Consider the following 144,179-nt stretch of genomic DNA (forward strand, 5'->3'; position numbering starts at 1 on the left):
TGTCTAACGATGGAATCCCCCATGACCAGAACCTCAACCCTACTCACCTCATTTGATCCCCTCCACTCCTGGTCAGCCCTATCTTTCCTGATAGCTGCAGAAGCTACTTCCTTATCCCTTTTCTCCTTCCCATGCCCCTATTCCACCTGTATTTTCCTATCCTCTACTCTACATTTCCCTTTCCTACCTTTTCCCTTCCTCTTACTTCCACACATCTCACCAACAATTCCCTGTCCCTCATCTTCCCTCTGTTGTTCTACCTGGAGTGACTCGTACCGATTTCGCACAGACACCTGTCCTGAATTCTGATCCTGAATAGAGCCCTTAGCCTGCAATCTCCTTCCCCTTAGAACATTAGACCACCTGTATTCTACAACTCCCCCCTTTGCTTCCCCTCCCTCTTGTACACCTACTGTAACCTGTACATTGTTTGAGGGAGTCCTATCTTCCTTCCTGTCTTCTGTGAGAATCCTAATTATCTCCCTCAAACTTTCCAACTCCACCCTCATACCCGTCAATGCTGCGCCACACCCACAGTTCGTACACTCGCGCTCCTTAGCCATTCTTTACGGAAAAAATGAAATTAAAAATAACTTATTTGCAAAAAAATAAATGAACGGAGGGATATTTTGTCTGGGATAGTACTCAAAGATCGCACAATAAAGTAATTAATATACGACTACACTACAATACTACTTAGTCGTGCTCTATTTTGTATCCTACAACCCCTAACAGGATGAAAACTGCTGTTAATTACTGAATATAGAAAGTAATACACAAGAACTACATAATTCCAAACTGCAATTAAGCCTATCGTAATTACAACAACAGTATTTTAGTACGAGTTTCTACGGATACATCTACTACACCAGTACTACACAAATATTTTACAATAATAAAATAAGCACACTAAATTCTAATAGGATATTACTCGTATACTACTGTACAGTACACTATAGTAATTTCAAACTACTTTCAGACGTACCCTAATTACAACACCGGTACCGTATGTCACTACTAAGCACAAACAGAAATGAAACTTGCAAGAACTACTGTACTCAAAGATTACCAACGAAGCTAAATGCTTAGACAAATTATTATTAGTATTATGGTCTAATACACACGAAAGATAACACACGAATATAGCAGGTCAGATACGGCACTATCTAAATGTACTGTATCTATACTACAATGTATCTACACTACCGGTACACTACACTGAGTTTATTTAAATGCTTAAGTAGCGAAAGGATTGCCGTACACGAAGAAAAACACGAATATAACTGCCTAGATACTATCTAATATATTATACCTTATCTTCACTACAATTCTACTGAAATTACTCGTATGCAGATATCTAGGACAGTCAAGTACATCAGTGGGTTGAATACGGTACGCAGTCTGAGATTCACGCTTTTTGCAAATGGAACAGCAATACAACGGCGTGCGTCATTACACGCCAAACAAGTTTTGATCTAGTAAACAATATCTTCGTGACATCGTGCTATCTGCCGCAACTCGGGCTCAGTGTGTGTGTGTGCTGATACGTTGGAAGGTAATATTCAGCACTGTTTCCGTGTTCGGCCAGCAATGGGAAGGAAAATGAAACAACCGTGGAAGAAAGGAAGAGATTTTAGTGTGACTATTTAAAAAAAGTCAAATCTTTTAAGGACATAATAAGTGAAATAATTGGCAGAACTGTTACAACTGTTAAAAATATTGTGTACAGGTACAAAAGAACAAAGACAACAAAACAGATCAAGAAGTGGCCGCCCCTCAAAGTTATCAGTACAAGACAAACGTCAAATTGTGCGTGAAGTGGCTCAAAATCCTCAGCTAAGTGCGCCGAGATAGCATCTGCGTTAAACCAAAATGTGGCAGTTCAAGTGTTAATCTGTGTATATTTCTTAGAATTTCAACATAATTTTCTATCAGGCAATAAATATTCTCTCTTCATGAAATATTTTAATTACTACTACTGTACTTATTAACAATACTAACTCGTACTTATTCCAGACTAGCAAATGTACCCGTGCTTCGCTACGGTATTCTACATTGTATTCCAATATCGAAGTAAATACTGTGCATACAGTAAATAAGATTGTTTTAAAATGGCATGTCTCTCACCGTTATCCGAGAAACAGCACAGGGAGGTTCCCAATACGTTGTTTCCAATGTAAAGTGCTTGTTACGGATTTGTGATGATAACGACAGGCTCACTTGCCTACTGCCATTCACAATCGAGTGTGGAAGTTTTCATTATAATTGCAGTCCCCATCGCCTACTGCGCTGTCACAATCGATTTGGGAGTTTTCGTTACAATGGCAGGCCCTCTTTCCTACTTCCAGACAGATTACAGTTTTCATTAGAATGTTTGGCAACTTCCCTACTACCAGTCGAAATTGAGTTGTGCAGTTATAATTATAATGACAGGCCCCTTTTCCTACAGCCAGCCAGCTTACTACCAGTCACACCAAGTTGGTGAGTTTCCATCAAAATAGCAGGCCACTATGCCTAATACCAGTCACATTTTAGATGAATAAATTTGTTTATAAGGGCGGGTACCCTTGCCTACAGCATAAAACAATCGAGTAGGGGACTTTTAAACAATAATGCATGCTCCCTTGCCTTCTGCAAGTCAAATCGAGAATGAATTATTCATTACAATGGTAGGCCTTCCTTACTAATGCCAGTTACACAGATGTTGGGGAAGGACCCCATTCCTACTGCCAGTCAAAGTCGGTGTGGGGAGTACTGATTCAATAGCAGACACACCCTTTCTCGATCGCTAGAACACGACATCAGTGAATATATATAGGTCGACATACGAAAGTATATGCATGCTTAAAATATTGCAGACCTTCATTTACAGATTGACTGCTGCAAAACGGTACGTCATATCGACAAAGGATTGTACCGTAAGACGTCAGATTTAGCGGCCTAAAAGGCTGGTCGTATGATATCTGATCTATTCATGGGTCAGATTGAGTTAGAAACGTTCAATAGGGTACAATGTTTGTAAGATTATCTCACATTGCATTACTTTTCAGATAATTATGTGACAGCTATATACATAGCATATGGCTCACATATGGCTACTGGGGTGGGCCAATTTTCTTGTAGGGTTTGAAGATTCTATCTTTCTTATAAGTGATTGAAATTTTGAATTATGCATGTGAAAAGTCCAAATTAACTTAACATCGAGAAATAGACAAAAATCAAACGTAAAAGGGATACAGATACAACAAAAAGTCATAAGACCAAGGTTGTAGTTCACTCCAAATTGAACGGAGATTGTGCCTTCCCTTATGTGATAGGACTTCACGAAGATCTGTACCATCATTAAAATTGCCTCCATATTTCGATATTCTTTGGGGAAAAAGTTAAAAATGTAAAGCTCTTGGAAATGTTCTGTCCGTTACAGGCTAAAACCTATAATTTTGCCAAATTTCTGTTTTCTTGTTCGTCTGGCAGATTATGCCGCAATGAGAATTTTGGGCGAGGAGGGTTAAAATTAGGACTTTCAGGAAACTAAACCAAAAATGTATGCAGATGGTTGTTATTATTACAATTGAAACGGATAACTGTACAGAAATGTCGCCAAAATTGTCAATGTACAGACACACTCTAGAAGTGCAGACCTTTATTTCGAGGGTTACTGCTTTGAAACTCTGCGACATATCTGCAAACGGACCTCACCATCAGACGCCTCTTTCAGTGTTTTACATAGTTGGTCCAATGACATCTTCTCGTATCTCTTATATTTATGGATTAGATTGAGTTAGAATCATTGTGTGTGAAATTTTGTACAGTTTTTGAATACTACTTTATATTTGTGATACTCATGTGACAGATAGAAACATAAAATTTGGCTATCACATTGCCACTGGTCATGCCAATGTGCGTGCCGAATGTCATGATTCTATCTTTCCTATAAGTGGGCCAAATTAATGTTAACATATACGTGTGAAAGTACAAAATTAATTTGAAATCGAGAAATACAGCTCTATGTAACTTATAAGGAATAGAAATACGATAAAAAGTCATAGGACCAAAGTTGTAAATCTCTCCAAAATGAAAGGCGATTGTGCTTTCTGATTTGTGATAAGACTTACAGATTAGCCACCAATTATCCCGAAACGAAGGTGTGCACCGTCGTTAAAATTGCATCCATATTACGATATTTTCCGGGGCCGAAAGTTATACATTTGCATAGCTTAGAATATTTCCTCAAAGGAAACAGTGTCAAGCTTTCGGGATTAGCACTCGCATACATACGGTAATTAAGGAAGAAAATAATTCAGTAAAGTAAGTTGAAATTAATAAAAAATGGATTAAAACTGAGGACAGCCGGATGACGACAAATATATAAATACCAAGTGAATGTATTGGAAAGTCAAATGCCCCTCAATAAAATATGCCGGTGTGAGTTATGGATATAAGAAAGAGGTAACAGAGGAGAAATTTAGGCTTACAGATTAGCCACCAATTATTCCGTCGTTAAAATTGCATCCATATTTCGATATAGACCTTACCTTGGTTAATATAAGATTTCAGAACAGATTCCTCTCTGTTAGAATACATCACACGCGAGTTGTTGGTACAAGTAGAACAGTGTTAAATGACTGATAAAATCCAGTGGCATCAACAAGAATGTAGACACACATTTAGTGAAGGACGATGAAATCAAAATCAAAGTTACAAAGATCTTATCAGTTATTTCCAGTAAAAAGCCAAATTTCCCCCGAATTTGAAAAAGTCCGACGGAAGAAGTGAAATATACCAAAAATTGCTGCACAAGGACACCTCGCACCCGACTCCATTAATAAGACAAAGGAACAGGTGACTGTGGAAATTCTGAAAACAATGGAAAATAGGCGGGAGGTTAAGAATATTAAAATACTAGTTACAAAACCAAAGATACGAAAATATACAGGAAAATTAAGTTGAAAAAAGGCACGCTTAAATCGAAATGTGAAGATAGAATACTGGTGTAAACGTGACGAAAGTAGCTAACAACTTCTATACTGTAAACGTTACACAAAGGCAAAATATTAATTTACGGTGTTTTAATCTTAAGCCTGCTCAAATAAAGGTCCAGTGTAAATTAACTGTTGACACTACACTGCCTTTGTAATTCCACTCATCCACTGACCACCAGAATGTAGTGTAGTAGAGTATATCATTTTAATCTGGGTATATTTCCTAGAATTTCAACATAATCAGGCAATAAATATTCTCACTTCATGAAATATTTTAATTACTACTACTGTACCTATTAACAATACTAACTCATACTTATTCCATATGGAAAACTACACAAACACTGCTTGCTACCGAAATAGACCAGAAATTATTTCAGTTTACTCTTCTTAGCTCTAATGTACTCTATTTGTTTTTCAAATTCATAAAGGATATTCAAATTATGTTCACGCCCCTGGACAGAAGGCAGATGCCTACGTAAAGTGTTCACTGCAGCACTTGCGTCAGTACTGGTAGGCATATCTTCACTGTGCCCTCACACTTCTTTCCTCTGCAGTTATCACAGAATCATCCACACGAAAGAAAGTCCTCATCAGTACAGTTTGACCGCAGCATTCTCCATACCTCAGCAAGCAGGCCTACTTCTTCTTCTTGCAATGGGAGGCAAGAGTTGAAACTGTCGTCTGCTTCATAACTTTGCAATAAAGTGAAACGCATCCAAGGCTGAAACTTAAAATAAGGAATAAAAAATGCTGCACCAGGTTCTTCCTATACAATGACTTAAAGAGGTGTCTAATGTCTATATCCATAGGCCGCAGCTTATGTGTGCAGTTGACAGGCAGAAATTCTAACTGCATGTTCCTTAAATGAACATCCACAGGATGTGAAGGACCACTGTCGATGAAAAGAAGGGCCTTCCTATTTTGCGCACCCATTTTTGAATCGAAAGCCACTAACTGCTGTCGAAAAAGGTCCGATGTCATCCAAACTGTGACTGGCATCGTAGGTAGTTCTTAATGATCGCACACTCATGAAGCGACGAGGCTTTTTCGATTTCCCTATCAAAAAGTGGTGGAGTCTCTCATATCACTGTGAGACTTCCCTTTGAATGCCAAGGTCTTGCCGGGCAGCACTTTGAAAAACAGCCCAATTCCGTTTAAATTACAATTGTTCCCCTGTTCGTAATTGGGGGTCAGCTCCTGCAATCTTCTCTTCCGTAGTCCCGTCACTAACTGCGTTTCATTCCCCAGCCATTCGATGCACTTAAGTGTTCAAAGCCAAGAATATTCGCCGCTTTACGCTCATTTTCCGAAACATGCCTTTCTGTCCACCATAATAGCGTCGACCTTCCATCCATATGTCGTGCACTGGTTGCCTGGTTATGGTGTCTGTTTTTCGTCCACACTAATTTCACATAGACCGCCAGCTCAAAAAAAAATTCATGTTAATAAAATAATTAAGTAATAATTTGTTGGGTAGGCAACCCCCTCGTCTGAGTTGTCATGAGGTTTGCGAAGCTTCCCCTAGTTTTGCCAGAGCGTTGTCGTAACATTTGTGCTGTCTAGTTTTGTCATCATGCCGTGGTTAGTAGAAGCGTTACAGGTTGGTTGCGACACCATTTTACTCCATTTACCCGTCGCGAACAGACTGACGCGGTGTAAATAGCGGGATGCATAAAATGTCGCAAACGTAAATTTAAATATTTTAGTTCATTGCGGGCATTGGGACACAGAGAGGACCAACGAAAATATGTTGTAAATGACGGGGAATTTTAAATTGAGGGAGAGTAAAAGCGCGGCAATACTGTAAAAGTTAAGGAGGTCCCTGGAATATACTGACATAATCCCAGCCCAGCAGGAGCTGGATAAGGGGGAGGGAGAAAGATGACGATACTTCAATGTCAGAACGGAGGTTAGAGGATCGACAAGTCACACAGACAATCTTCTTGCTCAATATAAGCCATGGCGCGGTATATGATAGCAATTCTGAATCTGGCGCTGGTATACTCAAGGGAAAGGTTATAAGAGCAATAAACCTTCGCAAGGGAGGAAAAGGCACCGGGACAAGATGGAGTCCTCGCGGGAATTTTGAAGCAGCTGAATAAGAGCATCATCATACAAGTGTGTAATGTTATTTACAACAATCTGGAACAATAAGCCTAATGAGCAATGCTCGATTATTTTGAGAAATCATAAATCAATATGTGTTGCAGAATTCCACCATCAGGCTATTACTTGATACAAGATACATTGATACAGGGAATATTTTATGTACCTCAAACTTAGGCCCAGGATTGGGTTCAATTCCTCCGATGAGCAGTAACGTGCAAATTACTTCGCAGAGGCGCCTAGGTGACTCCTTGCCAGGGAGTAAGTTCACAGCAGAGTGACTCATTCTTCAACACATACAGGAGAACAGTAGTAAACCGACTCCAAAAATACCGTGACAAAATTTTAGCATGTGGATTTTGTGCAACGAATATCCAAAATGCCAAAGTTGTACACATTAAAAATAATAATAATAATAATCCACTTTCGACACGGTGAGGAGGAGAGAAGATATTTATCGCTCCGGTTCATATTGGAGGCCATGTCGAAGAAACAAATTAAACACTTTTACATCGATATTTATATCATTTATATCACAGGCATTACATAAAATGCACTTTATTTAAAGAAAGTAACGTTTTAATATTTTGCTTCCCATGTATAAGAACTCCTACTTTCAACTAGAAATATATCACATGCAATGTGCTTCGGTATGTTAGCAAACACTTGTACTGAATTGTAGGTTTGTGAAAATTAGGCCTACCTTTTACAGAGTTGTTGTGATTACTCCGCTAAGTCTTAAACTTATTACCATACTAGCAAATGTACTCGTGTTTCGCTACGGTATTGTGCACTGTATACGAATATTGAAGTAAATACTGTACATGCAGTAAATAATATTGTTTTAAAATAGCTTGTCTCTTAGCGTTTTCAGAGAAACAGCATGGAGAGGTCCCCATACGTTGTTTCGAATGTAAAGTGTTTGTTACGGATTTGTGATGATAACGGCAGGCTTACTTGCCTACTGCCATTCGCATTCGAGTTGGTAAGTTTACATTATAATTGCAGGCCCCATTGTTTACTGCGCGGTTATAATCGATTTGGGGAGTTTTCGCTACAATGGCAGACCCCCTTTCCTACTTCCAGACAGATAACATTTGAAAAGTTTCTATTATAATGGCAGGCAACTACCGTACTATCAGTCGAAATTGGAAATGGGATTGAGGCAGGTATTTTAGAAACATGGGTATCTATACCGTACCACAAAAAACTCCAAAGGAAAGTACATATAGCGAAATATATCGGCCTAAATATATACACTAAATAGTTAATAATGAAAACAGAATTTAACTCACCAAATGGCATTTATACAGCGGTTGAGCACGCCTGTTCTTCTAACTGGCAAACATTTCAATGACTCTGTTCGTGAAGTTGGGCATTTCACCAGTTTCCTCCGTATGAACTGAACAAACAGTGAATGAATTCAGTCTGTTTTGACTCATATTATACATTATTGACTCTTCTTAATGTGCGGAGACTCTATATCGGGCCCCACTGGCGGAATTGATCACGAGCCGCCACTGTATGCATTCAGGTCTGATAATATTGTAATTGGTCTTAGTTCACGCTCGGGGACTGGGTGTTTGTGTTTGTCCCAGAATTTTCCTCTTCATATTTAGGCAACACTACCAACACGCAATAGTGATTACATCCCATCACGTAGGCTTGGCGCCGGGAAGAGCATCATATCGCAAAACAGAGTCAAAAGCACATGTGCGACACATCTCGCACCCACTGGTGTGGGAAAAGCGGTAGAACATAATAGATCCATGCCATGGTTTCTGCACCGTAGATACACCCCCTTCACCCCCCCCCCCCCCGTGCATTTAAAACTAGCGCCTTGTAGAAGGCCATCTAGGTCATGAAATCTGAAACTCATTTTGGAAATAGCGTGGAACATTTCTCGACAGATGTCACTGCTATCAACTTATGTTGCGCCCTCTGAGGTGAAGATGAACTATTAAAATTTAAATTAATGTTGTGTGTTAAGGTTTCCTAAACTGGAATATTTATTGTTTGTTTTTGATGTACAAAAGTTATCAACACTTCTATCTCTTCCCACCAACTGAAGACGTTGGCAGTGAAAATTCTTGTACATTTATTTATCGACCAATCAAAAATTTCTTATATTTTATAAATTAACTAATAAGAATTGGGAGTGGGACAGAGCCTTGGTCCAGAGTTTCCTGGAACTTTCCTCTCCGCTATAAAAGCCGAGGCCTGGTGACCGCTCCAGTATAGAGTGTGTACGTAACGGAGGCAGGGGGAAAGGCTCCCTCGTCCATCTTCTGGATGTCCACCAGCTCAAGGTAATGGCAGTCTCGGCGTAATTACGTGATAGTCTTTGAGAGCTAGCTCGGGGGGTACGTTTCAAATATTTAGTACTGTAACTTTTATTTTCTCAAATGTTAATTTCAAACTTTAAATGTAAATTTCAAACATGTCATAAGAACTTAACCGAAATCAGGGAATGGAGGGTGATTAAAACTCTCTTGTATTCCCTCTCAACTTGATATTGAGGTGACTATGATTTTATAAGCGTTAAAATGCACCTGGCATGTCTGATGTAGTCACCTCCGTAGCCTCTGTAACGTCGGGCCGTAATCCCAAGGAGTGCAAGTGTTCGCCTCCTTACCAAAGGTCAGGTATGATGGGTACTTGTTACAGTTAACATCATTCATTTCATTTTTAGGCAATTATACTGTTGAGCAGTTAGGACAGTGACAGGACAGGTTGTGCCTGAACAGGCATGGAACTTGTAAATTTCGAAAATAGTCTACTAAAATGCGAATTTGTAGAACAAAAAGCTCTTCCACTGATGTGGAAATTAGGAGATCCGTTCCCTTGACTGGTGATTGAAAGGATCTGTAGCGGTCATGTAAAAATTGTAATTAAGGAGCTTCATGCTCATATTGTTAATTTACTATTATCTGATTTTTCCAACATTGTACCAAAGATAACGAGCTAGTGCTGTACGTGAATCGTTATTTGTTTAGCAAAGTGTAAAATTTAAAATTTGGAAAGGAAAAATAGAAGAGAAGGAATTATAGCTCCAATTTTAAAGCAGCTGCCATCGTGTTGTGAGGTGATTGCGTAATATTTCTGTACTTATCTACGACGAAACACTTCGAGGTACTGTCATGCGCCCCGTGTTCCGAGCTATTAACGAGGTGGATAGCTGCCAACACTCCTGCGTGACGGTACAAGCTACAGGGATGTATGAACATCTGCCATCGACTCTGAATGTTCATAAGCGAAAAACTTGCATTTATATTTCAGAGGAGACGTCCCTAGATCACCTTACATTCATACCGTAGGCCCAGTAGGCTTCGAAACACTGTGCCGGCGCAATCAACACATCAAGGCTCCACTGTTTCGAAGCACTGAGATCACTTCGTGTGCCATGTCGCGTGAACAGGAACCATCGATGGTTCGGAACAGCACAGCTTTGAAACAATGACGGTGCTTTGACCATCTCCTCGCCTCACTCCGCGTGACATTGCCCTGAAGATAAACCGAGACACTTTATATTCCGAATCGCGAGTAAAATGATTAAAATAACAATGCACTCCACAATGTAAGATCTTTCACACGGAAAAATGACATTATTGCTCTGAAAGGAGGGTCACATTATAACAGAAAGAAGTGCAAAGTTTCTAAATTCATGTTCTAAAACTTAAAATTGAAGTAAAATTTTGAACTGGAATAGACCAAGTCTGTTACCACATACATAATACCGATCTTGGGCACTTCTGAGATTTTATTACTCATTTTATAGTTATTCAAGTTGAAATAATAATAAAAATGTTATTTGCTTTACGTCCAACTAACTACATTCACGGTCTACGGAGACGCCGAGGTGCCGGAATTTAGTCCCGCAGGAGTTCTTTTACGTGCCAGTAAATCTACCGACACGAGGCTGTCGTATTTGCACACCTTCAAATACCATCGGACTGAGCCAGGATCGAACCTGCCAAGGTGGGGTTAGAAGGCCAGCGCCTTAACCGTCTGAGCCACTCAGGTACCGCAGGCTTTAGGTATACATAAAAAAAGCTTTTCTAAACTATTTTTAAGTTTCGTTAATCATTTTATAATTATTCACATTAGTTGCTGTTTAATGTGCATTTAACGGCTTTTAGTACCATTGTAAGCGCGTAATGAAGAAGGAAACGCTGTATATTACCGGTATACTGCTACTACAATACTGTGCATCATATATTTATCATACTGTACGTTGTACATCTGCTCATTAAATATTTCATGAACCTCATATTTTATCTGTATCAGAACGTCGAACATTTTAGTCAGTGAATTAGAGTTAGCTATGAAACGTGGTTCATGTTCCACCACGCCATCGCGAAGCACTGTTTCCCTTGCATTCCGAGACGGAAGTGCGCCGTGTGTCGAAATGCGCTGCCGTATGAAACATTCAGCAGTGACATGTCTATTATTAAAACAGTATTTAAGCCACACGAGGCGGAATAATTCAGGCTTATTCCATTCTACGTTGTACAGATATACTGACAATATAAAACTAGCAATGTCTCATCTTCTTCTCTTCTACAATATCCTCATCGTATGTCGGCTGTCATCGGGGCGATCTGACCCTTGTCCTAAGCAAGTTGGGGTACCGAGTCCATACCATTCTCGCACAGTCCGTAGCCAAGATTTTCTCCTTCTTCCCCTACACCTCTTTCCCTAAAGTGTATCTTTGGGATAAACTGAAGGAGGTCGTTTATTTATTTGTGTCAGTCTCATAATACAGTACAAATTACAAGAGAGATGATACATATTACAGTGGTGCTGCCTAGTGCCAGATACGAGCATTAGTATCAGGTGGATATTATTCTTTACTTTGTCCCACTTTGTCTGTTTAAAGACTTCCACATCGTCCAGGACTCTTCGTAGTTACGGGGCAAATTCTATTCAAGTTTCACAAATTCCAGGCGATCTGGATAAGCAGCCCTACCTGATCATGTCAAAGCATCGTGAGAGAGGAGTTTTCCCTCGGTGTTGGCGCAGTGATACTTGCAATGTGTGGCCACAGGTACATAGGTGTATCACTGTGTTCCAGTAGCTCTCCCATCCACTTGACCTGTAAGTTTCAAGATGCTTCTTTATTCCTCACGTAAAAAGCATGGATCTGGTTTTTTGATGAATTTGGTTTTAACGTATTATTCTCCAAACGTATAAACTACTGCACTACCTCATAATTTCGAAAGATACTGATTCTGATATTGTACGTGACCTCCAGCTCGGAGTACAATAGCCCCACATCTCAAAGGATGGTGTTCAGGCCTCAACAACATTAAGTAAGACACGAAATACACAACACCGAACTAAACATGGACGGAGAAAATGATGTCCCTGTTACAGAGGCTTTAAATAATTCTCTTGAAGGCAGTCCTTGGGACCCAGTTTCAACAGGACAGCTCAAGCTGTGATCAAGTACGCAGGTGAGAGACCTAATGTACTGGACTTGCTTTAGTGATGTGCCAGCTACACTCAACTTTATAGGTTGACTGACATGTTTTCTTACGATCATGAAGTTAGTGTTTTCGTGTTTAAACGCACAACTCTGTTTGACCACACAGTTCGCTAATATCTGTGGACCTTCAGCACTTATTTCAAACCGAAAGGTATCATCCGCATATGGCCGATTATTTATTGCGATTCCTTAAACAATACTGATATCAGAAAAGCACCCTTTCATAGAAGTTATTGAAGAGGAGTGGAGTTATAACAGAGCCTTGCCTCATCCCTTGCTTTATTTCAATAGCACAGGCGTTGGTGTTATCAACCTTAACAGATGCGGACTGATTTTAATATACAGTAGATTGGCAATGGTTCGTATATCTTTTCCATCCAGACCAATACCATATTGTAGAGTCAATTTACCATGTAACCAAATAAGTCTCTGGACAACTGGGAATAAAGCAACACCAAGATGAATTATAGTCTCTTCTGCAAGGAAACTTCCTGCCTTTCATGAACATATATACCTTGATCATGACCAAAGATTTCTAGTGTAATGCGGAATCCGAACCAGAGGATGCCTTCATTTCATAACTCTCAAAATCCGTGGCCAGAACTCGAACCGCAGCCAGCTCAGCGACAATGATTCTAGGCTACCATGCCCCCTGATTTATATCGTCAGATTAAGTCAGCAATACCCTTATGATAGGAACATCGGTCCTGGTCGAAACGGGCCTTTACTTTGTGTCAAAGTTGGATGTCTTCACTTAAGGCACCGTTTGGATGGTCCACTGATAGAACACTAGCAAGGGGGATGTGGAGCTACAGGAAGAGACCAAAAGAATTTAGAGTTTTGTGTAAATGTGTTGGAAGGAAGATATTTTAAGATGTCCTTGGTGGTGCGGGTAGTCACGTCACCACCGTCCGGTCCTTAAGCTCGAGAGCTTCCTGAACTCTTTGAGATTGTCGGTTTTGTCTTTCACGGCCGCTGTCTTGGCTGTATGCCGTTGTCGAATTGCGTTAGTAGTTGCCAATGTCCCACCGGAAACTGAGCGAGGCATTCCCAGGAATCCGCTCCGTATGAAGTTCAGTAGTGTACTGAAGGTGTGGCATCCAGTAAATAGAAGAGCAACCCGAAGCGGCAAGAAATTTCTCTGAAAGTAAACATAAAACACTATGTCGGTGTAGCTCTGAAGATGTAGCAAAATGAAACTGCCGTGAAAGTGGGAATCTGGCAACGCTTGTGGCCGTCGAGTGGAATGACGTGTTCCTATAAGCTGTGGCTCAGCTTACCTCGTCTTTCCGTTATGTATAATAGAGGGAGGACTGTTTACTACTCGGCCATGTGTACATATTTGAAACTGAACTCAACATACAACAGCCACACCCTCACACCCAGAAATCTCCTGAGCTATATAGTGATTACATTCCTCATGACGGAACTGCAACGTGTGTAACAATTAGCCAAGTCTACGCCATCTCTTCGTGATTTGATTATGATGATGATTGTTATTTAAAGAGGCTCCTCGGCCCCTAATGATATGAAATGTAAGAACAATTTAAAGGTCCAAATATTCAACCTCTGACCAGAATTCATATCTTGATTGTGAATAATGAATGGACGAACACGAAAGCAGGATAATCAGCGGATCCAACTCACGATATTGAATATTAAATCGAATTCCAATAATCAAACCTCCGAATACAATTATAAACATGACGATGAACAATTATTATGAACTTAAAACAATCAGCGGATCCGTACCGCAATGGCCCACCTTCCCAGAAGCTAACTTATAACAATGGTATAAACTGACCAAGGAGCTTATTCTAAAGCACATCCCTGAATCGATGATGCTTTTTGTATAAAGAGGTCGAAAATCTAGGTGAACGGTCCCACATAAAGGTACCTACCGCTAGTAAAGAAGAACCATGGTGTTTCCCAAAAGTAACGTAAACTTTCGGTGCTCAACACATAAACGCAACCCATAGGCAACTCTAACCCATGGTGTTCCCCACCTAGTGGGTACTATTCACTGGGACCCCTTCTACCTCGCGGTATTCCTGACATAGTGGATAGTAATCCCAGCGACCCGTACTATACCGTGGTGTTCCCCACATAGTTGGTACTAATCACCGGGACCCGTATTATCCGCAGTGTTCCTCACACTGTCGTACTAATGCGCGGTAAAACCGACACACGTGGTGTTCCGCTCATAATGGGCATTAATGAGAAGTAAAACCCAGACCCGTAGTGTTCCTCGGAGGCAAACCCAAGTTGTTCCTCACATAGTTGTACAAATCTCAGGGAACAGTATTGTCCGTGGTGTTGTTCACATAGTTGTACGAATGACAGGTAAAGCCCAGACTCGTGGTGTTCCTCGGAAAGCAAACCCATTGTGATCATCACATAGTGGTACTAATCACAGGTACCCGTACTATCCCGTTGTGTTCCTCACATAGTGGGTAATAATGACAGGTAAATCCCAGACCCATGATGTCCTGGGAACGCAAACCCATAGTGTTCGTCACATTGTGGTATTAATGACAGGTAAAAAGACCCGTTCCTCAAAACGCAAACCATGGAATTCATCACATAGTGGTAATAACCACAGGGACCCGTACTATCGCGTGGTGTTCCTCACAGAGTGGGAACTAATCACAGGTACCCGTACGATACTGTGGTGTTCCTGACAGTGTGTACTTATCACAGGTACAACCCAGACTCATGCTGTCCTGCGTGACGCAAACCCGTGTTGTACGTCATATAGTTGTACAAGTGTCAGGGACCCGTACTATCCCGTGGTGTTCCTGAGAACGTGAATCCATAGTGTTCATGACATAGTTGTACAAGTGTCATCGACCCGTACTACCCCGTGGTGTTCCCCACATAGTGGGTACTAGCGACAGGTAAATCTCAGACCTGTGGTGTTCCTGAGAACGTGAAGCCATGGTGTTCATCACATAGTTGTACAAGAGTAACGGTCCCGTGCTATCCCTTGGCGTCCTCACATTGCCGTACAAATAACAGGGACCTGTACTATCCCCTGGCGTTCCTCATATAGTGGGCACTAACGGCAGGTAAACCTCAGACCCGTGGTGATCCTGAGAACGCGAACCCATAGTGTTCGTCACATAGTTGTACAAATGTCAGGGACCCGTACTATCCGTGGTGTTCGTCACATAGTGGGTACTAATGACAGGTAAATCCCAGACCCATGGTGTTCCTCGGAACGCAGTCTCATGGTGTTCCACACATAGTGAGTACTAATGACAGGTAAAACCCAGACCCGAGGTATCCCTAGGAATGCAAACCCATGGTGTTCCTTACAAATTTGTGCATATCTCTGAGACCCGTACTATCACGTGGTGTTCCTCACATAGTGGGTACTAATGACAGGTAAATCCCAGACCCGTGATGTTCCTCAAAACGCAAACCCATGGAATTCATCACATAGTTGTACTAATCACAGGGACCCGTACTATCCCGTGGTGTCCCTCACATAGTGGGTGCTAATGACAGGTAAAACCTAGACGTGCCGCGCTGAGTGGCTCAGACGTTTGAGGCGCTGACTTTCTGACCTCAACTTGGCAGGTTCGATCTCGGATCAGGTCGGTGGTATTTGAAGGTGCTCAGATACGTCAGCCTCGTGTCGGTAGATTTACTGGCACGTAAAAGAACTCCTGCGGGACTAAATTCAGGCACCTCGGTGTCTCCAAAAACCGTAAAAAGTAGTTAGCGGGACGTAAAGCAAATAACATTATAAAACCGAGACTTGTGGTGTTCCTCGAAACATAATCACATGGTGTTCGTCACATAGTTGTACAAGTCTCAGGGACCCGTTCTATCCCGTGGTATTCCCCTCATAGTGGGTACTAATGACAGGCAAATCCCAGACCCGTGATGTTCCTCAAAACGCAAACCCATGGAATTCATCACATAGTTGTACTAATCACAGGGACCCGTACTACCCCGTGGTGTCCCTCAGAATGCAAACCAATGGTGTTCCCCACATAGTTGTACAAATCTCATTGACACGAACTAAACCGTGGTGCCCCTCACATAGTGGGTACTAACCACAGGTATATCCTAGACCAGTGGTGTTCCATGCAACAGAATCACATTGTGTTCGTCAAATAGTTGTGCAAGCCTCATGGGACCGTACTATCTCGTGGTTTTTCTCACATAGTGGGTACTAATGACAGGTAAAACAGACCCGTGGTGTTTCTCAGAACGCAATTCCCTGGTGTTCCTCATATAGTTGTAGTAATGGCAGGTAAAACCTAGCCTTGTGGTGTTTCTCGGAACTCAAACCGTGGTGTTCCTCATATGGTGGTACTAATCACAGGGACCCGTACTATCGTGTGGTGTTCCTGACATAGTTTTACAAATCTCTGGAACCCGTACTATCCCGTGGTGTTCCTCACATAGTTGTACAAATCTCTGGGACTCGTACTATCCCGTGGTGTTCCTCAGAACGCACACCCATGGTTTCCACAACCAGATGCTGAAGCAACCGAGCGAGGTTAGCTTCTTCTATCTCCCTGGGATCCTCTGAGTCTAGGCAAAGGATTAGCCTCCGTCATAGTGGTGGGTACTATACATTATTACTATAAATCCACAGCGATCCTCCAACAGACCCATGGTATTCCTCAGTTTGTGGTGGTTAATCACAAGGATAATGTAACTAAACATATTTAATTTGGTTCAAAATTAGCACCCGTTGGTCTCGTCCTCAACCCACAGAGATCTGTGTGTTTGGTCCGCGAGAGCTCTATTATTTCGCTCATGTCGACCTCAATGCCAGGTAAGACCCCCCTACACGCCACCTGGGACGCAGCACGTGGGAGTAACACCTCTCCCCATGCTACGACAGCGTAGTAGGTTCGTGGATAATCTGCCGTTACCTGATGTCGTGTATCCCCCCTGCCTTACCACTCTTACAACTGCCAATGGCTGCCATACAGAAAAGCCGCATAAGATGACTAGACTCTAATTCTTCTGACCGTAAAATTTTGAATCTGTTGTTGACGTTTACCATTTTCCACAAGCTGATGGGCAATCTGTTTAGCTGTTACATTCGCATGACCCTCTCTAGCTGCTGGGTTACAACTCAGACGTTTAACAAACCCCCAGCCTTTCTGGCTACCCTTCCTTAGATCAGTCTCCCCCATAGCTCCTGTTATTAGATATCGCTTTTAAGAAATCTTCCCCAGCTTGGACGGTAGCGGATCTCAAAAAATCGTTGTCAAAGAGATCACGAGAGTTTCTCAATATTTGAATAGTTTTTGTATATAGTGTTCACCGTCAGCGAATTGAGATACGAGAGAAAACTTCACGATATTTACATAATCATCACATGATTAAAGAAAAGGCTCTATATTCTGAACGTTCTCCTGATGTGAAACACAATCAGCCTTCTTAAAATGACATCATCTTCGAAAAGGAACTCAGATTCTAACCATTTAAAGGTAAGATGTATTGAACTAAGGCGAGGCCACAGAACAAGTTGCAGAACTAGTGGCGTTTAGTAAATTCACATACGGTCGCAGACTGAACGCTGAAAGGCATAAAAGACTGTAATGAAGATGTATGTATGAAAAGGAACTGTCTGCGGTCAGATTGCAGCATATATCTGGCATATAACAGGATGATGAGGGATTGTTTGCCCCACTGATTTCGCTGAAAACCGAGATATGTGTTTGCTTACGCAGATACTGTAATTTAATATCTGGATAATATCCATCCTCCCACTGTTGAATGATACTGAAAGTTTGTTATCATGCTGTAGAAATAGATTGCACGAATCTGTCCATTCTACGCCAGCTTCTCCTCTTTCGTCGGTACCTGGGTAGCCCCATGTTGTATTATGACTCTTGATGTCACTAACTACAAATTTCACATGTTGATGCTGGAAGGCTCCACAAGTCTAAATACAGTACCTGGTGGCTTATTGATTGAGCTCTACTGTGAGTGTCTCAATGTCATCACGGGAGATGATCTGGATGTTGGATAGCACTGAGGGTGTTCAACCACTAAACGCATGACCTTGATTTTTGGACGGCGAAGATTCTAGTCTCGGCGAATTTCCTGAATGCATATTATTAGTGTCCAGTAAATTGCAAGGCTATATATGTTGTGTTGTCTTTCAGATTCTTAAAATTAAGTGAATAATAGAAATAAAATAATCAAAGTGCAAAATATTAATATGAAAACTTGCATAAAATAAACCAGTAAACCCGTACATACAGAGGACGACGTTGAGCAGAAAATGGGAGCTGACAATAGTTAAATATAGTCTGTGTATTCCTGTAAATTCTACCGTCCGACTCGTTGGCTGAATGGTCAGCGTACTGGCCTTCGGTTCAGAGGGTCGTCCCAGGATCGATTCCCGGCCGGGTCGGGAATTTTAACCTTCATTGGTTAATTCCAATGACCCGGGGGTTGGGTGTTTGTGCTGTCCTCAATATCCCTGCATCTCAAACACCACACATAACACTATTCTCCACCACAATAAAACGCAGTTCCCTAGACGTGGAAGATGCCGCCCACCCTCATCGGAAGGTCTGCCTTACAAGGGCTGCATTCGGCTAGAAATAGCCACACGAAATTATTGTTATAGTAACTTCTACAACGTAGTCCGGTGTATTTTGCTATGTGTAGGTCTGATTTGACCTTCTAATATTTTAGTGGAAGTTTATCACAGTTTCAGCTATTAATTCTTGTGCTGAAAAGACACAAGTAGAAATTCACGATGCTTGCGTATGGTTGAAGTGTCACTGTGTTATAACAGACATTTAGTCATATTTTTCTTAAGGATGGGACGTTAGATTGAGTGCCTTCCTCATAAAATTTGTTCAGACGTAATGAGGAACACGTTTGCAGTATAGCAGTGAAATTTAGAGGAATTTTAAGTATGTTAATTTGTGAGATTTTATGTCCACAGACGCAGAATCAGTTGTGGATGCAAATTGGAAAGTTCTGGTCAACTTCTAATTTGTAAATGTCAGTAATTACAATATTTATTTATTTATTTATTTATTTATTTATTTGGCGTGTGGCTACATCACTAAAACAAATAATATTTACAAATGTTATCTCATACTAATAACAATAATTGATTTCATAACGCTAATAAGTTGAAGACAGGGGAGAGTTCGATTTTAATCAATCTTAGCAGTATAACTAAAATATTTAGCATCTGAGGTTGCCTCAAGACATTTTCTGTGAAGCCCGTTAATCATAAAATTCATATCCAATCTTCGACCTTCACAAAAGGTCTCATTATTTTATCCAACAATAGGGAGGAACGAATTAAGTCCCTGGAAAACTTCGTGCAATTGCATCTAAAACGAATCTAAGACTCATATAAGAAAACCCAATACATGGAAGGATGTACTCGATAATTACACAAACAAAATCCGGTAACTCATTTTCGCAAAATTACTCAGGTAAATAATTTCAAATACTTGGGGAAATCATCCAACAATCTGCATTAAATCATGAGGCAAGCAGAGAGAGATTTCTACATTACAAGTAGGCCATAGAATCACATGGAAAAGGTACGACAAAATATCAGTATCAAGCAACGCTAAATTAAAGCATTATAACACCGTAATTAAGCCTCAAACATTACACACGTCAGAAACCTTGATCAGTCGAGAATGATCATTACCTAAATGATCGAAAAACAAGAAAGGGAAGTCCTCAGGGAAACCATGGCCCAGTATGCATAGAAGTGTGGATGAATAGGAGGTCTGCGAAATTATATCAACATATTGAGGAAATATCAGATACAATCTTTGTAAAAGGGGATTGAAGTTTGATTGCCATATTCAAAGAATAGATGATGAAAGACTCACTAAAAAGATATTTAATAATGCCTCCTCGCTAAAAGTCATAATAACTGGATAATCGAAATTGAAAGGACCTTCAAGAAATCAACATTCCAGATGAAATTATACGGGACACGCCTAGCTTTAGAACGTTGGTGAACAAATATCATTTTGCTGAAAACCCAAGATGAGAACACAGTTACACAGAAGGAAGAACAGATGATAAACACAAAGAGGGAAGAAACTCTGGCAGGAGAAGAAAGCACAACCATCTGCAAAATAAGTACAATCGCGCTCCTTAGTGGGGCAAAACATTTTGAAATAATAATAAGTAATGAGTAATAGGTACTATCCACGTGGTATGCTTTTTGTGAAGGGTCAGTCTTTGATACATTTGTCAGGACGTGATAGTTCGGGGTTCGGTCTATTGAGGTTTAGGGTCTATGTTGGGTGTCATATGCGTCTGGAGTATTGTATTTCCAAGTGAAGTGAGAAACTTCGTAACTGTCCATAACTGTCGGTGGTAGATAACTTCTATTTGTCCATGTAGTTATGAAACCATGCGACTAAGTTTGTGAAACATGCTCCTAGTAGATACTCCAGAGGTAATGGTGTAGATAATGCTGAGGTTTCTTTGTAAAAATGCTCGAGGGAAAAAATCAGGACAGAGTGTTTTAAAATATGGTAAGGTCCACGGTTTGAACACTGAACAGGATCCTATATCCACAGGGATTCTTTGTTCATCCAATAACTCCATTAGTACCAGTGAATTGCATATCAAATTCCACAGATCCCATTAGACTTGAAATAATTCGTGATGGCAATAATGTTGACCGATAAATTGTGATAATACAAGGATTTGGACGAAGATTTGTGCTGCAGTAAAAGGCCGTCCGTGGCGAGATTTGTTTGCTCACATGTAAGACAGTGGAGAGCGGCAGGTATAAACCTGTTTGACGAGATAACAGGTGTTCACATTTATATGAGGTGGAACCTCTTTGTTACAACATTATTGATGTTAAAATAAATGGGGAGTAATTTGAATTTCAATTCGACTGCATAGGCAAATGACAGAGTGGATTCTCAGTAACATTCCCGAACACTAGACTAAGTATGCTACTTTCGATGTTTCCTAAACACAGTCATAGTTCGTATTGCCACTGAGCATTTAAATAATTACTTTGGTGTCAGAAGGTTGCCCTTAGATATTAAGATTTCCATTTCTTGATATATTCGTAGTGCAGCTAGGTGTTAAGGACTGCCGATGGCGTGTCCTTCAGTGGAAAGCAGGATGGTGGTTGAAGTGCATGGAAGGGATACTTGGGATTGCTCGCCCATGCTAGGATCGTGAAATTATGTAGCTAGCCAACTGCACCTAGATGAGAGGTAAGTATTCTTGTTTTACACAGAGTCGGTACCACATGCTATTCCGTAGGATGTAGTAGCACCCTGCCATTAGTCCATGGGATACCCATGATTTTTGGCCATGTTGTTCATAAAGGAGTTTTAATATTGTGTGTGTGTATATTTTAGCAGGACTATATAAGTGGATGCAGTTGAACTCCGTGACCTACAATATGTAAGGGTTACACATGAGTCGAGTTTATTCTGGGGTTTGACTGAAAGTTATAACTAAATGGTAACCGGATTTCTTTTCACAGGTTTTCATGAATTTATTCCAATCACTGACTTCAACCTGTTGTTTCGGTTCATGAAACACCATTCAGTCAATACAAATAACACTATTTTATGTTGTGTAATTTTGCGCTATTATTCACCGGCACTTGAAGTCCACTTGTTTTGGAGGGTCACTGGGGTCATCACGCACGTTCAATTAACTTCAACGAGGTCACTTTGGTGCTCAACCTTAAACATTAATATAATGGGTGACCACAATAGCTCAGTGATGTGAATTCGATGTTACTCAGATTCCATTGAGGGTCCAGGTATCTCGTCCTATACTGATGGACATTTAGTGGATGGCCTAAATTAAAAAGGTATCGAAAACACTTCCTGATATTTAGTTGATCGAGAAATCGGATGCATAATGCACAGTTGTTTATGGAGCTGAGCAGATTGAATCTCATGTTGTTTTCTAGTTAACCATAAACTGGTTTTCTGTGAATGGCCCGTCAGATATTTTTGGGGTGGATATTAATTTCAACTCGAAATCGTCCAGCCGCAGCGTTATATTAATGTCAATGACCACAGACCACTGTATATAGCCATATTTGTATACACACCCGCGATCATATTTCATTGTCTTTTATTGAATAAAAATAGTTGTATGTAGGCTTTTAATTTATGTAGGCCTTCCTTGATACCCAAATAGTCATGTCTGGAAGTGACGAAGAGCCATTAACACCCCCTGAGACATAAGAGTTAAAAATTCATGCTGAAGACCTGGAATAGGCAAACATCATTTTGACAAGACGAAAGGGTTCATTACTCACTATCTCTTCAATACTTGCAACGTTGAGATATATGAGATTTTTAGTGACTTCCTTGTGGCTCCATTAGAGAAAAGAGAGAGGCCAATTCACTGCCACCAGGTAAACAAAAATGGAGAAAGTACATTGCAGCTGTTGACATACGACTCCCTACTTAAAGACGCCCCTCGAGAATTACGTGATATTCATGAATAACTACGGGCACTGAAGTAGAACTTTCAATTTGCATTCAGAATCGGCTAAGAGATACAATATTATCGTACAAGTGCCGGGGGAGAATGTACAGTTTTGAGCTACTGGTCTACTCATAATTAAAAGAAAACACGACATGTAGGAACGGGAGCACAAGTGTGCTCAGGTTTCAGCAACAATTTCTTCAATTGCGTCATATTAGGTCTTGATTCGGCACTTACTTATTCCCTTGAATTGTTTATTCATAAGTTTGAATACTTCTTTCCTGCGCTTCCAGTCTTTTACAAGTTTTCTTTGCCATATGATATTTCTGTTTTCATCCGAATTACTTCTTATCCTCGCCTTTGGACGGCTCCCAAACGATTGTTAATGAGCACACTTCTACTTTGCTCCGAAAACATAAAAAGGGTCGTCCATGGTTGAGAACGAGCGGTTGTGTATATCTGTGGTTGATGAGGAGATAATTCATGAAATGTCCTTTGCTCTTTTCGCACACGGACCTAGCATTATGTTACCTGAAGATTTTCTCTGAGAGAAAATGGCACAAAGGGATGGACCGCTCTCCGGTGTATATTATGAAGTGTGCAGAAAAGGTGCCGTTGTAGGTGGAGAACTTATTACTTCCCTGCTGTGTGCGATCGCACGTGCCTCGCTACATCTCCGGAATTGGATAAGGTCTTGTGGAACTCCGGACACTTGTGTAGTAGTTAGTGGGACGTTAAGCAAAATAACATTGTTAAATCACGTGCGGCTCAATCACGTGACGTAACGATCGTAAGCCATCTCGCCCGTGTGAACCGACAGCGTGGTGCTGCGTTCGAACGATTTGCCAAGAAACACGGAGGAGTGCGGCACCTCTCCAGTTTGGTTTACATGTGCATGGTTAACTTACATGATTCTCTGAACATTTTATCGCACTACTGAGAACTCGTGAGTGTTCTGATCTGAACTGTTAGTCACATTCTTTGCTGAATATTTGTCACAGACATTACACCAGTATAGCTTCTCTCATGTGTGAGTCCACATGTGAACTGGTAGGTCACTTTTCTGGATGAGGGATTTGCAACAGATATTGCGGCAGTGCGCCTTAGACCCGTGTGAGTCCGCATACGACGTGCCAGGTGGGTTCTCCTGCTGAATACCCTGCATCAGACATTGTATGAGATTGGCTTCTTGCCTGTGCCAGTCGGCATGTGAACTACTAGGCTGACTTTGTGGCTAAAGAATATGCCACAGATATTGCATCAGAATGGCTTCTCGCCTAAGAGTGTCGGCATGTGATCTCCTAAGTCGCGTTTCTGCTGCAGTGTAGCTTATCGCCTGTGAGGATACGCATGTGATTTGTTGGATGGACCTTCTGGCTGAAAGATTTTCCCACAGACGTTGCAGCTTTATGGCTTCTCGTCTTTGTTTGCGCATATGAACTGCTAAGACGCGTTTCTGGATGAATGATGTGTTGCTCATCGCATGTATGAGTACGATTATGGTGTGTTAAAGTAACTCCGTGGCTAAAAGATCTCCCACAGAAGTTAAGAGCAGTACGGCTTGGACGGATTAACTGCTGAATAACTAGCAACAGACATTAGAACAGTTTGGCTATTCGCCCGTGAGAGAACGCATGTGAATAGCATGATTGTCTGTCCTGCTGAAGGTTTCACCAGAATTACAACTGTATGGCTTGAACAATTAGTTTGGCTTTCGTGATGAATGATGTGCCTGTGTGAATTAACGTGTGATAAGATAAATCTATTTTCTAGACAAATGATTTGCAACATACAGTGCACCTCTATGGCTTCACGCCTGTATGTTTCTGCATATGAACAGTTAGAGAACCTTTCTCGATGAATGATTTGCCACAGACATTGCAACTGTATGGCTTCTCGCCTGCATGTGTCCGCAAATGAACAGTTAGAGTACTTTTCTCGATGAATGACTTGCCACAGACATTGCAACTGTATGGCTTCTCGCCTGTATGTGTCCGCAAATGAACAGTTAGAGTACCTTTCATGGTGAATGATTTACCACAGACATTGCAACTGTATGGCTTCTCGCCTGAGTGAGACGTCGTGTGATAAGATAAATCACTTCTGCGGACAAATGATTTGCAACATACAGTGCAGCTATATGGCTTATCGCCTGTATGTTTCCGCAAATGAACAGTTAGAGTTCCTTTCTCGATGAATGACTTGCCACAGACATTGCACCTGTATGGCTTCTCGCCTGTATGTTTATGCAAATGAACAGTTAGAGTACCTTTTTTGATGAATGACTTGCCACAGACATTGCACTGGTTTTGTCTATTGCCCTGGTGAGAATGCATGTGAATACTACGGTAGACTTTCCGGCTGAAGGACTTACCACAGACATTGCAGTTGTATGGCTTCTCGCCTGTATGTGTCCGCAAATGAACAATTAGAGTACCTTTCTTGGTAAATGATTTGCCACAGACATTGCAACTGTATGGCTTCTCGCCTGTATGTTTTCGCAGATGAACAGTTGGAGAACCTTTCTCGATGAATGACATCTCACAGACATTGCACCTGTATGGCTTATCGCCTGCATGTGTCCGCAAATGAACAGTTAGAGTACCTTTCTCGATGAATGACTTGCCACAGACATTGCAACTGTATGGCTTCTCGCATGTATGTGTCCGCAGATGAATAGTTAGAGTACCTTTCATGGTGAATGATTTGCCACAGACATTACAACTGTATGGCTTCTCGCCTGAGTGAGACATCGTGTGATAAGATAAATCACTTCTGCGGACAAATGATTTGTAACATACAGTGCAACTGTATGGCTTATCGCCTGTATGTTTCCGCAAATGAACAGTTAGAGTTCCTTTCTCGGTGAATGACTTGCCACAGACATTGCACCTGTATGGCTTCTCGCCTGTATGTTTATGCAAATGAACAGTTAGAGTACCTTTTTTGATGAATGACTTGCCACAGACATTGCACTGGTATTGCCTATTGCCCGTGTGAGACTGCATGTGAATAGTTCGGTAGGCTTTCCGGCTGAAGGACTTACCACAGACATTGCAATTGAATGGCTTCTCGCCTGTATGGGTCCGCATATGGTCGTTTAGACTGCCTTTCTGTACGAATGATTTGCCCCAGACATTGCAGCTGTATGGCTCCTCGCCCGTGTGGGACCAAATCAGTTCTGGACTTTTCCTGAAATTTTTATGACATACTGAGCAATCATTTTTAATCCCACCTGTATGCAATCGCGTGTCTCCTGTCAGCATTTTCCTCTTTGTAAAGGATTTATCTGAAAATCCACACACTTGGAGCGGGTGGATCCTGAGGTGTTCTGACAAGTTGTTTTGGCTACCGAACACCATTCCGCAGTGATCGCACTTGAAGGGTCGACCATCCTTATGTCTCTTCAGATGTGATCTGCCATCCGGAGGTTGATGATCTCTATAGCTCACCTCGGGTCTCGATCTACAATGACAAATTAAAACCATGTGACCAATAGTTCAACAGCCAACTCCACTACAACTCTCACACAGGGGATTTGCTACTAGACATTCCATTCACTGATATCCAGTGCAGAGAGCTCGTTACTCATAAACATAACATTCCTGAGAGTAAACATCATCTGAGGTCAAATTCAGAGTATACTGTTAAATTTCAAAAGCTCTCACTTGTAACGAGAATGTGTTGCGTCTTTTCTTAATCACGATATCACGCGCAAGAAGCTTGTCACAGTTTAGAAATGTACGAGTTAATAGAAAACCTCATTTAAAGAATGCATGAGAAGTGATCCAGCCTAAAAGGAGAAATAGAAGCTCTTTAATGCAGCACATATTATTCTATGAAATCCGTAGTCTGTTCTCCTACATAAAGGACGACATATGCTTTGGAATTTTGATCTTGTTGAACCACTCTGCGCTTCGTCGCAGGCAAGTAATAATTTTTGTAAAGGACCTTGTTCTTGAGGTTGTTTGAGAGAATGTCAGTGTTGTAGATATTAATAAAGTTGAGATCATCGTTTGCCGACAGTCAGCAAGATCTGCTGAACCATGGCTAATCTTTTATGAATGTTATATTGTCACACAAATATACATATTGAATTTGTACATTGTTATCATATCACTATAGCATTTTATAATGTCACTGTGTCGCTTTTCCGAAATATGTAGCTTTGATGTGCAATCAAACAGACCCAACCAACATATAGGACGGTAGGTTTACACAAGGACGTTCATACTTACTACCATGTACTACATCAGTCTACGTCTTAATTGCTGTATTTAACACAAGCCGCATGCAACACGAAAAACCACTAATCCTGATGAAATCCTTTAAAAGCTGAAATATAACAAGTATACGACAGCTCTCTCCCCAGCATTGATATTGTCTTTTCTCCCCCAGATACTGCTGTTATAGACATTAGGAAGGCCACACAGAATATGGCTTTGGTGGTAGCGTTTTATTACAATGTTCTAATATCCAGATTTTGAAACCAAACGCAACCTATTATGCCCTTGAATATTCTTGCAAGTATTACTTTAACAATAGGGATAGAAGTAGCATGAAAATCAAGGTTTGAGACAAAATTCGAGAAGAAAAGACGTTGAATTGCATCGTAGTGGATATTACTGCTATGTAAAGGAATGATATTCTATTTATTTCAAAAGATCACGGGCAACGTGATTATTTTTAGTGGATTGATAAGATAGTCAGGTAGCGTCCTATTCTGCGCCTGTCTCCCCACCGCACAGTAGTTCTACATATTCTACGAAAGAAGGGCGGTAAATGCAAATTTCTTGGTTAAAGGTGAGATCCGCTTGCAACTGGCACATGGGAAAATCGATCACGCAGGCTAAAATATATCGTAACATGATCTATTACTTTCCAATTCGTGCTGTATGAACTCAATTCACATGGCGCAGTCGAATGTATGACTGGCTCACGAGCAAAGTAATGGGAAGCTCGACCACGTATTGTTACTGCTCTCTTTGGAGAAAATAAGTGGACAAATAAACGGGGGACATTGATTCCAGATATGACAGACTAAACCTCTTGATCATCTCACAAGATATTGATCAGAAGATGGAGACGTTCAGTACGGAGCAGATGGCGGGAGAGGTACACTAAATTTCTGGAAGTTAATGCAGAAAAGAGCGTAGCGCTTCTTCTCTGGAGGAGTGGCTGCAAAAGGCATCTGTTCCCCATGTCCGGAGCAGCGTTACTACCTTCTGTCATGAGCTCTAAAATGCTTCAAGACAAGTCGGCCGTAAAATAATACCATCACACCATTACAGAAATATCTCTCATGGTATCGGAACCAAGGTTAGTGCAGCCTCTGGAAGGGACGCGCATTGGCAGGACCCAGTCAGCCTGAAATGTGGAGGATTAACAATGCCTTTATTATCTCTGTGTGTGAATTCTTTGTATCTTCTTTGACGTCACTATGTTTTTCTCTTGGTACGAAGTGAAGTACAATAAAGAAAACTTGTTTACATATACGACATAATTTGGTGCCGATACCCGGGATCGAACCAGGGACCTTTAGATCAACTCATTTCCCTCGATAATGGCATTCACGATCTTCTATCAGACGCCGAATATGACGCAGACGTCATAGAGTGTGAGAAATACATCGAGGTCGCGAAGCGCGCGATATTTAATTCGACACGCGTCTTTCGTGACAAATTATCTGAGTCGCTCGGATATATGAATCTTGACCCTTCCAGACCTTTATCCGTAGTACCAGAGCCATCACACTTTTCCATCACCCACTCTGTTAAATTACCCACTATCAAACTAGAACCATTCGCAGGAGATGTAGAAAAATGTTCCCGGTTTTGGGAGAAATTCCAGTCAGCAGTAGACAACAACCCGACCATCAACACTATCGACAAACACGTCTTCCTTCGTGGATACCTGGAGGGAGAACCTAAGAAGCTAATCGATGGCATAGCGGTGACTGCAGACGCAAACGAGGAAATAAAGGTGAATCTTATTGGACGCATCATCCAGGCGCATCTGGATTACCTGGAGACCATGAGACCAGTTCGTGATGCTACGCCCGACGCCCTCAATCATACATATATAGAATATAATAGACGTATTCAGGCTTTAGGGGCATTAGGGGAAAATGTCGACCACTACGGTAGAATGTTAGCCCCCAAACTGTTACGTGCATTTCCGGATGATATGTCTAGAAGGTGTATCATCTACGCAAAGAGAGAGAAGATTTCCGAAGCGCACATAACAAGGCTTATGGAATTCCTCAATGAAGAAGTGGAGGGCGCAATGACGGCGCAGAAAATCAAAGGAGACAACGCCATCTCAAACTCATATTACCCAACTGCTGCTGCCTTGCAAGTCACTACTAGGACGGGCCAGACGTCCAGGAAGAAGAAGACGTCACCTTTTTGTGCTTTTTGCGAAGGGAAAGACCATTGGGCTCAACTGTACCAAGATGACAGATGTCAAGCAACGCATAGACCAACTGAAGTCTACTCAACGATGCTTTTTATCCCTAAACAGAAGTCACACCTTGAAAAACTGCACCAAGAAGAACAAAGTATCCTGCACTAAATGTAAGGGACCACATCACATCTCTATCTGTGAAGGACAAGTGGGAGTAACTGTAGGAAAAATAGATGTTAGCATGCCGAACTTGATATACCTCCAAACAGCTCGAATTTGGGTAATCGGACCAACCGGACTTTGGAAAAGAACACGTTAAATTCTGAACGCCGGAAGTCAGTCAATATTCATCAGCTCGGAACTGGTAGACGATTTGAAGCTGAAAGTCATTGACAGGAGAGATCTGTCAGGTACAGCATTTGAAGCACCATTAAGTACATCGGTGACTCGCAGATTGGCCAACTTCAGTATAAGTGGAATGTGGACGAAAGATTCCGTGCGAATCTCGGCATTCGAGAGCAGGAACACGTACTCACCGCACCCAACCGTCCCACGTGACATACAGAGTCTATCACGCCTTCACAAATTGCAACTAGCAGATCCTCAAGATGATGCAGACGATCTGATGATTGAGGTCCTGATAGGAGGAGACCAGTACTGGCAGGTGAGGTGGTGAAGGACGAACAGCCAATACGCATCTCGAGTTCCATGGTACTTCTTCCCTCTAGGTTTGGTTGGATTCTTAGTGGGAATAAGTCTGGTACTACAGTGAATCATGTGTCCATAAACCACGTCAGTATCAATGCAGAATTACTATCTTCCGAGAACAATCTACGCAAGTTTTGGGATCTAGAGACACTAGGGATAAAGGAAGATCAGCAACGAGCACTCACTGCGAGAGAGTTTGCAATCTTGAAAGGCTCTCATGAATCATTCAAAATGGAAGACGGGAGGAGGGTTGTCTCCCTACCAAGGAAGGAAGGAGTAATACTGCACTCGAATCGCAAGAACGCTGAGAAACGTTTTGATTCCCTGAAGAACAAACTTAATGGAAACAAACAGTTCCGAGAGGCATACCACGCTTTAATGACCGACTACTTTGCGAAGGGACAAGTAGAGATAGCGCCCGAGGCTGAATCGGTTACCGACACCTTCTATTTGCCTCACCATGCTATAAACAAGCAAAGAGACGGCACGACGAAGTGGAAAATAGTTTTTGATGCTTCATCTCACGAAAAGGGTACCCTATCACCCAATGATGCCCTGGAGGTAGGGCCTAATCTCCTACCAGAAATTCTGGCAACACTACTCCGCTTCCGACTCTACCGACTAGCTTTAATTGGGCACGGAACCCAAGCCTTTTTGCAGTTGTGTCTGGATAAAAATGACAGAGACTTAACGAGATTTCAAGGTTTGAAGTGGAGAGAGGGGAAAAAGGAGATTGGAAGACAACTGACAACACTGCAGTATACAGATTCGCCCGTTTGCCGTTTGGACATACATGCAGCCCATTCCTTTAATCAGCTACATTACGTGAATTGGCTTCCAGATTTTCTGACAAGTATCCCTTGGCTACAAAACTGCTAGATCAATGGACCTGCATGGATAATTTCACAGCCAGTACAGAAGACGAAAATGAAATCATTGCTGTGTACTACGAGATAACAGGGCTTCTCCGAGAGATACAAATGCCGATGTCAAAGTGGGCGACCATTTCAGTACTGTTAAAGGATATATGGAGAGCCGAAGGGCGCGAGGAAACGAGAGATACACGAGTTTTGGGTGTTAACTGGAACACGCACACAGACTGTCTTTTTTTCGACCCTAACGACATCGTTGGAACGCTACCAGAAGAGCCGGCAACGAAGAGACAGGTACTACAAGCTACAGCAAGATTTTACGATCCGTTTGGTCTCCTGTCGCCAATATCGATTACAGGTAAAATCATGTTCCAATATACTTGGTGTAGAGGGATAGAATGGGACGATCTCCTACCCATAGACCTAGCAAGAAGGTGGCAACTCTGGGCTTCCAGCCTCATTCACTTGTCAGCAATTCAAATCCCTCGATGGATAGGATCTTCTTCTACAACGCCAGAGAGCTATCAAGTGCGTGTATTCTGTGACGCTTCGGAGAGGGGTTTATGGTGCCGTACTTTATCTCAGAGTAGTGGAGAGTGATACAGTCTCGGTACACTTGGTTTGCAGCAAGAACAAACTGTCACCTATCAAGCGAGTGACCCTCCTAGACTTGAACAAATTTCAGCTCTAGTGCGTATAAGACTTCTCAAGTATTTCTGTCAGTCTACATGATATGATATCACGAAGGCAACGCTATGGAGTGATTCTATGGTGACAGAATACATTGCATTACATCGTCGAGAAGTTGGAACCATGCATGTTGACGCTGAAGATATAGCACGAGTAGGGATATTTAAGAATATTGGCTCCACAATCTATGATGATGGCCGATTTACTGATGAAGTCAACTTAAGGATATACAACGCCTGACTGAAGTGGAGAATGACAACAGGCGCCCTTCCGAACTTAGGACAAAGGGCCATCTCTAAACTAAGTTCTACCGAACTGATACTTGTCCTATTGTTATCCATCCTGTCGTTTTCTACGGCAACGAATGCTGCCCAGCTCTAGAGGTAGAACGCCAACTAAGCATCATGGATACGAAGTTGCTTAGGTGGAAGCCTGGCGTAACTAGACTAGATCACATTTCAAATGATGTTATTAGAAAACGTTTTGGCATTGCACCGACCCAGAAGAAAATTGGGGAAAGGCGTGTGCGCTGGTTTGGGCATGTGTTGCGTGTAGCGGACGATATATTGGGAAAATCAGAGTATACACAGAAAGTCGGTGAAAAAAGGCGCGAGGTACGAACCAGACAGCATAGACTGGTAAAGTGCACAACGACCTGAAAGTTGGAAGACTACATGCAGACATGGCCCGAGACCGAACTAACTGGAGTCAATGAATCACAACACCGGACCCTGCCACCAGAAGAAGACTGATGAATATTCTGATACAAAAATGGAATGCAATGGATATTTTACACATCCTAACATTCAAATAAGTTTATTGCATGTTCAAATTTTCTCCCCTAAAGCCTATGTCCGATATCTATAATAACTTATTTTCACAAAAGAGTGTTTGAATGGCTGAACGCTTCTGGATTTTGTGTTTAAGTGACTCCTATAAATGCATTGTGAAGAAAAACTTATAACTCAAAAAATAAAAAAATGGGTATATCTGTGTTAAATGGGAAGGACAGTTTCAATATCTGGTGAAATTCTATGAGTACCTACAAGAGGGGAGTCCATCAGTGTATTCTAGCCTGAATAGAATTTTGCAATTCATATTTCTGCTTACATACGTCATAGACAACAGACGATCATATTAATCAGTTTGTTATTTTCACTCCGCTCACGCCTATAAATATGAAGACCCTGGAGGAGTGGCACAAAGTGGTCAGCTCAGGGCCATGTGACACTCAACGCTCTAAAGCTGGAAGGAAACCACATAACTAAGTGGTTAGTTCAGGACCATGTGTCTCTACACAAACGGAAGTAAGCCTCATCACTAATTGGTAATCTCAGAAATACGTGTATTTCCACAAGTCAGCAATTAGGAAATTTTATGAATCTTAAAATCAATACCAAACTGGCATGGCAAATATTTTAGACATTTTAAAGGAAGTCATTTAAGTTGCGGCATGATATTTGAAGACTGCTGAAATGAGAGTGAGGAAACAATAGCGCCTGAGGTGAGATATAAAACAAAGTGGGAAGTAGCAGATAAGATCCGGTCGACTGAATCCTTCAGAAGCAACTAGAATCTATGGTGTAAAATGGACTAAGCTACGTAGACAATGGACAGTCCTCTGACATATATGCCAAGAAAAAAGAAGACACATAAAATGCATGTCGCTTTGCTGGTCCGAGAGTGCCTCTGCACAAAATATGTTTAGAAAGTAGAAAGCTAATTTAGACTCCATCAAAAATAGAAATATGATTCTGTGTATGAAAAGGATTCATAAGCAACATTTTTACTGGTGGTCATAATACAAAATTGTTCTCTAATGTAGCCTATTGTGTCTTGTTATACATGAATTACAAAGAAACTGCAGGATTTAAACCTCGAAGAATAGACTATTTGGGCGATCTTCGGTTGTGTGCATGGTTCTACTCTGACTAATCAGAGAGTGTGAGCTGGTACTGGGTAGTTCTGAGGACCGACATGAATATTTCTTGCCACTAGTGTGATAGTACAGTAGGAACAAGTCAGTGCATCACATAAGAGTCGAGAAGGCTATAACCACTCACAAAATCAAATAAACCATACAGAATTCGTAGTTTCCATCACAAATCTTGTTTGAAGTCAAACCTTAGGCTATGACTAGCCATCGCATGACCTGCATTAAATGTTTTAAAACAGGACTTTGTGAGGTCAGTGACAATAATTACAATTTTTAAAGAATATTATATCACAACGTGATTTACCTATTATTATTATTATTATTATTATTACTATTATTATTATTATTATTATTATTATTATTATTATTATTATTATTATTATTATTATTATTATTATCATTATTATTATTATTATTATTATTATTATTATCATTATTATTATTATTATTATTATTATTATTATTAGCATAGTGCAACAAGTTAGATACATATACACAAATATATAGTATTTACAAATATACACAGACAAGAAACATGTTTTATAGCAGGATGTCCACTTGGGTGATCTACTGTATGGTTTCCTCTGTTGGTTCCAAAACATCACACGGGCTACCTGTGTAGGAACGTCGTGTACATTCACTTACAATATGGGGATCATCTGCCGAGATGCACAGCCGCACTCTGGTGATGAGATATATTTCCACTTATAAAGGGCATCCCTGCATCGTCCATGATTTGTTCTCACCCGATTCAGAGTGGTCCAAATCTTATGCGGAAGATGATGTTCACCAGAAAAGATGCTGTGTAAGGAACTGTCTGTGGCAATTTTCCAGCGACTTCTCCATTCTTCTAAAGGGTGAAAATTCCCATCAGCCAATGCGACAGCATCATGCAAAGATGGATGTCGTGACTTGAACCTTGTTACCTTGAGAATAGGAATATCATCCAAAACATACAGTTGAGGGTTCATTTCTATCTTCTTGAACTCTCGAATGGGAGCATTTGATCTTCTTACATCATGCGGCATTATACCTGACAGAATTGGGAGCCAATAAAGGGGTGTGGACTGGACAGTACCAGATATTAACCGCATGCTAGCATTCAGTTGAGTATTAATTAGTCTTGTATATGGGCTATCCAGCCAAACTGGTGCACAGTACTCAGCACACGAGAAAACCAGTCCCAAAGCAGATCATAAAGTCTTTGCTGATGAACCCCAACTTAAGCCATACAATTTCTGAAAGATAATATTACATGTTTTGAGCTTCTTGGACAGATTCATAAGATGTTGTTTGTAAGAGAGTGTGCGATCAAGTGTAATCCCCAAATATTTGGGATAGCTGCTGTGCCAAAGTTCTTGGTGACAAAAACGTATGTGAAGTTTAATGCCAGCTTGGCGATTATTCAGGTGAAAACATGACACTTCTGTTTTGTTAGAGTTAGGACACAGTTGCCATTTCTTGAAGTACGTTTAAAGTGAAATCAGGTTTCTTTGTAGCACTTCTTCTGTCACACTAAAGTCTCGATATTGAGTGGCTAGTGTTATGATATTCAGCATAACAAAATGTTTGTGATGATGTTTCTGGGAGATCGGAGATATACAAATTGAACAGTAGGGGAGACAGTACCGATCCTTGAGCTTCTTTCTCTACTTATACTATTTCCCATACACACTTGAAATCTTCTGTCATTGAGCATATTGCTTATAACCTGCATGATGGTCCTACAGGGTACAATTCGGAGAAGCTTGTAAATTAATCCTTCCCTCCAGACTCGTCAAATGATGCTGTAAGATCAATGAATACAGCTGAGGTCTTGAGTTGTTTCAGGAAACCTCCTTCCATGTGGAATGTCAGTGAAAGAACTTGATCGCAGCAGCTGCGATTGGGCCTGAATCCGGCTTGATCAACTTCAATATGCTGGAAAACTGTTGCGCTGATTCCGTTGTAGATTAGCCTCCCTAAAAGAAGCGCAATTGGTCTATAACTGCTTCGGTCATTGGCAAGCTTACCTGGTTTCAAGATGGAAATCACTTCCGTTCGTTTGAATACTGCCGAGAATTGTCTGTTCTGTAGAAGGTCGGTACAAGACCTTGCCAGCCAACTTCTAGCATTCTTTCCTAAATGAATGCGAAATTCTGGATGAATGCCATCAAAATCTGGAGCTGTACTTGGTTTAACGTCTTTGAGAGCAGCATTGATGTCTTGCACCGTAAGCGGTAGTGAATACCTTGGTGTGCGTGATGTTCTTTATTTCAGAGTTTGGAGCTGGCGCCGTATGTGTTTGGTATGTTTCTTATCTGATGGAGTTTGGGAAGTTGTGACGATGTGAGATGCTACTTCATCCAGAATAACTCCAGGCTCTTGCTTCACCAAAGGTGTCTTTCCTCCAAGTTTTCTGAGGAGAGCCTAAGTTCTTCTACTGGAATGAGTTAAGTCGATATTCTCCACTGTTTCAATTCACCGTTCTCCCCAGGTAGTATCCATGCTGGAAAGAAGTTCATCAGCTATGTCTTCATCACCAGTCTGCAGATATTCGTTACAGAGCGCACCAGTCACAACATTCCAGCCAGGGATGTATTATTTTTTATGGCCTCCAGGCATATTCCTCTTAGCCGCCATCATAACTGCACCTACGAAACGCTAGTAATTGTTGTGCTTGGGAGCAATCCACCGAACGCATATATCCAGTTCAGTGGTGAATGTTGACCAATTTGCTTTTCTGAAGTTCCACCGAGCATGTGGTATTGACCGTACAACAGGAATGTTGATGCCAATATCCACTATAATGGGGCCATGTTGACTGTGGGGAAAATGTCTTAACACTTTACGACTGGTATGTAAGGGCTGTCCTCCCTCATTGCAGCTAACAAAACACAGGTCAAGATTAGAATCCCTATTCCATGCAGCTGATTGGAAAGTAGCAAGATCTTTTGGGTCAATCATCAGATGGAGATTGTTCATCTCTGTCCATTCTACGAGTTTCGTTCCACATTCACTGTTATTCGAGTACTTCCATAGTTCGTGATGGCTGTTGAAGTCACCTATATAAACTGCAGGGTGTTGAGCATTAGGTAGTACTGTACTTGGCCACTGTGCGCTTGGGGGTTTATAAATGTTAAAAATAGTAACATCTGCCACTCACACAGCAACACAATGGATGTCTTCGTCTTCGTTTTGAAAGAGCAGTGATGCATCTTGGATATTATTACGAACATAAGTGGCTATACCATGTGCACTGTGATGTGTTGCACCAAGAGCTGTGTAAACATTAATGCGGCCCCTTTTCCGAAACTCTTCTTCATTGGCTGTATGGGTTTGCTGTATAGACACAACATCTATATTATTATCCAGGATAATCTTGGATAGGTAGTCACATTTTGCTCTGCTGTTGCTCTCTACGTTAAGCTGGAAGACATGGATGAAAGGTCCAATGTTTCTTGTCTGGTAGCTATGAGAAGAGCCATTTCCATGAAATAACTTTGTCATTGTTCAGAGATCTTTAAAAAGACAGGTCCAGCAGCCAAAGTTATTGCTTTCTTAGTAGCAGCAGGGGGTCACGTCTAGGGCACTTTGAGGTTAAACCTAAGGACATGAAGCAATAATGTACGCCCTATTTATCTAATTTTATGAGATAATAAATTCACTTACTTAAAGAAGTCTGAATTTTTTAGGCAAGCTAAACAAATTTAAAACTCCACTTGTACCAGTACCTGTCCATGTTATTACTTTATACTAATTGTGTACGTATGTTTGCAATCAACACACTACAAGCCCCTGACTGAAAATGAACACTAAAATGAATCAGCAAGTGTGACCACAACACTGGAATGAACATAAATTCAAGACCACATAATTTTATGCTTACAAGAATGCACAAGTTTTATTTGAAAACTATGATATCGAAGATGTAGCACTACTGACCTGAACGTTTCATTTCTACAACACATTATCAGCTCTGGCGTCCACAATTGGAGGAATCTGACTTAACACACAAGAGACCAGAAATGATCATAAAGAAAGGAATCTAACGAAATAGTTTAAAATGACATTCTTTGAGTTATAACATTATTGAACTCAAGCCATAATTATATTGATTAATGAGACTGATAATGATAGTTCAAAATATTACAATGTACATAAAACTTAACAATTTTGAATTTGAAGATTTAATTTATAATCTACAAACATCGCTTTTTCTGTGTGTCACTGTTGGTGTGAACGTACAAAAACTTACTCAGAATATCTCGAGGCAATAATTTCAGATAGCATTTCAGATGATAAGAATGTGATGAACAAATGATGCAGAGACAGTGAAAGAAAGAACACTTTCTTCATAGTTGCTTAAAGGTATTGTAAACAAATACACTTCAAAATATCTAGCTTCACCAGAGATTCTTTTTGTAGATATATACCGGTATTCAATAAAACTACATGATGGCACATTAAATATGATCTCAAAGTTCTTGAATATTTAAGATGATTTTAAACAATAGAATTTTAAGATATTTGCATTTAAATGAAACCTTGTAAAGAAAGGATTCAACTGATGAAAATGGCCAGTTTTTGGAGATAAATCAACCAACACTGAACACAACTGTGAATACGTACAACATATTCTATATTATATAGGATTTGTAATGTACTTACTTTGTTTCTTCTTTGATGTATGGCAACAGCTGATCATCGGTATGTTCTTCTATGAATATTTCCTCCTTAGTATCTTCGGAAGGCTATAAGTAAGAAATAAGAAAAGTAGAGTAAAGAAGTAAAGGAATATATATAGGCCTAAACAAGAAACAGCTGAGAAAATAAATTTCACAGTGGCACAATAAAGATTAAAATTAATATATCTCTCATTTTAAAAATATAAGAATGGAAAGGAACAATCAATTCAAAATCAATCTAAATACAAGAGAGGAGTCGACCTTGGTGGCAAACGGTACACAAAAATACATTAATATCAAGCACTAATTTTTAAAAGAACAGAGAAAAAGACAATTTCATAAAATACAGTATTTTAAAATTTACACTTTCTTTTCTATTAAGCATGTATATAATTTATAAAATTTTACTCATAATACCTTCTGTATTACAAACATAATCAACACATGTACAACTTGTTCAACTACTTCAAATAATGCTATACAACTTCTATTAGATTAAAATTGACATTGCATTTATTTATTTTATTTTTTATCCTTTTTGGAACCTAACCCGCATAATGACCTTTTGCATTTTAACCCGGTCCCTTTGCCACTGCTTTCCAGACAAATGATAAGAGAGATAAGAACATGAAAAGGAACACAGTGTAGGATATCAGTAGACAAGGTAGCATAGAAAAGGAGGATCATTTGCAAATATGTAAATATAAAATTACCTACATATTTGTGAATATTCACCAGAGTATGTGTACACATACATGTGTGGGTGGAGGCACTTCCGTGTATGTGTATATGTACAATTTAAGGAAAATAAATAATAATAATAATAAACACTATCTCCAAATCATTACCCAATAACATTGCGTGCTTGTGTTTCTATTTCTGTTGATCCCTATTTCCACACTGAATAGCTATTTTCTTCATCCTTTCATGTTCACATTCCCCTATTCCCATCTTTCTATACCAACTTGACTTGTAACTTCTTTGTTCATTTCCATGTTCCTATATACTTTCTTTCCGAAAACACTTCACTGTAATATCAAATAATCCTACAGTACTCCCACCACTTTCCCAACAAGTGGACAATGTTTAAATCATAAGCATAGAAATATCCATCATCCCTCTCTGTACATCACATTAAGACCAAAAAAATCAGTCAATGTCCCAATCAATCAACGAATCAATCAAACAGCAGCGTTTCGGGTGTTGGTTGTTTATATAGAAAAAGATTGTGGAAATATATGAAACAACGTCCTCGGTAAATTATTTCAATCACTAAATCATCTTCCTATAAGTGAACATTTACCAAAATTTGTCCCCATGAATTCAAACTTATCTTCATGTTGTGACCTTTCCTAAACTTAAAGAACATGACTTAAATGTATTCATCAACTAATGTCATTCCAAGCCATCTCTCCAATGATATCTCAGAATATACCGTACTCTTTAATCAAACAACTTGTCTCCTTTCTCCAAGTCTTCCCAGCTGAAACTTTGCAACATCTCTGTAAACACACTCTTTTGTTAGAAATCACCCGGAGGAACTGGAGATATTTCTGTGGATTATTTCCTGTTCTTTATTCAAGTAATACTGGTGATGGTCTCATACTCTCATTGTGGCTTTGCTGGAGATTTATATGCCCTCTCCATTACAACCGCTAAATAACCTCATAATCATATTAAGAGATCTCTAAGTATCCTTTTCAATATGTTTATATGATTACCACAATGAAGATCTATTCTTATTATGAATACCCAGGTACTTACAGAGATCCCCTTAAAGAACGTTCACCCCATCAACACAATAATTAAATGAATGAGGACCCTTTCTATTTGTGAAACAGAGAACCTGACTTTTCACACTGTTTACCAATATAACATTGCCAAATGTCCATCTTATCTTACAATATTGTTAAGGTATTTTTGCAGTTACACACAATACTGAAACTTACTTATTACAAAGAGCCTCATAACTTATTTCAGTTCATTATTCATATTGTTTATATATACCAGATAATAAAGGTCTCATAATACTGCCCTGTGGGAGCCAATCCAATAATAGTTACAGGATCAAATAAAGCTTCACCTATTCTAATGCTCTGAGTTCTATATTTTAATACACCAGACGTGGCCAAATTCTAATGGTCAAATGTATATTTCTATCTTTATGTAAATAATCAACCTTTATAGCCTAATCCTTGAACTTGTTTGGTGGAGTTACCACTTGGGATATCCCTGTCTACACTACTGGATTTTTTCATATAGTGGGTACAGTGGGAACCACAATGTAATTTCATTATTCATATGGTTTTGTGTCAATTTTGTTAGTGAACATGTTCTGTTGGTTATTGTCCATATCTGCATATTGTTGCTGTATGGAAGTAAACAATGTGACCTATTGTTAAGACTGTGCATTCTGTAAGTTACACGCATTATTGATACTGTTCATGAGTTCATTTCACATTTCTTCAGAGTGGTTCTAGAGAATTGTAAAATTTTGAGGTTTGGGGAGACAAAAGGACCTTTCGCCAAGAAAGGCACTGTCAGAGAGCTACTTTGGAGAAACGTTATTCACAGCAAGAGATAGATTCTAGATTGCAAATATCACAGCAATCTGTAGGTATAATTTTAAAATGTGAAGATAAGGGGAGAAAAAATGTCAACAACATGTTGGATACTGCGGGCGAAAGAAGAAACTAACCCCAAGGAGGAAGAAAAACTGATTAATTTGTCAGTAAACAACCGCAATGTTACTAGTTCAGATTTACGTAAGAAATTAGAAGAGTATGGTTCATTGGTACCAGCCAGAACTGTGAGGTGAGAGTTGTTTAATGCTGGAATGAAAGCAAGACGACCTCAAGGAAAAGCGAAGACTACTCCTGCTATGGCTGCAAAGAGGTTCCAGTGGGCCAAGACTCTCGAGAAGTGGTCATCTGATGAATGAAAACAGGCAAGTCCATGACAATTACTGTAATTCCTAAATTATCACTCACTATTCCATTTTTTACCCAATCTAAGTGATGTAACCGTATAGTATAGTATATGTATGAAATTTTGCTAGGTTTATGTGTTTTATTATTTCAGGTTTGTTTTAGTGACGAATCGGTATTTCCTGTCGAAGAGGAGACAAGTCAATATGTCAGAAGTAAAGGGGAAGCATTCCATCCAGGATGAGTGAAGCAGAGAGTGAAGCATCCAACTTCAGTGATGGTCTGGAGTGTGTTCTCTTGGTACGGCTGTGGATGATTATATGTTGTAGAAGGAACTATGAGACGTGAACAGTATAGTATTAAGAACCAGTTTGGTAGCTCAGGTGCAAGAGTGGTTTGGTCAAAGTGAATTTATTTTTATGCAGGATGGGCCTCCTTGCCACAAAGCTTAGAAACAGTTCAGGCATGAACCCCATAGAACATCCTTGGACGGTAGCAAAGGAAAATCAGAAAAACAAATATAACGACAAAAAAGCTTGATTGGGAAGATCGTTCAAATCTGGTGTCATGATGACGATTTAAAGAGTCAGCGTAAAATACTGACTGAGGGTATGCCCAGCCAAATCAAGTCACTCATGAAAGCTAAGGGGATGCATATCAAGTACTAAAGTCATCAACTTAAAAATTGGTAACATCTTATGTGTTCAATTGCCAATTTTTTAATGTTTAATACACTGATGAAAATGGAAATTGCACCACCCAGAAGGAGCGGTGCTACGTTGCTGCAATTGAACATGCAGGACGAGTGTTCAGTTGTGATTCGATGATTACACTTTCAGGTCCCTCTGACCGCAAGTTTGGACAACAATCAATACAGGATGTGCCCACCACAAGCTGCAATACATTGATGAATTCGTCGTGGCATGGAGTCAATAAGGCCCTGGATCGCGTCCTGAGGAATTGTGGCCCATGCTTGCTGCACTGCACGGGGCAGTTTTTCCAGAGTTGTGGGTGGATGAGGACGGTTGGCCAGTTGTCGACCCATCACGTCCCACACATGCTCAATAGGACTGAGGTCTGGGGATCTGGCGGGCCATTCTAAGGTTGTGATGTCATGGAGAGCTTCTCTGGGGATGCTTGCAGTGTGAACCCGGGCACTGTCCGGCTGAAACATCCCATTAACAATGTTCGCCATCATAGGGACAACCACTGGATTGAGTACCCTATCAACAAGCACTAATTGTGATTTCACATTAAAGCCAATAGCTCCCCAGACCATAATGCTTGGTGTTGGCCCTGTGTGCCTCTCGACAATAAGATCCGGGTGGCCCCTCTCCCCGGTACGTCGGCGCACACGATTCTGGCGATCACTGCAGGCAAGACAGAAGCGCGATTCATCACTAAAGACGACCCTATGCCATTCGCCGACCCACGTCGATCTTTCTCGACACCAGGCCGGCCTTACACGTCGCTGTTGTGGGGTCAATGGAACACCTTCTGCAGGGACACGGGCTCGTAAGCCAGCTGCAGGCAGGCGATTACCAACTGTTTGTTGTCTAACGTAGGGTGCTACAGCTACTCGAATTTGCGCTGCTGTTGCATGGGGTTCCATCCAGGCCATCCGAATGATGCGGCGATCCTCTCTCACAGTTGTCTGTCTCGCTGGGATTGTGCCAAGTCTACGAGTGTGGGTACCTTCATTCGACCACTGCTGCCATACACGTTGTACCGTAGATACCTGTCAGCCAACACGTGCAGCTACAGTACTTATCGATAATCCAGCCTCACACAGCCCAATTATCCGAGCCCTCTCAAACGGCGACAGTTGTTGACAGCGTGCTCTTCTCTGTTGTCGAGGCATGTTTGACGGGGAACACATCACTGCAGAGACTACAAGTCAACTACGCTACACCAGAGTCTGTATACTGGAGTTGATTCCTCCGCGACCAATCACGTGGGGAGACCTGTAGCAACAATCCAATGGGTCTGAAACTTTGATCGCTTGCATACCTACATGGCATCGTTCCATATCTTGAAAATCAGCACAAACGACAAATGCCTTCATGGTGAAGCAATTTCCATTTTCTTAAGTGTAATTTGGCCACGTCTTTATAGTCACCAATTCAGCCAGTATTTTACCTATCCTAACCGCACTAATTTTTGTCAGTAGTTTCCCGATATCTGCCCTATCAACATCCTTAGATATGTAAGTCGTGATACATTTGACCACCTGAATCCAATATATCTGCCATATCCTGCTGTAATCTACAAGATGAGCTTCAGTGGAATCATGTTTCCGAAGCTTGAACTATCTTCTATCGAACCAGTTGGTAATTTCGTAAATGTGTATAATATAATCAGAAAGAATGCATTCCAAGAGCGTGCACACAACACCAGTCAAAATGATTAGTGCGTAATTATTGGCTTTATGATTAGCACATTTTCTTTATACACCGGGCACTTCTACACTAATTATTCACTCATCTGGTATAGCTGCTTCATACATACACTATCAATATCTCATAGAATTTACTTTCGTACATGCCCAGAAATTTTACCAATCCCAGCAGCATTTCTAGTTTAAAATTTTTGCATATTATTTTCAACGTCTTTTTTATAGTAGGGCCATATGGACATTGCAAAGTAGTATCAAAGGATTGGATAGAATTGCCAACTGCATCAGGTACTGGAAAAGGACACGACCATACCATTGGTGACATATCCTATGCCACAAGTGACGGGTGCGATGCCAGTTTGCTGGTGAACGATGTATTTTTTTACATAATGCAGGACTGTGATGCCCATCGACTAATAGTGTATACACATTCACACGTTGTGTAATTGCTACTCCTTACCTTACTCAGCCTGTCGACATTCAAAACCGTACACAGCAACAAGACATAATAACATGCAGTATATTCTGGACTTCAGACGTAGTGTTATCCTTCAGTCACAGAGTGTGCCAGTGACTTCCCTTCATCTCATCCATGCTGCCTTTTTCATAATTCGAACTTCAACATCTACCCAACTAACAGTCTGTAGGCAAGATCCTAGGTACCTGAGTCAAGTTGGATGGAGCCATTAGATGGTTCAGATAACTCCAGGTATTCATTCTTCCTGCTGTTCATTCTAAGGTTGTATTATGAAAAAAGGTATTCAATCTTCACTTCGATGCCGCAGTCCCATTCTCGATCTATCAGCAAGTGCAACATCATCTGCATATGAGAGAGTCCATAGGCAACTCTGGCACTGAACAAGCTTGTCAGCCAGTTGATAATGAGTTCCTTAAATTGCTACAATTTCCAGAAGTTTGCTGGAATGTCATCTGGTCCTGGCGCTTGTTGGTTCTTCATACTCCTAATGGCACTGATCAGTACCTTTGATGTGATGCATAAGATGTGACTTATCATAAGGAATAGGGCGATGTGGTAATTCTGTGCAGGGAATCTCTACAAAATGTTGTTGCCAATGTTTGAGGATTTCTTGTTTGTCCTGTGTTCACTGATCATCTTCGCCTCTAATGCACACAGAGCGCTCAATACCTGTGTCAATTTTTGTCAGCTGGAAAATAGTTATTTTCTCCTTCCTTTGAGTTCAGTGGTGTACAGTGATTATCAGAACTATACCGACAAAAATTCAAGGATGCTCTTCGTGTTATGTTAAGAATAATGGTTGAATCAGACTGACGGGGAAAATTATTCTTTTTGAGAAAATGGTTTTAAATTGTTACTTACGGGTGCGTGATTAAATTGATGAGCTGCTGCCGTGCTTCAGGGAAGACAAGTGGAACGACCATCCACCTAATTACTGCTGCCATTATCAAGAACTCCACATGTCTTGCCCTACTCGCCGCTATCAACACTCATGTAATCGGCCTTGTACTTTCGCTTTGGCCTCGCTTAGCGCCCGACCTGCTGGACAGCTCATCGCACACTGATCTACCACTGGGTTACGTCACCCACTCCGTCACAATCTGATGTTTCTAGAACCCATGTGCGCTTCTATCACGCACTTTCTGTGATGTAATAAATTCGTTCCCCGATTCCTCGGTCTTGAGACCAGCGCTGATACCGAGTGAGGTTGGAGGGTCGTAGAAGGCGTTCCCAGTATTCTGCCGGGAAACTCTGCTTTTTTAACACATTGGGCGAGCAACAGAGTGCTTTACTTACTATTATCATTATTGTTCGCCTAATGGACTTTGGCAGTCAGGGCCTTAAACTTACCTTCGTATCTATGGCCGGTTTTCAGTTTTACATGAGTGTTTCTTTCCAACAAAATATGACCTCCAATTAATCAATAGACTCAAGAGTTTTTGAATGATTGAACACGAGGCCTGGACTCAACAACATTTACTATGAACTGACTCTGTACTCTGCATCTCAAAGTGCTTGGCGACTCACACTTTTGTGATCCCGTACTTGCCCCTCCCTACTGCCTTCCTCCTCCTCTTGTTTATTTTGGAAACTGTGTTAATTTATTCTGTTACGCTGAGGGTTGCAGTTTGCTACGGCCTTCTGAATTGCCTCATTTAATACATTCTGTAAATTGTCTAGGGATTTCTTGTAAATACGTTATTCATGATTATTGTTTTATTAATGTGCCATGTTACGGAATGCTACGTTGTGTTTTGGGTTATCTTTTAAGCGGAAAGAATATATGGTCTTCGTTAAAATGTATTATTATTCTTATTCCTTCCATTGACCTCTCATTGGTCCCAGCCTCTTTCTTACTGGATAGCCTGCCCATGAATCTTTATTAATTATTACGTCATATGATTTGCTGTCTTCTATGAATTGCTGCATACTGAAACATGTTTGATTCGATATACACTCACAATCGTAACACAAGGGTAGGGAGGGGTTGTGGATTGTATGCTGCAGACAGAGATAGCGCTTCGCGCATATGCAAAAATTCCTCATACGACTTGAATAGGATCGTCTGTAACATGCAATATCCATTTATTAAATAGCCGTAACAGCACACACAGTTGAAGAACACACTGTATTTATGACACACTTGTCAGTCAAGGAGAGCACCAGATTATTTCTCCTCTCGTCTGTATGTCGCAGTAATATTCTGTATTAATTAACATTAACATTCCTTCACCCACAACATTGTAAATTCAATGAAATACTAAACGAAGGAGTCAATACGCCCAAGGGTTTAATTACAGTAGATGTTCAATATGGCCCCCTCGTATTTTGGTGCATAGTTCACAATGTAGTAGTGAGTGACTTTTGGAGTCTGTCCAGGATGTGTAGTGAGTGGCGAACGACTTGGAAAGCTGCCTGTATTCTTGGTACAAGTACGGCTTCTCCTTCTATGGGGATCACATTGTAGTCAATTTGTGGAGAACAAATTGTACACTGCCTACTGGAGCTTGGAAGCTACTATGCGAAATGAACGAGAAACTTATGCATTCGCACCGAGCATTATCTTTGCCTCCCACTTTTCACTTCCCATCCTTTGCCTACTCTTACGCACAGCAAGGGGCAGCGGCTGACTCTCTGGTATAGCAAATACAGTAAATACACTGACTGACAGAGCAAATGCAACACCAAGAAGGAGTGGTCAGAACTTTATGCCAATTGCAGGGTAGACTGACGTCACTGAGGTATGCTCATGATGTGAAATGCGCCGCTGTGCTGCGCACGTAGCGAACGATAAATGGGACACGGCGTTGGTGAATGGCCCACTTCGTACCGTGATTTCTCAGCCGACAGTCATTGTAGAACGTGTTGTCGTGTGCCACAGGACACGTGTATAGCTAAGAATGCCAGGCCGCCGTCAACGGAGGCATTTCCAGCAGACAGACGACTTTACGAGGGGTATGGTGATAGGGCTGAGAAGGGCAGGTTGGTCGCTTCGTCAAATCGCAGCCGATACCCATAGGGATGTGTCCACGGTGCAGCGCCTGTGGCGAAGATGGTTGGCGCAGGGACATGTGGCACGTGCGAGGGGTACAGGCGCAGCCCGAGTGACGTCAGCACGCGAGGATCGGCGCATCCGCCGCCAAGCGGTGGCAGCTCCGCACGCCACGTCAGCCGCCATTCTTCAGCATGTGCAAGACACCCTGGCTGTTCCAATATCGACCAGAACAATTTCCCGTCGATTGGTTGAAGGAGGCCTGCACTCCCGGCGTCCGCTCAGAAGACTACCATTGACTCCACAGCATAGACGTGCACGCCTGGCATGGTGCCGGGCTAGAGCGACTTGGATGAGGGAATGGCGGAACGTCGTGTTCTCCGATGAGTCACGCTTCTGTTCTGTCAGTGATAGTCACCGCAGACGAGTGTGGCGTCGGCGTGGAGAAAGGTCAAATCCGGCAGTAACTGTGGAGCGCCCTACCGCTAGACAACGCGGCATCATGGTTTGGGGCGCTATTGCGTATGATTCCACGTCACCTCTAGTGCGTATTCAAGGCACGTTAAATGCCCACCGCTACATGCAGCATGTGCTGCGGCCGGTGGCACTCCCGTACCTTCAGGGGCTGCCCAATGCTCTGTTTCAGCAGGATAATGCCCGCCCACACACTGCTCGCATCTCCCAACAGGCTCTACGAGGTGTACAGATGCTTCCGTGGCCAGCGTACTCTCCGGATCTCTCACCAATCGAACACGTGTGGGATCTCATTGGACGCCGTTTGCAAACTCTGCCCCAGCCTCGTACGGACGACCAACTGTGGCAAATGGTTGACAGAGAATGGAGAACCATCCCTCAGGACACCATCCGCACTCTTATTGACTCTGTACCTCGACGTGTTTCTGCGTGCATCGCCGCTCGCGGTGGTCCTACATCCTACTGAGTCGATACCGTGCGCATTGTGTAACCTGCATATCGGTTTGAAATAAACATCAATTATTCGTCCGTGCCGTCTCTGTTTTTTCCCCAACTTTCATCCCTTTCGAACCACTCCTCCTTGGTGTTGCATTGTCACTGTCAGTCAGTGTACTTCATTTCCTCAAAAAAGAAACACTTCCCCGGCAGTCCAACTGCACCATCATCCTCAACATTACACGAAGAGCTTCCCTGATTTCCTTGTCAGTACAGTTCTAATACACCTTGTACACAGGTAATTACAGTGAGTGCGCCTCGATTCAGCGACAGATTTCTTAGCCACACGTTCGGCAAAGAAAATTCTTTCTCTGTGTTCTGGAGTCTTTTGTGAAAGCCAATTTAAATACAGTATGCCTTTGTCTTTTCCTACACCTCTTCTTAGATTGGAATCATCCATAAGAACGTTTGATTTTCAATACAGTAGGAACAACGTTATGTCGTACCCAAGTTTACAGTGACGGTTGCAGTGAATTATCTGTAGACTGTATCCACATGTTGTCAATTGCATTCAGGTCAATGAGAGGAAAATTTATGCTGCCTGCTAGGGTCTCCTTCTAGTATTTAAGCTTCCATCACTTGACCTTCTCGGGGGCATTTTTCCCTCTACCTCTACGATGCATTAAATCCGCTATGCCTACCTTATGCAGAGGTGGTCCACAGTCAAATGATATGACATTCACATCCTTTGTTAGTTGGAGATCACGGTGCTGAACAACGATAAGGTCAATTTGCTTGCTGCAGTCACAAATGAAACCTAAAATAAGAGTTCCATCATCATATCACATACCGAAGGTATTACCACCATGGCAGCTATAACAATTCTTAGTGTGACCAACATGCGCATTAAGGTCACCACAGAGAAGTGGAAACTCATCTTCAGGACACGCTACAATATGATCTGGTAGCTCCTGCCAATGCTGTTCCTTATCCAGGTTATCACAGCCTGATTGTGACAAAGAAAACACAAGTTCGAGAAGATGAAATGTCGAGTTTAATTGACAAAAGACTGTCTGAATAGCGCTGAACCTCAGCAACTCAATCTTTCAGGCGTGTGCACATAATGAAGTCAACACCATTCCTGCTGGATGTAACCTGGCAGATGTCGTGAGATTTCTGGCGTTTCCAAACCAAGCAACTTACTATCTAATTAACATAGCTACTCTTCAATTCTAAACCGGACTTACATTACCCTAATTACAACAGGTTAAGAGAAACAATAGAATTAACTACATTTCTAAGCAGATGTCTCCCCTACAATGAAAATATTAAGTAACATTAAAGTAAGAATGATATTTACTAATAAAATAACTATTCTACAATAATTCTAAGCCACATTTAGATGTATCCTAATTACAAAACTGAAGCAAAAACTATTCCTAAACTGTAAATGTAAATTTTCATTGACTATGTATATAACATTTTAGTTTCCTTGGTTTATTAAAGAGTCAAAAAGGTGGAAAGTTAAAATGTAATTATCAATCAAAGAACAGTGACCAGTTATAATCATAAACGGAAGCCTTACAAGTGAAAGTTAAATAAACATAACCTATGGCATTTTGTTTATTTGATGGTTTCTACCATTTCCCTTTCACACCGACAGATATAGGTCGTATGGCGATGATGAGCTAAAAAAGGTTAGGAGTGGGAAGGAACCAAATGTGGCCTTAATTAAGGAACAGTCGCACCATTTGTTTGCTGTGAAAATGTGAAACCATGGAAAACATGCACTTGAGGGCTGTCGGCAGTTGGTCCGAACCCAGCATTCCCCAAATGCAGGCCGATAGCTATACGGCCAGTTGCTCAGTAACACAAAGAAGCAATTGCTTGAATTCCTTCTCCTCCAATACTTATTGTGAGAGAATCTTAATAGTTAATTTCAAACAATACGTTAACCCCTCAGCGTCACGGCCATTTAAAGAGCTTCCTATCCCGCATCCGGATGAGATTTCAACTACGCGCGACTGAAATACATTGATTCACTTCAAGCGTTACTACAAGTATAAGAGAAGCCCGATATTCACGAAAGTTGGAATTCCTTATGATAAAACATGCAGATAATTACATAATTGTTTCACATTTCCTTAGTAATTTAGTTTCATTTGATAGAGATCGAAGCACTCTTCGAGGCAGAGGCCCAAGTCACACTCCTGGCATCAGTAGACCGACGTCTTCTTTTCGCCGTGTTTTGAACATACCATACAACGTCTCTGAGGTTTGGATTCCTCACTCTTGGCTGATAATTTCCTGATAAAATTTCTTTCCTGCAACCTTGGAACTGTATTATCTGATGCGCGCCGGCTTTGAATATTTCGTTCCCCGCCCGAGCGAGCGTATTTTGTAAACAAACCTCCCATCAGCTAAACCCGATAAGATAACTGCTCAATGTTTGTCCCTGTGACTTGTCTGAATATTATTAGAGAATTCAGGAATCAGAATTCACTGTTGAAAACTTCCATTGGAATTGTATAATTATCCATAGCCTCCCACACGAAATTTCCAAGTACTGGTTCCTCCTCATCGTCACTCTCATCATTTACCACTGCATCCGTTACAGCCACATCATCTATTTCATTATCACTGCTGATAATACTGTCACTACTACTTCCGAATAAACTTTCATCTGAATTATACAATATTTGAAGCACGTTACTGTCAGTCAAACCACGGCTGAAGCTAGCCATTGAGCGCGGCGCGTCACACGGACTGATCAAGCTGCAGCGAGACCAAAAAGAGCAGGATGAAACTGAATGAGGGGAATAACATTTATGACGAAAAAACCAACTCGATACATATTTCAGATAAAAGTTCGAGACATCGCCTTTCAAACGAGATATATACCATGAACAACTGGTTCTCGTATCGTATGACAGAAAGCAGCACTAACTCTTGCCTGCACAGTGCGCTCGTGGAGAGTTACGAAAATATTACAAGCTGAGAAATAAAGACAAATATAATAAATAAACCGCACTCTTAATGTAAAATTAGAGCAAAGAACATCACGCGAAAAGACAAACTTCTCAGAATATAATTTCTTTATTTTATTATGTGGGAAAGAATGAGGCACACAGACTTCTTTTAAAGCAGTGATTAGTGCTCAGACTTACTTGACAAATACTTATCCTTGCAAAAACAACTTCATTTTAAAGATTTTCAATTCTTATTTACGACACTGATAAACACGAAAATGTCTTCTTGGAAACAAAACAATTTGCATATCCGTAACACGAAAACTCTTCACGCTATAGCCGTAAATGCGAAACCATGTATGGGTCTATACCACGTAAAGAGTTCAGCACTGAAGGGTTAAAAGTAAGTCTTTATTTTAAAAATTCGGTGTTCACAGTTCGCCAGATTTACATGCACATTCGGACATAAGTTTTCATATACATGTGCAACATTCTGCGATACATGGGGTTACTTTGAAAAAGTAAAGAGTAAAGTAGAACCCCCAATGCACATCTTTCAAAATTCTATGCAGAGCATGCTTTCCTCCCTTGAAGTCAAGATGGGCTGCCTACCAATGCTCTTCGGTTCTAGGATCAAGGTTAGCACTTACTTCTTCGCAGCTTCTCTGTATGCCTTTCACCAAGAATCCCTTTAGGAGACTTATCAAGCATATCGGCATTTCAATTACGATAGACCATGCTTCCAAGTTTATGCTTATATTCTTCCATCAAAATCCGAAGGAACCTCACACAAGAACCCTACTCAGAAAAAATGCCAACCATTATTCTTGAGCTGATCAAGCCAACGCATGTTGAACCCAACAGAACTTCCAAACCAAACCAAACCCTATGGCACTACAACCCTTGAAGGACCTTGGCCTACCAAGCGACCGCTGCTGAGCCCGAAGGCCTGCAGATTACGAGGTGGCGTGTGGTCAGCACGACGAATTCTCTCGGCCGTTATTCTTAGCTTTCTAGACCGGGGCCGCTGTCGCACCGTCAGATAGCTCCTCAATTCTAATCACGTAGGCTGAGTGGACCTCGCAACAGAACTTCAGTTAGAGTTAAACACTCAAAAGCAATTCACTTCAGCTAACATTTGTTGACAATGTGAACATACAGTACAACACGATACAACAAACAAATTCTCCTACTGAGGTACGGAGAAAAAGAGACAACAATCAAGAAATAGGTTTAACACAATAGTTCTATGAACTTTGACTGTCCTATATATACACAGATCTATACATATTAAGAAACAAAGTATCCACTTATTGAAGATAAACCGATGTCCAGAATTATCCCATGGAATATTTGGAAGCTAATACTCAGGGAAGTGTAAGAAACACTAGTAAATTGCAGGGTATACGCTGTAAACGGGAATCATGGATCAAAGGAATCTGGGCACAGAGTAACGCTCATGAGTCAATTTATCTCCAAAGGGAAGAGATCAGGTTGTATCAAACACATTTCAATGACACTTGGGTGAATTAAAAATTAACAAAAAGTAAATGTAATGATTATCATTATTTTACTGTTAAACCAATTATAGCATTAACATTAACAGCTAAAAGAAAAGTTAACTGTTAATAATGTAGAATGACAGAGTGTAAGCACTGTACACCTTAAAGTTCTACACAACAATTTATTCTGAAAATGCAATTATCACACCACACATAGGATTTCTACAGAATATATTACTAATTCTAATACCAGTTCTGATTTCCTTATTAAACATTGAGGAGTGATTGATTATGCTGCAAACGTCACTAAAGTTTACAATGTTGACCTTGTAGAATTACAGCTGACTGAAGGAGATGATGGTCGAATACAAGGGATAGATACCTCACGGGAAGACCTCGATTTTGGGAATAGCTATGCTGCGCCAGTCGAAAATGATGGGGGTAATCCCAATGAAATGGGACCCGTCGAAGATGTGCCTCTTATAGAAGAGATACTCGACGACAGTTCTGACAATATCAGCTCCATAGTCGGTGTAATTAAAGACCCAGCGGCCAAAAAAGACGTTGCAGATACAGGCGAGGAAATCTTTAAAACTTATCCAGACTTATTCAATGATCACCACGGAGAGATCTGAGATTTTAGATACCATCTGGATGTTAAGGATACTTCCACATACAAGAAACGACCCAATTCCCTACCACAGGAATACAGAGCAGAAGCAAGCATGCTAATTAACCAAATGGAACCATCGAGGGAATATATAATACTTCCAGCTTGATGACATACTTCGAAAGAGACGCATAAAGAAAATCCTGATCGAATTTTCTTTATCCTGTACCGGAAACACCGCAACGTGGAAACAAGTTCGAAGTATGTGTGTTAAACTTCGCGCGAGGTGGAGGATAGGCAGCCCACCGAACTCCCTGACGTGCACAGCAGTGAAGTAGCTGCTTCGAGATAGCTTCAAGCAGCCAGGGGTGACAATACATGTTAATGTTTCGACCCATGTGTAAAAGTCTACTTAAGAGTTAAGATGATGTTATTTTTACACCGCCAACGTGGAGGCCATCATAACAGATACAATCTATCAAATTCTCGAGAGAATCCACCACGTACTTTGGGAGTTATACAGGTGGATAATATCCACGTTTCTAGATGCTTTGTCGGCTCCAGGTAAAAGGAAGGTGATCGAGGCTACAGGGTCGAAGGACGAGCTGACTGTCGTAGCGGAAGGATGTACGTGCCTCCCGCTCCGTTTTCTCTCTCCTTGCCAGGCGCACAGTACTTCTTAAGTGCTAACCAGGCTGCTGCACTTATTAGTACGACTTCGAAACAGCTTTCGTCTGAGCTGAGCACTTCTAAGTGCTCGCTTTTCTCTTTCAGGAATTTATTTTCAGGAGGACCATGATGGAGAAGCCGACGCCGACCCTACCAGTGAGACTGGTCGACCACGACCATGAGGGAGCCTTCGAGAAGCTACAAGACGCGCTCTACATGATGGAAGCCCCCCCTTACGAACGCCCGGGGCTGGTGGTGTTCAACCGGTGGGGGGAGGACAACCATCAGGGGACGCTCCGAGTATTCGACCACCTCAATGCGACCGCGGAGCCCATTGGGGAGCCACTCCTGCAGATCATCGGCCATATGGTCCCTGCCTGGGCGATCATCATTCGCCCTAATGACGCAGCTAGCTTCAAGGTCTACGAGGAGCGCGCGTTCCAGCAGTTCCAGGTCGCCCGGCTACCAGGACTCAGGGGGCACCTGGACGTCTCAGATTACCAGGAGGCAGCCACGCAGACGGAGCCAGGGATGGATAATGACGGCGGCGCTCCCGAGCGCCGTGACCCCAGTTGGAAAGCTGTACTTTACATAGTACACGCAGACCAACAAGGCCGCCAACCAGGATCGTCGACCACCTATCAGTGCGACGTGGTCGCAGACGGAGGCCTACCAGGAAGGGCCTGTTAGCCGGGTGCAAACCAGGAAAGCGCCCGTGATGGTGGAGAGCAGCACAGCAGTGGAGAGGGACGCCCCCTGCTGCCCAGCCCCAGCCTGCCTGCATGTCTGTCGAGTTGCACACCTCGATGTGCGCCCCCCAGGACAGTGTTAGCACCGACTGACGCCGCCGACGCCAGCCAGGAGATGGAAGAAGAGGGCGACGCAGTGAAGACACCAGCTACCCCGGGGTCACCAGGCCGGGAGGAGGGCCACCAGGACGAGGCCTCCTCCCCTGCTGAGAAGAAACCTCCGGGAAGAAGAAGAAGACGCCGGACCAGGAAGCAGAAGGCGCTGCCGGCCCAACAGGAGAGTGCCGCTCTGCTGCAATCCAGGACAGCTCCCAGGACAGCAGCCGAGCGAGGAGCCAAACAGGAGAGGACCTCAACGGGTAGCGGCAGTCAGGTGAGACTAAAACGTCCCCCTCAGCAGCTCTTGCAGTGTTTCCGCTGTCTGAGGTGAGGCCACAGTCAGGTCAGCTGTGGGCTCCAAGTGAGGTGCAACCGCTGTGGTGGTGATCACCACTACACGTCACGCGCAACACTTAAGGAGGCACCGGTGTGCGCCAACTGCTCGGGGTCCACCCGGCCTCCCATCGCAGTTGCCCTGTCTACCGGGCCATGGCGCGGGCAGAGAGGAAGGAGGCCCGGCGCCACGACCCACCCCCTTCCAGGAGGCCCCCTCTTCGGCGGGCTTGGCCTCATTCTCCGGGATCGAAGACTGGGTACGAGGGACCCCAAGGAGGTGGCGCTGCTCGGCAGGCCCTAATGGTACTCGGCGAATGGCTCTGCAGCCGGCAAGGCCCGCGCTAGTCACAGCAGTGCCCAGATGAACTGATCCCCTGGCGGACGGAATGGCGAGGAATGGGTTTATGACTTGTTCATGTTACCTCTTTCTAACTAACACTACCTCTGGACATTTCCAGCCCACGTCCTTGCATGTGCTATCACAAGATGTCAGGTTTTACATGTAGGCTATTTCTCTTTTCTGCCTATGTGTTTTTTCCCTGACCCTACAATACCATACTTTAACACTATCCAACCAACACAAACCTTCCCTGGTAGCGTGTCTGACATGGAAACAGGCAGATACTCCTTGTATCACTTCCCACTCTTCCCTGCTATCTCTTTCTTCTTAGAAATAATAGCATGTCGGAGGCCATGTAGATTGAGTCGATGGTCACACGGGGGAAGCAGGCTTCGCCCCCCTGCCCCGATATAAAACAAAAAAGCTACAGGGTCAATAATACTCCACTGTCGCTGCGATACGGGCGATGGGTGGAGGTCTACATGTGCGTCAGAGCAAACCTAAGGTCGGACGAGACTTCGCATCTCGAGTGCTCGGTTCCAGCGGAGGCAGAACTTTATAATTTTCTTCAAGTGCCATGTTAGGACTTGTGTTTCAGTGATAAACTGAAGGAACATAGAATTTTTCTCGTGAGTGTTGTAACCCTTCCAAGAGCTACATTTGAACTTGCGTTCGAACTTGTGCTTCGTAACAAACTTTGGAATATGGAATATTTCCGAGTGTCTCATTAGAAGTTGTGTTTTGCGACAAGCTGTGGGAACATATAACTTTTCTTGTGAGTGTTGTAATTTTCCAAGTACCACACTGAACTTGTGTTTCGCGACAAACTGTGACAATTAGAGTATTTCCGTGTATTACGTTTGAACTTGTGTTTCATAACAAATTGTGGGAAAGAATATTTCTGACTGCCACATTTGAACTTGTGTTTAATCTCGAGTGCCATATTAGAATTTGTGTTTTCCTCTAGTGAAGTTCCGAGAGAACATAGAATTTTTCATTGCCATATTTGAACTTATAATTTCGGCGTCATTATCATTTTTCACAGACAGTGGCAGACTCTTTGCAAGTGCAGTTTAACTTTAATGATCATTTAATAACATTGCTCAACAGTATTCAAGTACACGTAATTTTTGTTTAAGGACGGAATAGGACATTTCCGAGTGCCATTAAGTTTGCTTAATTTATCATGAACATGCTAAAATGTCTTGAACTTACACGGACTGTGCATATTGCGCTCAATATTGTGTTCTGATGATAAACTGACGAAATCAGAAAGTTTGGAACTGTGGCGATAAAGATTTGTGACCTAGTACAACATCCCAGCCTGCCATGCCAATATTAGCGGATTCATGTCGTGAACCTGACATTATAAATTGTACATAATTTTCCAAAGTATTAATTCGGCTGACTTACAACTTGTGGTCAAACATTCAGTTTAATTGTTTTACTTTCAAGTGATAATTTATGAACCATTGTGATTCAACTAGCTGTTTGAATCAAAATTCGATTGTCAATTTCATTAACATTTGACTTATATAACTTGCAATGAATATGAATGAATGAATGCAATATTTAAAAGTCGATGTTGATTTAAATAACAGTGCTACAAGTGAGTTGAATGCCATACGGGGGACTTGTATGCGCGTTACGCCTCACCTCTCAGTATTATCGTCTGAGATCGAACCCCGCAACGTGTGCACATAGAAATTCGTGAACTCCTAGATCCTCCAGAACTTCGAGAAATTCTAGAACGTCGAGAACTTCACATCCAGGACGGGCGTGGTTCCTATCGAGATCGTGTCCAGTAACCATTCCGGAGTCCGGAGATTCCAGCCTGTTACAACGCTTCAACTCAACTTGTATGAAAGGTGATATGAATTTGTTTCCATTGAATAAAACAAAATTTTCAAAGAAATATAAGTTCAATGAACTAATATCCCTCTCTGTACCAACTCCAATGTTTATGTGCCACATCCTTAAAAATATTCCATGCTCTTCAAGCTAGTGTCACCGGCCCCAGTGTGTGCAATTTACACCATTTAGTAACACTAGCAGTTTCTGTCTATATCGTTGACTGTTAATAATCACAACCAACAATGACATGCAGTTATCTATATTGACAGGGCCGGTTTTGCAAGCCGGAGTCTAAAAAAATGAGCGGGTGAATCACTTCAAGAATTATGGAAGGAAGCAGAGGGTCGTCTTTATCCTTCGAGCTGCAATGTCTCTCAATTGTTCCAAATGATAACCCAGTTTTGAGGTTCGATAATAAGGGAGACAGACTAGCCCTTAGACGTAATGGCAAGTTAGCGGCAATAAGGGATGGCTTTAACATGTTCATTTCACAGCTACCTAAAGTGTTTGTTTCATACGAAAATACTACTGTGGGCGAACAGAAGGTTTGCTTTAGGGGAAAATACCCCCTAACCAAGAGTAAAATACTGAATAAATGTATGGCTCATCTCGGATTTGGACACGGCTAATTTGTGCGTTGCTGAAGTTTGGAATGTAAACCAGTAAACGGACAGAGAGAAGTGAACCAGGGAAGGAATGTGGTATTGAAACTTGTCAAGGATATTGAGGGAACAGGGGGAAACGTTACTACATACAACTTCTTCACCGAATTCACCCTTGCTAGCGAGCTTCTGAAAAAGAATCACAATTTCAGCAATGACTGCTGTGGTCTTTTTAAAATGACTGGGACATTCCTAGAGACTTAAGACTTGCTGATCCCATGCTCCGTACTCCTTGAACAGACCTATTCCCAGGAACTCAAGTTTTCATGCAGCATTTAATAATGGATCAGAAAACTCATAAGACTTAACCAGTTCTCCACTACACAAAATTGACGTGAATCTATGACGGATAGTTTAGTATAATTACTTACAAAAGATAAAAGATGATCATCGAAGAGACATACGCAAGTGCCGGCCAACAAGTGGTATAACATGGATGGTACATGGGGGAAGATGTAAATAATATACAAGGAGTCACGAAAATACAAAGACACAAGTGTATGAACAACAACTGGCTACTTTGGAGGTATTGAAACAAAGGACACAACAAGTTACAAACAGTAGAGCATAAGAAATATCAAAAAATATTTCACAACAAATCACAAAGGAAATATTACAAAGATCAGTGATAGTGACATTAACATTTACAATTAGATTCATTAACAAACACAAAATTCCTAACCAACTGTACAATGAGAAATAAGGAACATTAGCAAGGATATCAGAAAAAAATAATAGCAGAAAACCGCTGACTTAGGGTGAAGACGACTGCAAATGAACATAATCATCAACAATACAGTTTGTTGTCATGGTCCTACATGATTGAATCAATACTCCTAGAGTAGCCCAAAATGAATACATGAAACTCAAATTAATCTCCCACTACAAAAAATGCCACTAATTCTCCTTAGATCCATGCACGGTGATCTGTTCATAAAAAAGTTGCAAGATAAAGCACGGTATAGAGTGTCGCTACATATTGTTTGCGAATTATCTGAGATTGATTCAAAAATTTATAAAAATCAGGATCCTGATTCCTCTGGTAAAGTGTTACATAGAGAAACGTGTGTTATAAAAATGAGGAAACTTGTTGTAAGTTCACAAACGACAATATACACAATTAAAACATGTCTAAAAATATGTGTGAGAATAATGGTTAATTTTGGTGCAAACTTACATTGATACCCTTAAAACATTTTTAAAAATAGCCAATCAATCTATATACATGAACAATAAGAATGTCTATGGCTAAAATTATTGTCTAAAGTTGCAAGTTCAAAGTATGAATGGAATGTGGTTTAAGGCAACTCAATTTAAAGTCGCATAATGGTTACTATGAACCTTACGTAGTTTAATCATTGAAAGATGACACTGAATATTCTTGTAGGAGGCTTGTAGTGTTATCATACATTGTACAGCTGTGTGACTGATGGAGTTGTTATTGTTATTAAACCCGTATTTGTACGGTGCGTCCACAATCTCCTCATTTTTGTTGAAGAAGTGAAAAAAGGTTCACAACTGTGTGTGGCGTGTATGTCTTTACTAGCTGATGTGATAGCCTACTCTTGTACTATTAGTCAAATACGGACGCTAGTGCTCACAGTTGGCTAAAGCTTGAATGTTGGAATCGACTATTGAGGGATGTGTGGTGAAGAATCTGTAATGAGAGGAGGGTAGAAGGATTTTTACGATTAGAGAAACAAAGGTTAAATTTGTGTATTCATTTACTTAAACAATCAACCTTTCAGGTGTGTACTAGTTGCATTTGCAAAGTCAGACTGAATGACACTTACACTTCTAGTATTGTATCTGTGTGGAATTGAGGGAACAGGATGTGGCGGAGGTGAGGAGATGAGTGAAGCATTGGGCTTATGCACTATTCGCTGTAGACTTAACATTTACAGCGATAATGGCACAAACTTCTTTGGAGCAGCTAAAGAAATCAAGGCCTTTCTGCAAAACAACCCTCAGAAAACCAACTCTTCACACACCTGCAGGCATGGGACAGACATGGCATTTCATCCCTCCTGTAGCACCACACTTAGGTGGAATATGAGAATCACCTCTCAGGAATGATGGATTCTTATCGCTTCACCAACGAAGAATGGACCACTCCTAAAACATGTACTCATATCCTCTCCCAAATACTTTTAGATGTGTTTTAATTGTGTAAATTGTCGTTTGTGAACTTACAACAAGTTTCCTCATTTTTATAACACACATGCTTCTCTATGTAACACTTCAACTAGAATAATCAGTGTAACACTTCGACTAGAATAATCAGGATGCAGATTTTTATCCTCTAGGCATGAGATGACAGCTGATGATGCCCATGCAATGGGTGAAACATGTCCCCCTAAATAAGTATGACAAGATGTAAATCTTAATTTTAAAAACCCAATGTGTACTGAATAGGAGGATTTCAATGAACTTTTGTAACTTTTTTAAATTAATGTACATTTCAATATGGACCAGTCATGAAATTTGTAGCATATAATTATCTGAGATTGTTGTAAACAGCCCACAGAGTGAAATTTAAGTCAGCTGTTCATATTGGAGTTGAACCCTTTACACAAATAATAGATCAATGTTGTGTAGGAAACTATTATCTCATATTAAGACTATAAATCCAATCATAGATCAAGAAGGCAATCTTCATGTTGGCAGAAGTCTGCACAGTAGTCCAACACAAGTGGAGTGGAAACATTAGATATTCTGTATCATATCATCTCAAAAATATAATTGTGATGGCAGGACACCTCGAGTACTTCATCCTGGCACTCAACTCTCTGAAACACAAGTTTAGGATCTCAACAGCAAGGGGGACGGAAAGAAGTGTTCTAAGTTTAATGCAGATATCTCAGAACAATTAATGCAAAATACACAAACGGTCCATGTAACCTCAACGTACCTATTCCCATTCCAATTCTCATCAAAAATGGTGTGAGATCGAACAAGACCAGACTGCCTACACAGACATTATATCTGATCTCATCACAACAACACATCCCTCCGCACTGTATTGACTTAGTTCTCATAGAGGTCAACCCCTGAACATGTACAGCGATAATGGCACAAACTTCTTTCTGCAAAACAACCCCCAGAAAACCAACTCTTCACACAACTGCAGTCATGGGACAGACATGGCATTTCATCCCTCCTGTAGCACCACAATTCGGTGGAATGTGGGATGCAGCTGTTAAGAGTCTGGTATATCACCTCAGATGAGTGATGGATTCTTATCGCTTCAGCAACAATGAATTGACCACTCTTACAACACATACCACATCCTCTCGCCAAAGCTAAGTGACGAGCCTTTTGACACTTCTTACCTAACTACATCCCATTTCCTTATAGGAGAGCCAATTACTATACTCCTTGACCATGATTATACTTCCTCTCCCATCATAACCCTGCCCGCATGGCTATATATTCAGCACCTAACCCAGAACTGCTGGAAGCGATGGTCAAATGAATATCTCAATAAACGGGCAATGAAATACCCCATAGCAACATAATCATACTGAAAGAAGACGACACACACGCTATGAAGTAGACGATAACAGTGATCAAATGTGGATCCTGGTAGTGACAAATTCATTCATGTAACAACTGTTCAGGTGAGTAACGGTGAACTTACAAGGCCTATTCAATAATCCTATCCCTTAAGAAGTATGAAGCAGAAAGGCAAGATAACTCTTCAATGGCTTATTTATTCATTGCATGTTTAAGTCATATTCTAAGTCACAATGGACTAGTAATACCACGAACACATTCGGAAGATTAAGAATGTTTTTCACTTGCCATGAGATGGCTACAATGTGTGTAGTAGGTATATAAGTGAACACTCACAGTAAACAGGCATATCACCTGCAACTTGTATCTACAAATAATTTTATTATCTAGAAATCAATAATTAATATAATCAATAATACTACAAAGTTGTTTCATTTGGAAGCAACTAGAAAAAATACCCTGTAATACTCGTAGTAACAAAAGAATGTATCTTACAGCTACTTTGCATTGGAAAATATTTAAAAAGTCAAAAGTATTAGTTGTAATTATAAGAGCTCCCAAATGATATAGAGTAGAGGTGTTTGGAGCAATCCTACCTGCTGCACAATTCATAATGCAAGGTCGTGGAAAAACTTGAAGGAAAAATGAAAATTAGGTAAGTAAACAATCTCATAAAAAAGTATGTTTTCCGTAGGACTATTAATAGTGTCCGCTGAAATAAAGGGTCAAACACTGATATCTGCTGAGCCATTTTCTAACCATTTTTAATACCTGACGATGGCTTATCAAATTATGTACATTACCTCAAGAGAGTTTTCCTGTGTTGACCACGGCTCGGTTAACTCTGATTTAATTTCCTCTTTCACATTTATCACTTCTGACACATGTTCAATATGTTCCTGTGGAAAGTAAGATATATTAGGTATGCTCGTAACACATATCTACAAATATAGTCACGAACAAATAAGCATGTTAATACATTAATTGCCAGTATTACAGTTACTTTCAAAATTTCACTATTTAAGGAAGATTACTACCAGCAGAGGATTATTCTAACTAAAGGCTGTACTGAGAATGGTGTTACTGTTCCTCCTCACTCCTTATGTGAGATAAAGCATGAGACTGAGAACAAAATATAACATGTGAAACATTTCCTAGCCATACCAGAATATATACTACCAGGGATGGAATTGGCACCATCTTGCACAGAATTTGGAGGGAAGCAGCCATAGGCATAAACACTAAATTATATGATATGTTTTCATATATGTACAGTCATATCAATCAAATCTTAAAAGTTGTTTGAACCAATTACAAATGAGATTAAAATACCTTGAAATATTGGAATAACATTCTCTACTCTGGTTTCACCGACCTCACAGGGGCTACATAAAGTATTAAGACAGTTCTGTTTCAAACAGCATATTTCAATGCTTCCAAGTGTAAAATTTAAAAAAATTAAACAGGAAGCAGGCTTACCACAGTCATATGTGAGTGAAAGATGTGATGTAGCCCAAACTCAAGGCAACCACAAATGAAATATTTTACTACTACAATAATGTAGTGTTCTGTGAAGAACTGTGTGTATAAGGACACTCTCAGTGGAGAGTCAGCAGTGTCAGAGTGTACATCTGCAGTTTCAGAAGATCTTTTATGATCTACTACGAGACCTTTAAATTTCTCACTTGAATTCATAAAAACCTTGTTGCCACTAAAGGGGGAGGGACTGTGATCAAAAACTTATGTTCTAATAGAACTTAATCTACCAATAAAATTGAATTAAAATATAAAGTTCTGGATTATACTGACTTAACCCATTTAATATAGTACAGGCTTAACCATTCAATATAGAAGAGAACAGTATTTAAACTAAGGAATGGATGAAAAGGATGCACAAAAAGGAGAGGTCAATAATGACAAAGAGGAGACAAATTTTTTTAATGTGCCTTAAGTCCTCAAGGTGTCAGGAGGGGCATATTAAAGAAAATTTTCTCAGAAATCATGTATTCTAGAGCCCTTAGACATTATTCTCTATATAACATACAGTCTGACCTATATTCGAGGAATAAAATGAGCTAATCACTAATCTCCTTTTCTAAATGGATTCAATGTCTGAACAAAATACTTATTTTGAGAGAATGTACATTCAGATTTTAAGCTATTTTATCTCTCATATGCCACAGGCACATCTACTATTTCCTTAACACACATATTTTCCAGCACATTGTGGATGTGAGGATAACCCAGAGTAATCACCTGTGTTGACATTTTGTTTAGCAGACTGGTGTATCCAGTCTCAATATCACTGACGAAAGATTTGTGACATAACTTCTTCTCCTTTTTCGCTAGTTGCTTACATCATACCAACACAGATAGGTCTTATGGCGACGATGTGATAGGAAATGCCTAGGAGTTGGAAGGAAGCGGCCGTGGCCTTAATTAAGGTACAGCCCCAGCATTTGCCTGGTGTGAAAATGGGAAACCTCTGAAAACCATCTTCAGGGCTGCCGACAGTGGGTTTCGAACCCACTACCTCCTGGATGCAAGCTCACAGCCGCGTGCCCCAGACCGCACATCCAACTCGCCCGGTTAACTTATTCTACACTATGTACGATATGGGTAATAATTTTTAACATGTGGTTCTAATGGTGATGCAGTAGTGTTGAAAGATATTAGTTTTAAAAAAGTACAATGGGCCAACCATCCTCCAGTATAATCAGAGGGGAAAAATAGAAGAGGTGCAACCCCTAAACCAAAGTAATTTCGATACTGACAGTAAAAAGTACAGACTTATCCAACCCCAACCTTAATATACGTGCTAACAGTTTCCGATATTGTCACACATTTCTTTAACATAATTCTCATATCTGTACAAGTTTGAAGCAGTAGCATTATAAGAAATATTAAACCTAGTGTTTTTGATCGGGAGTGTGCTCATATGCCGGGTTCAAGTCTGACATAACAAGAAATACCAAAGGTAGAGATCCTGAACAGCAGTACACTCACATCTTGAATATGTTCAGACACCATTCTCTTCTGTAGTGCCTGTAACTCAGAACTCAAAAAGCACACATTTATTCTCAGAATAGCACTCACTAATTGCAGAATTTTATCTTTAAGCAACTATTGGGCAATATCTCATATGTAAATTAGCACTTCACAGTGTTTGCATTAGATTATTACTGTCAGGTCACAGTTATTCATTGAACATCTCTCTTCAAACTGTCAAGGTTTTCAAAGACTGTGAGGTGCCAAAATGATGCACAGGAATTCACATTCAACGGACTAAAACTACAGACATATGCTGTAATTCAGCTTCCTCAAATACCTCTAGACCTAACCTGAATCATACCCGCTGACATGAAATTAGCATGTCATCAGTTTACCCCCTGAGCTATCAGATGAAAACCCATTGAACTGAAAGCCACACTAACAGAAGATTGCAATGGACTGTGATTAGAGTAGCAACAGGCAGAGCAAGGAAAGATGATAAAAATATCTTGCATCTTCTCCAAAATTTTCCACTGCATCTCCACATTCATCAGGGTGTTTGCTTTAGATGAACTATGCTCACAGTAAACTTCCAAGGCAGAATTTTTCTACGTGCTCACCCAACATCCATGTCACTGTAAAGAAGTTTAAATGATGCAAATCTGACTTGGAATTTCTTTTGGAGGAAAAATGATCTCCATGAGAGCCAGGGAGCTACTGGCCATAACCTAATTATATCTAGAACCCACCATTTTCCAGCACCTCGGCAACTTCTAGCACTGCAATTGACTAATATTATAGGAAATGACGTCAATACCACAAAGATACCATTACCACAAATGCAGAATAAAGAAATGACCACACACCCTCCAGAAATCCATTTCAATAACCAACAGAGCTAATCAATAAACATCAGTCAGTCAATAGGTATTTATCACTTGAAATGCCCTGAAGCCTCAATCTTGAGACACTGCTAATCACAACTTTGTCACTAGCTGGACCTAACCAAGGCTCCTTCAACATCAAGCCTCCAACATTGATCCTAATTTATGACACCATCAAACATAGAATGCATTGCCATCTCCCTAGTAAATGCCAGAGGCCAACTGTCCACCGGGCGGTCATTATCCGGTGGCATATACCACCAGAACCCCTTTCCTTGTCCCATGAATGATGTTTTTCTCACTAGTTTGACCCATACATGTACATCAATAGTGTGGTTTGTAGTTCCCATGGGTTGGCAGCTTTGTGTAGTGCGCTGTGGCACATTCCCAGACAAAGAAACAAAACCGAGTCATACTACGCATAGAAGCTCATGCAGTAAAAGGTAATTGCTGGTGTTACTATTGAGGAAGCACATAGAAAATTATGCCCCTGCCAAACTTATTCAGCTACTAAGGGCTAATTATTGACCTCTATAAAGTTATCTGGAATGAGCTTACAAGTGATGCACTTGTTGTTCCTTCAAACCAGGCTGGTTCCTCTTTTATCTTTACTTCCAGGTCCATTTCACACAGCAACTGAAGTTGTTAGAAGGCACTGGGGTTGTTGATTACTTCCAATGACCTTACACTGAAACATAAGCCAGAAAAATACATTACCTTATTGATGTCATTGCTACTTATGTTATTTATCAACAGACTAAGCAACAAGCATGTAATTTTACATGACCGTCAATATTATGATCATACAAAGAAACTCAAAATGTTACATGTCTGTTGATATTGTGCTCATACGTATAGGACCTCAAGTTTTCTATGACTGATACAACGATCATAACTAAGGACCTCCAGTTTTACATGACTTCTAATACAGTGATCATTTCCATAGGAAAACATAACTTAACATATCTGTCAATATCAAAGTCCCCTAGTTTTAAATGACACCTTATATCGGATGAATAGCTATATAACATACAGTTTTATATGGAACTGAAACTGCAACAAGAAGACCTTTCATGTTAAAAATCCAACGTACCTCACTTGCGATCAGAAAGCACAAAACTTCTTGAAAATTCAGTGACCATTCTGTTTGCATATCACTCCATATCTTGGAATCTTTCTACCATTTTTATCCTTTGCAATAAGCTTCAAAACTAACTGAAGAAGTTCACAGTGCTTTGTGATTTTTTCTATCAAAATTTTCCTTCTCAGGGTCAAATTCTCTCCAGCCATTCTCCTCTCATCAAGATGATTCACCATCTCTTTATTTGAGACATGTTCTATCCATCTGATCTTCATCAACTTCTGATAATATGGCATCTCAAAGGCTTGAACTCTATTTTTCTCGGTACTAGTTATTATCTATGTTTTACTTCCAATATGATGTCGTACTCCATACTCAGTATAGACATAACTTTTAAGTTTTTCAATCTGTTGAATCTAAATAACATGATGGAGAACAGATGGGAGTTTAAGCAGGATTTAGTAATGATATATATCGATATTGAGAAGGCATATGCCAGTGTACCACAGCAAGTAGTCTTGGATGCATTGATAAAAGAGAAGGCAGGGAGAGCAGAACCAGTTATAAAAACCACAAATGAATGGTAAGTAGCATGAAGATTATGATAGGACAAACAAACCGGTTCAAATAGAAACAGTACTTCAACAAGTATGTGTATTATCCCCTCCACACTTCATTACAAACATGGATGAAATCCACAAGAGTATACAACAAACAATGGGAACCAAGGAGGCAAAGGCCTTAATATTTGCCGATGACACAGTAATATGGGGAGAAGATGAAATGGAAGTACAAGAACAAGATACTGTATGGAATCACGAGATAGAGGAATATGGAATGAAAATAAATGTGGAAAAGTATATGATAGTAGTGGTAACGAGAGACAATAGAGAAGGAAGTGGGAATATTGAAGGAAATGCAAGACCATTAGAAGTTGTGGAATGCTTCAAGTATTCGGGGAGAATAATTGCAGAAGATGAGAAAATAAATTAAGAAATTAGAAAGAGAATTGAACAAGCCAATGGGTTTTACCAATATGTGAGAAGTAGGCCTATAGTCTGTAACTGGGACGTCCCAAAAGAATGCAAGAAAATCCAATGTATTACACACCAATTTTCACATATGCTTCAGGCATATGGACAACAACAAAACATGATGAAAGCAGAATGCAAGAGGCCAAGAAGAAATTCCTTAGAGAAGTAGTAGGGAGGCCATGAAGGGATAAAATCAGAAACGCAGAAATCCGGGAGTGAATTGGATTACCTGAACTGAAAGGCAATATGGAGACCAGTAAGCTGAAATGGTATGGACACATGATGAGAATGGAAGAGGATGGACTTCCCAAGTAAGTATTTACAGAGAAAGAGATCGGAGAATGCCCAGAAAGGGGTGAATGGATATGGTGAAAGAGAGTACAGAGAAGAGTGGAGTAAAAGTAGAAAAAATATTCGAGGAAGGAAGGGAGTGGTGGAGACAGAAAAGCTGAGGAGCATACCAGCCAACTTTGAAAACGAGAAATCTGAAGGATTCTTAAGCGGAAAATCTTTAACACGCGTATGCGTAAGTATTGAGACATAATGAAAAAGGACAGCAAGGAGGGGGAGAGATTATAAACAATACTAATACAAGTCAAATAAATCGAACCTCGATGCATCGTTCCCGGAACTGTCGTTTTCCCGTATTAATCGTTGAATTTATTCGGTCCCAAAAATGTTCCGTATAAACCTATGTTAAATTTCCCCACATCTATCGTTTCTCGAACTATCGTTTTATCGCAATGATCGTCGAAAAATATTTGTCCTCTGTCACAATTTTCCCGCATTGATCGATCATACGTAAGGAAAAACAATACGCAAAGGTTTTTTAAATTTAGGAGGACTGTTCAATACTCTTAGCATACCGTATAAAAGCGGCAACCTGTTACGCGAAAACGTACGTGCGATTCGGAGTTGGTAGTCTTGAACAAGGTTATTGTAGGCTGGAGAGCTGTGTACAGGTCATTCACGAGCAACCTCACTACGAGACTCCTGGTGCCAACGCTTCTCCTCGGCCCACTAACCGACCCCTAGAAGTATTCTTGTTTACAAGAATTAAAACGTAGGCAGCGTAAAACTCAAATTTGTCACCATTTTATCCGTTGGTATAGGCTGGCTAGGGCTGCCAACGTCGTCTAAAAAAAGATAAAACCGCGCAGTGCGCCAGATAGGTTTTAATTAGTCACGGGGTGATTAATCGCGTCGTACCTTGTGGAGTGTATGGGATGCAAGAGGCCTGTTGACCGCTTTGTTGCCCTCTGCCCAACAGTCCTGAAAACCAGACCTAACCAAGCCAGATCAATAATCTTTTCTCATAGCCTAGTCTTGTAACTAGTTCCTAAGTTGGCAACTTCGCACAAGCTGCTGTGACATCATTCGAGACGCGCCGCGTTGAATTTCTAACCTCTGTGCAATCGTCTGAGCTGAGCTGCGGGAGCCGCGCCGTGTTGGGTATCCAACCTATGGTTCGCAAAGAGTCTACGGAATCTATTCCTAAATGTATGTTATCGCTGTAATACCCACGTATATCTTTAATTTGCAATAAGAGAACTAAACCTAAAGCTTTTCCACTATTACGAAATGTGTAAGCAAATGTGAAACGAAACGGCGCAAAAGTCACGCTTTTTTTTTATCTCGTAGGCTTATATCATGTTTGCAATATTTTCATACCGGTATGAGCCAAATGGTTAGCACGTGTTGGTCTTTGGTTGAAGGGGTCTGGATTGAGTCGAGGATTTTAACTTTCCTTGATTAATTCTAACGGTTCGGGGGCTGTCTGTTAGCCGAATTAAACATTAGAATTCATCTTAGGTAGGGCCGCATTTTCATATGCGCGTAGATCACGCTACAACTCGAAAGACCTGCACCTGGCTTCGGAGGCCACGCGGCGTTATTGTTGCTGTTTTATAATAAAAATATGTTTGCATAGTGAAGAGTGCCCCAAAAGAGTACCCGTATTTTATTATTTTGCTTTCCCCCTATTATTTATGTTGCCCGCATTTATAATCTTCTCGCATCCGTCGTCATTTACCCCTGCCCCCTGAAGAACGAAGCATCGAGGTTTTACTGTATACAGTATGTTATAATCACCCCTGAAATTAAATATTTGCACAAAGTTCCATCTTGACGAGTGCTCATCTCTTTTCAAGGGAACAATTTCCGTGATCGTATAAAACAAGGACATTAAGCAGAATATGCCTCCCGAAAAGAGTGATAATATCGTTTCTTAGTTGAACTCATTAAGAACATTACTACCTCGCTTAGAAATTCCACGAGTTTCAGATCTACCGCTAATATTACACACGCACACGAACAAAGCCTTTCAGCTGCCACGAAGCACGACGCAGTTACTAAAGTTGTTTTTTATAAATTCACAGTCTGCTACTTTTCACGGATCTCTTTTCTTCAAAATAGCAGCCTGCTACTTGTTTGAGAACATCTCATTGAATGAAGTAGCAGTTGAGGTCGAACAGGTGACAAAATCAAATACAGTAGAGACAATACGCGACACTTCCGGATTTAGCCTTGTTAAACTGGGAGACAAGTTGCAAGCGCTCCTAGTGGCGTGACCTGAAAATTCCCGCTAATTTCAAATATCAATTGAAATGTATATACAGAAATGGATAAATAAATTACGTCTAGAAAGAAAGTGTTACTAAGATATTAATTTCAAAGTTGCTAAAGCAATTCAGGATAAATGAATGAAGATTAATTTAACAGGTTATTTTAAAGACTGAAATTAGACATATAATCAAGATGTGAAATGGACTGCAGTGAAAGGGTTTGATATTTCATTTACGCATTACCTTGTTAGCTTTAGCATTCCTGCATGAACCTTCACGGTTAGATTTGTTTTTTCTCATTTGAAAGCATTGTATCATCACATTAAAACACTTAACAACAAAAATATCAGCACATTCCTTAAACACATGATTCAATGAATGTATATTTAAGAGCTGGACAATTTTCCTATTAACCTGAGGCCTACTAACAGAAAGAAACTCTATAAATTTAGCAAAAACATTCAAACTTTCCCTATAAGCAATACTTACAATAATTACATTACATTAGGGTAAAGCAAATTTGCATCATCATATTGTTTCAACAAAATATGTACATTTTTATATCACCCATATTTTCTTCAGTGCTTGACAATGCATTACGGCATTTCAAATGGGGTAACTTGGAACACAACCAGCCACACACATATGTATATATATTTCCCTTAATTAAATCAAACCTACAGATCACACGTACAACAACACATCAGAACTGAAGGTTAACTGCTGCATTATACAATAAAATAAGCTTATTGTATTTTAAGCCAGTTAAAATGTGGGTCGCGCAGTTCAGAAATTTAGGAAGTACTATAAAATATCTTTGTAACTGGAAGAATATATATGCAAACACAATATTTACTTATATTCTCTTATCACGAGGGAAACGGAAGAAAGACCTCGAATCCTTCTGCACTACATAGTTATTGCAGCCAAACACAGCATGTATCTTCCCACTCATATTGAGAGGAGATATGAAGGAAAGACACACGCTCCAATTTACTTATGTCAACTTAATGCAAACGCATAAATAACGCAAAAACTTCAAAAACAAACACACGTGCCCTTATGACAGAATCAGTAACTCTCAGGTCACTCCGCTAGATAGAGCTCTAATGGCTGTCCTTGGATATCCCGCAGAGTGTCGCCTATTGTCTCTGCTGTATTTGACAAAAGCACGGTGAAAATCGATAATGTGATTATCGATTCATGTACCGGTCGAATTTCAAACACTGCATCTCGTATTACCAGCTACTATCGAAAGTCACACAAATCCGATTTGACCACAGAAAGCGAAACCAAGCGCGGATATTCAAAATCCGTACAATAACGTTGTTCATCCGTACAGCCATAAAACACACTCAAAATCCGTACATTTCACGAAACAACCGGAATACATGGCAGGTATGGAGGGGGTCTTGACTCACTTTTGAACTCAGAAGACAGGGAGAAGAATCTGTTGAACTGGAAACAAAAATTTTCACAATACTGCTACCAGCTCATTTCATCGAACAATGCCACCAACCTTGACTTCAGTGTCCTTTCTTTATTTTTCCGCGCATGTCATATCTAATGACACAACCGAGTGGTGTTTACCAGAGCGCCCCTTGAAGGGAGTTCTGTGTCAAACAATTAAATTAATTATTATGCAGTTTTTATTGTTCCCCAGGTGGTACGAAAATTGTCTGTGTTGAATACCTCGAGTAGTGCCTCAGTGAATTCATTTCAGCCAATAGCAGTGTTCGTTAGTCACTTTGTGATATTTTACTGTAAATGTAATTATACTGCACTAACAATGAATACTACAATTTTTCCTACAGGTTATACAAGCTTCGTTCCTGTGGCTAATTGAGTCGACTCGTATGCATTGCCAGGGAACAGATTTCTATCTAAACATATATCAATTCAGGAAACTATACTCAATTGTATTTTGTATATTGAAACGTAGGGGACAATATTGAAGTCAGCCATGGCAGATTTCCTACTGTTGTTTTCCTAGCCTTTTCTTAAATGATTGCAAAGAAATTGGAAATTTATTGAACATCTCCTTTGGCAAGTTATACCAATCCCTAACTCCTCTCCCTATAAACGAATATTTGCCCCAATTTGTCCTCTTGAACTCCAACTTTATCTTCATATTGTGATCTTTCCTAATTTTAAAGACACCAGCCAAACTTATTCATCTACTGATGTCCTCCCACGCCATCTCTCCACTGATAGTTCGGAACATACCACTTAGTCGAGCAGCTCGTCTCCTTTCTCCCAAGTCTTCCCAGCCCAAACTTTGCAACATTTTTGCAACGCCACTCTTTTGTCGGAAATCGCCCGGAACAAATCGAGCTGCTTTTCTTTGGATTCTTTCCAGTTCCTGAATCAAGTAATCCTGGTAAGGGTCCAAATACACTGGAACCATACTCTAGTTGGGATCTCACCAGGGACAAATAAAGCTCTCTCCTTTACATCCTTACTACAACCCCTAAATACTCTCATAACCATGTGCAGAGATCTGTACCCTTTATTTACAATCATATTTATGTGATTAGCCCAATGAAAATCTTTCCTTATATTAATACCTAGGTATTTACAATGATCCCCAAAAGGAACTTTCACCCTGTGAATGCAGTAATTAAAACTCAGAGGACTTTTCCTATTTGTGAAACTCACAGCCTGACATTTATCCCCGTTTTTTATCATACCATTGCCTACCGTCCATCTCACAACATTATCGAGGTCATTGTGCAGTTGCTCACAATCTTGTAACTTATTTATTACTCTGTACAGAATAATATCATCTGCAAAATCATTATCTCTGATTCCAATCCTTTACACATATCATTGATATATATAAGAAAACATAAAGGTCCAATCATACTGCCTTGAGGAATTCCCCTCTTAAATTTCACAGGGACAGATAAAGCTTCACCTACTCTAATTCTCTGAGTTCTGTTTTCTAGAAACAGAGCCACCCATTCAGTCATTCTTTTGTCAAGTCCAATTGCACTCATTTTTGCCAATAGTCTCCCATGATCTACCCTATCAAATGGTTAGACAGATCAATTGTGATACAGTCCAATTGACGTCCTGAATCCAGGATATCTGCTATACCTTGCTGGAATCCTACAAGTTGGGCTTCAGTAGAATAACCTTTCCTAAACCCAAACTGCCTTCTATCAAACCAGTTATTAATTTTGCAAACATGTCTTATATAATCAGAAAGAATGCTTTCCCAAAACTTACATACAATGCATGTCAAACTGACTGACCTGTAATTTTCAGCTTTATGTCTATCACCCTTTCCTTTATATACAGGGGCTACTATTGCAACTCTCCATTCATTTGGTAAAGTTCCTTCATGCAAACAATAATCAAACAAGTACTCCAGATATGGTACTAAATCCCAACCCATTGTCTTTAGTATATCCCCGAAACCTTATCAAATCCAGCTGCTTTTCTAGTTTTCAACTTTTGTATCTTACTGTAAATAACATTGCTGTCATAGGTAAATTTTAATACTTCTTTAGTATTAGTAACCTCCTCTATCTGGACATTATCCTTGTAACCAACAATCTTTACATACTGCTGACTGAATACTTCTGCCTTTTGAAGATCCTTGCATACACACTCCCCTTGTTCATTAATGATTCCTGGAATTTCCTTCTTGGAACCTGTTTCTGCCTTAAAGTTCATATACATACTCTTCCATTTTTCACTAAAATTAGTATGGCCACCAATTATGCTTGCCATCATGTTATCCTTTTTTTTATGTTATTTGCTTTATGTCGCACCGACACAGATAGGTCTTATGGCGACGATGGCACAGGGAAGGGCTAGGAGTGGGAAGGAAGCGGCCGTGGCCTTAATTAAGGTACAGCCGCAGCATTTGCCTGGTGTGAAAATGGGAAACCACGGAAAACCATCTTCAGGGCTGCCGACAGTGGGGTTCGAACCCACGATCTCCCGAATACTGGATACTGACCGCAATTAAGCAACTGCAGCTATCGAGCTCGGTCATGTTATCCTTAGCTGACTTCTTTGCTAGATTCAATTTCCTAGTAAGTTCCTTCAATTTCTCCTTACTTCCACAGCCATTTCTAACTCTATTTCTTTCCAACCTGCACCTCCTTCTTAGTTTGTTTACTTCCGTGTTATAATATAGTGGGTCTTTACCATTCCTTAACACCTTTAAAGGTACAAACCTATTTTCACATTCCTCAACAATTGCTTTAAACCCATCCCCGTGACTGTTTACATTTTTATTTACCGTTTTCCACCGATCATAATTACTTATTAAAAACTCCCTCATGCCTGTTTTATCAGCCATATGGAACTGCCTAACAATCCTAATATTAATCTCTTCCTTTCTATCATATTTATTTTTAACTATGACAAAAACTGCTTCGTGATCACTAATACCATCTATTACTTCGGTTTCTCTATAGAGCTCATCTGGTTTTACCAGCACCACATCCAGAATATTCTTCCTTCTAGTTGGTTCCATCACTTTCTGAATCAGGTGCCCTTCTCATATTAACTTACTTGCCATTTGTTGGTCACGCTTCCTGTCGTTCGCATTACCTTCCCAATTGACATTTGGTAAATTGAGATCACCCGCTACAATCACGTTTCTTTCCATATCGTTTCCCACATAGCTGATTATCTTATCAAATAATTCTGAATCAGCATCTGCGCTACCCTTTCCTGGTCTCTACACTCCAAAGACATCAAGTTGCCTATTATCTTTAGAAATGAGCCTTACCCCTAGAATATCATGCTTGTCATCCTTAACTTTTTCGTAGCTTACAAATTCTTCTTTCACGAGAATGAATATCCCCCTCCTACCATTCCTAACCGTGAGAAAATTTCTGCATCCATTATATCATTTCTCAGCCTTGATTCAACTCTTATTACAACATCTGGCAAGAATATATCTATTAAATTACTTAATTCTATTCCTTTCTTTACAATACTTCTACAGTTGAGCACTAACAGTTTTATGTCATCCCCACTCAATTTCCAGTTCCCTGTTCCTTTAACACCGCTCTTAGGCCACTCTGTTTCCCTGAATGTACCTCCCTATAACCCTTCTAAACAAATTTCCTAACTTATATGTACCACTGTGGTTTAAGTGAAGGCCATCTGAGCGCAGATCCCTATCTCCTACCCACCCATTAGGATCTAGAAATTTCACTCCCAGTTTCCCACATACCCACTCCATAGTCTCATTTAAATCCCCAATCACCCTCCAGTCAGTATCCCTCCTACACAGGATTCCACTGATAACAATCTCTGCTTTCTTAAATTTCATCCGTGCTGCATTTACCAGATCCCTCACATCCCCAAATATGTTGGTACTTATACCTACCTGTCTTACGTTGTTAGTACCAACGTGAAACACTACCACCTTCTACTTTCCCTCCTCCCTCTCTTCTACTTTCCTCAACATCTGCCTTAACCTAATTCCTGGATAACACTCTACTCTGGTACCCTTTCCTCCACACACTTTCCCGACATGTCTAACGATAGAATCCCCCATGACCAGAGCCTCAACCTACCCACCTCATTTGATGCCCTCCCCTCCTGGTCAGTGCTATCTTTCCTGACAGCTGCAGAAGCTACTTCCACCTCCCTTTCCTCCATCCCATGACCCTGTTCCACCTGTCTTATTCTGGCCATCACAGGTCACTTTATTAGTACCGGTATATCATTGGTTTTACTTTCAAGTAACTACCTTTTACAGTTTCCACAGCCAAAATTTATTCCTGAAGATTGCTTTTCTATTCCTGCTAGCAGTTTAGTTTTGCACTAGGCCTAACAAGTTCTTGCTGATGCTTGTTGTTTAAAGGGGCCTAACATCGAAGGTCATCGGTCCGCTATCAAGTCCATGGGAAAGGCATAAGATTAGATATGCAGCGGCATTAATTAAGGTTAATTAATGATAAAATGCGGAAACCACGTAAATGTTTCTCAGGGCTGCCGATCCTGGGATTCGACACCATGCTAACTCACCGCCACTCACCCCTGAAGATCTTATACACCAGTAAACCATAGAATTACCTAAATCATCACGAATAAACATCGGATATATCTGTTGTGGGGTTATGATGTGATACAGAAGAATCTCTATAACAAGACTGATATTACAAGATACAGATATCTTTAACGGAAACCTCTCATGATTTCGAACCGTACTACCATATGTCGCAGCATACAGTGTAAAGAAAAACTCAACAATCACAGCGTCACTATAAAATTGCACACGGAGGTAAATAACACACCAAAACAATAATTAAAATTATATACTACATACTCTAATTTCTTTCTGAAATTACCATCTGCGTAGCTCTTCAGAAAAAAATCCTCATTCCACTCAATTTAAATACACGATATATTGCTACTACACACGACTTGCCAACACTTGGAACGCAAAGGCTGGGAGATTTCAAACAAGCAAGCTAGTTATATGCGTATACACCTTTTATGCTTCATTAAAAGTACAATTTAAGAAAATTAAAACATTAAATATTAAAAATATATAGAATGCTGAAACTGAGAAGGATTAGTATTAACTTCTTACCGTTCTCAACTGAGATCTATAAATTTCGCAAAAGTAATTTATTGAACTGGAAAATTACCGACAATAGGGTAGAGGTTACGGACACACGGTAAAATGACAGAAATAACTATTCCTCAATGAAGAAAATCCGAACTGCACTTAAAAGAATAAGATATACAACTGGCTAATACGCGCTATATATTACAATATACCAGCCACTTCGAAACAAAACTGTACCGGTACATTTGAATGTTGTTTAATCACTTATTGAACTCTTGAAGAATAAATTTCATTTGTAGGATTCAGTAGAACAGACTGAATTTAAGAAAGGATAAATTACTAGTGACAACTACAGAGTATACGCCACTTACCGAAGAAAGCACTGGCGGCACTGGTTCTAATGTGTCGCTATATCTGGCTTAAAGGATATATAACAGAGAAGGAAACTCCCCGGGTGAGGAAAAGAAAAGTACGAGAGCAGGTCCATGAGTCTTAACGTATGTGGATAACCATGGAAGGAGGAATCAATTCACTGAACTTTACGATCCAATTCTTCGTATACTAAAGGAAATAAAATCGTAGGTACGGTTTTTATACATATATAGGACACATGCATTACCATTATAGTCCGTTATGCCTTTCGGCGTTCAATCTACAAGCCTCTGTGAATTTACTATAACGGCACGTCGCCACAATCCCCTCTATTTGCAACTAGTGCTGTGGCCTCATTTTGTTCTATACGTCTTATCCTTAAATCGTTAGAAATGGAGTCTAACCATCGTCGTCTTGGTCTCCCTCAACTACTCTTACCCTCCATAACAGAGTCCATTTTTCTCCTAAGTAACCTATCCTCCTCCATTCGTCTCACATGACCCCATCACCGAAGCCGGTTCATGCGTACAGCTTCATCCAATGAGTTAATTCCTAACTTAGCCTTTATTTCCTCATTCCGAGAACCCTCCTGCCTTTCTTCCCACCTGTTTGTACCAGCAATCATTCTCGCTACTTTCATGTCTGTCACTTCTAACTTATGAATAAGATATCCTGAGTCCACGCAGCTTTCGCTCCCGTAAAGCAAAGTTGGTCTGAAAACAGGTCGATGTAAAGATAGTTTCGTCTCGGAGTTGACTTCCTTCTAACAGAACACTGTTGATTGCAACTGCGAACTCACTGCATTAGCTTTACTACACCTTGAATCAATCTCACTTAACTATATTACCATCCTGGGAGAACACACAACCTAAATACTTAAATTTATCTACCTGTTCCATCTTTGTATCACCAATCTGACATTCAATTCTGTTGAATTTCTTACCTACCGACATCAATTTAGTCTTCGAGAGGCTAATTTTCATACCATACACATTGCACCTATCTTCAAGTTCCAAGATATTACAGTAGACTGCAGGTTTTCGGCACAATCTGCCATTAAGACTAAGTTGTCAGCATGGGCCAGACTGCGTACTGCAATTCCACCTAACTGAATCCATCCCTAACACTTTTTACCATTCAGCACATGATCCACATAAACTCCGAACAACAAAGGTGAAAGATTATAGCCTTGTCTAACCCCTGTAAGTACCCCGAACCAAGAACTCATTCGACCATCAATTCTCACCGCAGCACAAGTTTCAACATAAATGCCTTTGATTGCTTTTAATAATCTACCCTTAATACCATAGTCCGCCAGTATGGCGAAATTTATCCCACGGTACCCTGTCATATGCTTTCTCTAATATCTACGAAACATGAACACAACTGTCCATTCATCTCGTAACATATTTCATTTACTGGTGCATACTGAAAATTGGATCCTGACAGCCCCTGTATGATCTGTGACCACACTGGTTTTCATCCAACTTCCTCTCAACCACTGATCGCACCCTAATTCCAAGATACCAGTGAATATTTTGCTTGGTATACCGGTACTAATCAATAAGATACCTCTATAGTTGATGCAATCCTTCCAGTTCCCTTGCTTATAGATAGGTGCGATTACTGCTTTTGTCCAAACTGAAGGTACTTTACCAACACTCCATTCTAATCTTACTATTCTATGAAGCCATTTCATCCCTGCCTTCCAACTATACTTCATTGTTTCAGGTCTAATTTCATCTGTTCCTGCTGCCTTATGATAATGGAGTTTATTTACCACCCTTTCCACTTCCTGGAGCGTAATTTCACCAACATCACTTTATTCCTGCCCATGAGCTTGATGTTCGCGACACCACCAGGAGGATTTCCTTTTTACGTTGAGAAGATTTTCAAAATATTCCCTCCACCTGTCCAATATTTCCTGGGATCTATTATGAGTTCACTTGAATTACCCAAAACACTGTTCATTTCCTTTTTCCTTTACTTCCTGAGATTCTTTATTACTGACAGAAAGGTTTCGCTGCTGGTGGACCTAGCTTTTCCAGGTTAATACCACAACCTTCCCACGACTTTCTTTTTTTTTTTGATTCAAAAACTATTTGTTTCGCTCTGTTTCATTCATTTACGTACAATTCCCTGGCTGCATCAGCCTTTGTTTGGAGCCATTTCTGATAAGCCTTCTTTTTACGTTTACAAGCTGCTGTCACTTCATCATTCCACCAAGATATTCGCTTTCCCTACCTTTACACACAGTCGTTCCTAGGCATTTCCATGCTGTTTCTACCTCAGCATCCCTGTATGCCACCTATTCTCTTTCTATATCCCGAACCTGCTTACTCTCCACTGTTCGAAACTTCTCACTAATCATATCCATGTACAGTACTTCTGTCTAATTTCCTCTTCCTGGAGATTTTCCATTCTTATTCGTCTGCAGAAAGATTTCACTTTCTCTATCCTAGGCCTAGAGATACTTAGTTCACTACAGATCAGATAGTGGTCTGTAACACCTAAAAATCCCTGAAAAAATCATACATTCCTAACAGACTTCCTGACATCCAGACTTCCGGTTAAGATATGGTCTATTTTATAGATCTGGTACCCCAACCCCCAAATGTGAATAGCCTTATGCTTGAAGAATGTATTCGTAACTGCTAAACACAAACTAGCAGAGAAGTCCAGCAAACGCTTTCCATTCCCATTAGCTTCCATGTCTTCCCCACATTCACCAATCACCCTTTCGAATACTTCAGTTCTATTTGCAACTCTCGTATTGATATCGCCCATTAGCACTATTCTATCCTTGCTGTTGACCCTGACTACGACGTCACTCATTGTTTCATAAAATTTGTCAACTTCATCTTCATCTGCACCCTCCCATGGTGAATACACTGAGACAATTCTCGTCCTAAGTCCTCCAACAGCCAAATCTACCCACACCATACGCTCATTTACGTGCCTAACAGAAACTATGGTGCGAACAACAGTATTCCTGATAAACAGTCCAACCTCATAATCTGCCTTTCCCTTTTTAACACCCGTTAAGCACCCTCTATTATCTCCTGTCTCTTCCTCGTTATCTCTTCTTATCCGAATATCACTTACCCCTAGTACATCCAAATGCATTCTTTTTTGCTGAATCAGCCAGTTTTACTTTCTTTCTTCCAAAAGCCAAATTGATATTGATGGCTCCACATCGAATTCCATTTCTTTCGCCAAGTTGTTTCCAAGGAGTCCCTTGCCTGTCACACGAGAGTGGGACTCCATTGTTCCCATAGGTCCGAGGCTTGCTTAAACGGATCTGAATTCGGTAAATTCATGAAGCAGGATGCTACCCTACTTACACTTATTCCAAGTGAGGATCTCTCCTCTAATGAGTGAGGGACCAACGGTGGATTGTGTAATCCTAGCCGTCTAAGCACAAGAAGGGCCATTACACAGAATATGTCCGAGAACCAATTCCCGTTCCATAACAACTGATATCGCGACCATCGGGACCACTTACTAGGTAACTCAGCCGTTGCCCACGGTTCACGAACTAGGACGTGACTGCAGTAACCCACACCATGAACCATCACTTATTATTATTATTATTATTATTATTATTATTATTATTATTATTATTATTATTATTATTATTATTATTAATATTGTTACTATTATTATTCCTGTAATATCGTGGATCACAGAGGTGTAAGAAGGTGCACTAAATTTTTAAATTGTTTCCTTCCTTCTTGTTTCTCTTCTTTAAAATTTGGTAAACAGAAGATCTGAATGTACAATAACAATATAATAATGAACACGATAGCTCAGCATGATGTTATACGAGGGATGAGCATTTTCAGCTCTGAAACAGGTAGACTATTTTATAAGAGATGGTTTGCTCCATTAACTTCCATAGTCTAAAAGTCTGAGCTCCAAACTCTAATACAGTCCAGTTCCTCAGAGGCATGCATTACTTATGGCGCACAAGGTTATACAATGGCAATCTTCAAATGAGTCACTTCTGCTCAATTATTTTCACATTACTTTCCGGAAACATAAAGAGGGGCAATGAGTGCCCATACTAAATGGCCACAATTTAAGAAGGGAAAGGTTGATAATGATCGGCCAAAAACAAAATGCAGGGAGGCGGAAATCCTGCACTTTTTCTCGAAGACTTTTAAAACCTTAAGTGGGCTCATAGCCCCAAGATACTTGGGCTAAGGCTATTCTGCGCCAGGGTGATATATGATTAACATTAAATATCAACTGGCAGAAATCCTAAGGGGGTAAATTCCGGTACCTCGGCTTCTCGTGTTGTCAACATAGCAGGTTCGATCCTGGTTCAGCCCGGTAGTGCTCAAATACGTTTGCTTCGTGTCGGTAGAACTCTTGAGGGACTAAATTCCGGCACCTCGGCGTCTTCGAAAACAGAAGGTTCGATCCTGGCTCAGCCTGGTAGTGCTCGGTAGATTTTCAAAGAACTCTTGAGGGACTAAATTCCGGCACCTCGGCGTCTTCGAAAACCGCAGGTTGGATCCTGTGGCTCAGTCCGTTAGTGCTTGGTTCATTTACAAATAACTCTTGAGGGACTAAATTCCGGCACCTCGGAGTCTTCGAAAACAGCACGTTCGATCCTGGCTCAGCCCAGTAGTGCTCGGTAGATTTCCAAAGAACCCTTGAGGGACTAAATTCCGCACCTCGGCGTCTCCAGGTTCGGTCCTGTGGCTCAGTCCGGTAGTGCTTGGTTAATTTACAAATAACTCTTGAGGGACAAAATTCCTGACCTCGGCGTCTCCAGGTTCGATCCCGTGGCTCAGTCCGGTGGTATATAAAGGTGCTTGGTAAATTTACAAAGAACTCTTGAGGGACTAAATTCCGGCACCTCGGCGTCTTCGAAAACAGCAGGTTCGATCCTGTGGCTCAGTGCGGTAGTATTTAAAGGTGCTTGGTTAAATTACAAAGAACTCTTGAGGGACTAAATTCCGTCACCTCGGCGTCTTGTGTTGTTAACATAGCAGGTTAGATCTGGTAGGTGATACCGTAGACGATACCCCCTTTCTTTACGGCGTGTTGTTGTTAACATAGAGTCGCTTCTTGTTAACAACCCTTCTTGGGATACCAACACGGGAAGGAAGAAGGGCTTTTGTCTACCGCTTACTTTGAAGGCCTGTGTTTTTCCCCCAACCGCTTAGAAAGTCAGTGCATAGACTTTTGTTAGAATTGTACGTATGCAGTTTGCTTCGCTGCCTGGTAACAAGTCGCAGTCCACCGGATATAGTCTGTGTGAAACGCATGGCAGTTGCAGTTCCCCGTGTGTGTTGAGTGTGTGCATATAAGGAATTTACTCAATACCTGTACTTTGATTCAAGCTCATTTTCGTCCTCCATCTAGTAGTAAAAGAAAAGGTAAGAATAAATCTTTGAATATTATTATAATTGTTATTACTATTATTAGTATTCGATATTTTTACGACTTTATTCTTTGTTTTTAGAAAATCATAGTCTGCTGTCAACATTATTCCAGTAACCATTCTTCATTTTGCAGTCTTCAACTTCAGGAAAGCCTAAACTGTTGATTAGTGCTAGGCAGTTCTGTTAATAATCTAACTAACGTTCATGCTCTTTCCTTTCTTTTCCTTTCCTTTCCTTTCCTTTCCTTTCCTTTCCTTTCCTTTCCTTTCCTTTCCTTTCAGGCAGTAATATCTCTATTAATAATTAGCTGTTCTCTTCAAACCTTAAGCTGGTTACTGTATCTGACCGTTATTAATTGAGTTTTCGTTTTTTCTAGTTTTTAACCTTGCGACTCGAGAGAAGGACATTGAGTTGACACTTTTTAACAACAGCGCCAACACCCCGATCGATCGTTATCTGCAAGAGTGTTTTTACTTTGTTAGGTATGGAACATTCATATCTCTGTTTACTTCTTCTAACTTTAAACTTACGATAATATCTAGCCTCTATGGGTTAAAACTTGGTTTCTTCCGGACTTTACAACTATGTGCGTCTCCCTTACTTTTGCATTTAATCCTGTAACTTCAAACTCGCGACAATGTCTGACCTCTAGAGGTCTTGGCTTCTTCTGAACTTTGCAACTTTCGCTTAATCTCTATTGATAAATGGTTGTTCTATTTTCAGAATTTGTTGCATACGCTGTTCACCTAAACACTTTATTCTACTATTAGCAGGGAGAGAGGGCACTAGGTTCCCATGCGAGCAGTGTGAGGCTACGTTTACAAGATGGGATAACCTTGCACGTCATATTAAAATTAAAACATTCTAACATAACATATGCTTTATGTAAAGTTTGTAGAGAATAATTTGCTAATGTAGAGCAGTACCAAGCTCATTTACTAAAAGTACATCAGGTATCTACTTGCGACTATAACCCTACTATGTTCCCCTGCGGGCAGTGTGAGGCTACTTTTACAAGACAGGATAGCCTCGCACGCCATATTAAAACAAAACACCCTAGCATAATATCTGCTTTATGTGAAGTTTGTGGGAAATATTTTGCTAATGTAGAACAATACCAGGCTCACTTAGTAGAAGTACATCTGGTATCTACTTGCGACTAGGAACCCTCAGGGTACGCAAAACATGCGTGTAAATACGGATGTAGATGTAGAAAGCTGTAGTAACAAAAACCAAGGAAAAATAATGTTAATGTAAAACTTCATACTATACACTGCGAAAACTGTAACACTAATGTACTATCTTCACATTTTGAGGGTCACTTACGAAGTAATGCACATAAAAACAATGCCTGTAGAAGTGCCAGTAATACAAACATCGAAGAAATTAATACTGCATTTCGAGGCAGGATTTTCAGTTGCAGAATTCGTACTAGTCAGAAGTTTCAAAGCACCGAAAACTTCTTAAATTGCGTTACACCGGATGTGCAACACCTTCTTAACAAAACTTTGTCTGATCATAATTTATTTAAAGTTAATTTTTAACTTTTTGCGTTGTATATTAAGAGACAGGTGAAAGTGAAATAACTGAAATTAAATCATTTAATACCAAGAATTGTGTAGTGAATGAGTCAACTAATTTCAGTGATGCATTTAGGGATATCTCGAACGTTATTTCAACGAAGAGCGAGGAATTTCAGGAAAAAGAATCATGGTGGGCTTTAGTTGAAATTTTGTATCTAGAAGTTAACATTAATAAGTACAATCCCTTGCGAGGATCTTCATACATCGAGCTGCCGACATGGATTCAGATAAAATAAAGCTGTTGTCAACGTCCAAATTGATGATGAGGCTTTTTCTGCATGGGCTTTGTCGGCTTTAAATCCTGCGAAACGGAATGTAGCGAATAGAACGTCATCGTATCCTCACTATTCAACACAACTAAATTTAGATGGTATAGAATTTCCTATGCAGCTAAAGGACATTAACCCCTTTGAACAACTAAATAATATTAGCAGTAATGTGTATGGTCTAAACAAAAAGTCTGTAGTAGGTCCTCTGTATTAAAGATGTAATAAGAAGGCTACTCATGTTAAATTACTCTATATCGAAAACAGTGAAAATAGTCATCTTTGTTGGATTAAAAATTTGAGTAGACTTGTTGGTAGTCAGTTGTCAAAACGTGATGGTAAAAAGTGGCTATGCGACGGATGCTGCAGTATTTTAGAACTGAAGATCAGTTAACAAACCATTCTAAAAAAAAAACTGCAATCCTGTATGTACAGAGATACTTACTACAGGCAATAATATTTTGAAATTTACGAATTGTAACAAGCATATGAGGGAGCCTTTTGTTATTTACGCAGACTTTGAAGCCATCCACAAACCATTCAGCACATGCGCGCCTAATCCAGACAAATCATTTACTAATACTACACACATGCATGTCCCATAAAGCTTCGCGTATTATATCAAGTGTAGTTATAATAGTACGTTTTACAAGTTAGAGCTGTATCAAGGACCTTATAATGCTAAAGTATTTTTAGAAAGACTTGAAAGTGATGCAGTACGACTTATCAATATTCTAAATACTAGCATTCCCATGAAACCACTCACCGAAATTCAGTTACAAGACCATGAACGTGCTACAAAATGTAGTATTTGTGATGGCGAATTTTTCGATCACGACCATTTAACTGGCTTGTACAGATGGTCTGCTCATAATAGCTGTAATATTAAGTACAGAGTTCTAAAATTTATTCATGTAATTTTTCATAACTTATCTAGTTACGACTCACATTTTATTATTTCACAATTTGGAGCTTCAGATGAAAAAATAGATATAATCCCTCAGAACAAAGAGCGGTACATTGCATTTACAAAGTGTGTGAAAGTAGATGAGGAGCATACTATAAAATTGAGATTTCATGACTCGTTTCGCTTTATGGCGAGTAGGCTTGATAAACTTTCGAGTAATATGCAACCAGAACAATTCACAGAAATTCGACGCATTTTTCCTAAAGATGAGAAGTTTAATTTAATTCAGCGCAAGGGTGTCTTATGTTATGAATATATTGACTGCTTAGAACGCCTCGAAGAACGTACCTTACCATCAAAACAATCATTCTACAGCTCGGTGAATTCAGGTGATATTATTGATGATGGCTATTTACATGCACGACGTATCTGGCAAAAATTCTACATTCAAACGTTAGGCGAATACTCCGACTTATATTTAAAGACGGGTGTACTTTTGTTAGCTGATGTTTTCGAAAATTTTCGCTATGTTTGCAAGAAAACCCACAGCCTTGATCCATGTCATATTTTACAGCGCCCGGGTGATGTTGGGATGCTATATTAGAATACACGCAAGTGAATTTGGAACTGCTAACAGATATCGATATGGTGCACTTTAAAAATCGCCTATTCGAGGTGGCCTAAGTCAGTGTAGTTGACGGTATTCTAAGGCAAATAATAAGTACATGCCGAGTTTTGACTCTAGTCAGGGATCTCAGTATATTGTTTATCTTGTTGCTAATAATCAGTATGGGTGGGCGATGAGCAAGCATCTACCATTAAATAGCTTCCACTGGCTAACTCAGTGCGAAATTGACAATTTTCAACTGCACATCCTAGACGATGAAGCTAATAAAGTGTATTTGCTCGAATTTGACTTACTGTATCCTAAAGAGTAATAATTTACCGTTTTGCCTTGAAAATATGAAGTCTCCGTACATCACATCAACAATAAAGATGCTAATCGCTAATTTGTGTAACAAATCTAAGTATAAATGCTTACAATATAGTTATTATTTTAATCCACCTATACAATACAAATTGGTTTTGTGCTGCTAGTTCATAATATTACAACACGAATTTACAGGGACTTGTTTCGCTTTATTTGGAAGCATCTTCAGCCTACATAAATGTCTCAAGGTTAAGACCTGTCATATTTCGATTGTTTTACAAATTATTTTGCTTGAGTATAAATCCATGTTTATTAAAAATATGTAAAAAACATAGGAATTATGTACACATTAAAAGTATGACAATATGAATTACAATGTTGAATTGAAGTAATCCTTAATTCTAAAATACATTGACGTCCAAAACATAGTAACTAATTTAATTTTTTTTGTTAAAATTGTTTTCACAATTACAATGTTGAAATGGAGTAACCCTTAATTCTAAAATACATTGACGTCCAAAACATAGTAACTACAATTTGAAAATTTGGCTAAAATTGTTTTCACAATGCTGTGGTTGATTGAATCAACCGTAATATGGCTTTAAATTTGAATCATAAATATAAACTGAAAGTTAAAATATATAGGAGCCATTTTCTCTAAAATCCATTGATTTCTGGAACAGAGTAACTTCCGATATTGAGAATTTGGATAATAATTGTAATCTCCAATGCAATTATTTAAAAACAACTGTGATTTGACTCCATGTGTAATTTGAGTCTAAATGATATTCTAAAAATTAAAGTCTTGGAACCGTTGGAGACCAGCTTCTAGAATATTCGAGGCTTGCTGCAGTTTGGTGACTTGATCAGTGAAGTATTAGAATAATTAGTCTTGTTTATTGCGATTTGAATATCATTGGTAGCAGATTGTATGTATTAATGTAGTTGTAGTAAAAAGGAGGGGCTTCTATTCAAATCTTGAATAGCAGTTTAGGTTTCTTTGGAGGTAATAGAATGACTGAAGCATCTGGAAAAATGGAGATTAACTTGAATACTGTTATGTGTTGTTGTGCTTGTAATGTGAGTTTGATGTTATATTTTTTTCATTTACCCCTTTGACTGCTGCCACAAAGTCTTGTGGTCTTTCTTACGTTACTGTGACTAATGTCTGTTGTGGTTCTACTCCTTGTGTTGTACGTGTGGAGGGGCAAGTATGGGGTTGAGGGGGATAGATGTTAGGCGGGGCGTTTGCTATTGGCGTACCATGTGGTGGGGAGTTCTTATCTGTTGTCGAGGTGGCGGTAGGGCACATGTAAATCTAAATATGTGATTCATTATCAGATTTTAAAACATTGTTTGCAGCATGGTTTGAATTAACCAAAATTCATCGCGTACTAGAATTCAATAAGTCACCGTGGCTAAAACCATGTATCGACCTCAACAATGATTTAAGAAAAAATGCAGTTAACGAGTTTGAGAAATGTTTCTATAAGCTCATGAGTAACAGTGTGTTTGGTAAGACTATGGAAAATGTTGTCAAACGCGTTGATGTAAAATTGATTACAAACTGGGAAAATGTGAAGCAAAGGTATGGTGCTAACTATTTAATAAGTAAACCGAATTTCCATAGCTGTACTATCATACATGAAAATTTAGTTATTATACAGATAAATCGTGTAAAGGTTAATTACGACAAACCTACCTACATTGACTTTGCTGTACTTGAATTTGCTAAAACACTGATGTATGAATTCCATTATGATTTATGATAAAGAATTACGCTCATAATGCACAATTGCTCTACACAGATACAGATTAGTTTATTTACCAAATCAAAACTGATAACTATTACAATGCTATAAAGCCAGACTTAGGTAGGTTTGATACTAGTAACTATCCTGAAAATAATTATTATAATCTACCACTAGTAAACTAAAAAGTTCTAGATAAAATGAAAGACGAATGTGCTGGAAACATTATCGACTCATTTGTAGGTACTAAATCCAAACCATATTGCTTAATGCTCTTAAATCAACTACAAATAAAGAGATTGAATTGAATTAAAAAGAATATAGTTCAGAATGAGCTAAGTTTAGAAAATTATACAAATTTTATTAATAGAAATCCACCTATTTTACATAAGCAAAGGGCTGTTATTAGAAGAAAGAAGCATTAGGTGTACACTCATTTAATTAATGAGGTAGCCCTCAATAATCAAGACTACAAACAGTTTGTCATTCCAAATTCTACCAACACTCTAGCCTGGGGGCATAGTAAAATTAATAGGTACTACTTCACATAAAGCAGATGTGTGTGTGTGTAAGTATTATGCTATAGCTGTGTATATTGTAATATTTAGGCTAAGCTGTCTTACTTCACATATAACTGTACATATTGTATAAAGATAGTAAGAAGGGAGAGGTACACTAAGAGTGTAGTACAGCGAATGATTCAAGTTTAAACTTGAACATATAAAAATTAGCAGAATTGCAGAATTGTAAGATGTACATATATGAAGCGGCAATGACTACAGCAAATGATTTAAGATGAAACTTGTACATACAAGATGCAATAAATAATTGTAGAATTGGCATATTCTTTCATTTTAGATTAGGTATTACCTTCTCCTCCTCCCGCTCCTTCTTCTTAAATACTGGAAGAAGGAGAAGAAGTGTAAGTATGTTAAGAAAGAAGGTGTTCAGATTCGTAAGTATGTCATCGTCTTAGATCAGCTTAGTAAGTATGTTGAGAAGGGAAAAGGTATCTCTCTAAACAGTGTTTAATTCTAGTCTTGCAACGCAGTGTTTTACAACATCGAACTATAGTATGCAATTTTGTGTTCTCAATACTTGTTGTAAAATGTTTTGAACAGCAGTATGTGTTCAAGTCTAAACATGCACAATGATGTTATTACTGGAGCACGTGCACACACTTGTTTTGCAATACATGTTCGATAGAGATGTGCCTTGACAGAGGAGGAGGAAGAGCAGCTTAGTAAGTATGTTGAGAAGGATTTTTTTCTGAACAGTGTTTGATTCTAGTCTTGCAATGCAGTGTTAGCCTATGTATAACCACCATCTAGTGCAGTAACCTCTAAGTTAGCTTCCTCAATAAGAGCCACCGCTGTCTTGCGCAATCGTACGATGCTCTGTTGATTAAAGGTGACAGCTGTTAAGAAGCACGTGGGTTTGTAAAACACGTGGAATTTTTCAAATTGCCGCCACTACATTTCAAAGGTATGTAACTAAAGATAGCAGCACGATGCTTTGTTGATTAAAGATGGTCGCAGCTGAACGTCGAAATTTTTTAATTGCCCGCTACTACGATAAAGGTAGCAGCACGGTGCTCTGTTGATTAAAGATGGCAGCTTGTCAAAAAGCATGTAGAAATTGCCGCCACCACATTTCTAAGGTAGTAGCTAAAGATGGCAGCACGATGTTTGTTCCTTAAAGATGGCAGCTGTCGAAAAAGCACGTAGAAATTGCCGCCATCACATTTCAAAGGTAGTGACGTAAAGAGTGCAGCACTAAGGTTAGCGATGTAAGATGGCGGATGACAGCTTTCAGATAAGCACGTGGCTTTGTTTACTCTGTTAATTAAAGATGGCGGATATCAGCTGCCAGAAAAAGCACGTGGAAATTGTCACCACCACATTTCAAAGGTAGTGCCGTAAAGATGGCAGCACCAAGGTTAGCGATGCAAGATGGTGGATGACAGCTGTCATGAAAAGCACGTGGCTTCGTAAAGCATGTGGAATTTTTCAAATTGCCCGCCACCACGTGCCTACGTGCGTAACTATAAGTTTTAGTCCCGTCAAGATGGCAGCACTGAGGTTAGCGATGCAAGATGACAGCTGTCAAAAGAGCACGTGGCTTTATAAGGTTTAGCCCCGTCAAGATAGCGGCACTGAGGTTAGCGATGCGTTGTTGTTTAAAGATGGCGGATGCCAGCTTTCAAAAAAGCACGTGGCTTTGTTTACAAACAAGAGCACGTGGCTTGCGGAGGAGGCCTCTCCCAAGAGGCTGTGGAGGTGGCGGAGGCGTCTGTGGAGGGACGGTGGAGGTGGAGGAGGCAGAACTCTTCACTTATACTACTAGTAACATTACATTGACCATTGTTTGTTGTGATATTCTTCGTCTATTTTGGTGCCACTACTGCTGCGTACCGAGTATAACAGCCTGCCCGAATATTGGCGGCAAGTAGCTCGGGAGTCAGATCTTTCTCTACTTTAACATGCCATACCTCTGGTTCATATATTTTCTTATACTACTGGTATGTAACACACTGGTTCATCATAGCATTCCAGCTAACTAATCCCTACTCTGATGCACTGATTGGAATGAGCAGTGTACACATTTAACGGAAAAATGGCAGAGTAACGTTCGCGGCTGCCTGCGGCCTGGTCATTCCAGTACTGGAACTATGGACTGTTCACCGTAGAACTGTTTATTCAAAGTGAGAAAAAGTGCGCTGTTCATTTGATCGAGTATTATTTTTGATAACATTGATATTAATCGCTACATTCCTACTCATGTCATTGTAATGACCTATGTTGACTGCAGTTGAGAAAACCACAAAGAACAGTCTTTCTGATAATTCCGTAGCGAAGCATGTGTACATCAGCTAGTAATTACATAAGTCCAAATTCATTCATGATGTATGCAGTGTTTTCGGCAGAAGTTTCGTTACCTGGGTGGCAGGAATGAGTAGCCGGCCATTAACAATAATACTAGACAGGTAAACATTAACTGAAAAAAATCAACTATTTTAGTGTTACCACGAAGAAGACGTAACAAAGTAGTTTGAACTTCTAGTGTTCTACTACTCGTTTATAATCACTCGGTTGTTGCGGAGAGCCAGACGGATTTGTTACGTCCCGCGGAATCGAGTGCTCGCATGCGATTGCACGCTAATCCAGACACCGCTCGCGCACGACACTACGTGATAAGATGAACTCCGATGTAACTCGCGCAATTGTGCTGACTATGATGAAGATTTTTCATTTAAATGAACAGTTTTACAGTGTTTACATTTTAATTTGGGACACATAATGACTGAAATATGTGTAGTCTCCGTAGCTCAGGCGGAAGTGCGCCAGCCTCTCACCATTGGGTTCCGTGGTTCAAATCGCTGTCGCTCCATGTTAGGTTTGTGCTAGACAAAGCGGAGGCGGGACAGGTTTTTTCTCCGGGTATTCCGGTTTTCTCCGTCAACTTTCATTCCAGCAACACTCTCCACTATCATTTCATCTGTCAGTCATTAGTCATTGCCCCAGAGGAGTGCGGCAGGCTTCGGCTGTCGGCAAAATTCCTATCCTCGCCGCAAGATGGGGCCTCATTCATTTCATCCCTGACCCGGTCACTTACTGCAAACCAGTCTGTAGGTTTTCAATGACGGAAATATATATTAATAATACGTAAGCCGAGTGTGTTAGGAGCGCGCAGCTGTGAGCTTGCATTCGGGTAATAGTGTGTTCGAACCCCACTCTCAGCAGCACTGAAGGTGATTTCCGTGGTTTCCCATTTTTACACCAGGTAAATGCCGGGGCTGTACCTTAATTAAGGTCATGGCCGCTTTCTTCCCACTCCTAGCACTTCCCTATCCCATAGTCGCCATAGGACCAAACTGTGTCGGTGCGACGTAAAGCAAATTGCAAATATTATGTAACCAGCACATATCTAGGTTATGATAGACGGGTGGTGCGTGAATGGTCCTAGGGAGAACACTGTTTATGGGTTATATATTGTTGAAGACTTCAAATTCAACACTTTCAATTTGTACATTACTAATTGTACCGGGCGGTACACCTCCACGCCGCTAATTTAAAATGTGCGCCCGTTGAAACTCCTCTGCTGGAGGAAGTCTGAACTTTATCTACGCTATTAATTCTCTACTTTCTCAGAAGATGTCACCACGTGGAAAACTTTGAGTTTTTGGACTGTGTCATTTTTGATGTGTTTTTGTTTAGCTTGAAGTAAGAAGTGTGAACTTTCTCTTCTAGAGGACACTACTGAAGATCAACAATAGTGCAACCTAGTGCGGAGTCAAAGAACTATTTTGTTGGAGAAATTATTATTTCAAATGTTTGTTCTTTGCTAAATTTCTTTCTGTTATTGTTTAAGTTGGCTGTATACCCCTCTCTTTCCCCTTGTTTTGCATTTAACCAATCCCGAATTTCTGTTATTAATTTCTGACCAATCATGGGTATCTTCTCCCAACTTGAATATGTTTCTGTACCCTAGCCAATAAAAACGTTGTGGGAGGGTGTTTTCATTCCCCTAACGCCTAGAACCTTCCGCGAGAGGATATAAACTGCTAATTTTTGGGTCTCCGGGCCATTTCTGTTCCATCTTTCAGTGTATTAAGTACATAGCAGGAGGCGGGAAGCGCCTCTTTCTTCGGCAGCGGTCAGCAATAAGGTAATGGCCGATTAATAAATTCTTTCTTTGCTAGCTCAGCAGTTTAACTCTCGGGGCGGGTGCGAAGCGTTCTACCATGTAACCTTTTCCTAAAATGTAACTACTCTTTTCTTCTATTCTCTTGTAAAGCTACATTCTGGGATAGAGAGAGCTAACCCTCTCGAGCTCCCACTTACATTGTCTTGAGGTGAACTTATTTTCTCAACCAATTCTTCCGTAATGTAATGTAAATTGTTATTTTCTTAAGTCACCTCTGTAGTATGGGATTAGCCCTTGCACTAACGGCCTAAGGCCAAGTAGGTCTTAAACAAAGTGTATTAGGAGTGCAAGTTCGCCTCCTCTCAAATTGTATTTTAGAGGTCATGTATTAACCTTCTTTTCATTTACTAGACCTCAGTAGATTGGGTATTTTACCCCTGTATTTATGTCCGTTAAGGACAACTTGAAGGTGGAGTTTGGTGTGGCCTGGGAGAAGGCTTAAATTTGAGAGCGAGTGGCTCTTTTGAAAATCGAGTGTTATATGCCTCGTGGAGGCTTTTCAGTGTAATTTGGAGCAAGGGCTCCGAGGTATGAATGGGGTTTTCTGCCCCTCTGTTGAAACTTGTGTTTGGAGGTAAAACTGGGCCGATTGCCCAAGCATTGCGTTTTCGGGGCTCGAAGCCCAAATCCTGTAAATATTGTGACTACCCTTTGACTTGCTACTTTGTACCTGCCATACTTGTTATTTCTTTGTTTTGAAGAGAAAATATAACCTGGTTAAATTTTACATTAACTTTGATTCCGTAGTTTGAGACCCGTTCACGCCCGCACCTTCTTTCACCTCTACCTACCACCAAAACACGGTAACAAGTGGTAGCAGAGCGTGGTTGAATGGGTCTCAATTTAGCCCCTTTTGACGGCTAGACATTGTTTTGATCCGAACTCTAACCATTTTCTCAGTTGCTGGAATTTTTTGACCTTTTCAAAATTGGTCTGTCATCATGCCCGGCCCTCGCGATGTTCTCCTTCTTAACTATTTGCGCAAGGAGGAGTTGATCTATGAATTAACTATCAGAAATGTGCAATCTGGAGGCACGGTTGCAATAGACACTAACAAGCTTAGAGAGTCCCTTGATTTGCCCATTTCCATCCCCAATTTGGGAGAGAAAGAAATTGACGACTCTCTTTCCACGATCACGGAGAATATTACTGGGCTAGCTTCTGTAGTTAGTTTTTTTGATGAAAATGATCCGTCTCCTAATCAAATTAAGCGTGTGCAAGGCAGGCTATATCATTTTTCGAATAGGGTTAACGATCTGTTGTCTCTAAAACTGAATGACGTTCAGAGGAAGGAAACTAGTACGCTCCTGGAAAATATTTCCGAATTATCTAGTAAGGTCACTCAATTGTTAACTGGGGAAGTTCCTCCCAAAACTGATCAACCCGCCACGATGAATGTAGGTAGCGAGGACGAGTCTCATAAGGGAGAAGTTAATAGAATAACCGTTGCTGCTCAAACTATCCCTGCCCCATTGGACAACGAATCTGAACGTCGTGCATCATTGAGTAACATCCGTTCTGAATTAACTTCCTTACCATTGAAACCTTTACCTACTATGTCACCCGGGTTTAGCAGCTTGCCTCATCCATTGGCAATGTTGCTCAGAGGTATCTCTAAGTTTTCCGTTAACACCACCAGTGATGTAATTTCATTTTTAAGATTTCTAGTGGAATTTCAGGATCATGCCCTTGTTTTTTCTCTTTCTCCATGTCAAATCTTGCAAATTATCTATCCGTATGCTATTGGTATTCTCTCTGATAAAATCGTAAGAGCCATTGCCGAGCAATCATCTATTGAGGATTTCCATGCCCACTTGCTAGCTAACTTCATCCCTGCTAGGGCCAGGTCCTCCCTTATTCAGAAGTACTATTATCGTGTACAGTGCTTGGATGAAAACTTGGCTGATTTCATACAGGACATTAAGTTTTATACTAGGGTGTTTGCCCTTCATTTTCCTGAAGATCAGATTGTACAGGCTATTGTAGAGGGAATTTCACCTCCCTATAGGTCATATTTGTGTTTCGCGGCGTGCCCGCAAACTTTCTCGGAACTTGAAGCATTGGCCGTCTCAGCGGAAGGAGTTAGATACGCCGATTCTTTGCGTGTCGCGAAAGAACCCCCGCCTTCCTTTAGTAACACTCGGCCTCCACCTCGCCGACCAGTCAATCCCCGTAAATGTTATGCTTGCGGGTCGCCTGACCATCTGCGCGACAAGTGTCCACTGATCAAATCAAGTGGGACAAGGAATGGAGCCGGGTCATCACAAGGCTGTTTTAAGTGTGGGGCCTTCTCACATATCGCCAAGAATTGCCCAAACTCAAATAGCACCCCCTCCTGCTCAACTTCTGGTGCAAATTCCACCTATGCCAATAATAAAAAGTGACTAGTGGCTTCGGCTGAGTCGACTAATCCATCTTCCCGAGACTCAGCCCCTAGTAAACAGGTTGTAAATGCAGAGAACGATCAGCCTTCAAATTAATCTTTTGAATGCCCTAAAGAATGTCTTAGGATTGCGGCGGATACCCCCGCACCTGTTCCTTTTCTTAAGATTGAGTTAAATAACGAGCCTATAACAGCTCTCTTAGATTCAGGCAGTGTTTGTTCGATTATTTCGGCTGAATGGTATTCTAAATTGAAATCGGTTTGTAAACTTCCTGACTATGTCTCTTCTCTTGTTCAATACGTTTCGGCTAATTCATCTCCATTAGAAATTCTAGGTTCCTTACTGGTCAAAATTCGTGTTTTTAAGTTTACATAGAAAGTTAAATTGTTTGTGGCCAAGCAATTGTCTTGCCCCATTATATTGGGAGCTGACTTTATTTCTCACACTGGTCTTGTCCTCGATCTTCAGAGTAAGTCGTGCACATTCAAATTTGCGTCCAATTGTAAAATTCCCTTGTTAAAGTGTAATTCTGTGTCATGTTCATCTATTTCGCCTACCCAGGATGAGATGTTGTTAGACCTTAGACATCTACCTGAGGAGCAGGCTGATAGTATTCGTAAATTATGTCAGTCATTTCCAGAGGTGTTCTCTGATACTCTTGGTGTTACTGACCTTATTGAATACAAAATTGAGGTCACGGATTCGATTCCTGTCCGTTTTCCACCTTATAGGCTATCTTCACCTAAAATGAAGGCTCTGAAAGAAATTATCGATCAGATGTTGAAGGATGGTATTATTAGGCCCTCTAAGTCGGCGTATTCATCGCCTATTTTTCTAGTCCCGAAACCCCAAGGAGGCTTCAGGCCTGTCATTGATTACAGGGCTCTCAATCGGAAGGTGGTGTTGCAATCTGTGCCCCTTCCTGACCTTCATTCTTGTTTTTCATGGTTTCGTAAGGCCAAGTTCTTCACTATCTTGGACTTGAATCAGGCCTATAATCAAATTCCCCTTGCCGAAGAGTCTAAACACCTTACAGCGTTTGCCACGGACTGGAATTTATACGAATACAACCGCGTGCCTTTCGTGCTCCCCACGGGGGCAGCTGTGCTCACTAGGCTACTAGATAGGGTCTTCTCCGACATCAAATTTGAGTACGTATATCACTACTTGGATGATGTCGTCGTATTTTCAGAGACTTTTGAAGAACATCTAGATCATCTGCGAGAAGTTCTCGATCGCCTTCGTAAGGCTGGGTTAACTGTTAAGTTGTCCAAGGTTGCCTTTGCTAAGCCCTCTATGTCATTCCTAGGGCATATTGTGTCACCCGATGGTGTAGCGATCGATCATTCTAGAACACAGGCCATCCGTGATTTTAAACCTCCCAAGGACATTAAAGGCATCGCCAGGTTTATTGGTATGGTGAATTTCTTCAGAAAGTTCATTCCTAACTTTGCTAATAGAGCGGCGCCCTTAAACCTTCTTCGTAGGAAAGGCATCAAATTCGAGTGGGGACCTTCTCAACAAGCCGCTTTTGAAGATCTTAAATTAGCTCTGTGTAATGCCCCTGTCCTTGCTATGCCTGATTTCTCGAAGAAATTCATCGTCCAAACCGACGCATCGTCGTCAGCAGTAGCTGCAGTCCTTCTTCAAGAGACTGAACTAGGGAGGCGACCCATCGTCTATGCGTCTAGGACATTGTCGGCTCAAGAAGCCAAGTATTCCATCTATGAGCTCGAAGGTTTGGCAGTCTTATTCGCCTTAGAAAAGTTCCGTCTCTATCTGGAACACGTCAAATTCGACCTGGAGACAGATAATCAAGCATTAAGCTGGGTCTTAGGTAGGCCGCGTCGTACTGGTCGTATAGCCCGTTGCGCCATCCGTATTTCTGCCTTCCAATTCAATGTCAGGCATATCCGAGGTACCGAAAATGTTGTCGCTGATGGACTCAGCCGTATGTTTTCAGACGACGTTGAGAACCATGAACAGGTCGACAGTTCATCACCCCCCGAGTCCATGCTATCTGAGGTTAATGCCATCCTAACAGATGCTCCCATGCTTTTTAGGGATATCGAGAAATACCAACGTGAAGATCCGACGCTGGCTCCGATAATGGAAACCCTTTCTTCTGGGGAACATGTTGTCCCTTATGTTCTGAGGAATGGTGTTTTATGTTGCCCTTCGAGGCATGACAAGATGATGAAAGTTGTCGTTCCAGCTGTTCTGGTACCTATGATCTTCAAGTATTATCATGAGACCCCATTAGGAGGGCATCTGGGTATCTTTAAAACTCGTGAAAAGATTCGTGAAATGTTCATCTGGAAAGGTATGGACGGTGAAATCCGTGAACTTGTAAAAGCTTGTAAATCTTGTTTGCTCAGTAAACCCACCATGTCCACCAAGGTAGGCCTTTTGTCTTCGCATCAAGCGTCGCGCCCCATGGAACGCCTGTATATCGATTATGTAGGACCCTTCCCCCAGTCAAAGGGTAATGCTAAGAAGTTCATCTTTGTGTGCGTAGATGGTTTTACCAGATTTTCTTGGTTATTTCCGACTAAGCTGGCTACCGCTCAGTCTACCATTACCTGCTTAAATTCTATTTTTGCTTCTTTTGGTCCGTGTCAATATATTGTATCTGATAATGCTAAGGCTTTTACATCTAATTTATTTCGTAAATTCTGTTTTGACTTATCAATCTCTCATGTAACTACTTCTGCTTATTACCCTCAACCATCTCTGGCTGAACGGGTTAACCGTAATCTCAGGTCCGCACTTATTGCCTATCATCATGAAGATCATTCCAGGTGGGACACGTCCCTGCATTGGATAGCTTTTGCTTTGAATTCGGCGGTTCATGAATCTCACAAGTTTACTCCAGCTTCTTTGATGTTCAAGTTTGTTCCCAACTCGCCGCTCTCTAACCTCTGGTCTCTGAATGACATTCTACCCGAGATAATAGATCCGGATAACATTAAAGATCTTTGGAAGAAGGCTAAAGCCAATCTTAAAGTGTCTCATGAAAAGGTTAGGGAAAGGTATGATCGTGGACGGAGACCCACCCCTTTGAAGGTAGGTGACCAGGTTATGGTCAAAAATTTTGTTCCCGCGGGCAAGCTTGCCCCCAGATTTCATGGGCCATGCATCATTCTCGATTTTCTCACACCGGTTACATTGTTAGTAAGTAATCCAGCCACCGAGAGGATATTTAGGGTTCACCTGTCCCAGGTGAAACCGGTGTAAATTTTGTGTCAACTTGCTTCATATAATTTGATTGGAATATGATGGTTATATTTTTTTTGAGTTCCACGCTTAAGGCATTCTGCTCCTTCTATAATATTTTGTTTTATATGTAAGCATTTCTTGTAAACCTCCCCCGATTGTTAAACTGCCATCCTGTCCTTGCCACGGCCATTACCACGCTCCCGTCTCCTGCTCCAATACACACTGTGGCTTCATAATATTAAATGCCATGGATATCTACACGCCGCTGGCCCCTCAACCTCTCCATAATGCCTGTGCCCTCAAAAAAGATGATGGTCCAACACAATTCTGCCGCCTAGCTTTATGTTTCAGTGCCCCCGCAGCCGCGCGGCGCTGTGCCGCGGCTGGGTTCGAGGACGGGCCCCCTCGGCCCCAGCGAGGACGACATGTGCACGGCGAGCCGGAGCTCTCCTCCCGGCCAAGGCTGATGTGCGGCGCACGACCTGCTACTTGCCCGCAGCCTGTATATGTTCACCGCGGGCGCGGCGTGCTTCAACACCTCTGCTCCCCTCATAGTGCGGGCGAGCGGTATCTCAGGGTACTTGAGGGGTCCGAGCGGCCTCCTTTGGACGCAAGCTGCAACGGCCGGTCTGGCCATCCAACTTCATTAACCTCAACTACATGAACAGTTACTATAAGTAATGACTACACTTGGGGATTCTACAGCAATATTTGGTGGACATTGCAAAATTCTTCATCACTTTTAAGTATTAAAAATTTATCTTCAGAATTCTACTTCTACAAACTTAAAGACTATACTTCACCTGCAACAACAAAATTTTGAAACTGAAACAAACAAAATCAAGAAAATCTTATAAATTTTTTTTGGGCAATCAATCTCCATATCTACATCAAAACTTGGACCTGGTTTTCAAACAAATTTCATATATCACCCCTGGTGGAACTTTTGGGGGGGGGGAGGTCTGTACCGGGCGGTACACCTCCACGCCGCTAATTTAAAATGTGCGCCCGTTGAAACTCCTCTGCTGGAGGAAGTCTGAACTTTATCTACGCTATTAATTCTCTACTTTCTCAGAAGATGTCACCACGTGGAAAACTTTGAGTTTTTGGACTGTGTCATTTTTGATGTGTTTTTGTTTAGCTTGAAGTAAGAAGTGTGAACTTTCTCTTCTAGAGGACACTACTGAAGATCAACAATAGTGCAACCTAGTGCGGAGTCAAAGAACTATTTTGTTGGAGAAATTTTTATTTCAAATGTTTGTTCTTTGCTAAATTTCTTTCTGTTATTGTTTAAGTTGGCTGTATACCCCTCTCTTTCCCCTTGTTTTGCATTTAACCAATCCCGAATTTCTGTTATTAATTTCTGACCAATCATGGGTATCTTCTCCCAACTTGAATATGTTTCTGTACCCTAGCCAATAAAAACGTTGTGGGAGGGTGTTTTCATTCCCCTAACGCCTAGAACCTTCCGCGAGAGGATATAAACTGCTAATTTTTGGGTCTCCGGGCCATTTCTGTTCCATCTTTCAGTGTATTAAGTACATAGCAGGAGGCGGGAAGCGCCTCTTTCTTCGGCAGCGGTCAGCAATAAGGTAATGGCCGATTAATAAATTCTTTCTTTGCTAGCTCAGCAGTTTAACTCTCGGGGCGGGTGCGAAGCGTTCTACCATGTAACCTTTTCCTAAAATGTAACTACTCTTTTCTTCTATTCTCTTGTAAAGCTACATTCTGTGATAGAGAGTGCTAACCCTCTCGAGCTCCCACTCACATTGTCTTGAGGTGAACTTATTTTCTCAACCAATTCTTCCGTAATGTAATGTAAATTGTTATTTTCTTAAGTCACCTCTGTAGTATGGGATTAGCCCTTGCACTAACGGCCTAAGGCCAAGTAGGTCTTAAACAAAGTGTATTAGGAGTGCAAGTTCGCCTCCTCTCAAATTGTATTTTAGAGGTCATGTATTAACCTTCTTTTCATTTACTAGACCTCAGTAGATTGGGTATTTTACCCCTGTATTTATGTCCGTTAAGGACAACTTGAAGGTGGAGTTTGGTGTGGCCTGGGAGAAGGCTTAAATTTGAGAGCGAGTGGCTCTTTTGAAAATCGAGTGTTATATGCCTCGTGGAGGCTTTTCAGTGTAATTTGGAGCAAGGGCTCCGAGGTATGAATGGGGTTTTCTGCCCCTCTGTTGAAACTTGTGTTTGGAGGTAAAACTGGGCTGATTGCCCAAGCATTGCGTTTTCGGGGCTCGAAGCCCAAATCCTGTAAATATTGTGACTACCCTTTGACTTGCTACTTTGTACCTGCCATACTTGTTATTTCTTTGTTTTGAAGAGAAAATATAACCTGGTTAAATTTTACATTAACTTTGATTCCGTAGTTTGAGACCCGTTCACGCCCGCACCTTCTTTCACCTCTACCTACCACCAAAACACGGTAACACTAATGATTGGGTATTAACGTATATGATTTTGTATTACAAAACACCCAGCAAGTAGGCTACACAGTGTGGTCACGTATCTGTGGGATTGCGCTCGGGTAGTGGTGAGTTCGAACCCCAATATCCACAACCTTGAAGATGGTTTCACTTCTTTGCATTAGGCAGGCAGATACTGAGGCCGTGCCTTAGTTAAGGCCACAGTTGCTTCATTCTCAGGCCCATTCTATCGTTGCCATGAATCGGTGCTATACAAAACACATAGCCAAAAAATGAGACTTTATGAAGCCCATAGCTTCATTATAATTGCTCATAAAGGTGGAAAAGAAGTATGTTCAGTTCATGTTCAGTATTATAATTCAAAATATGCCAAACATATGCATGTTCCAGACTCCATTTGTCTTAATTGCATTCATAATGACTTTTATAAATTCCTGCCGTTCAGTTGATGCATTATTATTATTATTATTATTATTATTATTATTATTATTATTATTATTATTATTATTATTATTATAATTATAAGGAGATTAATTACAGAATTAAGCATATCTGCTGAATGGGAAGTGAAAATTGAAATGAGGAGTTATTTTCCAGTAGAGTGAACCTTTCAAACATATGGTTTAGTGTCCTCTTAGTCTGTTCCTTTATATGACCTTATCATTTCTGTAGAATTGTGTGATAAAATCAAATATTGAAGTGGAAGTGTCATGTGATATTGGGTGGATGAATTTTGTAAAGAAGTCATAGTTTTGGTTAAGCATCCATTTCTACCAAAGAGGTTTCACTGAAAATTGTGTATTTTGGAAACAATTTCTCATCAGAACACAGGAAATACGTTACTCTCTCCTCTCTTACTTGCAGTTTGTATGCACATCCTCCTCTACAGAAGTATGTACTGGTATGTATTCAATGTCCAAGTAACCAAGTTAATATTTGTGAATTTCGTGTTGTTGGTAACTGATACATTTGATGTGATTGTAACAGTTGTACAGACTTTCCTTATAATAGTTGTCCCCCCGTGGGTGGGGGCGGTAGAATAACATCCAAGACATACCGTGCCTGAAGAAAGAGGCGACTAAAATGGGTCCCATGGGGGCTCTGAACTTGGGAGCTTGGGTGAATCCTGGCATTGCTTCCGCGTACTTGTGCCAGGCTCCTCAATCAATCAACAGGGATCTGCGTTTAGGGCAGTCGCCCAGGTGGCAGATTGCCTATCTGTTGTTTTCCTAGTGTTTTCCTAAATGATTTCAAAGAAATTGGAACTTATTGAACATAGACGACAGTCCAAGGGATGCCTAGCAGTCTGTTCCTCTCCACATTCGCACAATGAGTCCCCATCATGCACAATGCCCCATTTCATATACATCATCCCTCTTCGTGACCAGGTGGTAACTTTTTTCAATTTCAACACAATCAATCAATCAATACTGATCTGCATTTAGGTTTCATCTATACTATCCGGTCTACCTCGGTCACCACCTGTTCGTTTCTAACCCTGACTGTATTACATATGGAGGCCTAGGGAGTCTTATTTCCACGCCATAATACTGTACATAAATTAGTGACCAATTCCTTGGACGCAGCTATCTTGTGACGTGCCATGGGAATTTTTTGTGCTGGATTAGCTGCCATGTAGTTGTACGTAAATTCTGATTCTACATATTCCTTTCCATCTATTGGGACTCCTGTCCTGCGTATGGGCTGAAAGGAAGAATTATTTGTACATCCTGCATGTTGTAACAGGGAACAATCACAGAATCTGTAATTGCTCTCTTGTCTTTTAAGCCCATAAACATATTTATAATTCTATCTTTTTCCGTGTAGCAGAGACATTTAGATATATCCTACTGTCACATGAAATAAGACAATTTTAAGTACTGTAAATAGTGCAGAACAATAAATAGAAGGGATGCATACAATTTATAGCTTGACATTATTTATCATCTAAATGCAGATGATTGATTGAATGATATGTTGTGTTTTGGTGCAATATGTAGGACCAGGGTACGTGCTACCATGACTTGGTTTCTTCAAACACTACTCTGCCAGAGACTTGCCATCCTCTAGCAGGTACAAAAGATGTATAAATCTCCATATTTCTCAGTGCGTAGCTCTAGGTGCCTCAGTTGACAGACTGAAAGATATAGTAAGTTTCTTGAGAAAATACAAATGGTGTTGCTGAAAACTTTTGACGTGTCAGTGCAACACTAGACTGAAAAAAAGAGAGGAAAGTATTACGTTGTAACTTGTAAGTTCCACTCTTTCTTTCAAAAATGAATGATTTTGCATTTGTATTGTATTGTTTTCTGGCTGATGATTGTTAATTGATGAATAACACTACTGAATGCAATGTCATGAAATTATGATATACCATGATCACTAAAACCTTTGTGGAAATTTCTACACAATTCTCATACCTGTGATACTGTGGATAGTAGGTAGAATATAGCTCCATAAATCAAACGAACGTGTACCATTTCTGTTTACCTTTGAATCCTACAAACATCCCCCTTAGCATATGAGTTTCCTTTAATCATTTTGGTTTCTGTGTATGGCTTTCTTTCTTACATTGTATTTATATTTCATTTCCTGCATAAGTGGCATATCTTGATACTATTGACTGTTGCGGTTGGCTACGATAGTGTTAAGAGGACTGATGTACGAGGTGATGTTAGTGTCTATTTCTGTTGTAGTTCTTAATTGCCAATCCCACTCACCTTCTGGTCACGTCTTTCCTTCCTTCCTCCTTTTGTGAGTTAGCTTCATTTTCCCTCACCACAAAAAAAAGCAGCACAGGCCAGGCCGGTCACTTTCTTCCTTCATGGCTTTGTACATTTGTACAAATAAAATTATAATAAGCAGCACAGGCTGGTGAACTTCTTTTCTCTAGCAAAATATTGAAGTACAAATAAATAAAGTTTTGGTATTTCCACCTATTCAATACAAATGTTAAGATCTTACTATTCTCCGGACCACCTTTTGAGCAGACTAAAGCGGAAGTGAGTGTATAGACCAGGGGATGGCGCGGGCGACAGGGGCAGCGCCTTCGGTGTTGTCACACGGTAGGTGAGGGGGCAAGAGGGGTGCGCTACCCAGAGCGAGTTTTGGCAATTGTGCAGTCAATGCGGAGCTGCCATACTTACTCAGTGGATGTCCTGAACACGTGTGCTTCGCTTTTACAAAAACAGTGCATGTGCGTATTGTGTGCTAATTCATAATTCTTGTAGTCTCTTGTACGTTTGTAGGCTTCTTCTTACTCGTTATCGGATATTATTGTGCGATGGATCCGAACAAAAATTCACCAGACTGTTATCAGTTGAAGAAGAAACGCAAGATTTTTACTTCCGGCGAGAGAAATATGATTCTGTTTGTTTATAAGCATTTCCGAGCGAATAGTATTGACGGCGGGATTAGTTTACCTCGTGTGCTGACCCCGGTTCTGATTCTGACTTGGGTGTGCAGCCACTCGATAGTGACACAGATTAATTACTGCGGCACAAGGTAAGCTAACGCTGAAACCTCCTGCATGATAAGATAATAATAATATTAATAATAATAATAATAATTTTATAAAAATATATTTGTAATGACTAATTTATTGAAATTTTACTGGACAAAGCGGAGCTGGGACAGGTTTTTGCCTGGATCGCCAACTTCATCATTCAGTTCCAAGTTAATTCCAGTACGAGTGGGCCCATATATAATTCTCACTTCTCTCCCTTTTTCATAAATCGCTCGTGAGTAGAAACTCATTTCAATCAGAAATCAGGCCATATATTTAGATATTAATATTTCCATTTATTTTGGAAAGACCTCCTGTATTTACAGGCTGCCGCTAAGAACAAGGTAAAACATATCAATTTTATGTACATATGTATTAATAAAAAAACATTCAAAATTAGCTGTAGAGGTGGTGCCTCATGATCTTGATGGAGGCTCGGAGGACGAGGGTCGCTATTTCCGGGATGAGCTTCATTGGGAGTTGGAAGCGCTTCCATGTGGCGACGAAGTGACGAGGTATGGTACCGCGTGCTCCGACCATTATCCCTATTATTTCAATTTCCTGAAGGTGGTGTAGTGGTTAGCGTGATTAGCTGCCACCCCCGGAGGTCCGGGTTCGATTCCCGGCTCTGCCACGAAATTTGAAAAATGGTACGAGGGCTGTAACGGGGTCCACCCAGCCTCGGGAGGTCAACTGAGTAGAGGTGGGTTCGATTCCCACCTCAGCCATCCTCGAAGTGGTTTTCCGTGGTTTCTCACTTCTCCTCCAGGCAAATGCCGGGATGGTACCTCACTTAAGACCACGGCCGCTTCCTTCCCTCTTCCTTGTCTGTCCCATCCAATCTTCCCATCTCTCCACAAGGCCCCTTTTCAGCATAGCAGGAGAGGCCGCCTGGGCAGGTACTGGTCATTCTCCCCAGTTGTATCCCCGACCCAAAGTCTGAAACTCCAGAACACTGTCCTTGAGGCGGTAGAGGTGAGATCCCTCGCTGAGTCCGAGGGAAAAGCCAACCCTGGAGGGTAAACAGATTAAGGAGAAGAAAAAGTATTTTTATAAAAATATATTTGTAATAGCTAATTTATTGAAATTGTACTGTGAAATTGTAGTTAGTACATTAAAATTGTGAAAGCCTCCGTGGCTCAGGTGGCAGCGCGTCGGCCTCTCAACGCTGGGTTCCGTGGTTCAAATCCCGGTCACTCCATTTGAGATTTGTGCTGGACAAAACGGAGGCGGGACAGGTTTTTCTCCGGGTACTCCGGTTTTCCCTGTCATCTTTCATTCCAGCATCACTCTCCAGTATCATTTAATTTCATCTGTCAGTCATTAATCATTGCCCCGAAGGAGTGAAACAGGCTTCGGCAGCCGGCACAATTCCTGTCATCGCCGCAAGATGGGGCTTCATTTTTTCCATCCCTGACGCGGCCATTGACTGGAAAACAGATTGTAGGTTTTCACATTTAAAATCTAATTCAGTAAATTAATTGTTTAAAGTTGTAAGCCGTTAAAAAACTGTATGGGATTCTAACACGCATACGTTAATGTATTAATTATTTTAAATTCATTCGAGGCTCAATCCTTGAGCTGTGCTGTATTATAGTGGTGGAGTACAACTTTGAATCGCGCGCCGGGTCATTTGGCAACCACGGCGAGTGTGACGAGACAATGACGTCACTTCCGCTTTAGTCTGCTCAAAAGGTGGTCCGGAGAATAGAGCGTATGTTGCTTAGTTCAATATGGAATCTCAAACTGTCGTAGGACGAACCTCATGTTAGCCACACGCTATGACCGGCGAGACGACATGATCTTAAGAAGCCATCTGAATGTTTTCCACCTCATAAGCCTAGGATATAAACAAAAAATTGCAAGCCTTCACAACTTAAGATATTGCTGCATTATACACATGAATGAAGCCCAGCATTTTATCAAGAACACGAATTCAAGTATATCGCAACCGGCTGTTTATAAAGAGACCTTAATAAACTGTTTTAACATATAACTGACTTGCAAGTTTTCACTTGTTAGAAATGTTTTTAATGTGTTAATATTTTCAAATCAGTTTTAAATAATCTTTCCACATCCTTTACTTTAAGTTTTATTATGAATTGTATGTATGACTATTTTTCGATTACAGCTGAGGATGACACTATTATGTGTCGAAACTAGTTCTGTATAATTATGTAAATGTTGTAGTTGGATACAGCATTAACATTTGTATTCAATAGGTAGAAATACCAAAATTTCATTTATTTGTAATTCTTAGTTCAATACGGAATAATGAAATTTCTTACGTTAAAAGAAAAATAATAATGAAGCACAGGCAAACCTCCAGGTGTATCAATCTTCCGAATGAAGTATTTCAGAAAATGGTAAGAGAAAGAAAGAAAAGGAAAAAGATATGAAAGATATGAATATATTTAAGAGTGGAGGGAGAATGAGATCCTGGGGACCTGACACACTAAACGATTTAAATCACCCGCCCAGTAATTTTAGTTCAGGCCTCCGACGGCCAGAAGCGCTAGCGTGCAATTCCCGGCAATCTTTGTGGCAGCTCCCGGCAGTCTCTGCGGCGGCCGTTGCGTACAGAAGTGAAAAATAGCGTTCAGAGTGGCCTCTTACTCATTCTTTTTGGCGCACAGTGAACTTTTAAATCTATTACCTACTACTTTCTGGTATCAACACGCAACCTACACTCGTCGGCATATTATCAATATCTTACGCCTTCGCTTTAATCATGCTCTTACACCACTATATAAATTTCGCTTTCGTTTACAACAGCATCCCCTATGTCATTGTGGATCCATAGATGCCGATATCGATCATCTCTTTTTTTTTCAATGTCCGTTGTATAACTCCTCTAGACGCTGCCTGTACTCAAGCTTAACACATTTCAATTTTCCTCTGGCCACGTCAATTGCATGTCTGGTATACAAGCCCTCTCACACAATAATCAATATATTAAATTAGTTCTTAGGTCACTCTAATCCCTCATTCCCACAATACATTAACATCACTTATTTCATAATATTCTCATTTGACTCACGTCCTCTCTACCGCCTGCTTTTAAACCAGGCCACATGGCTACCGTATATTGTCATCTGTCCCTCTCCACCGATTGCGTGTACATTTTCATTGACGTCATATCATCACACTGTCACCCCTCTTAATTTTTTGTTTACGATCTCAATAACACTTTCCGCTCTCTAAATCCCCCATATACGTTGATCTGATATTAATTTCCCTCTGTCCAAAGTCCCACACACTTACATATATTCACCCCTCCGAAGTTCCACTGCCCTCTCCTACTTTTCCCTTATATGTTGGCCCGGTGTTGTGTTTTGTAGAAGTCGCTGAGATCGGCCACTCTAGCGTGAAGATTAGTATACCTTGTGCCCCTGTGATTTTCTTATCTCTCCTAGTATTGTATACATAATTTACTCCCTCTCATTTGTTTAGGTGCTACGTCTTCTAATGAACTATTTCAAGTACTTTGAATCCATTTTGTGCGTCCGCTGCACGATCTACTTTACTCAATCTTCAAGTACTTCTCAATCAGAGAAAATTGCAAACTGCATTGGTGTTTTACTTTATCGGAATTGTGTGCGAGTGTAGAACTAGTACGAATATAATAAAGTAAGTAGTATAATTGGATGGTTCGGCCGCCTCCTCCCGCGGCGCGGGAAATTTGAATTCTGGCGGGAAATTTGAATTTTGGCGGGAAATTTGATTTTGGCGCGAGATTTTAATTTGCAAACAAAGCCACGTGCTTTTTGACAGCTGTCATCGACAACAATGCATCGCTAACCTCACTGCTGCCATCTTGACGGGCCTAAACCTCAGTGGTACCAACTTAACCTAACTAGAGCGAGGTAAACAAAGCCACGTGTTTTTTGACAGCCACGTGCTTTTTGACAGACAACAACGCATCGCTAACCTCAGTACTGCCATCTTGACGGGCCTAAACCTCTGTAGTGCCAACTTAACCTAACTAGCGCGAGATAAACAAATCCACGTGCTTTTTGACAGCCACGTGCTTTTTGACAGCTGTCATCGACAACAACGCATCGCTAACCTCAGTACTGCCATCTTGACGGGCCTAAACCTCAGTGGTACCAACTTAACCTAACTAGCATGAGGTAAACAAAGCCACGTGTTTTTTGACAGCCACGTGCTTTTTGACAGACAACAACGCATCGCTAACCTCAGTACTGCCATCTTGACGGGCCTAAACCTCAGTGGTACCAACTTAACCTAACTAGCGCGTGGTAAACAAAGCCACGTGCTTTTTGACAGCCACGTGCTTTTTTGACAGCTGTCATCCGCCATCTTTAAACCACAGAGCGCTGTGCTGCACTCTTTATCATAGTAGATGTAAAATTCGTCACCTGTCATCGGCAGTGCTGCCATCTTGGCGGGCCTAAACCTTAGTGCTACCAACTTAACCTCACTAGCTTGAGATAAACAAATCCACGTGCTTTTTGACAGCCACGTGATTTTTTGACAGCTGTCATTCGCCATCTTTAATCCATAGAGCACAGTGCTGCCCTCTTTAGCTACTTACCTTTGAAATGTGGTGGCGGATAATTTGAAAAATGCTTTTTGACAGCAGCCATCTTGCATGGCAAACCGCAGTGCTGCCATCTTTAGCTAGATACCTGTGGTGGCAGACAATTCCACGTGACAGCAGCCATCTTTGAGCACAGTGCTACCCCTCTTTGTGGCGGCGGAAAATTCCGCGTGCTCTTGTTTGGAAACAAATTCACGTGCTATTTTCTGACAGCTGTCATCCGCCATCTTGCATCACAAACCTCAGTGCTACACTCTTTAGTTGAAATGTGGTGGCGGCAAATTCTAAATGCTCTTGTTTGGAAACAAACCTATGCGCTTTTTTGACAGCTGTCATCCGCCATCTTTAATCCAGAGAGCACCCTGCTGCCCTCTATGTGGTGGCGGTAAATTCCACGTGCTTTACAAACCCATGTGCTTTTCTGACAGCTGTCATCCGCCATCTTTAATCCAGAGAGAACAGTGCTGCACTCTATGTGGTGGCGGTAAATTCCACGTGCTTTACAAACCCATGTGCTATTCTGACAGCTGTCATCCACCATCTTTAATCCAGAGAGAACAGTGCTGCACTCTATGTGGTGGCGGCAAATTCTACGTGCTCTTGTTTGGAAACAAACCTATGCGCTTTTCTGACAGCTGTCATCCGCCATCTTTAATCTAGAGAGAACAGTGCTGCACTCTATGTGGTGGCGGCAAATTCCACGTGCTCTTGTTTGGAAACAAATTCTACTCGCTCTTCAGCTGTCATCTACCATCTTTAATCAAGAGAGCACCGTGCTGCCCTCTTTGTGGTGGCGGATAATTTGAAAAAATTCTTTTCGACAAGCAGCCATCTTTAATCCAGAGAGAACAGTGCTGCCCTCTTTAGCTACTTACCTTTGAGGCGGTTAATTTGAAAAATTCTTTTCGACAGGCAGCCATCTTTAATCCAGAGAGAACAGTGCTGCCCTCTTTAGCTACTTACCTTTGAGGCGGTTAATTTGAAAAATTCTATTTAACAAGCTGCCATCTTTAATGAAAAGAGCATCGTGGTGCTATCTTGCGGGTAATATTTTACGTCACAGCTGTCATCCACCATCTTGCATTGCTAACCTTAGTGCTGCCCTCTTTAGCTACTTACCTTTGAAACAAGAAATCTATTTGACAAGCTGTCACCCGCCATCTTGCATCGCAAACCTCAGTGCTGCACTCTATGTGGTGGCGGATAACTTGAAAAAATCTTTTTGACAAGCAGCCATCTTTAATCAACAGAGCACCGTGCTGACATCTTTAGCTACCGCCATCTTACATCGCTTACCTCGCTGCTGCACTCTTTAGTTGAAATGTGGTGGCGGTGAATTCGAACAAGTTTAATCACGGATCGGGAAAGCTAGAGTAAGCACGTGCTGTTGTGATGACGTCATTGTGCATGTTTAAACCCGTTCATTGACTAAAAGCTTTAGTCTTCGAGAAACAGTGATAGAGTGTGGAGTACAAACATGACGAAAACATTAATTGTTGATGTGCAAGGCTTTAAAGTAAACGGAAACAAATTTGTGTTTAAAGAGGTGGCTGTGTTAGATTGCGGTGTGTTGTGGGCACCAAAACTTGTTAGTTTAGTATTTAGTCCACCGTTCCCTTACTGTTTGCAAACAGATGAAGATAAAAAGCAGACTCAGTGGATTGAAAACAATTTAGGTTTGAAGTGGAAAGAAAAAGGAATACCTTATCGTTTTCTACCTTTAATGATGAATGCATATTTGTCAAGAGCAGATCTTGTTCTTTTAAAGGGTTGTGAAAAGAAAGAATGGTTGCGTGAGTTTCTACCATCATCATGTGAAGTTATCGACATGCATGAATTGGGGTGCCCATCATTTAAAACTCTTCCGAAAGAGCATAGCAGAGAAACAAGTAAACAGTCTTTACAACATGTATGCATGCTCTTTGATTGGTTGTGTCGCAGTGCATGCCGGGAAGTGAACAACATATGTAAAGTGCAGTGTCGAAATAACCTTAGTGTAAAAGAAACATTTGTAGAGTAAAGACATCATGTCATTTCTAACAGATACTAAGTGTAACGCAGTTGAAAAGGCGATCGTAAAGTTTTATGCATGCAAAAAGAAACTAAACACTTTTACTGAAGAAGAGTTAAATGCATTACCAAAGGCATTTTTGGTTAATGTATCTGCGAATGCTGTAAAGAAGATTTGGGAAAAGGTGCCTCGTGAGTGGACTCAAGATCCTGTTTTGTCAGAGCTTCAAACGTGTAGTTTACATCATGAACACGTGAGTTTAGCTAGAAGACCTTCTGTGAGACAGTGCCGTACATGTCAACTAATTAAACTGTATCACGGACCTAAAACTAATGAGTTGTCTTCGCTTATAAACACTTATCATGGCTGTGGAGAGAGTAAACAAGGAAAAGGTGAAGAAACGTGCTGGGAGAAAGATGAGGAAGCATGTTGGGCGTGGACTCATCAATAGAGTGATTGATCTTCTTTTCTTCGTGCTTCATCTCCTCTGCGGCCCTAGAATACGTTCGCCTGACACGTAGTTACATGCTGCCTGCATAGAGTATATCGTGTAGCTGTTATAATCTGCTTCGTAAAGTTATGCTGTGTGTGTGTGTGTGTTATTACCTAGTGCTTTAGCTGCTCAGAAAAATGTAGCAGCACTTGTCGTTGTTAGGCAATGAAAACTGAGTGACAAAGACCGTAAAATAAACAAAGGATAAAAATGTATATATTCTAAAATAAATATGAATTGTCAAAACATATTACAGGTGTTGTTTAATCCTACAGCATGTCCTAGTGATTTAGAAGAAAGGAAACGTAGAGGATTAAAAGAAAACACACATAAGATTTAAAGTACATCCTCTTTATTAATCCATGAATTAAAGCTGTAATTAAAACCAAGCCATTTAACATACAGTTTATTGCCACGACGTCGAATAACACGTTCAACTAAATAGTGATCAGGATATTTTGTTTTCTGCAGTTCTTCGATGTAGAATCCTCCTTCAATAGGCTGTCCTCTGAGATCGCGAAGTAAATACGTAACTGGATTAGTAAGCTTAACACTTCTGATTTGAAAAATTTCAGTGCTCCAGTGTATCCTTTTGCAAAGATAGACTTGTGTTTGCTGATGCGAACAAAATCACCTTCTTTAAAGCGATGACGACGTGGATCAGCTGTTTTAATTACAAGATGAATAGCATTTATACGAGGTGTATTCTTTGTAACAAGACGTGGCTTTGTTCCGATAGTGCGATGAGGTGTATCGTTGTAGGTAGATAAAAGTCTAGGTAGGAGATCAATCCAACGATATGAACCTTGCGCTGTAAATTCTCGCCACATCATTGTTTTGAGTGTACGATTAAAGCGTTCTACAACACTTGCCTTGAGATTGCTGAACGTAGAGTAGTGTTGAATGCCAAGTAACTTGAGGTAAGAAGAAAAATCCTTGTTGTAAAACTCTTTACCTTGATCAGTTTGAAGAAGCCTTGGGCAGCGTTTCGATTCTTCAACAATATGTTTAAATGCTTCTTTAACTTGAGCTGCTGTTTTAGAACGCACGGGTTGTGCAAAAGCAAACTTCGAGTACACATCGATAACAGTAAGTAGATACTTATACCCCTTATTACTAGAAGCATATGGAATCATTTCTACTAAGTCTGCTTGCCAGAGATCGTCTTTACCTCGTGTAATAACGCGTCTGCGACAGTAGGTGCGACGTGCTAGTTTATGTAACTCATGTGCGATGTTTACCTTTACAGGTGAGATCTTCTCTTGACGAGCCATTACAAAATAATACCGGCATAACGTAGTTCTCTTTCTATTTCTAGAATTTCTGATCCGTGACCAGTGTGACCAGCCTCTTGCGATGCTCTTAAAAGTTGTAGTCGTTCAACGAATAAGTTTGGGTCATTCCAGTATCTTACAACCACATACGGCAACAAAGGCTTGTAGATAACGTCTAGACTACGAGCAGTCGGAAACAGCTTAGAAATAAACTCACGATACTTGTAACTCTTATTCGCATTTACAGCTTCTGTTCTCTTGTAATTACGTCGTGTTGCGTCAGTAGCAAAAAGTATTGCTTTATATTTTTTAAGATCACCTTGTAAAATTATATCCTTGTCAGGTATTCGTGAGAAAAGAAGTTCTAAGAGTCCTTTCGTAGGTTTATAGGTAACACCTTTTACAATGAGTTTGTTGCTATTAATCTTAACATTTGAATTTCCTATCCGGAAACAGTCATCTTCGTAGCGAATACCGTAGGTAGTGTCAGTTTGTCCTGTAAAAAGATTTTCTATATAAGGTGCAAAGAGAGATCCATAGGTATCTTGAATAAAAGTTCAAAACTGATTGCGATACTCTGGTGTAATCATAACCTCAGACAAAGATGGTAGATTTTGCGTCGATGTAGTAGGTGTTTCAGCAATAACATCTGTAGTTAAAAACTCAACACGCTTAGATGGTGATGTATCATTAAGTTCTTCTTCTCCTTCTTCCTTATCTTCCTCTTCTTGATCTACATCCTGCTTCTTCTCTTCCTTATCTTGCTTATGCTTTTCTTCCTCATGCTTCTCTTTATGATATGGTGTTTGCATAGAAGCAAAACTCGAAGTAGACTGCGGTAATGAAGTAGAATTAAAAATTTCTTTGAGTGGTGTACTTAGTTGTGTTTTTAAAAATAAATCCGTGTCTGCTTGAATACGTTTAAGCTCTTTAAATTTCCGTCGAATATTGTTTCGAGCTTGGATGATATGTTTTGTGATCTCCTTGCTAGATGTTAACATGATGATGGTTTTTAATCAAGTAGTTACTGTAATTCTGTGTTAATGCATATAAAATGATCGAAACCCATGCGATATCGTCCATGCTGTACATCACTTTCTTTATCAATAACTAAAAAGCTGTAACGGTGTAATGACCAACATTTAGCACACATACGTTTAAAGTCATCGAATGTCATATCAGTGTTAACATGATCGTTATACACATGTCGCATATTGCGCTCATCTTGCCGGAAAAGCACAATAACATTTGCGTTGTCGCGTATCAACTGCTTAGGCACACGAGAATAGGTTTGGCACAAATAGATGCAATCAACATATTTATGCCGACCCATACTAAAGAATGCACGAATAACGTTTTGCTGTTCTGTTGCGACATCATCAAAGATCATAAGAGAATTAGGAAGCACATCGTCTGGTGATGGTACTTGCTCATGTGAATTAAATGTAAAATATCTTATTCCATCTTTAACTAGATCGTGCATTACAGTTTGTAGAATAGTATATAGCGGCTGATAGAGCGACTTTGCGAAAACGTAAATATTCTCGAAGCGTACACCATTTACAGAAGTAATAAGTGTGAGTAAAAGATTTGTTTTACCGCATCCCGACGGACCTGATATAATACATCGAACAGTAAAAGGAAACAACGTTCCATGACGTTTTCTTGTAGTTGTACTAGAACTAGGTAAGAGATGTGGTACCATGTCGGTAACAGGTAGCGTGTCTTGCTGCTTTATAATCTTCATGATAACTGAACCATAAAGTACGTAATAGTAATATATATATATAACGAAACAAGAGGCAACGGTTAGTTTATGATTTGCTCTTGACTAGTAAAGTCGTGTCCAGCATGGTGAAACAACGATATCCAAACGACATGAAGAAGAAGAAGAAGAAAGTAAAAACTGTTGGATGGAAAGATGTTATAAAGGCTGCGCAAAAAGCTACTCGAGGGGAATACAATCCTCGTGTAGCTATTACTAAGGCGTTACGCGCAGCAAGAGCGAGAATTTCTCCAAAGTGCAGAGCAATATTTAGTAAACGTGCGCGAATTATTCCTGTACCAAAACGAGGAGGATTTCTTCCTGCGCTGTTTGCTGGCTTAGCAGCTTTAGGGTCATTGCTAGGTGGTGCTAGTTCTGTAGCGAGAACTGTCAAATCTGTAGAAGAAGCGAAACAACAGTTGAAAGAGAGTGAACGTCATAACAAGACGATGGAGGCAATTGCGTTACGAGGCAAAGGTGTGAACATGAAGCTAGCGCCATACAAGAAAGGGCTTGGTATCTACATTTCTCCAAAAAACGTCTACTGAATGCACTGCCATATCGAGCTCTAACGCATGATGAAGTTTTTACGTTTGCTAAACAACTAGGAATTCATTATTTTCGAGGAGTGTATATGCGCGATCAACTACCAGTACGCCCACGTGAACGTGAAAGTGCCGTAATTAACTTGGACGACAGTCGTGGACCAGGAACTCATTACGTTGCTTATGTAAAACGTAAATCTAAAGTATGGTATTTTGATAGCTATGGAGATTTACCTCCTCCTTTTGAGCTCATACGTTATTTCGGAAGCAGTGCAGACATTGTTTACAATAAAAACCGTGTGCAAAACTTTAACACACGCATGTGCGGACGATTATGTCTTATGTTCTTATATCAAACCCAGACAGTAGAGAAAGTGCATTAGTGTCTACGTGATGACGAACAGTGAAAGAACGTTTGCTGTACGTGGAGAAGGACCTGAAACAACCGTCTATTTTAATCCACCAATCGAACTTGGTTATCAGCCGCATAGTCTTGGACTAGTATCGTTTGAAAGCTACAATAAAATCTATAATGTGCGTGATGGTTTAAACAAGTTCTATTACGACGAGTATGTGCTAACACTACCCTCAGGTACTTATACAGTAGATGATATTCACGACTATATTGAAAGTACGTTAATTGATCAGTTTGGGGAAGATAGTTTTAGTAATCATAATTACAAGTTCTCAATCACTATAAGCAACATTACACATAAATGTGTTATTGAATCATCATTTAAGATTGACTTCAAATCACAACCTGATTCGATTGGACCACTGCTTGGATTTTCATCGAGGGAGCTCCTACCGAACGTACGTTACGAGTCTGATCAACCTATAAAACTCTTCGATGATTATAATGTGAACATTACTTGTAATATTATTACAGACTTGAATAGTAATCTACAAACTTCGCACGTCCTGCACGACTTTATTGTTACAGAGGAACGTGGATATACTATTTGTGAGAAACCAGCAGTAGTTCTTTATCATCCTGTGTCAGTAAAACACATTAGCAACATTACTCTTAGACTTGTAAATAAACATAATCAGCTTATTCATTTAGATCACCACGCGTACGTAGCTTACAAACTACATCTTAAACCAGTATGAAAACCATCTATAAAACACGGTGTACATTCCGAAGACATACTACATGTGTGCACAGACTCATCGAGTTAACAGATACCCATAAGCAGATACTCCAAGATTTAGGATATACACTACTACAACAGAATGGAAGAAATGCTAGACATTACGAATACAGTAGAAAGTCGTGAAGGTGTAGTACGAAGTGAGCTTCATTCCTATCAACCTTTTCGTTTGGATTAAATAACAATGATGAAATTCATTTTATTATTTATCAACAAGATGTTTACACCTTACCATACGAAAGCTACCTCTATATTGAAGGACGATTAGAAAAGTCTGATGGAAGTGGACCAAGCACTTAACAACTAAACAACCATGCTCTAGCTTTTCTCTTTTCTGAAGCGCGATATGAAGTAAATAATGTTGAAATAGATCGAACGAAGAATGTTGGTATTGCAAGTGCAATGAAACTCTACCCTTCTTTCTGTGATGAAGAAAGTAATCTTTTGCGGATGGCTGGATGGTGTCCAAAAGCTACTAACAACTGGATGATTAATGAGGATGGTACTTTTACGGGTATGTTATCACTGAAACATATTTTTGGATTCGCAGAAGACTTTACACGTATTATAATCAACGCAAAACAAGAGCTTATCCTAAGCCGTGATCGAAGTGATTACAATTCTCTTAAAGCAGTAGAAACACATGTAGAATCGAAAATAACACTGCATCGTATACTGTGGCGGATTCCACATGTAACCTTATCTGATCGTGAAAAACTTCGATTGCTCAAGATTGTAGAAAATGATACACCATTATCTATACGTTTTAGAAGTTGGGAGCTGCATGAATATCCTGTGTTACCACCTACAAACAAGCATAGCTGGGCTGTTAAAACATCACGTTTTACTGAGAAGCCCTTGTACATTATTTTTGGATTTCAAACTAATCGTAAATTCAATCACGAAAAAGATAGCTCACTGTTTGATCACTGCAAATTAAGACACGTTAGACTATATCTCAACGGAATTACGTATCCCTAGGAAAACATAGACATTAACTTTGAGAAAAATAAGTTTGGGATGCTCTATGACATGTTTTGTAAATTTCAATCATCGTATTATCAGAAAGAAGATTGTCCGCTATTTACACCTCAAGAATTTAAAAATAAAGCACCGATTGTAGTTATAGACTGCCCTTATCATGAAGAATCTATAAAAGAATCTCCAGTTGATATTCGTTTAGAATTTGAAACATCTGAAAACATTCCTGCTAACACAGCAGCCTATTGTCTTATTATTCATATGAGTGATGTTACTTACCATCCGCTAACGAATATTGTTACGAGACTATAAATAAGAATAGATCTTTATCATTTTCATTAGTGTGTGCTTCGACATCGTACGCTATGGAACAAAACTGTAAATGTGCATGCTGTTTGCATGCTCATACGCAACATCTTATTTATGTTTCACGAGTGAGTGAGGCTATTAAGATGTTCTATAAACGTAGATCGTCGATGCCGAAACATCTTATTCAATACTTACCACCAGGATTTTTATATACGTACGCTGCCTCTTACGTACATAATTTTTGGGACATCCTTCCTCTACACAGTAAGATGTCAATCGAAGTAGCTTTATGCAGAACTTGTGAACGACATTACAAGCATCGAGGAGAAAATGGTGATGATGATTGGGATGGACCAAATCCGAGGATTGAACACTGTACACAATGTATGAATGAACTTTCTCTAGTACCTCATGATGATGATGATGATGATTCCGAAAAGGAATAACAGCAAGGTAAGAAGTATATGATCTTCTCTGTAAAGCATAACATACTTAGTATAATATATTTCTAAATGCTTTGTTTAATTTGTATGTTGCAGGAGGCATTTCAGAAGCATACGTTGTTAAGAAGCACACCAACCTTGTCAGCAGCAAAAACGAACACTGTTGTAGTACATTTGTAAATATATATTTCATCGCATTCAAAAAATGTTGTACTTATTGCATTGCTTTACACCGACTTACTCTTAAGAAAAACGATCAGGTTTAAACATGCACAATGACGTCATCACAACAGCACTTGCTTACTCTAGCTTCCCTGATGCATGTTTAAACTTGTTCGAATTTACCGCTACCACATTCCTTTACACCGACTTACTCTTAAGAAAACGGACAAGTCTAAACATGCATGATGACGTCATCACTGCAGCACGTGCTTACTCTAGCTTTCCCGATGCGTGATTAAACTTGTTCGAATTTATCACCACCACATTTCAACTAAAGAGTGCAGCAGCGAGGTAAGCGGTGTAAGATGGCGGTAGCTAAAGATGTCAGCACGGTGCTCTGTTGATTAAAGATGGCTGCTTGTCAAAAAGATTTTTTCAAGTTATCCGCCACCACATAGAGTGCAGCACTGAGGTTTGCGATGCAAGATGGCGGGTGACAGCTTGTCAAATAGATTTTTTGTTTCAAAGGTAAGTAGCTAAAGAGGGCACCACTAAGGTTAGCAATGCAAGATGGTGGATGACAGCTGTGACGTAAAATATTACCCGCAAGATAGCACCACGATGCTCTTTTCATTAAAGATGGCAGCTTGTTAAATAGAATTTTTCAAATTAACCGCCTCAAAGGTAAGTAGCTAAAGATGGCAGCACTGTTCTCTATGGATTAAAGATGGCTGCTTGTCGAAAAGAATTTTTCAAATTAACCGCCTCAAAGGTAAGTAGCTAAAGAGGGCAGCACTGTTCTCTCTGGATTAAAGATGGCTGCTTGTCGAAAATAATTTTTTTTCAAATTATCCGCCACCACAAAGAGGACAGCACGGTGCTCTCTTGATTAAAGATGGTGGATGACAGCTGAAGAGCGAGTAGAATTTGTTTCCAAACAAGAGCACGTGGAATTTGCCGCCACCACATAGAGTGCAGCACTCTTCTCTCTAGATTAAAGATGGCGGATGACAGCTGTCAGAAAAGCGCATAGGTTTGTTTCCAAGCAAGAGCACGTAGAATTTGCCGCCACCACATAGAGTGCAGCACTGTTCTCTCTGGATTAAAGATGGTGGATGACAGCTGTCAGAAAAGCACATGGGATTGTAAAGCACGGCGAATTTACCGCCACCACATAGAGGGCAGCACGGTGCTCTCTGGATTAAAGATGGCGGATGACAGCTGTCAGAAAAGGACATGGATATGTGAAGCACGTGGAATTTACCGCCACCACATAGAGGGCAGCACGGTGCTCTCTGGATTAAAGATGGCGGATGATAGCTGTCAAAAAAGCGCATAGGTTTGTTTCCAAACAAGAGCATTTAGAATTTGCCGCCACCACATTTCAACTAAAGAGTGTAGCACTGAGGTTTGTGATGCAAGATGGCGGATGACAGCTGTCAGAAAATAGCACGTGAATTTGTTTCCCAACAAGAGCACGTGGAATTTCCCGCCGCCACAAAGAGGGGTAGCACTGTGCTCAAAGATGGCTGCTGTCACGTGGAATTGTCTGCCACCACAGGTATCTAGCTAAAGATGGCAGCACTGCGGTTTGCGATGCAAGATGGCTGCTGTCAAAAAGCATTTTTCAAATTATCCGCCACCACATTTCAAAGGTAAATAGCTAAAGAGGGCAGCACTGTGCTCTATGGATTAAAGATGGCGGACGACAGCTGTCAAAAAATCACGTAGCTGTCAAAAAGCACGTGGATTTCTTTATCTCGAGCTAGTGAGGTTAAGTTGGTAGCACTAAGGTTTAGGCCCGCCAAGATGGCAGCACTGCCGATGACAGGTGACGAATTTTACATCTACTACGATAAAGAGGGCAGCACAGTGCTCTGTGGTTTAAAGATGGCGGATGACAGCTGTCAAAAAAGCACGTGGCTGTCAAAAAGCACGTGGCTTTGTTTACCACGCGCTAGTTAGGTTAAGTTGGTACCACTGAGGTTTAGGCCCGTCAAGATGGCAGTACTGAGGTTAGCGATGCGTTGTTGTCTGTCAAAAAGCACGTGGCTGTCAAAAAACACGTGGCTTTGTTTACCTCATGCTAGTTAGGTTAAGTTGGTACCACTGAGGTTTAGGCCCGTCAAGATGGCAGTACTGAGGTTAGCGATGCGTTGTTGTCGATGACAGCTGTCAAAAAGCACGTGGCTTTGTTTACAAATCTGTCAAAAAGCACGTGGCTGTCAAAAAGCACGTGGATTTGTTTATCTCGCGCTAGTTAGGTTAAGTTGGCACTACAGAGGTTTAGGCCCGTCAAGATGGCAGTACTGAGGTTAGCGATGCGTTGTTGTCTGTCAAAAAGCACGTGGCTGTCAAAAAACACGTGGCTTTGTTTACCTCGTGCTAGTTAGGTTAAGTTGGTACCACTGAGGTTTAGGCCCGTCAAGATGGTAGCAGTGAGGTTAGCGATGCGTTGTTGTCGATGACAGCTGTCAAGAAGCACGTGGCTTTGTTTACAAATTCAAATCTCGCGACAAAATTCAAATTTCCCGCCAAAATTCAAATTTCCCGCCAGAATTCAAATTTCCTGCACCGCGGAGGAGGAGGAGGCGGCCGAACCATCCAATTATACTACTAAAGTATAGTGTCTGGGTGAAATAACGAGCCCAAATCAACTTCAAGAACAAGAACAAGAACACCTTTTAAATCAGTATCGTATACTCTGGAGTTGTCACTGGTAATACATCCTATCCTAAATTCAGCCTGTTCTGCTGACTGATACAAATCAAATCCGTTCTTCAATAGTTTGTTTTAAGTGATTAATGTAGACTGCATTAAAATATCAGGTTTTGTCTCGAAGTGTGAGGTATGTTGTTGTATCAGACGCGTATTAACCAGTTGTACAGCTTATGGCTTTCATTGTGTTGCAGATTTTCTTCATTGAGGAATTGTGATTTCTATCACTTTACACTGTTTGCCCAACCTCTAACATATTGTCGGTAATGTTCAAGTTTCGGTCATTTACTTTTGCCAAACTTATAGATCTCAATTAAGAACCGTAAGAAGTTAATGCTAATGTTTCTCAGTTTCAGCATTCTACATATTTTATCATTTTCTTAATTTTATTTTTACTTACGTATTAACAATATATAAGTTTTCCTGTTGAAACTTCCTGGCCTTTGCGTTACAAGTAGGCCTACCGGCAAATCATGTGCTGTAGCAATATATCGGATATCAAAATTTATTGGAATGAGGATTTTTTCTGAAGGGCTACACAGATGAAGAATTGCGGATATTAGTTTCAGAAAGAAGTTACAAGATGTAGTGTATCGTTATAATTTTAATTATTATGTTGATGTGTTATTTGCCTCTGTGTGCGATTTAAAAGTGACGCTATGAATATTTAGTTGTTCTTTACACTGTAGGCTGCGAAAGATTTTAGTACAGGTAGTGTTCGAAATCTTGAGAGTTGTTCCGTGTGGGATATCTGTGAGAATATCTGCATATGTAGATTTCTTGGTAAATCAGTGTTGTTATGGAGATTCTTCTGTATCACATCCTTACCTCATAACAGCTATATCCGGTGTTTACTCCTGATGTTTTAGTTAAGAGTATAGGCTGCCTCTCTTTCGTAAGATATTTCCTGATTTATTGGTGTGTAAAAGATCTTCATGGGCGTGCGCGGTAAGTTTGCATGGGTTCAAATCCCAAGATAGGCAGCCCTGAAAATCGTTTCTGTGGTTTCCCCATTTTCTCGTTAATTAACCTTACTTTCCCTTCGACTTGTTAGGGCAATAATAAACCAGTAGCAGGAATAAAAGAAAAATCTTCAGGAATATATTTTAGCTCTGGAAACTGTAAAAGGTAGTTACTTGAAAGTGAAATCAAGAATATATTCATAGAATAACCAGTGAAGGCCAGAACAAGTAGGGTCCCCTATGTTGCAAAATACAATTGATCATAGTCTCTTGAATAGATATGTGTTTCCATAGAAATCTGTTTCCTAGCAATGAGTAAGAATCGACTCAATTGGCCACAGGAACAAAGCTCGTGTTACATGTGTACATTATGTTTACTTTTACAGTAAAATATCACAAAGTTAATAACAAGCACTGTTATTGGCTGAAAAGAATTCAGTGAGACACCACTCGAGGTATTCAACACAGACTAGTTTCGTACCATGTGGGGAAAAAACTGCCAAACATTTAAACCAGTTGTTTGACACAGAACTCCCTTCATGAGGTGCTGTGTTAAGCAACTGTCAGTTGTGTCATTAGACACGACATGCACAGACAAATAAAGAAAGTGCACTTAAGTAAAGGTTCAATGAAATGAGCTGGTAGAAGTGTTGAATAAATTTTTATCTTCAGTTCAACAGATTCCTCTTCATTTTGCAATTCGAGTCTTTTGGGTAGAGTTGTGAATTAAGGACCTCTTCAATTTTCTATCTCTCCACAGCTCCATTCTTTCTTCCAATATTTTTTTCTGCTTTTACTCCTCTCTTCTCTGTACTCTCCTTCTCCGTATTCTTCCACCTCTTTCTGGGCATTCCCCAATGTCTTTCTCCTATTATTTTCTCTGTAATCACTATCTGAAACTCTACCCTCTCCCATTCTCATCATGTGTCCATACCATTTCAGCTTATTGGTCTCTATCTTGTCTTGCACTTTAGGGAATCCAATTCTTTCCCTGATTTCTATGTTTCTGACTTTATCCCTTCATATCCTCCCTATTATTCCTCTAAGGAATTTCATCTTGGCCTCTTGGATTCTGCTTTCATCATAGTTTGATGTTGTCCATGTGCATGATGCGGCATATGTCAAAACTGGTGTGTAATATATTGGGTGCAAAATTTTCTTTCGTTCCTTTTGGACATCCCAGTTCCAGACTATAGATCTCACATATTGATAGAATCCATTGGCTTGTTCAATTCTCTTTCCAATTTCTTAATTTATTTTCCCATCATCTGCCATCACTCTCTGCGAATACTTGAAGCTTTCCACAACTTCTAATGGTCTTCCATTTACTTCAATATTCCCACTTCCTTCTCTATTACCTCTCATCACCACTGCTATCATATACCACTCCACAATTATGTGCATTCCATATACTTCTAGCTCCTAATTCTGTACTATATCTTGTTCTTCTTCCATTTCATCTTCTCTCCATACTACTATGTTGTATGCAAAGAGTAAGGCCTTTGTCTCTTTGCTTTCCATTTTTTTGTTTTATACTCTTGCGGATTTCATCCATGGTTGTAATGTAGAGTAGAGGGGATGATACACATCCTTGTTGAAGTCCTGTTTCTACTTTGAACCAGTTTGTTTGTCCTATCATAGTCTTCATACTACTTACTGACTTTTCGTTTATGGCTTTTATAATTGGTTCTTCTCCTCTCCCTCCCTTCTTTTTTATCAGTCTATCCAAGCCCGCTTGCCGTGTTACACTGTCATATGCCTTCTCAATATCTATAAATGTCATCACTAAATCCTACCTAAAATCCCATCATTTCTCCATCATGTTCTTTAGATTCAATGCATTGAAGAACTTAAAATTGATGTTACACTTAGTGTGGAGTACGGCACTGCATGGAAGTGAAACATGGATAATAACTGGTGCCGGAAAAAAAAGAGTTGAAGCCTTTCAAATGCCGTGTTGAAAATCAAATGGATAGAACATGTTAGAACTAAAGAGATAGTGAATCAGCTTGATGAGAGGACAACAGTTTGAAAGAATTGGATCCTAAGAAGGAAAATTTTGATAGAACAGATCTCATGGCACTCTGATTTTGTTCAGTTAGTTTTGAAGCAAAGTGCAGAAGATAACAATTTTAGGAAGATTCCAAGATATGGACCCAGGTGATCATACTGATATGCAAATGGAATAGTCACTGAATTTTGAAGAAGTTTTGTGCATTTTGATCACAATCAATGTACTTCGGTTTTTAACAAGAAAACCCATCTTGCTGTGGTTTCAGTTCCATATAAAACTGTATGTTATATAGCTATGAATATGATATAAGGTGTCATGTAAAATTAGGGATCCTTTGACTATGATCTCGATATTGACAGCTATATTAACTTATATTTCCTATGGAAGTGATCACTGTATTTGAAGTCATGTAAAACTGGAGGTCCTTAGCTATGATCATAGTATCAGTTATAGAAAACTTGAGGTCCTATAGGTATGTTCATGAAGTCCACACGCATGTTCAATTTTGGGACTTTTCGGTATGATCATAATATTGACAGTCATGTAAAATTACAAGCTTGTTGCTTAGTCTGTTGACAAATAACCTAAGTAACATTAAGGTAATACATTTTTCTGGCCTGTGTTTCAGTGTAACAACTTCGGAAGTAATCATAAACCCCAGTACCTTCTAACTACGTCACTTGCAGTGTGAAATGGACCTGCAAATAAAGATCAAGGAGGAACCAGCCTGGCTTGAAGGAACAACAAATGCAACACTTGTAAGTCTCATTCCACATAACTTTATAGTGGTCAGAATTTAACCCTTACCAGCTGAATAAGTTTGGCCGGGGCATAATTTACTATGTGCTTTCCCAATATTAACAGCAGCGGTCACATTTTGCCTCTTGGGCATCTAAGCGTGGTATGTCTCTGTTTTGTTTCTTTGTCTGAGATTATGCCACAGTGTGCTACACAATGCTGCCAACTCTTTGGAACTAGAAACAACAGTATTGATGTACATCTATATGTCTAGATAGTAACAAAAGCATTGTTCGTGGGACAAGGAAAGGGCTCCTGGTGGCATAAGTTCCCAGATAAGGGCTGCCGAGTGGACAATTGGCCTCTAGCATTTACTAGGGAGATGGCAGTGCATTCTATGTTTAATAGTGGCATAAAGCTGAATTAATGTTGTAGGCTTGATAGTGAAGGAACCATGGTTAGGTGCATCTAGTGATGAAGTTATGATAGGCAGAGTCTCAAGATTGAGGCTTCAGGGCATTTCATGTGTTAAGTACCCTTTGACTGACTCTCTGTTGTAAGTTGATTATCTCTGTTGGTTATTTAAATGGATTTATGGAGGGTGTGTGGTAATGTCTTTATTCTGCTTGGTTTGGTAATGTAATCTTTGTGCAGTTGACATAATTTCCTATCATATGTTAGCTATTTGCAGCGCTAGTAGTTGCTGAAGTGATGGAAAATGATGGGTGCTAGATTGATTAGGTTATGGCCAGTAGGTCCATTGCTCTCATGGTGAACATATTTTTCTTTCAATACGAATTCCAGGTAAGATTCTTTTTTTGCTAGGGGCTTTACGTCGCACCAACACAGATAGGTCTTATGGCGACGATCGGATAGGAAAGGCCTAGGAGTTGGAAGGAAGCGGCCATGGCCTTAATTAAGGTACAGCCCCAGCATTTGCCTGGTGTGAAAATGGGAAACCACGGAAAACCATTTTCAGGGCTGCCGATAGTGGGATTCGAACCTACTATCTCCCGGATGCAAGCTCACAGCCGCGCGCCTCTATGCGCACGGCCAACTCGCCCGGTAGGTAAGATTTGCATCATTTAAACTTTTTTATATTGTCACTAATGTCGGGTGAGCATGGATTAAAATTCTGCCTTGGCAGTTTACTGTCAGTATAGCTTGTCTAAAGCAGACACCCTGATGAAGGTGGAGATGCAGTGAAATTTTTTGAGAAGAAGCATGATTTTTCATCATCTTTTCTTGCTCTGTCTGTTGCTACTCTAATCTCAGTCCATTGCAATCTTCTGAGTGTGTGACTTTCAGTTCAGTGGCTCTTCATCTGATAGCTCTGAGGGTTAACTGATGCATACTAATTTCATGCTGGTGAGTGTGATTCGCATTCAGTCTAGATGTATTTGAAGAAGCTGAATTATCCCAGTACATGTATGTAGTTATACTGGCATGAAAGTGAATTCCTCCACATCATTGTGGCACCTCAGAGTCTTTGAAAACCTTGAATGCTGGAAGAGAGATGTTCAATGAATAACTGTGACTTGACAGTAATAATCTATTGCAAACAGTGTGAATTGCTAATTTATATATGAGATATTGCCCAAGAGTTGCTTAAAGCTAAAATTCTGCAATTAATGCATGTTGCTCTCGGAATAAATGTGTGCTTGTTGAGTTCTTCTTTTTCCTCTCTATCCCCTGTGGGTTGGGATGCAGATGAAGAATACATTCATAGTATCCCCTGCCTGATGTAAGAAGTGACTAAAAGGGGCAACCAAGGGATGATTGAGTTAGAACCATGAACTACTTGTGATTAGTAACATCACCTGGGGAAAGCCATTGGTCTCCTTTACTTGCAAGTTCTACCAATATGTTAGGTACACAATAGGTTTGTGATTAGTAGCATTATATGCGGAACTTAACAGGCTTATCTTGCCTGTGATTTGTAGCATTATGTGGGAAACACCACGGGTCAGGGCATCGCCTATGATTAGTACCACTTTATGAGCGTCACTGTTGGTCAACATTGCCTGTGATTTGTACCCATTATTTGAGGAACACCACGCAATAGTACTAGTCCCTGTTATTAGTACACCTATGTGAGGTGCACCATGGGTTTGCTTTGCCTATGAGTGGCACCATTATGTGAGAAACACTGTAGGTCTATTTTACCTGTACGACGTACATTACTTGTAAGTAGTACCATAATTCTTTGGAACACCATGAGTTTACACTACCTTTGATTAGTACTGCAACTTGAGAAATGCTATCGTTCTACTTTACTAGCATTAAATGCCATTATGTGGGACCGTTGACTTGGATATAGAACCCCTTTAGACAACAAGCATCATTGATTCAGGATTGTGCTTTGGAAGCAGTCCCTTGGTCGGTAATATAGTTTCTGGGAAGGTGAGCCATTGCGGGTCAGATCCACTGACTGTTTTAAATTCATATTCATCCATTTCTTCTTCATCACATTTTGAATTCTGGTCAGTGGGTGATTATTGTACTTTTAAATTGTAATTTCATTTCGTACCATTAGGGACCAATGACCTAAATGTTATGCCCTTTAAACAACAAGCATCATCATCATCATCATCATCATCATCATCATCATCATCATCATCATCAAACCAGTCTACTAAACAGAGTGTTGGGATGATGACCTTTGATGTTAGGCCCCTTAAAACAAGAAGCATCATCAAACAGAATGTCAACACAGGTGTGATTACTCTGGGTTACTCTCACATCCACAATCTGCTGGAAGCTATGTGTGTTAAGGAAAGAGCAGATTTGCCTATGGCATATGAGAGATAAAATAGCTGAAAATCTGAATGTAATTTCTCTCGTAATAAGTATTTTGCTCAGACTTTGAATTCATTGAGAAAGGCAGAATAGTGATTGGCTTATTTTATTTCTCACATTCAGGTCTGTGTCTATGTTACTTATAGAACCCTGCATAAATCTAGAATACATGATTTTTCAAGAAAATTTTCTTTAATATGACTCTTCTTAGAGGGTTCTAACACTTTGAGGATGTAAGGCACACAAAAAATTAACTTTTCTTTCCTCTTTGTCATTATTTCACTTTGTTAATTTGTGCATCATTTTACTTCCTTTCCTTAGTTCAGCTGCTGTTCTCTTTCTTCTATATTGAATGGGTTAAGTCGGTATATTCTAGAATTGTGTAACTTACTATAATTCATTTTTATTAGTAAATGAACGTATATTAGAACGTCCCTCGCCCACACCTTTATTGCCGACGAGGTTTTATGAATCCAAGTGAGAAATTTCAATGTCTCATTGTAGATCATGAAAGAGCTCCTGAAACTGCTGATGTACACTCCAACATTGCTGACTCTCTACTGATGGTGTTCTCATCCCCACAGTTCTTCACAGAACACAACATAACATCCCCTTAGTAGTACAATGTTTTATTTGTAGTTGCATTGAGTTTGGGCTACATCTTTCCCTGGTATATGACTGTAAAAAGTCTGCTTCTTAAATGTTTGTTTTTTTCTTTTTACACTTGGAATCATTGAAATATGCTGTTTGAAACAGAACTGTCTCAATGCTTTATGTAGCCTCTGTGAGTTCGGCAAAAACAGATTCAAAAATTTCAAATTTTTAAAATCTCTATGTAAACGGACTCAATGCTGAGAAGAAAAAAATGATTTAGAACAATTTTAACACCCGGAAGTGGTTTAAACAACCTCTAAGATTTGATTGATATGATTGGACATATGACAACAGTTCATACGATTTAGTGTTTATGTCTGTGGCAGCTTACTTCCAAATCCTATGCGAGATGACCTCAATTCCATAAGCCAGTACGATATCTTCTGGTATGCTAGGAAATGTTTCACATTTTATATTTGGTTCTCAGTCTCATCCTTTTTTCTGACATAAGGAGTGATCAAGGATATTAACACCATTTTCAGTACAGTCCTTGGTTTTAACAATCCTCTGCTGGTAAAAACCTTCCTTAAAGATTATTGAAATTTTGAATGTAACTGTCAGGTAATGCTTTACCATACTCATTTGTTGGTGACGAGATTAGTAGATGTCTCTTAAGTGCATACCTAATATATCTATCTTTCCACAGGAGAATATTGAACATGTATCAGGAGTGATAGCTCTGAAGAAAGAAGCCAAATCAGAGTTAACAGAGCCAGGGCCAACACAGGAAAGCTCTCTTGAGGTAATGTGCATAATTTGATAACCCATTATCAGGTAAGGTAAATACCATATTTACGTGAATAATCCCCGCACCCTAACTTTAGGAAGAATCATTTTGAAAAAATGAAATGAACTAAAATTCCTTACATTAAAAGAGTAACATAGGCATAAACAAAATTTTATATCACTCCTCGAGTTCCACGTGGTTTTTGTGCAAATATGAACATGACGGATGTAGCTACTTTGCCTGAACATATTACAGGTGATAAAAGTGCATAATAACTGCTATAAAATGTATATGTCAAGAAAATTAGCATGTAGGGCTTCTTTCGTGACAAGTATTTAATTAATCTGAACTTGCAATGGGGTTGATTTGCTGTAGATTGGAAGATTCTTTGTATCTTCCTAAATTACAAAGTAAAAAACAATTGTTACATCAACATTTCTGCATCCCTAATGAATCTACAAGATCTTACTAACATTCATATACACTTCAATTATATTAACTTGTATTATATATTTTCACGACTGAAGCTTTTACAGGCTTGTTCTTTAAGCAATTCGCTGTGTTTCGTCGGCATTAATAAGCACAGTGCCGGACATTGCATATGTTGCGCTGATCTTCAGGAGCTAGCATCTTACTTTATTTAAGCAACTTGTCTTCGACTTCTACACAATTTTGGGAGTTTAAATTTATTAAATCATGTTGTGAAGTCACGCCTGGCAATGTTTGCGGGCTTGTTCAAAGAACTGTTCACCTCTTTTAGTAAACATTTTAAGGCACAGTGCTGGACATTGTGGCGTTGTGCTACTCTTCAGGGAGATGCGCCTTGCTACATATAAGTGACAGATCATTGAATTCTTCTTGTTTTTATGATTTAAAATCGTGCAGTGCTAATCCCTATTCTCTTATATTGCTTCTTGAGCTGCTTTTGTGAAAGGCTTATCCTTTAATTTTTTGTTTTCCTATGCATTGTTTTTGTATTTTTAATCGGCTGATGGTGACCCAGATTGGTGGTCGAAACCGGTACCGCTTTTAACCAAATAAGAATGTGTCACTACTTTTCTTATTTACTTGTATTGAATCGGTTGAACCACGGACAGCGACAGCGACTATGTGTTGGATGAAAGCTACACATCTCGTTAGTTGTGATGTCCCATCACCTCTGCTGCTCTCTTCATACTCTCTCTTCTTCGCCCCAGCCTTTATAGTAGATCCGGGTGCGTATTTATATATTGAAGCACGTCCCTGGAGGGGGCATCAGCAGGGTTGGCTGCAGAGGAGATGGGGCACCACGAGAGGGTAATACGCCTCTCAGTTGCTATCTTTATTAGTTGTATGTACATTGTCAATAAATACAAAAAGCGGTGGAGCACAGGGCCCCGGCCTGATCTTAATGTCCATAACACCACGGAGCTGTCCGTATAGATGTCAACATGGTTGGGTCCATGAGGGAAGTTGCGCACTGCCCAGGTTGCTGCCATTACTGCTGCTGAAGTCTCCGCCGCGTGGATTGGGGCTGGATGTTCGAAGGCCTGGGCCCACCCCATCTGGTAGGCTGGTGCTACCGCTGCAGTGGAGTTGGGTGTTGCATCGGAGTAAATGACGATGGAATACTGTGGATGTGCCATTGTACGTGGCATTGAATGAATTCCGGAGTCGACAGTCGCCATATCCAGAAGTTCTCATCTGAGAGTGCATGCTTCAGTAAAAAATATGGCCATTTCATTACATATGCTAACCAAGGCAGATCTGCTGCCGTTCATGTTCTGTGGCTGTGGGTATTAAGGGTATGAGCTGCAGGGTTCATTCCTGTGTGGTTGAACCACTTCATTTCTTTTTTCAATTTCATTGTGATGCAGTTCAATATGGAACATTATGAAATTTTTAATGTTTAAATACTTCTACAGTTGATCACTAACATTTTTTGTCATCCCTATAGGACATCCCTTTTCCTGTACCCGTATCACCGCTCTCTAGGCCACCCCGTTTCCCTGAATATACCTGTCTATAGCACTTCTAAACAAATTTCCTAACTTATATGTACCACTGCGATTTAAGTGAAGGCCACCTGAGTGCAGATCCCTATCTCCTACCCACCCATTAGGATCTAGAAATATCACTCCCAATTTCCCACTTACCCTTCTCCATTGTCTCATTTAAATCCCCAATCACCTTTCAGTCAGTATCCTTCCTACACAGTATTCCACTGATAACAATCTCCGCTTCCTTAAACTTCACCCATGCTGCATTTACCAGATCCCACACATCCCCAACTATGTTGGTACTTATACCTGCTTGTCTTATGTTGTTAGCACCTGCTTTCCCTCTTCCTTCTCTTCTACTTTCCTCAACATCTGCCTCAACCTAATTTCTGGATAATGCTCTACCCTGGTTCCCTTTCCTCCGCACACTTTCCCCACATGTCTAAATATGGTGTCCCCCATGACCAGAACTTCAACCCTACCCACCTCATTTGATCTCCTCCCCTCCTCGTCAGCACTATCTTCTCTCACTGCTGCAGAAGCTACTCCCTTCTCCCTTTTCTCTCTCCCATGAACCTGTTCCACCTGTCTTTTCCTATCCACTGCTCCATATTTTCCTTTCCTACCTTTTTCCTTCCTGCTACTGCCATACTTCTCAGCAGCAGTTCCCTGTTCCTCATCTTCCCTCAGTTGTTCTACCTGCAGTGACTTGTACCGATTTCTCACAGACACCTGTCCTGAATTCTGATCCTGAATAGAGCCCTTAGCCTGCAGTCTCCTTTCCCTTAAAACATTAGTCCACCTGTCTTCTACAATTCCCCCTTTTCTTTCCTGTCCCTCTTTTACACCTACTGTATCCTGTACATTTTTTGAGGGAGGCCTACTTTCCTTCCTGTCCTCTGAGAGAATTCTAATTATCTCCCTCAAATTCTCCAACTCCTCCCTCATACCCCTTAATGCCTGGCCATACCCACAGTTCCTACACTTGCACTCCTTATTCATTATTTACAGAATAATGAGAAGAAGAGGAGAAATAAGATAACATATTCTGTGCAAAATAAAAATGAAAGGGAAAAATATTGTGTATAAAAATGAAAGGAAAGGAATATTGTCAAGGATAGTTCACAAAGATCACAAAACAACAAGGTAATTAATATAAGCTACTACTACACTACAATACTACTTAGTTGTATATTTTTTTCTACTGTACCAGCCATACAATTGATTTCTGGTACAAGTAACACATTAACAAGAGATAGAAAATACCCTTAAAAATCATGAAAAAATTAACAGCAAAATACTCACCAAACTTGTGAAGCTACTGGACACAATCCAGAGAGAACTTGGATCGAAAGAAATGTTTTGGCATGGTAAGAAATAAACAGAAGTTTTGAATGAACAACACAAGTATATCTCCTTTAAACCAATAATAATTTTATTAATAATTCATTTGAAAGTACGTTACATTTGATTGAGAGAAGAACTACTATTTTTAAAAACCTATGGTGCACCTTTGAAGGAAAATTAAATTAACTAAGACAATAATTAATTAAGTAAATTAAGACTGAAATAAAGTCAAAAACAGTTTCCACTGAAATGAGGGACATCCTCTAAATTAAAATGACAATAAATATTAATGAATTAATAAATTACCACTGGCTGAAGGCCCAATAATTAACAGTTCTTCCTGCAGATAGTTACACCTGAAATGATAATTAAGTGCAAAATTTTTGCAGGATTTCCTTCTTTTAGTTTATTACAAAATTTAGTAATGAAAAGCCATGAGATTCTTTCGAAGGAACCAGATCTCAGAGGCGACTACAGGAATTTAACGTAGACCGAAGACCAGTCCAAAAGCAGAAATGGGACATATGGTTAACATGAAATAGGTCACCAATACGACCCAAAAATTCACAACACTTCACTAAAAGAACCAAGCAGCTCAAATAATAGGGGACAAGCCCACACAAGTGAATCATCAAACACCAAGATTTAGGAGTAAATCCACTCAAACACAAGGGCCACGCCCATTTCAAATCAATTATATATCAGTAATACAGAGCAAATGCACTCCAATTACAAGGGCCACGCCTACTTCAGATCAATTATATATCAATAATACAGAGCAAATGCACTGCAATTACAAAGGCCACGCCCACTTCAGATCAGTTATATATCAATAATACAGAGCAAATGCACTCCAATTACAAGGGCCACGCCCACTTCAGATCAATTAATAAACAAGAAGAAGTAAGAGCAAATTAGCTCAAAACTTAAGGGCACGCCAAAGTCAACTAAGAATTTTTTCAATAATCCCAACAGTCATCCCCATGGACGATAGTTGCCATGGAGACAACATGTACAAGAGCTACAAGAGCATAAAAGAAGAAAAAATCACATTACGGAAAATAAATATCGGAGAAAGAAAATTTAAAGGAATAAAGGGATTCCAATTCCCGGAGAAAATCTCGTGGTCTCAATCTTTTTAGTGGATGACTTCACATTATCAATACTATGTCATCCCTTATTAATAACATATCATTAAAATAATGTTCACAACACTTAAACCTTTTTCTTGATCTGAAACACAAATAACATTAATACGAAGAAACAACTCGCTGAAAATTTAAAAACATAAACAGTTTTTGGAGATATCTTCCTCCCATATGGAGGTTTAAACAGTACTGTCAGTAAGCCAACAACTCTTTCATGCTTGGCAATTTTAAATTTCAAAACCTGAAAACCTGAAGATCAAACACACTTGATTTCCACAGGATTCGTCTTGGTAGGTGTGCTAGGTACCAACTGATGAGCCCAGCCTAGCACACGGGGGCGAAATGCTCGTAACCAGGAATGAATTGGTTGGAAAATTTATAATTTCCAATAACGGACCATTTATATTGGTGTTATGATAGTTTTTATCTGTAGAAACTATTCATACACTACTTCAGGATTTATATTGAATGCGATCTATCATCGTAGGTATCGATTCCTCGCCATGCACAAGCGTATCAATGTTGAGCGAGCCTGAGTCTCACAACTCTGACTGGTGTACTAAACATTGGGATAACATGTTTTTGCTATAAGTGCAATGACAGCAGTTGTTAACTCCTTAGAAATAAAAGCTGAAGTAAATGATTGCTTAATATCAATACTACGTACTGAAATAGGAATGTGATACTTCTCCCTTTCAAAATACAGTGGTGTGCATAACTAATTTCAGAGGTTAGGTTATGTACTTTGACGTTTTGTTAAATTTCAGAAAGGCTATTCCCGTGTTAATTTATAGTAAAATTATCATTATTCTATAGGGAGCTTGAAATATGTTTTCATAATACGTGCGCATAAACCTAGGTTAGGAGACGCCGTTTGAAATAAGAAAATGGAAATATTTGCCACAATCCTCTGGATTGATGCTATTATAGTTCTTCAGAATGAAACGGAATATGCATTTTCAGATTATTGGAATTCGAAAATAGTGCTAATGAATAAACCAATTTTTTTGAAAAACATCTGCAGAAATGTTTAAAGAAACTGATTGCAGTCTCATACCAATTTTAAAAGTGTTTTTGTGCAAGTTTGTTATCTTTCCCGACTTTTATGGAAAATCATGTAAAACATTATAAGCAAAACGTTAAACTGAAGTGGTTTGCATTCACTGTCATAAATATGTCAAATTGAAGAACAAGCTGTAACTACGGTAGAGTGTGTGGGGTAGACATCTCCTTCTCTTATTGCTGTCATTGTCTAAGTAAATTATGATGGTAAAATTTATGTTAATACGGGCAAGGATCTCTGGAAATTGTGTGCTTCCTACTGAAACCTCAATTTCAAGTAAATCCTCATTTAAGGTTAAAAAATCAGGTCCCTGTAAAAACGTAACATAGGGGTTCTACTGTTTATGTTGAACATACCTTACACGTGATTGTCAGTAGGGTTGCTTTCTACATTTCTTCCATTTGGAGATATGTACACTTCTTCTTGTACAGAGAATATCTCATCGTGTAGTTCATTATCGGATACTTGGAGCTTAATACCAATATAAATGGTCCGTTATTGGACATTATAAATTTTCCAGCTAACTCATTCCCGGTTGCCAGCGTTTCGCCCTCGTGTGCTAGGCTGGGCTCATCAGTTGGTACCTAGCACACCTACCAAGATGCTGGCTAGTGCATACCTTGGAGGCCACTACGTAGGCTAATTGTAGCCACCGGCAGTGCCAATCACTATGAGACACTTTGTCTCATTGTCAAAAATTGATGCCTGCTTGGCCATCAGATGATATAGATGTTGATTCCCATAGGGAATCTGAAATATTTGTTGCGAATGAGTAAATTTATAATACCAATATAAATGGTCCATTATTGGACATTATAAATTTTCCAGCTAACTCATTCCCGGTTGCCAGAGTTTCGCCCTCGTGTGCTAGGCTGGGCTCATCAGTTGGTACCTAGCACACCTACCAAGACGCTGGCTGGTGCATACCTCGGAGGCCACTGCGTAGGCTAATTGTAGCCACCGGCAGTGCCAATGCACTATGAGACACTTCGTCTCATTATCAAAAATTGATGCCTGTTTGGCCATCAGATGATATAGATGTTGATTCCCATAGGGAATCTGAAATATTTGTTCCGAATGAGTAAATTTATAATACCAATATAAATGGTCCGTTATTGGACATTATAAATTTTCCAGCTAACTCATTCGTGGTTGCCAGCGTGCTAGCCTAGCACACAAGGGCGAAACGCTGGCAACCGGGAATGAGTTAGCTGGAAAATTTATAATGTCCAATAACGGACCATTTATATTGGTATTATAAATTTACTCATTCGGAACAAATATTTCAGATTCCCTATGGGAATCAACATCTATATTACTTGGAGCTTGTCGTTTTCCTCTCCATCGAGAGAAACATGATCCTCATCATCAGATTTTTGGGATCAGTCAATGTGTCATCAGCTTCCTATTATGTTTACTCTCACTAATTTTATACAATATATTTCTCACATGACTGCTGATGGCCAGCCATATTTGAACATCGAAACAATGAACAAATTATTACATTCTTTACTGCAGCACTCCCTAGTCGTGGAGGTAGTTGAACGTTGTTTCTGTAGTGACTGGTAGGTAGCGCAACATTGAAATTGGACACATTCATTATATATGTAATTTATTGAGCAGGTAGTCAGCAAGAAAAAAATATTTTTAAATCATCTCAGTAACTACTTAATGAGATGAACAAATACACAAAGTTTTGGGCATATACAGTCTATATTTTATCAGTTAAAGCAATTGAAAATTAAATCTGGGCCGATTAGCCCATTGTGTGTAGAAGGGGTAAACGGGGTAGATACGAACCCTAGTGAACATGTCCATATGAAGATGATATTTTCTGACATCATTATAATGCTACAGGTGGAGCACAGCTCATTTGTGGATTCAAGGATATGCTTCACATACTCCATTGCAATCAGCTTAGGGCAGTGATAGCAGTAATGAATTATGTTGTATAGTATGGTGACATTGGGTTTGATTGTGGCAATGTGTTTGTATGGTTTTCTTTGTCTAAACTTTCAGGGACAAAGTGATATATTGAAATTTTTTATTCCAATTAGACCTTAATTTTTAGTGATCATAATTTTAAAAGTGCCCTTGAAATATTGTCACAACATTATGTCTCCATCGAAACTTGGTAATTTCATTTTTTGGAATCCAGACCTTTGTCATATTCACTTATTCTGTTGATTTAAATAGTTCCTTGCTTCAGTTCCATTATTATTAGTTATACTGGATTTATGGAGGTTTGCCATTTTTTCTTCTGGTAAGTCTTAAAGATCTTCAGAGCATTTTTTATGTAGTCATGTCAATGTCAGTGAGACACCCCTTCTTTTAGAGGGTGGTTTTGTAGTTGTACTTCCTCTTAAAAATCATTTACTACTACTACCACACCCCTTATTTTTAAGCATTAAGTCTGAAGTTCCTTAGAAACGTTGTAGTTATACAAATATTCTCATTTTCTTCAGGTAGTTCCTGTGTCTTCCACAGTGTACTGTAATGCACTCCTAGGTGTTGTGTGACATCTGGCTTTGTTCCAAGGCCTTACAACAGCTGATACTCTTCCAAGATTCTTTGCAATATACATCATGTGTGGCAGTTGGTATCATTGTTACTTGCAGTATATTACAGGAATTATCCATTTCAAACAGTGGCTTGTTGCTAGGACAGTAGTGTGAATTTTGTACAAGTTGTTCTTTCTGGCCTTGCTGTTATGAATTGAGGGAGTAATCTTCACTATATAAAATTTCTTGTACTAATCGGTACATACGCGGACTTCCCTATCATGTAGTCATCTGACAAGGAACTGCTTGGGTTGTACCAGACCGAATGCAATGGAAACTGTTAGGATTATCACTGAAGAGAGTAATCTTGGAAGTACTTAATATTAGTGACTTTTAACTGTAACCTTGAGTATCAAAGATATTGATTGTATTAAAACTTGGTAACATACTCAGTGGACACATCAAGACATCACCTAACTCCTGTAATTGTTGCACAGTTATCCACAGCAGCACAAAATGAAAGATTTTGAACACTACTTGTGTTATTTGTACTAATGAAATATTATCTTAATAGCTTGCATGTTTATATATTGCCCCCAAACTACTCTGCACCCAATTGCTGAACACAGGGAATCCAGAGGTGGACCATTTGTGTTGGCAACACTTAAATATTCCAGGCATTTTTAGATGTGGTGGGACTTGGAACACGTCCGGCAAATGAAACAAATTACAACAGGAGACTACATTTATTTTAAAACATAACTGCTAAAAAATCACAAGAATTACAAAAATTAAGTCTTCCTGATGTTGTTCAATATTAAAGTCTTTTTGAATTGAAAATCAACACTCACAAATTTCTGCAGTATAAGTATTTAATACTTTTGAAGTTATTCTTCACTGTCCATGGAAGGTATGGAACGTGGTTTAAGTAGCACTGAAAGAAGAAGATATTAGTAGATGCTATTCACATGTTTGCCGGCCACTGTTACCACACGTCCCTGGGAAAGGCCTCCACCACACGGAATGTGCTTTATAAGAGTGCATACTTAAACTCACAACCTTATCTGGCTGGAGATTTGAAACATAGGGCTTGGCAAAGAGTTAAAGCTTAAACTAACAGGCACAGATTTGACTTTAGGCCTATCCTCACAGGCACTGGATTCAACTGTAGGCATAACCTTACAAGGGTGTTTTCTTTACAGACTCAAGTTTGTTGCCAAGAGTGCTAGCTGAACCCAACTGCCAATGTGATCAGGGACATGGGTGCACACTTAAGCTAACAAGCACGAATTTGATGCCCATCTTAACCTTACAAAGGCATTACAGATTCGAGTTTCAGATTCGATCTCAGGCATAAGCTAACTAGACAAGATGAGACATGGCCCAGGGGCTTTTGGATCTGTTTTTGGAACAAGATGGCGGCTACACACATTGTTTTAATAGGGCTAGGGAAATGGTAGAATTGTTAATACATCTGCTTTATTCATAGGGCCATAACATTGAAAGGTGGCCTTAAGTCATGGAGCTGAGAAATTGCCAAAAAGGCCAAAGGACTAAAGGGCAAAATGATTAAACGGCTGTAGGACAAAAGGGCTAAATGGCTTAAGGGCAGGAGGGCTAAATAGAATGAGCTATGGTGTAGGGCTCAGAGCTAAACTTGAAACAAGATGGTGTTATGGGGCTAGGGAGATGGTGAAGGGATTAATATATGTGCATTATTCATAGAGGAATACCTGTATAAAGCTACTTCAAGGTCTTGAGAAGCCGAGCGGCTGCAGAATCACAGACACTAGCACATGAGGTGAAGTGTAACATGCTGTTGGTTTTTAGTGTTTGGAACTCTAAATTTTACATTCTAACAATTAGAGCTTATAGATTAGAACTGTAGGGATTTATAGTTGCTTATAATATTGCTGTCATCAGTTAGAAATCTGGAAAGATTTAAAAACTTGCTACATCATTTTAAAAGTTAATTTAAGAAAGAACATCACATATAATTTCAATGGCCAGTATTTCACTCAGTGCTTTGAAAGAGGTTTTGGATTGATGCTCCAAACAGTTTTATCCCACTCGGTGAACTTTCATCAAGAGTACTTTCACTTTGTATAAGGAAATGGCGCTATATTTTCTGCAAAGAAAATTTTTAAACTAGTGTTTTAAGACATTGTTTCAGGATCATGTTTTAATCACGTCAATTTCTACCAATTATCCATAAGGTTAGTGTACTCTCATATTTATTATGCATTATTTTGTAACTTAGAGTAAGTTATTGTCTGTTTTCAAGTTTATGGCTGAAGATTTTGCATACATGCAACGAAACCGGTCTCATTAATAATAATAAAATGTTATAGTTAATCTTATAACATTGTGTTGTATTCAATAGGTGGACCCTACTATTTTGTTCCCATTTTATTATCAGTTCAATACTGATTTAAAATGAAGTTCTTAAACTTGATTGTCTAGTTAGGTTAAGCCTGGGATCGAATCTCAAACTCGAGTGTGTAATGCCCTTGTAACGTTGAGCTGGGTAACAAATCTGTGCTTGTTAGCTTAAGCCAGCACTAGTGGATGTCAAACATGAGTCTGTAAAGCTAATGACCTTGTAAGGTTGTGCCTAGGGTGGAATCCAGGGCCAGTGATGATAGGTCTCGAGTCGAATCCATGCCTGTTAGGTTAAGCTTGCACTCATGGCCAATCCCTACTTTTCAAATTCCCCCCCCAATAAGAATCATAATCGAATAACTAAAATAATGATCACTTTAGGACATTAAGAAGATTTCTCATTCTATCTTTGCACATTGTAGAAGACCGACTAATAATGTTTTAAAATTTCCATCAATTAGGTATGTTTCTTTAATTAGACAAGCTTGGGGCTGGTTGAGTGAGCACAGAGAGTGATTATTATCGTAAACTGAGCTGGTCGCCTCATGTGTTTGGAACTATACTCTCCATAATGCAATATTCGTTGCTACTTCCTCAGTGTTTATAAATATGAACTATCATCCCATTCTTTCACTTAACAAGGCTAGGCTGTTTCCATTGAGCGCTATCTGCCTTCTTAAATAGGGCATTCTAGGTCATTAAAACCTATTATTAATAGTCAATCATTTACATTGACGTTCACTACTTTTAATATAACCTATTTTTATATAATAAGTTTAGTCCCTATGTACATGAATAACATTTAGGTGACAATTTATACTTCATTGATGAAATTAAGCAAGGTGAGGTGTTATATTCTATGAAAATTCACAAAAGAATGCACCGTATCCATCCCAGTTATATTCTTTTAGGTTCGAAAGTTAATCAAATTGGTCTATGGTTTTAAACACTTGATTGTTAGTACACTACACTGTTAACAAATTTCCAATAATTGAAGACTTACAATATCAACACATTTCAACCTATAGAACTACACTCATATTCATAAAAAGAGAACACCTGGAAAGACTAGAGATAGGAAGTTCATATTCACAAGACATGTTCAATAGTAGGCTATGTTCTGCAGAAACGATTAGAATTTCAGTTAACCAGGTTCGGCATGTGCCCTATTGTCTAGTAGGCACTGGGTGTTCCAGGGGCACTGATAACTTATTCCATGTGTGATGGCATGGACAAGTATAAGGCACGAGTGGTATCCTGGGGTATAGCCATCCATGCTGCATTCACCTGGTTCCACAGTTCATCTTTGGTGGTTGTCATTGTGTCACGGCACCGCACCCGTCCTTTTACCATAACCCACACATTTTCGATTGGCGACATGTCGGGTGATCAGGTGGGGCAGGGCAACAGTCTGACATCATGTGCCAACAAGAAGGTATGTATTCATGCAGCAACATGTTGTCGCGCATTGTTCTGCTGAAGTATGGCGTCTGGGATTTCGTGCATAAAGGTTATGGTTACTGGTTGCAGGATGTCATTTACATGCATCAAACTCAAAACAGTGACCTGGATATTCACCAACTGTGATTTGTGGTTGTACCCAATAGCACTCCACACCATAAAGCCTTGAGTTGGTGCTGTATGTCTTGTGCGAATGCAGTCAGTGTGAAGCCTCTCCCCTCTGCAGCAAACCAAATGCTGCCATTCCTGTCCCCAGTAATGTTGTTCTGTACACCATTGCAATCTAGCATGTTTATGCACATTAGTCAAAGGTAGGCGGAGAAGTGGACGATGCGCCGGTAACACTGATCGTAATAAACAGGGACGGACTGTCACTCCTGATAGTGTACGATGTGTTACTCTGTTCCACTGTTGTACCAGAGCCAAGGAGGACGCAGATCTGTCCTGCAGTGCCATTCGGGTGAGGTGTCAAACAACTTGGGGGGGTGTGGTCTGGGTGGTGCGACCAGACCCATCTCGTCGTGTTCTGCGGCCGTCTGTGAGCGTTCTGTACACACCCGTTGAACTGCCAACACACTTCCCTGCACACGAGCAGCAATTTCCCGGATAGATGTATCACGTTCTCATGCCAATAATGCGCCCTCTTTCAAACTCACTCATTTGGCAGTACTTTTCTTGCACACATCTGCAAGGCATCCTGCATGTCTGCTCAAGTAACACTGATCCATTACCTTCGGTTTATAGTGACAACGAGAGCCGCAGGCACAAAATACCAGTCGGTGGTTGTGCGCAGAGATATTAATGTGGACCTTGAACCTGAGGGTCGATATGGTTAAAATGCTAATCATTTCTTCAGAACATACTAGTTCACGTGTCCTGTGAATATGAACTTCCTATCTCTAGTCTTTCAAGGTATTCTGGATTTTATGGACATGGGTGTATTTCAATCATTCACCAATAAGTAGATCAGAAGCGATAAGAATCGGTAACAACACAAAATAATATATAATATTAGTGTATGAATATTTTAATTTATTTTCCTTCTGAAAAGAAAATTAATATTTAAAAAGGTATTTACCATTTTTATGATGGAAGTTGAAAAAGGCCTAGCTGGCAATGTCTCACGATTGGTTCCTTTAGAACCCTTTTAGGGTGTGGTGGGTTCTCCGCTTTTAGTAGCCCATTCCGGAAAGAATATTCTGTGCAAGGTGCACCATGATGAAAGTTGAGATTCCTCTTGCAAGCAGCATAATGATTCCCCTGGTTCCTTATTTTGCAGGCTTCTTGTAACTTTAGGCTTCCTCTCTCTGTCTCTCTCTCTCTCTCTCACCCACCCACACACACACACACACACACACACACACACTGAAACTAAAACTGCACATTAATATGTGCACCAACCATGCCTTTTTAAATGTCAGTCGACACTTAACTTGCGTGTTCAGATGATTTATGCATACCACACGTGTTCTGGAATTAATATTGTAGTGGTTATGTCTTGCAGAAGACAAAATAAAGTGTTCCCTTTGTAACACATTACAGCGAATAAACGTCGCTTGGCGTAGAATATCTTGTAGAATTGTAGTGGGAAAGCGAAGTGTAGTTGTGCTCTAAAGTAGAGCAGTATGAAAGCAGTAGATTAAAAGCTGAGTAAGTGGAGCATCGATTACACACTGCCTTTATCAGTTCTCAGCCTAGAAGGTGTGATTATTCAGAAACCAATCATAAATTCTCTTTACGTCTTCTTAAAATATCGTGGTTTGAAACTGGTCTTGTGAAGAGTTCTGAAAACTTGCCAGGCGGTGCTAGCCTTGAAAATATTAACTATTCATATCTGTCGCATGCTAGGCTCCTGACGAATAAGAGAAAAGGTACAGATTCCCACATGCCCATGCAGCTGTGAGCTTAAAGGCGACTCTCTCCAAGATTATCCGATCCTGGATTTCATCACAGCTGCTATAAATGACCCACTGCCCGAATTAAATTAGGCTTTGCTTTGAGGCAATCTCAATTTTAACTCCAATTATGCCAAAATGTACAGCTACAATGTGTTGTAGATGATAGATATCATTCAAGAGTATATACTACTGTATAAATGATACAGAAGTATTAAAAGTGTAATATTTTGATATATTGATGTTGAAGTGAATGAATATGTAATCACCTTTTGTAAGGTTTTATTAAACTTAAGGTGACCAACTGGTGCATAAACAAATTCAGTGGCAATAGTAATATCTGACAAGACAGTGTCAGGGAAAATATACAAACAAGGCAACTTTAAAACTGGATTAAGAAATGTCAAAGTGATCACACAAATAAGTTAAAAATAGTCTTTAACGTGGGCAGGACGGCGACGGATTCTTGTGCTCCGTCTCGGTAGCTGGTCTGGAGTGGGAGAGGCGGTTGAAACCCTCTCTTCTAACCTTGATGATTCAGGAGATTCCGTCTCGCATGGAACTGGATCTGAAGATCTGGGCGATGAGGCAGCGTGTGACAATGTTCTGGGCTTCCATGGGAATGTTGTTCATCTATTACTCCTCCGGCATCTTCTTCCCCCCTTTCTTCAGAAATCCCTATTTCAGAATGAGAAGGCAATGGTGCCCGGTTTCTGGTCGAAACAGTAGTTTCCCTTTCATCTTGGTGTTGTATATGAGCATACTCGGGATTTGCTTCAAGAAGAGTAACTACTTCCACGAGTGGGCCCTACTTAGATTGCCTGACATACTTCCTTAGGAGTTTCATTGGTAGTAGTACATAGCAGTGATCTGACGGCATGGAGGGCATCATGTACAACTTCCTCCCATTGTTGGATATCCGTTCCCCTTGTTTTCTACGTGAGTTGTATATTTTTCCACACAACTCCAACATATTTTTCTGCGTGTCCATTGCCTCTTGGATTGTATGGAGTCGTCCTGCTCGTCGCCACACCAGAAGCCATGAAGAATGTCTTCAGTTCTAAGCCTCGATCGGAGTGAACATTTGAAGGTAATCCAAATTTGGAGGAAAGTTGCTTAAGTTTAGGAATGCAGTGGACGATGTGACATCTGGACAAGTAAGGGCGAAGGGAAATCTGGAATATTCATCGGCTAATATGAGGAGATAACGGTTTCTAGATTTGGATGGTAGAGGTCCCTTGAAGTCCATCTTGATGCGCTCAAAGAGACGGATAGCTTTGACGAGATTATCCTCATGCCTTATAAATCTAGGTTTCAATTCGGCACAAATTTTACAAGCTGTTATGACCGTCTTTACAAATCTTCTAGTGAATAAGGCAAGTTCTTCGACTTCATAAATTGTTAAACCGGGGTGACTTAAAGCTTCATGGAGGATCTTCAGTTTAGGACCGCAACACTGAATAGCCAGATGCTGGAGAAGGCATCTGCAGCTTCACTATGTTACCCTGGTCTGTAAACTATTTTATAATCAAAACACGAGAGTTCAAGTCTCCAGCGCAGTATCTTCTCATTCTTCATCTTATCAAGATGTCTAGTATCAAACATAAAGTCTACTGACTTCTGGTCAGTGATGAGTCTAAAATATCTTCCTAGCAGATAATGTCTCCATCCTTTCACGGATTCAATGATAGCCTGCGCTTCTTTCACCACAGATGAATGTCGATTGAGTGTGCGAGAAAAGAAAGCAATGGGGCGTCCATTTTGTGATAGTGTTGCTCCAGTGGTGTGTTCTGAAGCATCAGTCTCTACAGTGAACATAGCTTTATCATTTATAGCTGAAACTAGTGCTTTGAATGCTTTAATAGCTTTGTCATTTAATAGAAAACTACCACTTGAAGGGTTACGTATTTTCTGGGAGAAGCTTGGGATGAAGTTGGCAAAATGAGCGAAGATGCCCATCGATCTTCGAAGAGAAGCAGTGTCAGTTGATAATGGGAGCTCTTGTAAAGGTGTCAGTCGGTCGGGATCTGGGCGAATTTCATTATTGGAGATGACATAACCCAGTAGCTTTATTTTTTGACCGAATAAACACTCTTCTTCTCGTTTATCGTGAATTCATACTTTACCATGGCTTTCAGGATCTTCTTCAAATTGAAGTCATGTTCTTTCTTGTTCTAGCCACGCGCAATGATATCGTCTAGGTAAGCAGTAACCCCATTA

At 40.3% G+C, this 144,179-nt stretch overlaps 1 protein-coding gene across 1 annotated transcript; it reads right to left on the reverse strand.

Annotated features, from left to right (window-relative positions):
• Positions 1-24,830: 24,830 nt before the first annotated feature.
• LOC136886627 (zinc finger protein 26-like) lies at positions 24,831-76,228 on the reverse strand. The gene is made up of 5 exons (XM_068230810.1): positions 76,191-76,228; positions 65,747-65,876; positions 62,117-62,212; positions 38,290-38,372; positions 24,831-26,493 (listed from the first exon to the last, which is right to left on the reverse strand). The coding sequence occupies exons 2-5, from the start codon at positions 65,810-65,812 to the stop codon at positions 24,831-24,833; spliced, it is 1,908 nt and encodes a 635-aa protein (XP_068086911.1). The 5' UTR covers positions 65,813-65,876; positions 76,191-76,228.
• Between the last annotated feature and the right edge of the window lie 67,951 nt (positions 76,229-144,179).

Source organism: Anabrus simplex, chromosome X (assembly GCF_040414725.1).
Source record: "Anabrus simplex isolate iqAnaSimp1 chromosome X, ASM4041472v1, whole genome shotgun sequence".
Taxonomy (NCBI): Eukaryota; Metazoa; Arthropoda; class Insecta; order Orthoptera; family Tettigoniidae; genus Anabrus; species Anabrus simplex.

Excerpts from the sequence above, each read along its gene's own strand:
- LOC136886627 (XM_068230810.1), bottom strand. The coding sequence starts at position 65,812 with ATGGACCTGGAAGTAAAGATAAAAGAGGAACCAGCCTGGTTTGAAGGA. Across the intron at positions 62,213-65,746 it reads GAACAACAAGTGCATCACTT|GAACATATTGAACATGTGTC; the intron begins GTAAGCTCATTC and ends TACTTTCCACAG. Across the intron at positions 38,373-62,116 it reads CACAGGAAAACTCTCTTGAG|CCTTCCGAAGATACTAAGGA; the intron begins GTAATGTACATA and ends TCTTACTTATAG.